At 37.0% G+C, this 120,515-nt stretch overlaps 2 protein-coding genes across 3 annotated transcripts; both read left to right on the forward strand.

Moving 5' to 3' along the window:
* The first annotated feature begins 24,574 nt into the window (after positions 1 to 24,574).
* Positions 24,575 to 83,661, forward strand: LOC127842400 (transient receptor potential cation channel subfamily M member-like 2). 2 transcript variants are annotated; one of them, XM_052371887.1, is made up of 26 exons: positions 24,575 to 24,655; positions 34,771 to 35,059; positions 38,525 to 38,643; positions 39,670 to 39,767; positions 40,734 to 40,909; positions 42,462 to 42,635; positions 43,623 to 43,820; positions 47,129 to 47,309; positions 47,610 to 47,778; positions 49,721 to 49,871; positions 51,888 to 51,954; positions 54,128 to 54,244; positions 55,508 to 55,638; positions 56,027 to 56,292; positions 58,152 to 58,295; positions 61,285 to 61,504; positions 62,219 to 62,398; positions 62,972 to 63,103; positions 63,770 to 63,908; positions 64,592 to 64,701; positions 67,764 to 67,938; positions 68,712 to 68,838; positions 73,113 to 73,294; positions 73,474 to 73,606; positions 74,214 to 74,358; positions 78,395 to 83,661. In XM_052371887.1, the coding sequence occupies exons 2-26, from the start codon at positions 34,781 to 34,783 to the stop codon at positions 78,866 to 78,868; spliced, it is 4,287 nt and encodes a 1,428-aa protein (XP_052227847.1). In that variant the 5' UTR covers positions 24,575 to 24,655; positions 34,771 to 34,780; the 3' UTR covers positions 78,869 to 83,661. The 2 variants fall into 2 exon arrangements, with proteins under 2 accessions (XP_052227847.1, XP_052227848.1); XM_052371888.1 differs by having other exon boundaries at positions 49,724 to 49,871.
* Positions 83,662 to 88,533: 4,872 nt separating this feature from the next.
* LOC127842984 (slit homolog 2 protein-like) lies at positions 88,534 to 101,331 on the forward strand. The gene is made up of 3 exons (XM_052372799.1): positions 88,534 to 89,257; positions 96,374 to 96,445; positions 101,197 to 101,331. Exons 1-3 carry the CDS (start codon positions 89,070 to 89,072, stop codon positions 101,270 to 101,272), a joined length of 336 nt encoding a protein of 111 aa, XP_052228759.1. The 5' UTR covers positions 88,534 to 89,069; the 3' UTR covers positions 101,273 to 101,331.
* Positions 101,332 to 120,515: the final 19,184 nt, after the last annotated feature.

Raw genomic sequence — 120,515 nt, forward strand, 5'->3', positions numbered from 1 at the left:
TTCTAATGAAATAACTCGGCAAAGTACATTTATTTTTCTAATTAGTTTATATTTAAATAATTAAAAACAGAAATACACTCTCAATGATAACAGAATTTTAAGATGATTTCAAATGAAACAAAATGCGTTATCGTTTTAATTGTATTGCTGAATGAATTATTATCTTAACGAGGTAGAAATCTTTCCTTACTCAACTACTTTATTAGACTAGACGCAAGAGGTTTATGACAAAATTAAACAGCGCACATCGTTCTTTGTGTCTTTAACATAGCTCTTGACATATCATACGTTTCGACATATACTGTAAGCTCAGTTTTCGTTGCCATTAATTTTCATTGACATGGTGTGTTGGCCGATCCATGACTTTAACACAAACACACCGGATTGGCCGAATTGCATTCGTCAATATTTGAAAAATGCGAATGTCACAATTTATCGTCTCTGCAAAAAACATTTTTTTTAATGTCATGGCGACCAATTTAAATGTTATAAATGAAAAACACGAAGAACAATCTGTCTAACAATTGTATTACCCTGTTAGTAATCATCATCATACATGGAGACGTTCTTTAGCCAGGTGTGGTAGGACAAATCAACTGCTCATAAATATCCAGATTATATGTATTTGTCAGATTAATCGCTAATTAATCGAACTGGGAGTTTTAATCTTCGAAATGGGAGAGAGGGACGTACAAACAGGATGGCATAAGCGTTGGCTATCAACAAATATATGTATAAGTGGTGTCTGAGACTGTGCGAATGCGCAGTCCGGTCTGCAAACATATTAGCCCATGAGAATGTACGAATGCGCAGTCTGGTCTGCAGACGTGTTAGCTCATGGGACTGTGCGAATGCTCAGTCTGGTCTGCAGACATGATAGCTCATGAGAATGTACGAATGCTCAGTCTGGTCGGCAGACGTGTTAGCTCATGAGACTGTGCGAATGCTCAGTCTGGTCTGCAGACATGATAGCTCATGAGAATGTACGAATGCTCAGTCTGGTCTGCAGACATGGTAGCTACTGAGACTGTGCGAATGCTCAGTCTGGTCTGCAGACATGTTAGCCCCTGAGACTGTGCGAATGCTCAGTCTGGTCTGCAGACATGTTAGCTCATGAGACTGTGCGAATGTTCAGTCTGGTCTGCAGACATGTTAGCCCCTGAGACTGTACGAATGCTCAGTCTGGTCTGCAGACATGTTAGCCCCTGAGACTGTGCGAATGCTCAGTCTGGTCTGCAGACATGTTAGCCCCTGAGACTGTGCGAATGTTCAGTCTGGTCTGCAGACATGTTAGCCCCTGAGACTGTACGAATGTTCAGTCTGGTCTGCATACATGTTAGCTCATGAGACTGTACGAATGCTCAGTCTGGTCTGCAGACATGTTAGCCCCTGAGACTGTACGAATGCTCAGTCTGGTCTGCAGACATGTTAGCCCCTGAGACTGTACGAATGCTCAGTCTGGTCTGCAGACATGTTAGCCCCTGAGACTGTACGAATGCTCAGTTTGGTCTGCAGACATGTTAGCCCCTGAGACTGTACGAATGCTCAGTCTGGTCTGCAGACATGTTAGCCCCTGAGACTGTACGAATGCTCAGTCTGGTCTGCAGACATGTTAGCTCATGAGACTGTACGAATGCTCAGTCTGGTCTGCAGACTTGTTAGCTCATGAGACTGTACGAATGCTCAGTCTGGTCTGCAGACATGTTAGCCCCTGAGACTGTGCGAATGCTCAGTCTGGTCTGCAGACATGTTAGCTCATGAGAAAGTACGAATGCTCAGTCTGGTCTGCAGACATGTAAGCTACTGAGACTGTACGAATGCTCAGTCTGGTCTGCAGACATGTTAGCTCATGAGACTGTACGAATGTTCAGTCTGGTCTGCAGACATGTTAGCTCATGAGACTGTACGAATGCTCAGTCTGGTCTGCAGACATGTTAGCTCATGAGACTGTACGAATGCTCAGTCTGGTCTGCAGACATGTTAGCCCCTGAGACTGTGCGAATGCTCAGTCTGGTCTGCAGACATGTTAGCTCATGAGACTGTGCGAATGTTCAGTCTGGTCTGCAGACATGTTAGCCCCTGAGACTGTACGAATGCTCAGTCTGGTCTGCAGACATGTTAGCCCCTGAGACTGTGCGAATGCTCAGTCTGGTCTGCAGACATGTTAGCCCCTGAGACTGTACGAATGTTCAGTCTGGTCTGCAGACATGTTAGCTCATGAGACTGTACGAATGCTCAGTCTGGTCTGCAGACATGTTAGCTCATGAGACTGTGCGAATGTTCAGTCTGGTCTGCAGACATGTTAGCTACTGAGACTGTACGAATACTCAGTCTGGTCTGCAGACATGTTAGCTACTGAGACTGTACGAATGCTCAGTCTGGTCTGCAGACATGTTAGCCCCTAAGACTGTACGAATGCTCAGTCTGGTCTGCAGACATGTTAGCCCCTGAGACTGTACGAATACTCAGTCTGGTCTGCAGACATGTTAGCTCATGAGACTGTGCAAATGCTCAGTTTGGTCGGCAGACATGTTAGCTCATGAGACTGCGAATGCTCAGTCTGGTCTGCAGACATGTTAGCTCATGAGACTGTGCGAATGCTCAGTCTGGTCTGCAGACATGTTAGCCCCTGAGACTGTACGAATGCTCAGTCTGGTCTGCAGACATGTTAGCTCATGAGACTGTGCAAATGCTCAGTTTGGTCGGCAGACATGTTAGCTCATGAGACTGTGCGAATGCTCAGTTTGGTCGGCAGACATGTTAGCTCATGAGACTGTGCGAATGCTCAGTCTGGTCTGCAGACATGTTAGCCCCTGAGCCTGTGCGAATGCTCAGTCTGGTCTGCAGACATGTTAGCCCCTGAAACTGTACGAATGCTCAGTCTGGTCTGCAGACATGTTAGCTCATGAGACTGTGCGAATGCTCAGTCTGATCTGCATACATGTTAGCCCCTGAGAATGTACGAATGCTCAGTCTGGTCTGCATACATGTTAGCTCATGAGACTGTACGAATGCTCAGTCTGGTCTGCAGACATGTTTGCTCATGAGACTGTACGAATGCTCAGTCTGGTCTGCAGACATGTTAGCCCCTGAGCCTGTGCGAATGCTCAGTCTGGTCTGCAGACATGTTAGCTACTGAGACTGTACGAATACTCAGTCTGGTCTGTAGATATGTTAGCTCATGAGAAAGTACGAATGCTCAGTCTGGTCTGCAGACATGTTAGCCCCTGAGACTATACGAATGCTCAGTCTGGTCTGCAGACATGTTAGCTCATGAGACTGTACGAATGCTCAGTCTGGTCTGCAGACATGTTAGCCCCTGAGACTGTGCGAATGCTCAGTCTGGTCTGCAGACATGTTAGCTCATGAGACTGTACGAATGCTCAGTCTGGTCTGCAGACATGTTAGCCCCTGAGACTGTGCGAATGCTCAGTCTGGTCTGCAGACATGTTAGCCCCTGAGACTGTACGAATGCTCAGTCTGGTCTGCAGACATGTTAGCTCATGAGACTGTACGAATGCTCAGTCTGGTCTGCAGACATGTTAGCTACTGAGACTGTGCGAATGCTCAGTCTGGTCTGCAGACATGTTAGCCCCTGAGACTGTGCGAATGTTCAGTCTGGTCGGCAGACATGTTAGCTCATGAGACTGTACGAATGCTCAGTCTGGTCTGCAGACATGATAGCTCATGAGAAAGTACGAATGCTCAGTCTGGTCTGCAGACATGTTAGCTCATGAGATTGTGCGAATGCTCAGTCTGGTCTGCAGACATGTTAGCTCATGAGAAAGTACGAATGCTCAGTATGGTCTGCAGACATGTTAGCTCATGAGAATGTACGAATGCTCAGTCTGGTCGGCTGACATGTTAGCTCATGAGACTGTACGAATGCTCAGTCTGGTCTGCAGACATGATAGCTCATGAGAAAGTACGAATGCTCAGTCTGGTCTGCAGACATGTGAGCTCATGAGACTGTGCGAATGCTCAGTCTGGTCTGCAGACATGTTAGCTCATGAGAAAGTACGAATGCTCAGTATGGTCTGCAGACATGTTAGCTCATGAGAATGTACGAATGCTCAGTCTGGTCTGCAGACATGTAAGCTACTGAGACTGTGCGAATGCTCAGTCTGGTCGGCAGACATGTTAGCTCATGAGACTGTGCGAATGCTCAGTTTGGTCTGCAGACATGTTAGCTCATGAGACTGTGCGAATGCTCAGTCTGGTCTGCAGACATGTTAGCCACTGAGACTGTACGAATGCTCAGTCTGGTCTGCAGACATGTAAGCTACTGAGACTGTGCGAATGCTCAGTCTGGTCTGCAGACATGTTAGCTCATGAGACTGTGCGAATGCTCAGTCTGGTCTGCAGACACATTAGCTCATGAGAAAGTACGAATGCTCAGTCTGGTCGGCAGACATGTTAGCTCATGAGACTGTGCGAATGCTCAGTCTGGTCTGCAGACACATTAGCTCATGAGAAAGTACGAATGCTCAGTCTGGTCGGCAGACATGTTAGCTCATGAGACTGTGCGAATGCTCAGTCTGGTCTGCAGACATGTTAGCTCATGAGAATGTACGAATGCTCAGTCTGGTCTGCAGACATGTTAGCTCATGAGAAAGTACGAATGCTCAGTCTGGTCTGCAGACATGTTAGCTCATGAGAAAGTACGAATGCTCAGTCTGGTCTGCAGACATGTTAGCTCAAGGGAATGTGCGAATGCTCAGTCTGGTCTGCAGACATGTTAGCTCATGAGACTGTGCGAATGCTCAGTCTGGTCTGCAGACATGTTAGCACCTGAGACTGTACGAATGCTCAGTCTGGTCTGCAGACATGTTAGCTCATGAGAATGTACGAATGCTCAGTCTGGTCTGCAGACATGTTAGCCCCTGAGACTGTACGAATGCTCAGTCTGGTCTGCAGACATGTTAGCTCATGAGACTGTGCGAATGCTCAGTCTGGTCTGCAGACATGTTAGCCCCTGAGACTGTACGAATGCTCAGTCTGGTCTGCAGACATGTTAGCTCATGAGACTGTGCGAATGCTCAGTCTGGTCTGCAGACATGTTAGCCCCTGAAACTGTACGAATGCTCAGTCTGGTCTGCAGACATGTTAGCCCCTGAGACTGTACGAATGCTCAGTCTGGTCTGCAGACATGTTAGCTCATGAGAATGTACGAATGCTCAGTCTGGTCTGCAGACATGTTAGCCTCTGAGACTGTACGAATGCTCAGTATGGTCTGCAGACATGTTAGCCCCTGAGCCTGTGCGAATGCTCAGTCTGGTCTGCAGACGTGTTAGCTCATGAGACTGTACGAATGCTCAGTCTGGTCTGCAGACATGTTAGCCCCTGAGACTGTGCGAATGTTCAGTCTGGTCTGCAGACATGTTAGCCCCTGAGACTGTGCGAATGTTCAGTCTGGTAGGCAGACATGTTAGCTCATGAGACTGTACGAATGCTCAGTCTGGTCTGCAGACATGTTAGCTCACGAGAATGTACGAATGCTCAGTCTGGTCTGCAGACATGTAAGCTCATGAGAAAGTACGAATGCTCAGTATGGTCTGCAGACATGTTAGCTCATGAGAAAGTACGAATGCTCAGTCTGGTCTGCAGACATGTTAGCTCATGAGAATGTACGAATGCTCAGTCTGGTCTGCAGACATGTTAGCTCATGAGAAAGTACGAATGCTCAGTCTGGTCTGCAGACATGTTAGCTCATGAGAATGTGCGAATGCTCAGTCTGGTCTGCAGACATGTTAGCCCCTGAGACTGTGCGAATGCTCAGTCTGGTCTGCAGACATGTTAGCCCCTGAGACTGTGCGAATGTTCAGTCTGGTCGGCAGACATGTTAGCTCATGAGACTGTACGAATGCTCAGTCTGGTCTGCAGACATGTTAGCCCCTGAGACTGTACGAATGCTCAGTCTGGTCTGCAGACATGTTAGCTCATGAGACTGTACGAATGCTCAGTCTGGTCTGCAGACATGTTAGCTCATGAGACTGTACGAATGCTCAGTCTGGTCTGCAGACATGTTAGCCCCTGAGACTGTACGAATGCTCAGTCTGGTCTGCAGACATGTTAGCTCATGAGACTGTACGAATGCTCAGTCTGGTCTGCAGACATGTTAGCTACTGAGACTGTGCGAATGCTCAGTCTGGTCTGCATACATGTTAGCTCATGAGAATGTACGAATGCTCAGTCTGGTCTGCAGACATGTTAGCTCATAAGACTGTGCGAATGCTCAGTCTGATCTGCAAACATGTTAGCCCCTGAGACTGTACGAATGCTCAGTCTGGTCTGCAGACATGTTAGCTCATGAGAAAGTACGAATGCTCAGTCTGGTCTGCAGACATGTTAGCTACTGAGACTGTGCGAATGCTCAGTCTGGTCTGCAGACATGTTAGCTCATGAGACTGTACGAATGCTCAGTCTGGTCTGCAGACATGATAGCTCATGAGAATGTACGAATGCTCAGTCTGGTCTGCAGACATGTTAGCTACTGAGACTGTGCGAATGTTCAGTCTGGTCTGCAGACATGTTAGCTACTGAGACTGTGCAAATGCTCAGTTTGGTCGGCAGACATGTTAGCTCATGAGACTGTGCGAATGCTCAGTCTGGTCTGCAGACATGTTAGCTCATGAGAAAGTACGAATGCTCAGTCTGGTCTGCAGACATGTTAGCTCATGAGACTGTACGAATGCTCAGTCTGGTCTGCAGACATGTTAGCTCATGAGACTGTTCGAATGCTCAGTCTGGTCTGCAGACATGTTAGCTCATGAGACTGTACGAATGCTCAGTCTGGTCTGCAGACATGTTAGCTCATGAGACTGTGTGAATGCTCAGTCTGGTCTGCAGACATGTTAGCTCATGAGAAAGTACGAATGCTCAGTCTGGTCTGCAGCTGCGCTTGCTGCATGCAGCAAAACCCCATTTTCGCAGGACGAGCCTCGCCAATAAAGCTCGAAACTCGCCTTATACGAGAAAAGGCGGCCAATACGGAAAAAAACACGGCCAATACGGAAAAACTTTCAAAAGGTCGGCAAATACGAGATTCAGCCAATCACAAACCAGGAAAAACTCGGCTTTATATGAAAATCTAAAATTTCGACAATTGTGAACGCCATTTTGAAGTTGTATGCTTAGTTTTGGTTCAAAAGTTAAAACCGTTAAAAAGATACTCAAAGTACTCAGCCCCTAATATTTTCAGCTCCCTTTTTCGACAATAAGAATAGTGCAGTGTAACCACAACAGTAAGGTTCAATATTTGAGCGTCCATAAATAAAAACTTTTTAAGCTACAATGAAGCGCCGAAAGCAAAACAAATTCGAAATCAGGGACACATTACAAATGCAATTCCTAATGGCAATAAGTAAGTTTTCACAATCCTTATTGTCTTTCTGAGTTGTATTTAAAACAACGGTAGTGGATCCAGTGTACCTGGAATGTCATTCAGGTAAATTTTGCAGGCGTTATATTGCGTTCCTGTCAACATCCTGCATCATGTAATGTCTTGAAAGCATCTTTCGTCATATACTAAGTTTAAATACAATTTTGTTATGATTCATCAGTTGTTTTGGCTTCATATTACAATATTAATGAAATAATAATTATTCTGAAATTTTGATGCATGGAACACCTGTTTCCTCTTGCAACAACATTCAATTTTCATTTTAAATTAACAACATATCTTTTAAAAGGTAGGCTAGATTTAACTTTACCAGTACAAAGTTGTTAACCACTAGTTGTTGCGCACTTAGCAACGATAAAATTATACGCTTTTCAATTCTTTTATACGTACCGGTAAAGTTCAATCGTCCCAAAAGGTATTTTGGTGTACATAACATTTTCAAAGCATTTTGCATGAGATATAAACAGGGAAAAAGTTGTATAGAACAGAAATTTTGCTATTTTTCAAAAATTCATACTAAATTTAATAGCAAAAACCTGCAATTCGAAAGTTCTGGTATTCCAAGAAACAGTCGTTGTGTAAAAAGTGTGTCTATATATCAGTGAAATGCAGTGTAAGAGGTAAAAGCACAATGAAAGGCCAAAACAGATTCTTTGTCACAGTTGAAAACGAGAGCTTTATTTCATACAGATAATGATGATGATGATGTCGAAGGAGCTGGCTTTGAACCTTCCTGTTCTTACAGTGCTAAAAACGACTCATCTACATGCACATCTGGTTTTCAGACCAGACAAAAAGAGTAAGCTTAATGGGTAAGAATGGTATTGCAATAAACGATCAGCTCCATTTTGGTTGTTGTGTAGATTTATGTGTCACCTCTTATCAATTTGCTTAAAGGTTTATATTGTGTTGAATGCATCTATCTGTATGTAGTGTGTTTCTAGTGTGTGTCTGCCTCGTACCTCACAATGCCTGTACAGTAAATGTTATATTACACCTTTGTATTGCATGAGTGCACTGTTTGACCACAATAACTGAATGCTTTGGGTTTGAGCATTACGTAGGCCGTACAACAAGTTGGTGGCCTCTTAGGAAGTTATGACTTATATATGATACTTTTGTGAACTACCTGATTTAAAAACATACATAAACTGTTTGCAGGAGTAAAACCCAATTAATGAAAGATAAAAACATTAATATGGAATATTTCTTATTCGGCAGATAATGATTGGAGTGAGTCTAAAAATGAGCCATCCAATATTGCAGAAAACAACTCTTCAAGCTCTCCTGGTTCCAAAAGAGCACCAAAGGCCAAAGTGTCAGAGGTGGGTCTGTTTATTATAATAGATGAGATCAAAGATCATGGTAATTTGGCCTGATGAGGTGGCTCTGCAACCTTCAAGGCTTTTCTGGTCATTATTTTTCTCCATGTTTTTGATTCATGTTTGTGTAACCTTTACAATAGACTATGGATACCTATGTCTGTATGTGTTCAGCTTAGTACATAACATTCTACTGCATGCGTGTGTGTGCTTGGTACCTCACAGCCTTTTACATGTCTATATGCCAATCCGTATTAATCGAATATACATTACAACAGTGTGTTTGTAAACAAGGGGTTCTTTCTTCTGTGGGTTCGAGTCCCACTAAATTCAGAAAATCATGTAAACATGTAGGAGTATATGCTTACTTAAGATGGTAGTGATACAACATTACCAGTAATCGCAAATACGGAGGGAATGTAAATAGTGTGTCTGTATATCTGTAAAATTCAGTGCAAAAGGTAAAACACATTGAAAGGCCAATACAAATACTTGGTCACAGTTGACATAGAGTGCTTCATTTCATACAGATAATGATGCTGCTGCTGATGAGCTGGCTTTGCAGACCTTCAAGACTGTTCTAGTCTTTCTTTCCTCCATGTCTTTGATTCATATATGTGTTACCTTTACGATAGACTATGGAAACATCTGTCTGTATCGTCAGTTATAAACTAACACACGCGTAGAACCGAAGGGCATACATAGAATCCGGTCCGTCCGCAACGTGATCCAAATCAGCAATGTGGATTATGGCCCTTCTCTCGCTTTGACCTTTATATTTGACCTTTGCCTTTAAGAGCTATGGATATTTTGTGTGACAAAATGTCTCTGTATGAGAATCATTTGCGTCACGTTAATTTAAAATTGCCTATACATGAGTAACCGTCCGGACAAGATATCGGCTCATGCGGTCACGTGCGTGTACAGATAAAAGCATGGCTTCATTTTGTTAACTTTGATGTTAAAGCAAGCTAAAACTAGAAATGGCGTGGCAGAAACCGACGCGTATCCCCACGCCGCATGTTTGACCCAGGGGCGCCCCAGTGTTGGTAATGGGGCCATGCATAGTTAAGATTGACCGTATTGTCAAAAGAGATGTTCAGTATAAATTTGAAGTAAATCTGTGTAGAAATGAAGAAGTTACTGTAATATATCCTAAAAAATGAGTGAAAATCTCTGACACGACCCCACCCCAACCCCCATAACTTTTGACCCAGGGGTCAGATCGAAATTCCAAATAGTGCACTGTCGCATATATGCTCATAGCTACCATGTGTGTTAGTTTCAAGGTTCTAGTGCTTATAGTGTAGGAGAAGATAGTGGCCAGGACGGACAGACAGGCGGCGGAAATAACCACATAATAGATTTCAAAATCTAATCGCCGACCCTAAGTTCAAGATCAAGGTGTCAGGGGTAAAAAAAAATATGCGCATGAAATGGTCTTGTACAGATACACATGCGTACCAAATATGAAAGCAATATCTGAAGGAAACCAGACGTTATGAGCTTTTTTTTGAATCGCGGTCGCAGAATTGGTAACCTGAACGCGGACCCCAAGTTCAAAAATTACATGCGCATGGAAAGGTGTTGTCCAGATACACATGCGTACCAAATTTTAAAGCAATATTTGAAGGGACACAGTAGGTATGAGCCTTTTTCAAATCGCGGTCGCAGATTTCGAAACCTGAACGCTTACCTCAAGCTCAGGGTCACAGGGGTTAAAAATTGTATGCGCATGTAAAGGTGTTGTTCAGATACACATACATACCAAATATGATAGCAATATGTAAAGGGACACAGTAGTTATGAGCCTTTTTCGAATCGCGGTCGCAGATTTCCAAACCTGAACGCTGACCTTAAGCTCAAGGTCAAGGTCACAGGGGTTAAAAATTGTATGCGCATGTAAAGGTGTTGTCCAGATACACATGAATACCAAATATGAAAGCAATATCTGAAGGGACACACTGGTCATAAGCCTTTTTCGATTCGCGGTCGCAGATTTCGAAACCTGAACGCTGACCTCAAGGTCAAGGTCACAGGGGTAAAAAAATTGTATGCACATGGAAAGGTGTTGTCTAGATACACATGCATACCAAATAGGAAAGCAATATCTGAAGGGACACAGTAGTTATGAGCCTTGTTGAATCGCTGTCGCAGGAAAATCTCTGACCCGTCCCCACCCCAACCTCAATAACTTTTAACACAGGGGTCGAATCAAAATATCAAATAGTGCACTGTCGCACATATTCTCATAGCTACTATGTGTGTAAGTTTTAAGGTTCTAGTGTAGGAGGAGATCGTTGCCAGGACGGACGGACGAAAAGCGTGGATATAATGATAATTCAAATTTGTCAAAATGCATAACAGATTTGTTTTCAAACCCACTCGTCAACAGTATTGTTATAAAGATACTAAACAAGTCTTCAAATATAATGCATGCCGTGATGTACAATTTACTTTTAAAATGACATATAAATTCGACATTCCTATAAGATTAAAATTTAACGTTGTAAATAAGTTTTTATGTTATTCTATGTGTGACATTTTACGATTTTATCATAATTTTATTGATATTCAAGGCGCCTACAAGGCTACAAAACAGTTGAGCTCAGCATACTTTAGATTATATCTTTCCCGCGTTACAAACCAACATATCCCAAAACCAATTAATATGCCGTAAAATGATTTGTTTTGCGCAATGCAAATGTTTTAACCGGATATGATTCATGAAAATTAAAGTTACGAAACTTTTGCTTTTTTATCACCACTCGTGTGAATCTAGTAACCTGTGAACATTTTGTTTCTTTGTATGATAAATAACATGTTTAGGATATGTGATTTACGTTTATTCACCATTAAAAGCCGCCTGTAAACCTGATGAAGAAGTATTACACAACTGGAACACGTTCCAGCAACCCGGTATAAATGTTACTATATTGATTAAAAATGACCCGGGTAGGTTTACAGTACTTGTAACATGATGAGATATTTTTATATTATAAGTTTTATTCTATTATCCATTTTGCCTGGGGCCTGTATGACCGCGTAAAACTATAAATAATGAGTTTCTATGTATTACCATCATCAATATCAATATACCAAACCTAAGCTGCTTTTGTCGAAAGTAAGGACTACATGTATTAGCCCCAGCGGATCAGTCAATTTTCAACTAGACTTTCAACGATTGCTGACTAGTATGCAACCTTAGCAAGAAGTGTTCAACGTGAGAAACCCTAGTTCCGGCCTCCGTCGCCCTGCGTCGTTTGCCACCGGCTATAAGCTCGTTACAACTACAGACGCCAGGTTGTTCATCAAATCACTAAAATATTGATCTTGACAATATCTAGATTAAGTTCGTAAATCGGTCACGTGCGTTCAAAAGCTAGGTCACAAGGTCAAATCTTAGAAACACAGTATTACGCCTCTGAAAGACTCACTATTGAACCGATCAGTAAACCTGAAACTGTTTTTAGAAATGCATTTTGCATGGACTACATCGTTAAAATATCACCTCTAGCGAGCGAAATACATTCAAATAACGCTGTCGCCTAACAAAAACAACATGCCGCAACGATGACGCGAATTAAATAAAGTGTCAATTAACACAGTAATAAAGTAACCAACCAATACCTTTGTTGTTTAACAGTTGACAAAATAGTTTGATTTATTGATTTTTAAATCTTCGGAATCGCATTTTGTAACAAAATACACTAAGGAAATTTCGCTCCTTTACTTGGCCTCCCGTACAATATTAAAGGTGGGGGGGATGAAGATTCAAAATAAAAAAATGTTTATGCTCACAGGCAGTAAGTTTGACCTTAAACGTTGACCAGTTGACCCAATACTCAATATATAAACAAACTTTGGTTGTATTATCCTAACTTTTATTTGGAAACAGAGACGTTTTTGTCATATAAAATGTGATAAGTCCACAATGATGACACATATTTACGTGTATATTGAGAGACCACACGATGCCACAGGTTGGACGGGTCCGAAATTGTTCACTACGTTTGAGTTAAGGGTAGCATATATCGTTCTCGATGTAAAGCGGTCGGTTGTGACAAACGGATATCACGTGTTGAAAACGTAATTAATAAAGGAGATCTTGGTATTGAAATAAACTTAATTATATTTAATTGCTAATACTAACCCAAATGTAAGATATCCTGCTCACATACTTACATTCCACTTGCAAAGCAATTAACTTTATTCGACCCGTCTGTATTTTTAGAAATAATAACGCAAAAGTGCTTCATAACTAAAACCGGTTTTTGTAGACTGAAGAAGTGTGATAGTCAAGATAACATATTTTGAACAATGTGATGTACCTAGTTGTACATGTGAAAATCGTTCTACCGTATATTCGAAGTAATAACGAGGGGTAGGCGTAAGATACAGAGCTTAAAGTCATATGTATAAGGTACTTACTAAATAATAGCAAGTACCTAATATTTATTTGGGGTTCCATTTTCATGCATGTGTGCGTACCAACAAAATATCGACTTTCAAACCTAATGGTATGAATGCAAATTCTCATTTTGAGTAGGTACCACGTATTTAACGTCGAAAGGAGATATTAACCTAAACCGTCAGTCAGTGTTCTCGTTACATTTTGTGACGGATATTGTCATGAATATTTTAATTGTTTAATTTATTGCGGGAATGTCGAATAACATGTTTATATCTTACTGTATGTTAACCGCCTTTAAAACGTACATATAGAGAAACATCTATACAACGTATAATTCACAACATCCACAAGATGTATTGGTGAATAATAAAACACTGTTGTACATTTTTGCATTCCCTACAATAAAACGTTTTTATACAATCACTAGAACACAAGCTGTGTGAGTTTAATATAGTCTGTATCGAATCATTTCGTTCAGATGTTGAAGTTTGGTTCAACTGTTGAAGAACGGGCGAAGGCGAAGAACGATGCAAGATAAACCCACAGTTTGATGGTAGACCGAGCTCAGAATAGCTGAAAAGTTTAGACGAAATTATATTTTATAACATTCAATTAAATGACTTTTAATATATATTTTAAGCTTATACATGCTTTCGACGGCGACAGAAAATACAAAGTTCGGGATTTTTTCTAAAATGTGTAATTACCTGCGGCATTTATATCACCGTGGTAAAATTCATTTAAAACGCAACTTGTAAAGATGTTATAAAAACTTTAATGATGTGAAAAGCGCTACCCGGCTAGTGCACACTGAACAACTGAACTGAAACCACTCGGCTTCGTGAAATGACACATTAACAGTTTTTTCTTGAAATTCTGTTTCTTTTTAAAGCAGCTGATGAGGTAACAACTGTGACGATTTTTGGTACTTTCTCCTTTAGGTTCATTATTCTTTGAGTTCTTTCCTATTATTTACACCAAAACGAAAGTACATTTCCCGCGAACAAGCATTCGACTATTCGGTACGTTCCACGCAAATAGCGTGTGTATTTTGGATTGATCATTGTATTTTTATGTACATAATTTGATGATTTAATAATACAAGTCGGTTATTAAGATGCACAATATGTATTTCATAATATAGCCACAGTATTATAGAATTACTGTTTGAAACGGTAGGGTTGTGTTTACATGAAATAGTAGGGTGATGTCTTTAGCAAGCGGGTCACGTGGTATATGTATCAGTATATAAAGCGCTGCTCTTATGGGGAGCGAGCAGTCTGCGTTCGATCGTCGAACAGTTCACAACGTTAAATACGTTGCATTAATTAGAGACCTTATACCATTGAAATTATCTGGGACTTTGGATGCCTTTTGAGTAGAAGTGACCCAAGCAACTTTGCGCACTACACCATAGCTTGCTGGGTAGCTTCAATAGAGACTCATACCTTTGTCCGGGTCACAGGTTTTCTTTGGTAATATAAGACAGTGCACGTTTCTGGTCTCTTAGGTCAGCCTGAGCAAGGGACATCTCTGTGACTTTGGATACTTTCGAGTGGAGGTGACCCTGGCAACTTTGCGCACAACATACCATAGCTTGCTGGGTAGCCTAGAGACTCGTATATAAGTCCGGGTCAAAGGTTTCCATTCCAGTTAGTGCACGTGTCAGGTCTCGTAGGTCAGCCTGAGTCTGTCAAGCTACTGAGTGTCGCTTGTACAACACTGACCGATTGTCTTCCTTGCATAACGCAGAGGGGGGACATTGATTGTCTTCCTTGCGTAACGCAGAGGGGAGACACTGCAGACTCGTTGCTATAGGTGTAAGACACCCGAGGTGACCCAAGTCACCCAAGACGACCCGAGTCGACCCAAGTCAACCCAAGTCGACCCAAGTCACCCAAGACAACCCGAGTCGACCCAAGTCGACCCAAGTCAACCCAAGTCGACCCAAGTCAACCCGAGTCAACCCAAGTCGACCCAAGTCAACCCAAGTGATCAAAGCAATCCAAGTCGCACAGGGCATACGGAACCGGCTTGTATAGAGGCAAATTATATTATTTGTTTATCAAATCACACGGCTAAGAAAAGCCCGAGGAAAAGCCATTATATATATATATCCCGAAGGAACGGTTGACACGTTACAAAAATTGGTGGCAGCGGTGGGATATATTGGGACGACCTTTAAAGCATCCCGACTCAGCCTCACGATTGCTTCACGTCAAGAACAAAGTGACTTGGATAGGATAAGAGCCGAACTTGAGCATGTCAAGCTAGAAAATGCTAGACTAAAACTTGAATCCGAGATCACTGGTATTGAACGGGAATTGGAACTTGCTGCAAATACATCGACATCGACGTCCACACCCAAACCGTTGTTTGCCAAAGCTCCTAGGTCAGTAACTTTTAAGTGTACTGAAACCCCGACTCATGGTGACAATTACCAGCCTGACGAAGCGATGTCGCCAGAGAGGTTTATAACCACCCGAAGAAAGGGTATACCAAGGGCTCTTGATGAGACTCAGGGAAAGTCCAAGCCATCAGTCATGATGAAGCCTGCCACATACGATGGTACGGGGTCTTGGCAAGATTATAAAGCCCACTTTGATGCATGTGCTAAGATAAACAAATGGACCGAGTCAGAAATGGGGTTGTATCTGGCAGTATCTTTGAGGGGACAGGCACAGGGTGTGTTTGGTAATCTTCCTGCAAAGGCACACGACTATAGTGCCTTGGAAAAAGCCCTACAGGAAAGATTTCTTCCGCCGAACCAAACGGAATTGTACAGGGTGCAATTAAGGGAACGCCGACAGCGGGCCTCTGAACAGCTATCTGAGTTAGCTCAGGATATACGCAGGCTTACTAACCTGGCATATCCCACTGCCCCTGCTGATGTACGCGAGACACTAGCAAAGGAACAGTTCATAGATTCCTTACATAGCACTGAGTTACGTATTCGTACCAAGCAAGCACGCCCGATCAGTCTCAATGATGCTGTTAGGCATGCCGTAGAATTGGACGCATTCTACAAGGCTGAGAATAACACAGTTAGTAGTAGTTCGGTGCGAGCACCAACTTTAGAGGATACTTCAAAGAATCCAGTAGAGTGATGATTTTAGAACTGTTTACGTTAGCTGTGCAGTTTGTTTTGTTACTGTTGAGTTAATGATTTTTTTTTCTTTCCCCTTTCTTTTCATTGTTGAACTATCAAGTTAATCATTATTCATCAGGTCATACTCATGTTTATTTTTCTCATCTCATCAGGATACTTGTCATTCATTTAGCATTAGATATCATGTTTTGTCATAACATTTGCTTTTAACATGACTACCGGGAGTAGTATTTTGTTCGTCAATAAAAGATGTTGTTGACGTTTTTGTTTCACACTTAGACAGAGCATTGTAAGCGGGACGCTTGAAATCGGAGGCGTGGGTAGTGTGACGATTTTTGGTACTTTCTCCTTTAGGTTCATTATTCTTTGAGTTCTTTCCTATTATTTACACCAAAACGAAAGTACATTTCCCGCGAACAAGCATTCGACTATTCGGTACGTTCCACGCAAATAGCGTGTGTATTTTGGATTGATCATTGTATTTTTATGTACATAATTTGATGATTTAAAAATACATGTCGGTTATTAAGATGCACAATATGTATTTCATAATATAGCCAAAGTATTATACAATTACTGTTTGAAACGGTAGGGTTGTGTTTACATGAAATAGTAGGGTGATGTCTTTAGCAAGCGGGTCACGTGGTATATATATCAGTATATAAAGCGCTGCTCTTATGGGGAGCGAGCAGTCTGCGTTCGATCGTCGAACAGTTCACAACGTTAAATACGTTGCATTAATTAGAGACCTTATACCATTGAAATTATCTGGGACTTTGGATGCCTTTTGAGTAGAAGTGACCCAAGCAACTTTGCGCACTACACCATAGCTTGCTGGGTAGCTTCAATAGAGACTCATACCTTTGTCCGGGTCACAGGTTTTCTTTTGTAATATAAGACAGTGCACGTTTCTGGTCTCTTAGGTCAGCCTGAGCAAGGGACATCTCTGTGACTTTGGATACTTTCGAGTGGAGGTGACCCTGGCAACTTTGCGCACAACATACCATAGCTTGCTGGGTAGCCTAGAGACTCGTATATAAGTCCGGGTCAAAGGTTTCCATTCCAGTTAGTGCACGTGTCAGGTCTCGTAGGTCAGCCTGAGTCTGTCAAGCTACTGAGTGTCGCTTGTACAACACTGACCGATTGTCTTCCTTGCATAACGCAGAGGGGGGACATTGATTGTCTTCCTTGCGTAACGCAGAGGGGAGACACTGCAGACTCGTTGCTATAGGTGTAAGACACCCGAGGTGACCCAAGTCACCCAAGACGACCCGAGTCGACCCAAGTCGACTCAAGTCAACCCAAGTCGACCCAAGTCACCCAAGACAACCCGAGTCGACCCAAGTCGACCCAAGTCGACCCAAGTCAACCCAAGTCGACCCAAGTCAACCCGAGTCGACCCAAGTCGACCCAAGTCAACCCAAGTGATCAAAGCAATCCAAGTCGCACAGGGCATACGGAACCGGCTTTTATAGAGGCAAATTATATTATTTGTTTATCAAATCACACGGCTAAGGAAAGCCCAAGGAAAAGCCATTATATATATATCCCGAAGGAACGGTAGACACGTTACACAACCACCGTCATTAAGTCTCTGTACGTTGTTCTTGTACACGAGCATTAAAAATGTATTGCTTAGCTCAACTATTGACATCAATAACATTCAAAAACAGGTAAAAGGGCAAAAATTTGAACATTGTAATACAAGGATTTATGTCATTTTATCTTGTCACAGTATTATTGAGTATCACCTTAAAAAAGAAAACATCAAATGTATCAATTATGATCATCAAATCACAGATTAAATTTGCAAGGATTAAAAATTTAAAGGTTACTACAACAAACAAAGATTAAAAAGTCGCATTAAGTATGCATGTATTATTAATCCGAAATGATAAGACATTGGGTAAAGAAAAATGTAAAAATTGAACTACCAACTTAAGGTAGATTAAACTACTCTATTTAAAAGATGTTGTTTTATATCAGATTTAAAACTGGACAATACTGTCATCTGGGTTATAAAAGATGGTAGTTTATTCCACAATGTGCAACCCAAGTAACTGAATGACTTCTTCCCATTTCCTTAAACCTTTGGTACAGAGAATGCTTTATTACTTAATCTGGTATTATGGGAATGGACAGAATTCTGGGGAATAAACTGGTCTGACAAGTAATTAGAAGATATACCATTTTTTATCTTCAAAACATGGGAGAGCATTATTTGCTCGACACGTTTGTCAACTGGCAACCATTGCAAAGAAGTATAATGTTCCGGGCTAATATGAGTTCTAGAATCATGATTGAGCACAAAACGGATCAATTTATTTTGGGTTACCTGAGTTTATTCTTCCAAAACTGTTTCAGACCATTGTACCATATAGAACAAGCATAGTCAAAATGGATTAAGGACAACACAAGTAGTTTCTTGGTATGCTGGGTTAAATACTTGCTTTTACGATATAAAAACTTTAACCTAGAGTTAGATTCCTTTACAACAGACTGATCCATATTGACAAATGATAAATTCTGGTCAATACTGGCCCCAAGATACTTGACTGCAGTTGTAGGTTCTATAACTGTGTCATTACATATTATATTTAACCTGGGATTTGACCTTAGCTTATGTTTGGTACCAAAGAGAATTGATGCAGTTTTACCAATGTGAAGAGAAAACTTGTTGTTAATTAACCATTGGCTCACTTCATTAAGATCCTGATAACTTTTCTTTTCTCGTCAATCGCGGTTCACGGTCCTTTTAAGCATTATTTGAGGCAACGATATTGAAAAAATAAAAAGAACATATTATTCTTCAGTTAGTTCAACAGTATGCCAGTACAAACTCCAGCATATGCCTGTGCGGCTGCAAAATAGTAATACATTAACTAAGATAATGATACATGTACTACAGTCATGTAACTAACATACAATATTCAATACAGTTTTATCGTAATTTGTGTTTCTGTAATTATGTTACAGTATTATCACATCTTACAACCTTTGGCAAATCTTGATAACAGCAGTCCATTTAGCACAGGGAAATCAACAACTGGATACTCGAGCAAAGAATTATCAGAATTGATTGGGTCAATATTTACCACAACTGACCATTTCTGATAATACTGACCGCTTTGACAATTATGGAAAATACTGACCACAGCTTACGATTTCGGACAATACTGACTACAAACAGACCACTCTGATGGAAGTCGGCCCAGAGAACCTCGTCGGTTAATTTAGATCTAACCTAAAAGTTTCAGTCATTTTGCTTCAACTTTCCATTTTTTACATGACTTACAAATGTGTGCGACATTTATCGTTAATATTCCGACATATGTCGGCAGTTAATTTTTTCCGTTTAAGTTTTTTATCGTTTAAGTGGCGACATATATCGTCAGTCAATCAATATTGTTTCGGCGTCCACTGGGTGACTTCAACGCCAAGATCGGCAGTTACAACCGAGGATATGACGAGATCATGGGGAAGCAATTGTTAGGCGGGATGAAAGACAACGGGGAGAGATTCGCCGACCTGTGCGCCATAAGTAACCTGGTCATCGGAGGAAGTGTTTCCATCACAGAAGGATGCACAAGACACCTTGGGTGTCACCAGACCTTTCAATGGAGAACCAGATTGACCACCTGTGCATGTTTCGTCGCTCTCTTCAGGAGGTGCATGCCAAGCGTGGAGCAGACGTGGCTTCTGTTCATCATCTCCTTGTCGCCCGATTGAAACTGAAGCTGAATAAGAGTTGGACAGGGGGCCAGCCAATGCTAACGTTACAACAGTGAAAGGCACATGGAAGCAAAAAAAGAGTTCAAGGTCACTCTCTCCAACCAGCTCCATGTCCTAGAGGAGCTGCTTTAAGAAGAGACATTAGAACATAAGTAGCAGAATGTGGAAGAAGCAGTGACTTCAACATGCCAAAAAGTACTTGGCTCCAAGTCTTACACCCACAAGGAGTGAATATCAGCAGAGACGCTTCAGAAAGTTGCGGAAAGACGAGAAAAGAAGGCAAGTGTCAACAACAGCAGAACACAAGCAAACGTGAAAGCAAACGAACATTACACCGAAACAAATAGGAGCGTAAAGCGAAATATTAGAGCAGACAAACGGAACTACCTAGAGATACTTGCAACAGAAGCGGAAGAGGCAGCCTTTTAGAACAGAAATAACGATCTGTACTCCATCACCAAGAGATTAGTAGGAAAGTTTGCCAAGCCAGAGAGGCCAGTTAGGGACAAAAATGGAGGAGTAATAACAAATGACGAAGGACAGAAGAAGAGGTGGATTGAGCACTGCCAGGAGCTACTCAACAGGCCAGCTCCTGCAAACCCATCGGAGATTCCGACAGCTATAAGAGATCTGCCAATCAAGTGCTGCAATCCCATAAAGTAAGAGATCATCAGCACCATCAAGAAATGGAAGAACGGCAAATCTGCAGGACCTGACAGCATACCTGCAAAAGCGCTTTAGGCTGATGTGGAGACCAGTGTGTAGCTACTACACCCGCTCTTCAGCAAGCTATGGGGAGAAAATAAATTCCAACAAAGTGGAAAGAGGGTTACCTCATCAAGCTTTTCAAGAAAAGCGACTTCAGTTCCTGCTCCAACTACCGAGGAATCACACTGTTGTCCATCTCAGAAAAGGTGTTTAATCGCATCCTGCTGAACCGAATGAAAGACGCAGTAGACCCGCATCTCCGTGACCAACAAGCAGGCTTTTGAATGGAGAGATCGTTTACGGATCAGATTGCAACCCTGCGCATCATTCTGGAAAAATCCCTATAGTGGAATTTGCCATTGACTTTGAAAAGGCGTTCGACAGCGTTGACCGGGAGTCCCTCTGGAGACTTCTGAGACACTATGGAGTGCAAGGTAAGATCATCAACATCATCAGGAAGTCCTCTGAAGTAATGGCCTGCAGAATCGTTCATGGAAAACAGCTCACGGACGCCTTTGAAGTGAGAACCGGAGTGAGGCAAGGCTGCTTACTCTCGCCTTTCCTGTTCCTGCTGGCCTTAGACTGGGTAATGAAGACATTGACGGAGCAGAAGCGGGATGGAATTCAGTGGACACTCTGGAAACAGATGGAAGACCTCAACTTTGCCGATTATCTGGCTTTTTCTCCCACATCCAACAACAGATGCAGGAAATGGAAAATATGGTAGCGGACAACTCAGCTAGACTGGGCCTCACCATCAACAGAGGGAATAGCAAGGTGTTCATGATCATCGCATCCAACAACACACCCATCACAGTCCATGGTTAGGCGATGAATGAGGTTGACAGCTTCACCTATCTCGGCAGCATTCTTGACAACCAGAAAGGAACGGATGCAGATGTCAGAACCGGCATCGGTAAAGCACGAGCAGCCTTCCATCAGCTAAAGAACATCTGGGGATCCAGCACAATTGGCATCACCACAAAGATTAGGCTCTTCAATACCATTGAGAAGCCACTAATCCTCTATGAAGCAGAGAGACCTGAAGAACCACTGTCACCACCATAAAGAAAATACATGTCTTAATCATCACCTGCCTCGGGAAGATCCTCAAGATCTGCTGGCCAGACCAGATCTCCAACGAAGAATTATGGAGAAAACAAAGCAGTGACCAGTTGAAGAAAACATCTTTCAGATACGTGGGCGGGGATAGCCTACACCCTTCGCAAGCCTGCATCCAGTACGACAAGGCAATCTCTCACATGAAACCAATGGAAAAGGAAATAAGGGCGTTCTAGAAACATCTGGCGCCTGGACCTGGATGCAGATGCTAAGCAAATGGGCCAAACAATGGGGCAGGCTGGAGAGACTCGCCCAGAACCGAGACGCCTGGAGGAAGCTGGTTGGCGGCCTATGTCCCAGATGAGACCACAGTCGAAGATGAGATGAGATGGTCAAACAGTCCTTGTTGTGAAAATGACTTTATTGCTCTCAAAGATTCATGTTACGGTCACGGTCTACAAACAAGTATCGTTAACGCATTCGTCAAATGAACAACCACCATTACTCATAAGCCCAATGTTTATACATAACAATAGTGACAACGAAACATACTATCAGTGTTTAACGACTTGAAATTGAAATAAGGCAGGGCCTTAAGAATATGTCAATTTGCAGTGAAGATAAAAAAAGCACATGTCAACGCTATTAACGACACATTCATCACCAGCACTAGTATATTGTGCACAATGCATCAACTGCAAAGAGCACGACAAAAATTAACAGATGACGCAGTAACTGCAAGTGAAATAAAAACACTAATGCTAAAATGATAATTGGAAACCATGGAATGAGTACAGCTGATGATTCCATATACTATGAATGAACGTGAAATGACTTTTAAACGAAATGCTCACAAATTTTATATAGTGTGTTAACATACTTCAGAAAAAGGTTCAACGCTCAACTGAAAGAAAAGGTCAACGAGCAAGCCAGGAATGGAAAGGCCAACTTTAATTGGACAAATACTAATTGTGAGTCAATAAATTAAATACTGCTGATCTGCCTGAAACAAACTGTCAATTGGAGAACACAATGGTTGACAATATTTGTCCAGTGGCCGCATGCATTGATTCATGGCCAATTTATAAAAATTGTAAGTGCTCTGTTGGGTAGCGGAACATCAAAAATAAATTGACTAATGCAGACACTTACAGTTTACCAAGTCACACTGGTTTAGTATGTCAATCGAGGAACGAAACTGTCGGTATAAGAAATTGCGCCAATCAAAGTCTCAGTCACTAAGATGGTTACGTCCTCTAGATAATGGTCAAGCCCGTACTGTCGCCCCAAATACGAACGGCAAAAATACGGACACTCGTAAATAAAAATAAATGGCAGAACCACTGTCCTAAAGTGCCCAAAAATCGCAAACTAGGGTGAAACAATCAAATAGCATAATGGTGTTACGGAAACACAATAATTAAACACGTGAATGTAGTATTTCAAAAGCTGTGTAAATAAATGTCGCAAGTTTGATTGAACATTTCGTAGTTTGTGTTATATTTTTATATTTGTTTGAATGTTTTATGTTGTGTACTTTTAAGTCCATAATAAAATAAAAGATAATTTAATATTGCTGCATGTTTTTATATCTGAATATATGCCGGAGTGATTTTTTTATGTAAAGTAACTTTAAGTCTTTAAAAAATATATTAAAGGGGCCTTTTCACAGATTTTGGCATTTTTTTTAACTTATTCATTAAATGCTTTATATTGATAAATGTAAATATTGGATCGTAAAAGCTCCAGTAAAAAATCAAGAAAAAAATTAAAAAAAGGAAAAGAACATTGCCCGGAGCAAGTTTCAAACCAGTGACCCCTGGAGTCCTGCCAGAGTCCTGAAGTAAAAACGCATCAGCCTACTGAGCTATTCCGCCGTGTACACATTCTTGACGTATTTTATACCTTATATAAGCAATCTTCGTAGTTTCACAAAATTTAACGACAAAAACAGAACTCTCCAAATTATTCAATCGTTTCGCGTTGCAACGCTTTATAATTTTTAGGTTTTAAAATCGTCAAAAGATGCATATAATGGCTATATTAGAGCATAGTTAATGTTCAGTATTACTGTTTCCTCACAAATATCAAAACTAAAACGAAAACTTACGAATCTGAAACAACTTTTTTCAATTTTGTTAATTCACCAAAGCGTGAAAAGATCCCTTTAAACACTATGATATATTTGTAAAAATTAGTTAAAGTTGTAATATCTCTACATTCTAAGATTTTGACAAAATAAAGGGACTTGAATATTTGTGCTTATTCGTCATAATATCGCACGTTCAACATTTATTTAAACTTAATTTTCAATAGTGATACAGTCTACAATAATTGATGAATGTCGATGCACCATTTTTGGCATGTTTATTACTTGATTATTGATATAAATGTGTGATGAATAAAATTGATAAAAATACACGTTTGTGGTATTTTGTTGTATATATTGTCTTAATGTATACTTAATGTAAACGTTTAATACTGGATTTTGGGGCTATCTGGATAGAATTTGTTAGAACCCGTATATTTCGGTAGATTTTGGTAGATCCGGTATTTCTAATGACCTCCAATAAGAGTATTCAGGAACTATAAATCTGTCTTTAATAAATTGAAAGGAGCACTAAATATACTTGTTTTAAGTGGCTGAATTTCATTGTTATTATCAATATCAGATGCATACTAGAGACAATATTTTATAAATAATTTTTATAGATAGACATATATGCATATATATATATATATATGCTCATAATTTATTAATTTCTGTGTAATTCAATCGTTCATTAAATTTGTCGGATTGGAGTTTCCTTTCGATTAAATGTGTACAGACCTGCCATGGTTTCATGTAAACAGGTGTTTTGATAGAATGGAGTTTAAAAGAAATTGAAACACAGAGGCTTTAACAGGTTACACTTTCCTGATTTTATTCGTAAAAATCTTCCCGTTAACATTTATTAGCGTGGCAATCTTGTGTTTATATTTGTTTTCTTTTTATTCAATTGCATCATTCGTTTTAATTGATCAATTTTAAGAGAATCGATGATCTGCTCCACGTCTTAAATTTAAACTTTAAATGGGCCTTTTCACGTTTCGGTAAATTGACCAAATAAAAAAATGTTTCAGATTCGCAAATGTTTGTTTTAGTCATGATATGTGTGAGGAAACAGTAATTCTGAACATTTACCATGATCTAAAATATCCTTTATATGCATCTTTTGATGATTTAAAAACGTGAAAATAATAGGTAATATCCTGCAATTATACCGCACCACGGTTGACTCGCTGTACTTGAGGAGTATTCACTAGCGTCTAGAAACGATCTTCATATATAAGATAAATGATTTAAAGGACAATCATATTTAACTTAACTTTATTGGACATCTGCCTTTGTATGACGAAAATCCTTCAATATTAAGTGCTGTAGAAAGGAATCCAACCCCACCATCCGCCATTGTTGTTTATTTTTTCTCTCGGTAGATTCGCGGTAAATAGGTTAAACAGCACCAATTTTAAATTAAACATGAATAATCAAAGCTCTGACATACTATTCAAAGTAACAATCAATAAAGTATATAAGAATTTAAATATATAGAATTTAAGTCATCAAATAAAATACATAGCACAGTTATTTTCAAGCAATGTGGTAATTTTTCGTTACGAAAATTAACTGAACTATACAAATTCAAATGTTGTTAAATTCTGAGTTTTACTACATTAAATTATCAAAAATCGATTCCAATCTGTAGCGAGAGATGTTTTCTGTCAGATTTGACCAGTAGGTCACGCAGATTTGTTTATAAACAAAATCCAGAGGGCGTTAATGAAATACCGCGACTCAACCTGACCCGAGAGTAACTCAGTCTGCAAAATAAGCGCACGCCCGGTGGCCTGGGTGTGTAAATTATAGGTCGGGCCTATTAAAATTGCCATATCGTACGCCCGTTGGGCCAGTAGAAATTCTGTGTATTAATATTGTTGACATTTTTAAGTGTGATAAACGCCATTATTTTGTGAGTACTTCCCGAAGATTTCCGACAGAACCAGGGCTCGACATTAACTTTTGAAGCCACTGGTCCGATCGGACAAGTAGACCAAAATTCCACTTGTCCTGACCAAAAAGCAACTTGTCCTGGTCATTATATCTTATTCTGCTCAGTACTTTGCAAAATAATGAAATAATGCAAAATGCTCAAATCATAAAGACTTTAATCGTTCAAAATACATGTTTACATAATTGTAGGCCATTTCAATACCTTAAGGTATTTTTTTTAAGTGTCCTGTGATTTTGAAGACGAAAAACCAAACGAAAGCAGATTAGACATTTTTAAGCTGACAACATTGTACTAACGAAAACAAACCACAAATGGGAATGATGTCGTAAAATCATTCTATACATAGAGATGACGTTGTTACGTTAATTGTCTGTAAGATGGGTGTGTACCGGTGTCGTAAAATGCATATTCTTTACAAGGGAGAATATTTTTGTTATCTTGGCAAAGAAAAATGTTAAGGGTTGCTTCCCTTGTGAACAGTGCGGTGTAGTATTACATGGAACTATCGGAATATCTTGCGCTTTGTCGTTTAAACGTAAACAAAATATAATTAAAAAAGTTGTGTGGTAACTCCACAGAAATAATGGATTTAAAAGCATTTTTTTCTAAGTAATTAAATTATAATGACCACTTGTCCCGTCGGACTAGCAAATTCTTTATTTACTTGTCCGGACCAACAATTTGGTTGTTCCGGACAGTCGGACTACCGTTAATGTCGAGCCCTGAACAGAACTTCGTTCAACTTCGCCTAAAATACGAGATTTAAATGCGTTCCGATTGGTCCATAAATTCAACGGTCATTTTCGAGTCGTAACCAAGGCCACGTGGTGAACAATTTAAACTGGTTATTTACTATTGGCATACGTCATGCTGATGTGTTTACTGCTGAAGGAAACCAATTGACGTACGCGGCTTGCATTTTTGGAATAAACATCGTTTTACTTTGTAACCTTGTGTGTGTGTTTATTTCCAAAGTTGTAAGTCCCTACGCGCATAAGGCTGCATAATGCTTAAATACATAGCTCAAGCGAAGCCTGGCAAGAATCTGCCCACTACGGATCGTAAGTCAACAAATGACAATGAAAAATCACGGAAACATGAATTTCAAGAAAAGTGGTTAAAAATCAGTGATGAAGGAGAAGCTACTTCTGTAAGACAGAGTTCAATAAGCTATGCTTAAAAACACAGCATAAAAAAAGTCAACATGTATGATAAAAGTATGCAATCTTATGATCTATGCCTTCACTTGTGTAGTAAACTTCTGGAAAATAACTATCAGGTTGCTTGTTTTACAGGATATGGTTTCTGACAAAGAGGATCTCAAGGATGGCAGTGATGATGAGATGAACGAAGAAGTTGTTTATCACATGTTAAGGAGTTATGATTAATAAAGGACATTGAATTACCTTGACTTGTTATATTGTGTTGCAATTGTTTTTGCAATAGGCTTTACAGTTAACATACCCTGGATACAATTTTACTTTTTAATAGATTATCTGCTATTGAAAGATGAAACCCTTTAGCAGGGTGTATATTTTAACAAATTTACTTTGGGCTAGTAATTTTGCTGCCAGGCTACTTGTCTTCACCATTCAAGTAGCCCGAATGGCTAGTGGATAAAATGAACTATCGTGAAGACTGCGAGTTAACCGGGTTTGAGTATACCTTAAGTCGAGCGGTTAAGGGAACAAGTAAAAGAATTTCTGCATTAATTCAAACAATGCCGCAATAAATGATGTACCTTTAAAGATTTATTTAATTCCTGTTAAATCCATGTCAAAATCGTTTATTATGCCCCCCTTCGAAGAAGATAGGGTATATTGCTTTGCTCATGTCGGTCGGTCGGTCCGTCCACCAGGTGGTTTCCGGATGATAACTCAAGAACGCTTAGGCCTAGGATCATGAAACTTCATAGGTACATTGATCATGACTCGCAGATGACCCCTATTGATTTTGAGGTCAAAGGTCAAGGTCACAGGTGAAGGTCACAGTTACTGGAAATAGGCATTCTAAGGATTTAGCATGGTTCAAACAAGGGAAACAACTACCGTTTTTGCATGTTCTTTTGTTACAGCATTTGCCTCCCTACTCACAACTACTACTACTACTACTACTACTACTACTACTACTACTACTACTACTAGTACTACTACTACTTCTACTACTACTACTACTACTACTACTACTACTACTACTACTACTACTACTCCTACTACTACTACTACTACTACTACTACTACTACTATTACTACTACTACTACTACTACCACTACTACTACTACTACTTCTACATCTCCTCCACCTCCTCCTCCTCCTCCACCACCACCACCACCACCGTTCACAGTGACAAAAAACGTATTCACACAATGGCTGCTACTACAACTTATAGCCCATATAGGGGGGCATGCATGTTTTACAAACAGCCCTTGTTTACAGTGTTTTTAACCACGCAAAGCCAATAGTTCCATCAGCGATTTTTTTCCTTTCTTTTTAAAGTACTTAAAAAGGTACTTTCCCAATTTGAGAAAAACTATCAAATTCCGAATTGCAGTCTAAAAATTTCCCAAAAGGAAGGCACATTTCATCAATTTGTTCCAAAATTCCATAATATCTGCAAGTTAGCAATTAAAATGAGCACTGACACGGAACATTTCACACCAAAATGAATGTAAATCAATATTTGAGTTGATTTGTGCTATTGATACCAAGCAATTAAAAATACCATAATTCCCAAGTGGGAGATTTCATGACGCGAATTTTCCCAATTTCAGGGTTTTTCATGCTAATTTTTCCCAATTGGTATGGTACAGGTACTTTTCCCTATTGGGGAAGAAAAAATCACAGTCCATACACACCCGCTAAGGACATACACTACGCACGTTGTTTACCTTGTGTCGAGAGGTCACATCCAAATAGCAAGAGTACTCCATTGCAATAGGCATGAGGTCAACAAAACTTCCAAAATCGATTCACTGAACAAATTTATAGAAACTGAAAGATGAATTTAATTTTTTTTTATAATTCTATTTACCATTTAACTAGTTTCTGTTTTATCGGTCGATCTTCATTTGAGCAACATTGACAAGAAAAAGTGCCCAAGAATTAAAAAAAAAAACAATGTTCGCAATGTGTTCAAACAAAATTTCTGCATATATGTAACTATAAAAAGAATTGATAAAATTATCATCCAATCGGGACAGGGTATACCCACTGAGCATTTGGATATCGTCAAGTCACCTATTTTTGCGATGTGCACAAGCAGATTGGTCCATGCAACATTTTCGGGGAATCGTGAAAAAGTAAAAGAATTTTCTTTAAAATACATGCAAGTATGTGTTAACACTAGCCCAGTGGTCTGCAATTTATGTGCAAGTTAAATGAAGAGTATACCGAAACAAAATGAACAAAATAGGCATAAATTTGGATTATTTCAGTTGAAGTAAGATTTGTAAATGCAATTAAACTTGTTTTTTCCTTTATATAGTCGTGTCTGTAATTATTTTCAAGTGTAGTAATGTTAGTAAAACAAAATACTCAGAGCACATGCGTGTGACGTCATCACGAGAGCCGCATTCTAAATGTAAACAAAGTGATCAGAATTAGGTTATGCTCTAACTAAGGGAATCGTACGATAAAGATTTGCAACGCGAAATGATTTAATAATTTGGAGAGTTTTGTTTTTCTCTTTTTATTTTGTGATACTACAAAAATTGGTAATATATAGTCTAAAATTCATCACTAATTGTATGAGCGTGGATGGCCGCGTGGTCTAAGCGGTAGACTTTTACTCTAGGGGTCAGTGGTTCAAGCCCAGTTGAGGGTTACTTTTTTTTCTTTCTTTATATCAATATAAAGCATTTAATGACAAACTTCGATACATGCCAAAATCTGTGAAAAGGCCCCTTTAAAGTCTTAATAATTTATGTATGAATTACACTAAACCATTTCCCATAGGGTCCCATTATGAAACTTCCAGCTTTCAAAGCATTTGTCTTGTAGTTCCTATATTTATTAAATTTTGCAAGACTGGTACATATCATAGTGTATCATAGTAAAATAAATCACTCCTCTTTCAATAAATGCAGTAAACAAAAAGGTCTCGCAACTTCTAAGAAATAAAAATTTGCCATAAAAGCAAGCACCTTGGAAAACAGTTTCGGAAGTGAATTTTCAGCAAAATCTCCAAACATTCATCTTTTACCTTAATCACCAATGAAATGCATCAAAATGTTGCAGGCACACATGATGCACGGAAATAATTAAAAAAAAAACATAGGTGGGATCGCTATAAACCAGAAGAGAAAAGGAACTCTTTAGAATTAGGCACTTCTTTTGAGTGGACCTCACAGGGATAAAAAATGGTTTAGTGTAATGTAACCTTTTGTTGCCAATGAGATTCAGCATACTACTGGAAATTATTATTGATTCATGATTTTGCAATTGATTTATTGCTACTGTATAGGCCTAGGTCGCAATAAATCCATAAGTAAACTTATTGTTTCTTCTTTAACTTACAGATCATTACATGTATCATTGCTGCTTGTTACATTTAAAAGTTGTAAACCACAAACATCATTTAAAGGGGCCTTTTCACAGATTTCGTCATTTTTTAACTTATTCATTAAATGCTTTATATCGATAAATGTAAACATTGGATCGTAAAAGCTCCAGTAAAAAATCAAGAATAAAATTTAAAAAAGGAATAGAACATTGCCCGGACCAGGTTTCGAACCAGTGACCCCTGGAGTCCTGCCAGAGTCCTGAAGTAAAAACGCTTTAGCCAACTGAGCTATTCCGCCGAGTACACATACATATCGTATTTTATACCTTATATAAGCAATCTTCGTAGTTTCACAAAATTTAACGACAAAAACAGAACTCTCCAAATTATTCAATCGTTTCGCGTTGCAACGCTTTATAATTTTTAGGTTTTAAAATCGTCAAAAGATGCATATAATGGCTATATTAGACCATGGTAAATGTTCAGTATAACTGTTTCCTCACAAATATCATAACTAAAACGAAAATGTGCGATTCTGAAACAATTTTTTTCAATTTTGTCAATTTACCAAAGCGTGAAAAGATCCCTTTAAGGTAATGCATTATTTATTTCAGATACAGGATATTGCCATTAACTGTCTATTGATAGTGTAATTATGGCCTTCTACAAATAGTTGCTCAGAATCCATCATTTACAACTATAATTTAAAATATTTTAAGTACTTATTATTTATAGGCATAGCATATTTTATGGTTGTATTATTTCCAGTATCTTAATCCCAGGGCTCAGCCGTGAGGGCAAAGTGGGCGATAACTTCGCCCAGGAGATAAGTACATCGCCCTTAAATTACAGGAAGGAGAAGTTGACTTTGCCTTCTGTTTTCAAATGCGAATAAACATGTCAGTATCAGCGTAAAGCACACATATAAATACGCCCTCGTTTTCCATGGGGATAACGTGCCCTTTGCACATGTTCTGCATAATTTTAGAGCGCTTCTAATTAGGACCGTGGGTCAAGACAATATGCATGAACGCAGTTTATTTAAAGCATGATTTTTTTTATGTCTGTGAGGATTACACCTGCTTTTCATCATCAGTCTTAAGTAACTGGCCATGATTTTTTCGTGGATGAATATACTCGTAGGGAACAATTAGTAGATTTATTAAAGCCTGATGTGACAGAAGGCATGAGTATGGTGGGCATTTTGTCTGCTAATTAAAATAATAGTAGTAAAATGAGATTTCTAATTTGGGTTTAAACTCTACAATATGTAATTATCATGTACATCATAATGTAAATAGGGTGTTGGATTTTCATGACAATATTTAAGTACTGTTGAATTTTATGATGCACATGGATATCACAGGTTTTATTTGTGTGAATTGATTTATGTGAATTAATATGTAAGGATTTATTGAATTTGAAAATATTGTTTGTTTGTCATTGATAATGATAGGCTTGGTGTAATGAAAGCAGGGTTTTCCCCAGGCCATTTAAGCGCCCCTTGCCGGGGCGCTTGAATTTTGAAATCAGAATCCCCGGGGCGCTTGAAATCTCGATCAGTGTATTTTTTAGTAAAAGAAAGTGGAGATTGTCCAAAAAAATCAAGGTTTCTCTATCAGTGTATCAATATTCCCTGTTTTAAAAGAGCACTCGGTACCTACTTTCACAAATAAACGCCATAAACACCACATGGGGTAATAGATAATCCACTGATAAGAGAATAGCATGACGCGCGTATCGATTATTCTAGCCACATTACACAGTCATTACAATGCTGACAAGGATGTATCTGGTAACTTTCCAGTCGTCAAACTGTGGAGTTCATCGTCCAATCGGTTTCGCTTATGCTTATGAGGGCGGGGTTTAACTATCGACCATTATTTTTGATTGACGTCGGGCATGAAGTAAGAGTTTATCGCAGCTTGATTAGCAAGAAGTTGTACCATTTACGTAATATAAAAACGGTAATAAGTACAGCACGTTAAAGACATTTTCAGGCATCATCATCACACCTTTTTACTGTAAACAAGTGTTACCTATGACTCATAATTAATACGAGAAATTAATTGCAAGTGCTAAACAATTAATTACTTATAACGAGTAAGTTGTGCAAATGACTCCCGGTTACAATTATGTGATAACAATTTAATTCCAGTACATGTATATTTCATCATGTCCATTTATAGAAATGATTCACCTCGTTTTTTTGACATTTATTCGACAAGTAATGCGCTTTAACAGATTTTCGTTGAATTAATTACGCACACTTAAATAAGTAATATGTTTCGTCCGATAATCGATAGTTAGAAGACTGATGATGGCAACCGGCCGTGATCCTCGAGGACAACGTGAATTTCATGCATAATAATTCCGTCAAAACATTTATTCGACTCGTTAAGTGTTTACACAAATTATCGTTGAATTTATAACGCAACGGTTTATATTTGTTGAAATCTCAAATGGGAATAATTAAATTTGTAATCCGAAACCCATTCCCGTAAGTCGATGTTAACGCGTTTTTAATCCGAAACACACTTCCGAATGTAAATGTTACCGAAACGTTAAATATTTTTGCTTCAAATTAGCAGTGCAAATTTATTTTGTGTCGATCCGTTTCTCAATTAAAAAGAGAGCGAAAATTATGCAGCATGTACAACGTCGCGTCATTTGCATACAAAAGCGTGCTTGTATTGAGCGTTTTAACAAGCACACAACAGGTCAGAGGATTGACGAATATTCAGAGGCAATATTTCATCAAATCTATAAATAGTCACTTAAAAAATGGCAAGGTTTGTGTTAAAGAAATAATTGAGAGCTTTTATCGTAAATATTTACCAGACAGTGATTTATAAAAACGGAATATACGGGATTATCGGGTAATAAATAGAAACTTGAAAAGTAGTAAGAATACAGTAATAGAGTCGGCATGAAACGGATGTATTGGGGAATCGTTCGAGTCGGGATTTTACTATCTGTGCGGGAAAGTTTTAAAACAATTAAACAATATAAAAAAAATATTTTTTTTTAAATGACTGGGGGATTTTTTGAAGAGTCATAGCGCACCGAATGACGTCTTTTGACGCTGTTTTTCTTTGAGTTATAACGCACCACAGAACGTGAATTGACACGTTAAATTAAAAAAAAATCAACGTCGGGAGGGGACACCCCTCCCGAACCACCCCTAGCATCCCCGGGGCGCCTGACAAAAATCCTGTGGAAGGCACTGGAAAGGTATACAACAAGAGAAGATTTTATTAAACACAAAACAGAAAACACTTCTCCTATTAGTGACCTCACTTCTCCCTAATTTGACCTACTTCTCCCTTATTTCAGCTGAGGGAGAAGTCACTTCTCCCTCAAATTTGAACCTAGGCTGAGCCCTGAATCCTAATGAACTTTGATATTTTTTCCAAAATTTGGTGGGAAAACTCCTGAATCAGAACCTTAAGCTAAGCATGAGTTAGAATATCAATACAAAATAAACATTTCTTATCATTTATGCAATGAAAAAATTGACTATGTTTAAGAAATAACTCTTTGCAAAAAATGTGATATTTTCTTTTTCTTATTTTCAATAAGCTATGTCTCACAGGTGGGAAGCGTGTGGCTACATGTATGATATTAATTAGTAAAAACATCATTTTGAATGAAAAATAATCAAATTATATAAAAAAATAAACTTCTATGGAAAAAACAATTACTATCAAATAAATATATAACAAGGTATTCAACTCAAAATGACCTCAGAAAACAGAGTGCATCGCTTTGAACACCATTACTTCTGTCTTCGTCAATTGTGCAGCGATTTCCATGAACTCGGTCCTATTCATTTCCAGAAAGAAAATTCATTTCTGCATTGAATAAGACCAAGTTCACGGAAATCGCTGCACAATTGATGAAGTTATGGCTGTTCAAAGCGATGTACCCTGTTTTCAGGTCATTTTGGGTTGAATGCCTTGTTATATATATATTTGATAGTGAATTTGTTTTTCCAGAGAAGTTGATTTTTCTTTATAATATGATTATTTTTCATTCAAATGATGTTTTTACTAATTTATATCATAGCCATACACTAACCACCTGTGCTTTGTCTATGATTCATTTTGGTGATTGATGATTTGTGGTTATGGACCAGCAATTGTTTGTCTTCTTGATAAAGTACCCTTAAAAGAGGCACTTTCTCCCAGTGAACAAATAAAATGAACTCTGAAACTAAACATTAAATCAAAAAGCCATGTAAAACAACATTATGATGTTTTTTTCATAATGTACTAAGCTGTTGAAAAGACCCATTATTTCCAAAATGAAGATTTCGCAATGCACATTTTTACATTGTTATGATTTTTGCTAATTTTTTTCCCAGCACTGGGGCTGTACTAGTACTTATTTCAATTGGGCAAACAAATTTGCTTGGAACCAAATTTTTGTTAATAAATAGTTCTTACCAAAAGTTTTTTTCACACAGCAAGCAAACCATGGCATCAATTGTCCCACAAAGTCGCCATGACATGGACATGGCATATTCTGTGGAGAGCTACCGTGGTGGGGCCGTCTCCTCCATGGCCCGAGAAGACCTTGAAAAGCAGAGAAACATGATGTCCATGCAAGAAGCCCGCTGGGTGGGCGTGAGGAAGAAAGTGCCCGGCATGTCGGGGATTCCTGGGACAAAACAGAAGACGAGATCTCAACAGAGCCCGAGATTTCAGAGCCGATTTGAGTCAGGCTATCTGGACATGGAAGATCCATATATGAAGGTATCTTCAATATGAACCTTGTTCTGGGAAAACTGGGCTTACTTGCAAGGCTAATCTGCATCAACAATTAACTCAAATGCATTATTCTTAGTTTTCCTACAAAAGTAGCTCATGCTTAAACCCGTCCCCACTTAGATACGCATTTTTACGCATTTGTAGTCCCTTACAAAGTTACATTAAATTAAAGACCTTTCTTACTATATCCAAGTTTTAAAGGCTTCATTTCCAACCCTGAGCTTAATACTGATGAGCAGCAAACAGCATAAAACCTGAACAGTCTGCGAGTTACTCGCAGGCTGTTCTGGTTTTATGCTGTTTGCACATAGCCATTTTCACTTTGCTCCTGAGTGGGAAATGGTTAAGTATTCCAGATAAAGATGAAATTGTATACCCAATATTTAAATTTAAGATCAAGTTAACATACTCTTAGGTAAATTCATGTCAATTTAACATGAGAATTTGAGCAGAAGACCAGATAATGTGTTAAAAAAACCCATAAACTTCAAAGTTAGTAAGAATTATGTGTGGTTTAGGACTTGCATTGCAGACCAGATAATGTGTAAAAAAATCATTCAATTTCAAAGTTAGTCAGAATAACGTGCTGTTTAGGTTGCTTCTTATTGAATGTAATTGTTTATTCCTGCAGTAAGCTTTGTCCCGCGAAACTATGCATGCTTTATTCTGTTAGTCTCTTATGTACCATCTTTATCCTAATAAACCCGCCCGGGCGTGATGCCAATCACAAAGGAGGTCCGTTTATTTCACCCCCCTTTAGGTATAATAGGAACCATATCAGTCACCACGCTAAATATTTTAGCCAAATTGCCCTTTGAGCTAATAAGATGGAATTTTGAATAACCCGAAGACATGTTCAATAGCCCCGAAGAGGTCAATATAAATTGTTTGACTTTATTTGCCAGGAACACCAAAATAGTTATTAACAATCAGAAAATCTACTTCCATTAGTAAAAACAGATGCATGTGGTTACAGTAATAAAGGGTATTATGTTTTCTTTTGAAATGCATTTTATACAAAATGCACCAGATAATTATGCTGTTTATTGTAACTTTATTATTACACATGTTCTCATTCAATGATTCCATTAATCAGTTTGACTGGTGTTTGGTTTTATTTTAAAGCAAATTGAATTATTATCATGTTTAAAAAATATCAGAAGAATTTGAAAAATACATCAACCTATTAAAATAACAGATTATTATCGTATTATTACTAGGACAATCGCCGGTGAATTTCTGAATTGTCGGCATGTGGCTTCAGAACAAAAGGCCACTGGGTGTGTTAATTGCCCAATCTATCAAGTGACAATGTCTGCTTCTTTATTTTACTCCCGATGTTTTGATATGCATGTGTCAACCGTGAAAAGTATTGTATATTCGTAAACAGATTATAAGTAGCAAAGTAGGTCAGGTAGCAGAACGAGCTTACAGAATAAGCGAAAGTACTACAATTATTAATAATAAGTTGAAAAAACGTCTTCTAATACGCAAGAATAATTGATTAAAGCACATGTACATCTAACTGTAATAAGGATCAATTTGTTTTTAACCCAATGCGTAAAATATCCCTTACAGACTCTTTTATTTTTATTGTAAAATTACTTCGTCCATTTTTCATGAATTATAAATACATTTTCGGAAAACACTTGTAAAATTAAATACGCTTCTAGATTGGTCATTATTTTAAAACATTACGAAGTGCTCGATGCGCCAACATCCCAGAACATGATCTACGCATGTTTAGTTTGAATAACCCCATCTCGATTGGGCGTCAATTGCATCATTACTTTAAATAGCAACATACTTGGATGTTTACACGACAGTTTAGAAAAATGGTGGCCGCATGTGTTCATGCAATTCTTTAACACGTATAACGTCATTTTAGGCATTGAAATAGCGAATTAAATCGTGCCTCTTAAAAACACGTATAAATCAGGTTATTGATATGATAGTAGTTTCAGTTTTTCAGTTTGTTGACAATTTTACGCTCAAATATTTAATCGACCGGTCGGGCTATTTTATAAGCATTTAGGATTGACCGACCGGCCATAGAATCGACTCAGGCTTCGGCTTATACCGGTAGGCTAATTCGAAGACTGAGCCATATAAAATGTAACCCCTGTGCTTTGGCCTAGCAGCGGCATATTGAACAACCTGGGTCAGTGTGTTTTTTATGGCAATTTTTGGGCCGATATTCGGCCCCATTCCCCTCCATAAATAGTATATATTTTCCCCCTTTTTTTTGAAAAAATCCCCTCCAAAAGTAAAAAAAAAATAATTTTTTTTTAGAAACAACTGCCTCATGATAGATATATCTCAAATTCATTTTATAAACATCTAACAAGGTATATAACTATAATTAATATGATTTTTTATTATTATAAAGAGTTATATTAAATTAGGTTTTCCCAAATCCATGGACTTCATGAATTAATTTTTTTTCAAAAATGGCCAAGAAAAGGCCTGATGTTTCTATATTGTGTCAATATTTGTTGATAAAAACATTCCAATTTGGCGCATTTTATTGATAAAAATGCTCAAATTTGCCATTTTATTGATTTAAAAAATCTCAATTAAACTCTAATTGGCTTGGAAAACTGATGACGGCTGAACTGACTGAAACTAATGTTGAACAAATCATTGATATATATTTAAGAAAAAGAGCAGAGACATTCAGCTGTGAATATTACATTCATACATACATGTGTATTCATATAATAAATATCATTACATATAAAAGAATGACTTATTAATTTTCCCCTTTTCCAAAAAAAAACAAGCGTTTTTCCCCTTTGGACGGGCCCCGCCACCATTCCCCTATAGCTGAAAAAAAACACTGTGGGTAGATCTGTATTTTAAACGTGTGTCAAAACAAAATCGTAACATCAATTTGACATTTAAAACTGAAAACACCGATACAATAATAAAATCGCCTGCATGTTGGAGTTTAATCATAACATCAATATGTTCCAAATATATATGTTATTATTATTATTATTGAAGTTTTATTTCTATAAGGTTCTTGCCAATTACCTTGTTGATAAAAAAAAAAAATTGTCAATTAAATGCAATTACTTTACTCCTTAGGAGCCAAGAACTGGGGGCCCTATTATTTTTATCACTCCTTCATTTTATTATACGATAGGGGCACGTTTATTAGGGTAGGAGCGTTTATTAGGATAAAGACAGTATGTGAAGATTGGAAAATGTGTACAATATTCGACGCCCTTATTTTTATTGTTGAAGAAAACTGAAAACCTCGCCAGATAATTGTGTAAACAACGAACTTATGAATTCACATATATACATTTTGTTTCTTATTAAAGTAATTTACTGGTAGCACTGGTCAATTCTGACATCAACAAACGATGTCTTGCAATACCTTGGTATTGATATATTTTAGGGTTTTAAAAATGGTTGTCTGTAGTTTTCATTCATTGCTTGTAGAAAATAAATGAGATGAACACCGACATGAAGGAGAAGTTTCAGCAAAAGGAATGCTATCGTTTTGTACCAGCCCAGTTACATCTACAGAGGCCAAAGGCAGTTCACATGCAAGATATTAAGTACGTTGTTGTAAATGCATTTTATTTTTGCAATAGCTGGAGGTTTGGAACTAAGACATCTTGAAAAATGTGAAAATGGGTCTTATGTCATATGTTGCTAGTATAGCACCAAACAAATCTGAACATTAGAATGTCTGCAAAGGTGACAACAAAACAGTGCATGACTTTTTAATGAACTTTTTCCTGACCAGAATGCACCAACGCGCAGGCTGGTGTTGAGCTACACTGGGGCATATGACTCAAGACCCATGTTTGCATGACAAGGCTCAAGTTGTCTTAGTGCCAGTTATTACGGTAATAACACACATTTGGAGTTCCAATCCATAGAAAATAAATCTGTTTCAAATATGCAAGAGTGCTTCTGTTTGTTCCTAAGGGAAGGGCACGATGCCTTGAGGCCCCAAGATTATATCCTGTCACTTTAAACCCCCACCATACCCTTTTTTGGATCAGATCACATTATTATTCAGCTAATTTTATATGAAGTCTAATTAACCCTTTGCATGCTGGGAAATTTGTTATCTGCTAAAATGTCGTCTGTTGAATTCCTAAAATTAGCATTTTCTTCGAATTTTTTTCAAAGAATACTATCAGAATAGCAAACAGTTTGGATCCAGATGAGACGCCACGTTCTGTGGCGTCTCATCTGGATCCAAACTGTTTGCAAAGGCCTTTAAAATTCAGCTCCAGCGCTTTAAGGGTTAAATAAACTAAATTTGTACTGGGATACTTGTTTTATTAATTAGAGGAACAATGTATTGGATGAAAATACATGTTATGTAAATTATAATATATACACATGTAACACATGCAAATTGAAATATTGTATAGGTTCAATATGAATGCGCACACTAATGTGCCCTTGTGACAAAAAGCACCATGCCTTGCCCTTTTCAAATCCTAGCTCATGCTTTGCTGCAAATTATTTTGAGATAGAAACAAGATTGTATCTAGGGATCAAGTTCCAATTTATGTCAACAGCGGTTTCCATTGGAAAAAGACTTCTAACCTTTGATGTGTTTCCAGGTGCTGCTGCGGCGAAATACTCAGTGAACACAAAATAATGAAGGAAAGCCACGGTACCTTTGAAAAGACCCATGCATTTGAACAACTTGTGTCTCCAGGTATGTTACAGGAACATTTGTTTCGGATGTTACAGTTACACTCGTATCACAACATATTTAATAGTGACATTTAAATCACAACTTATGTTATAATGACACTTGTATCACAAGGTATGTTACAGTGTCACTTGTATCACAAAGTATGTTACAGGAACACATGTATCACAAGGTATGTTACAGTGACACTTGTATCACAAGGTATGTTACAGGAAAACATGTATCACTCACAAGGTATGTTACTCTGTCACTTGTATCACAAGGCATGTTACAGGGAAACATGTATCACAAGGTATGTTACAGTGTCACTTGTATCCCAAGGTATGATACAATGTCACTTGTATCACAAGGTATGTTACAGTGTCACTTGTATCACAAGGTATGTTACAGGGACACATGTATCACAAGGTATGTTACAGGGACACTTGTACCACAATCTATGTAACAATGGCACTTGTATCACAAGGTATGTTACAGTGGAACTTGTATCACAAGGCAAGGTATGTTATAATGACGTTTGTATCACAAGGTATGTGACTGTGAAAATTGTGAAAATTGTATCATAAGAAATACAGCTGTGACTCATTTTCTCCCAAATTTTGCTTTGCCAATAGTATGCAAATCTTGAAATTGGAACAGCCAGTTGGAATCCACGACTCCAGAAGGACCTTAAACATTTGAAAAAAAGTACATAGACCAATGGCTAATTATTATGTTTGTAATTAATTATGGTCAAATATGTATGCAATCTTTCAGATTAAACATCTTAATGAAAATTACCCACGACTCAAAAGGGATGAAGCATGCAAAAATAAGTTTTGATTTATTTTTATATCATCTTATAAACTATGATTTATAGGTTCTGATGTTCAAGAATGAAAACATGAGTGTGTGAAACTGAATGGGTTTTTTTGGCAAAAAATGACCCCAATATACACTTGAATAGCTTATATTATCATACAATTTCAGAGTTTCATGAATTGATGGCCCGTGACGGCATGGATGAACCCCCAAAGAAAATACCTGAGCCACAAAAACCTTGGGATGGTAAAAATGATAAGGTGGTACGAAAACTTACGACGACCTCTTTCGGAAAGATTAACTTTGAGAATGTGGAGCATGCTGGTGGCAAGAAGCCAGCCAAGGTGCGTGTTGATTATTGCATTTTTCAAGATAGAGTTTTTTTTATGCCCCCGGATCGAAAGATCGGGGGCATATTGTTTTTGGCCTGTCTGTCTGTCATTCATTCATTGTGTGTGTCCCAAAAATTTATCCTTGGTTAAAGTTTGATCATAACTTTTTGAATAATGAAGATAGCAACTTATTTTGCATGCATGTGTATCTCATGAAGCTGCACATTTTGAGTGGTGAAAAGTCAAGGTCATACTTCAAGGTCAAAAGACTAAAAATACAATCTATGGGAAGTAATAAGCTTTAAAAGGGAGATAATTTCTAAACCTGCCAAATGATATATTGAAATTTTATTTCAAAGCGGCGCAAAAGGGGGCATTGTGTTTCTAACAAACGCATCTCTTGTTTATAGATAATTATTTCAAGACATTGGTTTTTTAAGATGTTTTATCATACATTATAAGTTTAATTAATTTTTACTGTTTAAGTAAAATGAATTTCTTTAGGGCTTATTTGGCGCTAAAATTGTGCGCCATTTGCCTGCTTTTAAAGGATCATTATTACCTATGACCATTATTACCATTATTTTCTAGAACTTAAATTTTTTTCTCTCAAATTCAGCTTTATTATATAAAAAACAATTGACTAAATTCAGACTTAAATTGACAAAGCTAGGGGCATTTTTGTTTATGTTTGCAGCTATTTTCGTCTAATCCACTTAGAGTGTAACATACCTGTAATTCAGTATATGTATCTCAGTAGTTTATAAAAGCAGAATGTTGACATGTAAGCATGCTTATCATCAAACAAAAAAGTAAAATTTACCTTTTGTCTTTACATTCGCGATTTAAGGGCCCTGCCACCTTTTCCACAAAATGTGAAAACACAACTGAAGTTGAAATCTGTCATAATTGCTTGAATTTTAAAATTTGATTAATTTGTACATTAATGTTTTCCATATAACAGTCTTCTGTTAACTGAATGTTTGTTTATTATAAGTACAGATATATTTTTATGTCCCCCACCACTATAGTGGGGGACATGTTGGTTTTGCCCTGTCTGTTGGTTTGTTTCTTTGTTTGCTCCAATTTTAACATTTTGCCATAACTTGTTTTAATATTGAAGATAGCAATTTCATATTTGGCATGCATGTGTATCTCATGGAGCTGCACATTTTGAGTGGTGAAAGGTCAAGGTCATCCTTCAAGGTCAAAGGTCAAATATATGGGTCAAAATCGCTCATTTAATGTACACTTTTGCAATATTGAACATATCAACTTGATATTTGACATGCAGGTGTATCTCATGGCACTGCACATTTTGAGTGGTGAACTGTCAAGTTCATCCTTCAATGTCAAAGGTCAAATATATGGGGACATAGTGTTCCACAAACACATCGCTTGTTTGTTATAGCAGTATTCCATTACCCTAATTTGTGTAATTTATTTAAGTACAAGGATATTGACATGAATCATTCTTTGAAAACTAGAATATGTTTTCCTGTTTTTGTTATATGTATTTCTGGATATATGTATTTTTGGATATGATTCTGCTATTTTTTCACAGTATGTGAGAGTGTCTGACGATACAGATGTGGTGCATTTACTGGAATTGATGAAGAAACACTGGCGTATGATGGAACCCAAACAACCAGACCTGGTCATTTCGGTGGTGGGTGGGGCAAAGAATTTCAAGCTTGATGGACGAATGAGGGACACTTTCTCATCTGGGTTGATCAAGGTTGAAGCTCTTATTGTTTTGAGACCAGTTATGTATAGAACGTGCTTGTGCTTCATATGCAGGTACTAGGAAAGTAATGAAGAAACTTTTGCAGTTAGCTACGAGGAATGAGGTTGACTTTTGTATCACTGACATAAATAAAACAAGTCTATCCATAAATTGCTCTTTTAGGGACTGACAGAAGATTGCAAGTTACGTTTTATATGCATTTAAAATTATGTATTCGAATTAACATAAAATACTTAATGAATATGGAGCAAGTTATTATTTTCTTAAATTTATATAAAATATAAACATCATCTTTTGCAATGCAATATGAAATTAATTAAAAATTATGTAGATTTATCCCCTAAAAACTAATACCTGCAGTATGTAAATGAAACGTTGAAATATAGTACAAACACATGCGTCACATGTTTAACATATATTGCATGTTAGAAAATGATGATGTGAAATTGTTAAGAATTTGTCAAAATTTTACCCTTTATTGTGTAAAATACCATCTTCAACGTCTTTAAGTCCTTTGAAGGAAACTAGAAAACAAAATATTGTGTGATTTTTAGAAGAATAGAAGAAAAATTTAAACATTCATTAAGAGAGAGTGCATGCAACATTTATATTTACTTATAAATGAGCCAGGCTTTGGGAACAACAATCTTAATGAATGTGCAAAAAGTATCATCCCAGATTAGCTGGTGCAGTCTTCACAGTCTTTAATCAGGGACAACGCTTTGCACTTTTATGGTACTTAGTGAAAATCCAGTATAGGTGGAAAGTTTCATCCCTGATTATCCTGTCCATTCTGCACACGCTCATCACCGATGACACCTTATGCACATGCCTTAACCCCATTTTTCCACAGCGAGTCTTTAATCATGTACTAGATGTGATAATTTCAATCGCAACTCATACATTTATATCTGGATATAAAATTTTATACAAGATGTGATCATTCCAACTGTAAGCCTGGCGGTGCTGTTTTTCCAGGCGGCGAAGACCACGTCTGCCTGGCTGATATCGTCAGGTTTTAATATGGGCATCATGAAGTCAGTGGGTCAGGCCGTGAGGCAGGGCCAGTCTTTCAACTGGGACAACGACCGCATGGTGCACGTGTTGCGGTGCATCGGGATCGCCCCCTGGGGCTACGTCAAGGACAGGAAATTCCTGGAGAACACAGAAGAGAGGGTATGTAGAATAGACGAGGTATATGTGCAATGAAAAATGAAATCCATCAGATATCCCTAAAAAAATCAAATTAAATTTAAGACCTTCCTTACCAGATTCTAGTAGAATGGAATGGATATATAAGCTATGAAAAATTAACCACTCATATGTGCTTTTTCAGCATTTATAGTCCGTTAGAAAATCAAACGGATTTAAGATCTGTCTTGCTATATTCACTTGTAAAAGTCTTCATTTCTAACCCTTAGATACTGATAAGCAGCAAACAGCATAAACCTTAACAGATCGCGAGATATTTGCATGCTGTTCTGGTTTAATGCTGGTTGCATTATTGACCTGTTTTACTTTGCTTCTGAACGGAAAAGGAATTATTTACTGGATGCAGACTTGCAGGGACCACACTATGTTTTGGCGTTGCAATAAACAGCCCTGGGAAAGGGAAATTTTTACTTTGGGTGTATTTCTAAATGGGGAATTCTTGGGAATGTCATGATTCTTCCAATTTTTTACCAGGTTTTCCGAAGGAAAAAACTGGTTGTTAGATTGGCGAATGTCCGCAGGCGGGCGGGCGGAACACGCTTGTTCCGAGCCATAACTTTGTCGTTCATTGTGAGATTTTAAAATCAAGAGGCACATTTGTTTACCATCATTAGACGGTGTGTTGCGCGAAAGAATAACGTTTATATCTCCAAGGTCAAGGTCACACTTTGAGTTCAAATGTCAAAAATGGCCATAAATGAGCTTGTCTGGGCCATAACTATGTCATTCACTGTGAGATTTTAAAATCATATGGCACATTTGTTCACCATCATTGGACGGTGTGTCGCACAAAAGAATAACGTCAATATCTCCAAGGTCAAGGTCGCCACGACTAAAAATATATTTATTTTGAAACAAGGGGGTAACTTTGAACAATCAGTTCAGTTTGAAATGTCTCCCTTTATCAGACTTTTTTATTCAAATTGAAAACCTGGTTTTGTGACAATTTTGTCCCTTGTCTGTTTCATGGAGTAAAATAGTTCATACATATTTAAAGCATTAATTATGGAATCACAGTCCTGCTGTTGAAAAATCTTAGTATACAAATAAGATTGATTGATATTGTTAGCGTTTATTAAAGGGGCCTTTTCACAGATTTTGGCATGTTTTAAAGTTTGTCATTAAATGCTTTATATTGATAAATATAAACATTAAATTTTAAAAGCTCCAGTAAAAAATCAAAAATAAAATTTAAAAAAGGAAAAAAAAGTAGCCCGCAGCAGGGCTCGTACCAGTGACCCCCGGAATCCTGAAGTAAAAACGCATTAGCCAACTGAGCTATCCTGCCAAGCATACATTAGATGCGTATTTTATACCTTATATAAGCAATCTTCGTAGTTTCACAAATTTAAACAACAACAATAGAACTCTCCAAATTATTCAATCGTTTCGCTTTGCAACGCTGTATTATTTTTAGGTTTTTAAATTGTCAAAAGATGCATATAATGGCTATATTAGACCATGGCAAATGTTCAGTAATACTGTTTCCTCACAAATATCATAACTAAACTGAAAATTTGTGAATCTGAAACAACTTTTTTCAATTTTGTCAATTTACCAAACCGTGAAGAGATCCTTTTTAAAACAATATTGAAATAGTTGGGGATTTTTTTTTAATTTAAAGGCAAAAAATTATACTATTTTTGCAAAGTATTTCTTAGAACTAAGTTTTTCCAAAATATTAATGCTTGGATTAATGAACCTGCCTCTGGTTTTATTTTTCATTCCACAGTGTGTTTTTTTTCGTTAAAAATCAGATCCCGTATTCTGCCCAATTATCATTTGAAAAAAGTATATTTTTTGCTAAATGGGATCTAAAAGTTCCAAATTAAAGGTTTCAATTTTTTTTTATTTTTTTTTTATAGATTTCAACATTTTGTTCATTTCCCATTCTGCCGCAAATTTTCCCAAGTCAAAGAGATTTGGCCCCATTCCAAAAATGGTGACAAAAAACACTGTTATAAAATAAACATATTTTGTAATTATATTTATCAATGACAATCTTTTTGTCCCCTACCGGTTTCACCGGAGGTGACCCAGGGGGTTTTCAGCACTGTCTGCGCCTCCGGAAAACGGAGGCACTCCCAAAGCAAACGGACCCGATCCTAAACCAAAATATAAAAAAAAAATCCCAACTTCCAAAACAAATTTTTTTTTTTTTCTTTAAAGAATGAAGTGTCTTATAACTTGTGTGACTAACCAGTGTTTGTTTTGGTAAAAAATATCTGCTATAAGGTTTTGACTGTTCAGTTCTTATCTCAGAGTGTAACTGTAACTAATAAACAAAAATGCAGTACTTGAATAAACGTTGAACACGCCCAATATTGCATCTGTTTATATAAAGAAGACAAAATAACAAATAAAAACAAATTTATTTGTTAAACTACTGAATTTTTTAAGCATGATATATTCACTATTTTTTCCCAAATGAGCTGTTTAATCGAAGCAAAATTTCCCAAAATGGCCAATTGTGTCGATAAAAAATTCCCAATTTGGTCAGACTCCTTTTCCCAAAATAGGCAGAAAAACCCCTGGGACCTATGGTTTGCGCTCTGTGCGTCTGTGAGTCTGTCTGTCTGTCTGTCTGTCACACTTTTCTAGTTCCTGTGATAACTTAAAAAGTTATTCATATTTTTTCATGAAACTTGAAACATAGATAGATGGCAATATAGACATTATGCACGTCATTTCATTTTGTTCCTACGTCAAAAATTCTGGTTGCTATGGCAACAAATAGACTAGAAATACTGCTGAAAATGGTGGTTTTCTGGATCATGCGATAACTTTAAAAGTTTTTAATCTTTTTTCATGAAACTTGCAACATGGATAGATGGCAATATGGACATTATGCATGTCATTTCAGTTTGTTCCTACGTCAAAAATTCTGGTTGCTATGGCAACCAAAAAAAAAAAAAAATCTGAAAATGGTGAAATTTCTGACAATAGTGGAGCCGGTATGGGAACCATATTGCTTGACAATAGCCTTGTTGAATTTTGTTTTTCAATAACCAAAACTGCACATTTGCTTTTTTTAGTTTGTGTAAGTCAAGTGTGTTATGCTGTTTTAACCCATTTATGCCTAGCATCTAGAAAAAAATGATGCAGCGTCTCATCTGGGTCTGCGCTGTTTGCTTAAAGGAATTTCTGTAAGAAATATTCTAAATATAGAAATAAATATACTAGACATCCCTAATTTTGGAAATAAATTGATCCAATTTAAAAGAATGGGAGAGTCCACTAGGCATAAATGGGTTAAATTCTGCCTCTTTCAGAGTAGACGCAACGAGGCTATCAACTACCGCACAAGCAATGTGATATTGCATGACTCCCCCGTACCCCTGAACCCGGACCACACACACTTTATCTTCGTGGACGACGGCCTGAGGAATCGCTATGGGGGCGTATCAGGGGTCAGAGCTCGTCTGGAGCAGAAGATATCCCAGCCTGAGAGTGGTTTGTGACCTTTTTCCGTTTCTGTTTGGCCTTCCTGTGGGAAAATGTAGCGTAATGCATGTGTATAAAGTGTCGTATTTGATTGGATTGTTTAGTCTGCACAGGCTAATCAAGTGCCACTCTTTCTGTCTAAACTGGATTTTTGGCAAGAAGAGACTTTGTAAGGAACAAAAAATTCCTTAAAAACGAAATGTCAACCAAGATAAGCCCTATGAGTTTCCCTGAGTAAGTCTCATTGGGATATTGCAATATTGCAGATAGAGGTATATTGATGTATATGTGGATATTTCAATATTGCAGAAGGCGGCCTGGGTATCCCTCTGGTACTGGTTGTTGTGGAGGGCGGAACCGACAGCATACACGATGCATCAGAGTCGCTCAAGCAAAAAATCCCAGTTGTGGTGTGTGCAGGCACGGGCAGGGCAGCTGATATTCTCAAGTTTGCCTACAAATATACAAAGACCTCAGGGTAGGTTGAATACAGGTGGATCTCATTAACCCTTTCAGTACTGGAACTGAATTTTGAAGGTTTTTGCAAACAGTTTGGATCCAGATGAGATGCCACAGAACGAGGCGTCTCATCAGGATCCAAACTGTTTGCTAGTCTGATAGTATTCTTTGAAAAAAAATCGAAGAAAATGCTAATTTTAGAAATTCAGCAGATGACATTTTAGCAGACGACAAATTTCCCAGCATGCAAAGGGTTATCCTCAACTAGTCTTATAAGAATTTCTGGATACAAGGGACTTCATTTGACATTGGGTTTTAGGCTATATGCAACAATTGTAGCTCCAGACCAGCCTAAGCTATCGTTAATTGTGATCAGGAATTGCTTTGTCCACTATAAGAGCCATGCTCTGTGAAAAGAGGATTAAATGCATGTGTGTAAAGTGTCATACCAGAGTAGCCTGTGCAGTCCGCACAGGCTAATCAGCGACGACACTTTCTGCTTTTATGATATTTTCTGTTTAAAGACAGTCTCTTCTTAGCAAAAATCTAGTTTAGGCGGAAAGTGTCGTGCCTGATTTGCCTGTGCTGACTGCACAGGCTTATCTGGGATGACACTTTACGCAAATGCATTAAACCCCTTTTTCACAGAGCACGGCTCATAAAGTCGAGCAATAATGTGAGGTCTGATTATCATACTGGGTAGCTCTTAACCAAACTGTGCAAGCTTGGTCTGGAACTACTGTAGCTACTTATGATATGAAACCCATTTTCGTATGATGATGGTCAAACTAAACACTTATTCAAATCTGTAACCCTTCTAATTTTATATTTAGTTACTTTAAAATGTTATTTAAAAGTTATAACTCAAACAATAAAATACATTGAAAAGGACTTTTGTCCTTATTAGTGTTTCACTTTTTTTTATTTGTATAATTCAAACTTTAGACACCTGGTAGATGTACCAATACAAGGCCATGACTCTATCATTTCTGATCTAATTTGTATTAATTTATACAAAGACATTTTAGCTCGGCTGTTTTTGGAGAAAACCCTAGGTATTGTCATAGCCAGCTTGTCGTCTTGTCGGCCGTCCACCGTCCGCGTCGTATTAAAACCTTTTCATTTTGCTGTAAAATTAAAGTGCTTCCACCTACAACTTTGAAACTAAATATGTAGATGCACCTAAATGAGTTCTAACACACCCATTTTGTGGTCACTAGGTCAAAGGTCAAGGTCACTGTGACCTCTAAAAAAAAAAATTGGACAAGCTTTCATTTATTCAAAACTGCACTCACAGTCGAGCGTTGGCACTGGTTTTGTGGTGATGTTGTTTTTGTTCATGATGACATGCATTTAAAATATTAAAACTTAATACACATATTTTCCAATGGTCAGTCACATTTGTCTCAAAATAATGAGTTAATTTCTAGTGTCTTAGATTGCACAAAGCCCAGCTATAGTTTTATTTATTTTATGCTTTCCAAAAATTATTAATAAAGCAAAATCATTGAAATGAATTATTGTAAGTTTTTTTTTGTAATATACCCCTGCTTGGGTGTAGGAAAGGTTAAACAATAAAAAGTTACTTTGCAAATTTGCCAAAAATAGAAATTAATTACAAGTGTCCTAGCTTAAAACTTGTACTATGTCCACATTTTTATGAGTCTTTTTCTGAGAAAACTGTGCTTAATGCAGTCTGCACAGGCTTATCTGGGACGACACTTTTCACCTTTTAACATGCAGTCCACCTTAACTGGATTTTTGCTAAGAAGAGTCTTTCTTTTATCAGCAAAATACCAATAAAGCTGAAAGTGTCGCCCATGATTAGCCTGTGCAGACTGCACAGGCTAGTATAGAATGACACTTTATGCACATGCATAAAGCCCATTTTCCTAGAGCAAGGCTCATATTAACTATATGTACCTAAGCTTCACCCATTAACTATGTCCACCTTTCTTAAGTAGCGACAAGAAGATGACCCAGGAGCAGGAAAAGAAACTTGACCAGAAGATTTTGGATGCTTATGGCAAAACTTGGAAGGATGATGAGCGGGCGAAAAATATTGGCAATATCAAGAAGAAAGTCCAGGAATGCTGCGAATGCACCGATCTTGTATGTATTGTTTACTCTTTCCAGCTTATTAGCAATGTCAAAATGGCTGTATGCAATCAGCATAAAACCTGATCAGCCTGTGAGTAGCTCACAGTCTTTTCAGGTTTTGCTGCTCATCAGTATCTAAGGGTTGGAAATGAAGCCTTCAAAAAGTGAAAGGTCCTACTTTGTATTTCATGCACTAATCTTGTATTTGTCAACCATACAGCAATTTTGTGCATGCACAAGTTATGACTGAATACATCTTCAACTACTGGAATTTTCGTGAATTTTTACAAACCACAACATTTTGAAAATTTTTATGATTTTTCATTTGTTCTTTATTGTAAAATGACACTTAAACGCATTTTGTTTTACCCCTGAAATCTTTGTGCTAAAGATAATAATTGTTTTCAATGGAAACATCAATTTTACCAGCATGGGGTCCAAGCTAGGTTATCTTGAAGTCAATATTCTAGTCTGTAAATTTTAGCTGTATTTTTATGCCTTTGGATCAAATGATTGGGGGTATATTGTTTTTGGCCTGTCTGTCTGCCTGTCATTATGTCTGTCATTCTGTCCCAAAACTTAAACCTTGGTCATAACTTTTGCAATATTTAAGATAGCAATTTGATATTTAGCATGCATGTGTATCTCATGGAGCTGCACATTTTGAGTGGTGAAAGGTCAAGGTTATCCTTCAAGGTCAAAGGTTAAATATATGGCTTCAAAGCGGCGCAGTAGGGGGCATTGTGTTTCACAAACACAGCTCTCGTTTTTTTAAAGGCTCACAAGTTTATAATGATTAACATTATTATCTGTGAATAAGTGTTTATCTGAGTCATCTCATCAAATCGCATTGTTTAGTTACAAGGTGCAACAAATTGGTTCTATTCATACTTCTATATAGTGGTGATTGGAATCTTTTGCAAGAAAAACATCACGTTCTGCTATGGTCTGTTGTGATCTTAAGAAGATATTAAGTTTATAGGCTGTATGTATATTAGTTGGTTCCAGTCTGGGCTCTTATTGTGAATACATAGAGGAAATTTGTTGGATTTGGTGGAATAAATATTTTAATATATGAGTGATCATAGAAAATGATATTTTCAAGAGTGGCGCAGCCAGGAGTGAAAATATATTTAAATATGATCGCGAGTGAATTAAAATCGATGTTCCGTGAAATCCAACAAAATTTCTTTTTATTTTATATTTTCTAATTTTATTTTGCCATTTCAGACAATATAATTCCACTCTTGTGCTCTCCGAAATGTTATTACATGTATGTTCAAAGGAAGCTTATCCTTCAGTTTTTACAAACATTCAATGCAGAGTAGTCGCCCTTGGTAACATTTGGGGGTCACAATTGGGAAACCAAAGATATCTATAAATAAAGATAAAGTCCGGTAAAAAAATGAAAATTATTGATAAATTTCAATGTTATTTTTCACTGTTGTAAAAAGTGAAACATCAGTCTTAATTCACTGATATTTCTCTTTAAACCATTGGAAAGCATTAAATAAAATCGTTTAAATGGTCAAATATGTCTGGACCATCATAATATTGTAACGGAACTTTTTGATTCGCAATACAGAAAGGTTAAAGTATCACTTAGTACAAAAAAACATACCAATTCATGAAATCCAAATGTAGTGATCATGTCAAATTGAGATCTTATTGTGTACTTATTTGAAACACTCCAATTGGAAAGTATATTATTGGATCTGAACTCGAGATCTGACCGTCGCCCCTGTAATTTTCCATCAGATTCCAATCAAGGGTAGAGCAGAGTATCATGACCTATGGTTGCACATCACATGGTAACTAAGAATAAGATCTGAGAGAAACACCTCAATCAGTCACGTCACTAATTGTGTCGGACTCCACGGCAGTGGGAACATATCAGTCACGTCACTAATTGTGTCGGACTCCACGGCAGTTGGAACATAGCATTAGACTGTGGGAGTAATGTAAAGGTGATGACCATGTGCCAGAACCGCCAATTATCGCTGCCTATGTTTCTATCCTGTTTTTCAGATGCATATCTTTCACATGAACAAACACGAAGATCTGGATCTGGCAATCTTGTCAGTGCTGCTTAAAGGTAGAGTTGCTTTTATAGCCTACATATTTGATTTATCATACACCAAAGTGATTGTTTTTGTAAACTCTGCAAATTTTCAAGTTCTACAACAGAACAGCTTTTTAGCTCGGCGTTTTCGGAGGAAACCCAAGGTATTGTCATAGCCAGCTCGTCGTGTCATCCGCCGTCTGACGTCCGCCGTCCGCGTCGTGCTAAAACCTTAACATTGGCTCTAAAATCAAAGTGCTTCCTCCTACAACCTTGAAACGTCATATGTAGATGCACCTTGATGAGTTCTACATGCCAAACCCATTTTGGGGTCACTAGGTCAAAGGTCAAGGTCACTGTGACCTCTTAAAAAAAAAAAAAATCTGACAAGCTTTCATTTATTCAAAACTGCACCCGTAGCCGAGCGTGGCACCCGTTATGCGGTGCTCTTGTTTTTACTAAGCATTGTCTTTCAAACTACATTAGGAGACCTAGCTTTATGAGCCTTACCCTGAGAAAACAGTGCTTAGTGCATCTGCGTTTAGTGTTATCCCAGATTTGCCTGTGCAGTCAGCGCAAGCTGATCAGGGATGACAAATTTGTCCTTCTCTGTATTTTCATTAAGTATTAACTTCCTTTGAACAAAATATCCATTAAAGCGGAAAATGTTGTCCCTGATTATTCTGGGCTGACACTTTAAGCTCATGCATTAAACCCAGTTTTCCCAGAATGAAGCTCAAAGGAATCAGTAATAGAATAAGGCACTGTAACAAATACAAATTTGTAAAGTCCTCAAACAGAAATAACTACATTATGATATCTAGCTTTATGCATGTCCCTGTTTGACTACATTATGAAATCTAGCTATAAGTACGTCCCTGTTTGACTACATTATGATATCTAGCTATAAATACGTCCCTGTTTGACCACATTATGATATCTAGCTATATGTACATCCCTGTTTGACCACATTATGATATCTAGCTATAAGTACGTCCCTGTTTGACAACATTATGATATCTAGCTATAAGTACGTCCCTGTTTGACCACATTATGATATCTAGCTATAAGTACGTCCCTGTTTAACCACATTATGATATCTAGCTATAAGTACGTCCCTGTTTGACCACATTATGATATCTAGCTATAAGTACGTCCCTGTTTGACCACATTATGATATCTGGCTATTTACATCCCTGTTTGACTACATTATGATATTTAGCTATATGTACGTCCCTGTTTGACTACATTATGATATCTAGCTAAATGTTCAACCCTGTTTGACTACATTATGATATCTAGCTATTTGTAAATACCTGTTTGACTACATTATGATATTTAGCTATATTTACGTCCCTGTTTGACCACATTATGATATCTAGCTATATGTCCGTCCCTGTTTGACTACATTATGATATTTAGCTATATGTACGTCCCTGTTTGACCACATTATGATATCTAGCTATATGTACGTCCCTGTTTGACTACATTATGATATCTAGCTATATGTATGTCCCTGTTTGACTACATTATGATATCTAGCTATAAGTACGTCCCTGTTTGGCCACATTATGATATCTAGCTATATGTATGTCCCTGTTTGACCACGATATATCTAGCTATATGTACGTCCTTGTTTGACCACATTATGATATCTAGCTATATGTACGTCCCTTTTTGACCACATTATGATATCTAGCTATATGTACGTCCCTGTTTGACCACATTGTGATATCTAGCTATATGTACATCCCTGTTTGACTACATTATGATTTTATTTAGCTATAAGTACGTCCCTGTTTGACCACATTATGATATCTAGCTATATGTACGTCCCTGTTTGACTACATTATGATATCTAGCTATATGTACGTACCTGTTTGACTACATTATGATATCTAGCTAAATGTATGACCCTGTTTGACTACATTATGATATCTAGCTATATGTAAATCCCCATTTGACTACATTATGATATCTAGCTATATTAACGTCCCTGTTTGACCACATTATGATATCTAGCTATATGTACGTCCCTGTTTGGCCACATTATGATATCTAGCTATATGTACGTCCCTGTTTGACCACATTATGATATCTAGCTATATGTACGTCCCTGTTTGACTACATTATGATATCGATCTATATGTACATCCCTGTTTGGCCACATTATGATATCTAGCTATATGTACGTCCCTGTTTGCAGCTCGCAAGGGCAGTGACGAGCAGCAGCGTCTCAGTCAGCTAAAACTGGCCCTGAACTGGGACAGGGTGGACATCGCCCAGGAGGAGATATTCAGGGAGGACGTCCTCTGGTCAACAGGTGAGCTAAGCCCCGTCATGCGAAAATAGGGCTAATGCTGTGGGTGGCAAGCTTTGCTCCTTGGTATCCTAGAAGAGCCTTATGAATGAGCTTGACCACGTGAGTCATGTTCTGAGAAAACTGGACATAATGCATGTGCATAAAGTGTTGTTCCAGAGTAGCCCGTGCAATCCGCACAGGCTAATCAGGGATGATACTTTCCGCTTTTATGACATGCGCAGTCTGGTCAGGATCTACCTTTTCTGATTGAAGGTCATGCAAGGTTTTGTGGACTCATTGGCCGGTAACTCTTGACCAGTCTGTGCAAATGTTTTATCCGCGTTTTTTTTGTATCCCATTTGGTCTTATTCCAGTTCTCAATAAGTATATATTTTTCTTAAATTCCCAGTTAAAGGTTTCCACACTAACAAATTAGTAAAATTTGAAACTTAAATATGATATTGAAAGCACTCACTCAATTTTTAGCGATGCTGTTTTCTGAGAAAACCCTAGGTATTGTCATACCCTGCTCGTTGTCCGCCGTCGGACGTCTGCCGTCAGCCGTCCGCCGGCGTCGTGCTAAAACCTTTACATTGGCTCAAAAATCTAAGTGCTTCCACCTACAACTTTGAAACTTCATATGTAGATGCACCTTGATGAGTTCTACACGACACCCATTTTGGGTCACTAGGTCAATGGTCAAGGTCACATTGAACTCTAAAAAAAAAAAAAAAATCTGACAAGCTGTCGCAGCTGAGCGTGGAACCCGTTATGCGGTGCTCTTGTATTTTATAGTAGGTATTTTCCCAATTTTTATCAAAAAAATGTTGTTGTTTTTTTATCTAAAGGGGCACCTTTCAAAAATGATGGAACAAATTCAGTTTAGACTAGTTTCATGACATGTTGACTTAGTTGCTATGTTTCAGGCACACTCCATGACATGTTGACTGGGTTGCTATGTTTCATGCACACTCCATGACATGTTGACTTGGTTGCTATGTTTCAGGCACACTCAATGACATGTTGACACGGTTGCTATGTTTCAGGTACACTGCATGATGTGCTAACATGGTTGCTATGTTTCAGGCACACTCCATGATATGTTGACTGGGTTGCTATGTTTCAGGCACACTTCATGACATGCTGATTGGGTTGCTATGTGTCAGGCACACTCCATGTCTTGTTGACTGGGTTGCTATGTGTCAGGCACACTCAATGACTTGTTGACTGGGTTGCTATTTTCAGGCACACTCCATGACTTGTTGACTGGGTTGCTTTTTTCAGGCACACTCCATGATGTGTTGACTGAGGCATTGAAGAAGAACAAGGTGCAGTTTGTGGAGCTGATCCTGCGTCAGGGCATTGTCATGAAGGAGTACCTCACAGTGCAGGTCATGGTGGAACTCTATGAGAATGTAGGTGACACTGCATGTCTGTTATATACATGTATAGTTTATCTTCCTTTACAAGGTGCATTCAATTTATAGATATTTACAAGTTTGAAACATTTGATTCTTTCAAAACCTTTACATAAACAAATTTCCACATTATAATTTTAAGGCTTGAATTCAACAGAATAAGTTGCATACGTGTTTGGTTTAGAAATATGTGGTCAATCTTTCTCACTGGTTGGAATTTCAAACCATGGTGGAAGGTAGTTTTTTATTTCTTGGGAATCTTTTGGACGTTTGGGTGCTTTAGTGTTAGTTTTTTAGAATGTTTCGCTGATAAAAGTATTGATTCAAATTCATTTCATTACTTGTTTACAATTAATCAGCTTCACTTTATTTCAAACATTCACAGATTCCAAGCTATGTAGGCAAGGTAATGCACAGGTTGACCGGCAAAACTTTAAATGAGACGGACAAAAACAAGACGGGCGGTAAGACGTTTGTGGATATTGAGAACATAAGAGATCTGCTTTTCAAGCTTCTTGATAAATATGACACCATGGAAGAACTTTTGGTGCCTCTAGACAGGGATACTGAAGAGGCAGCTGTGAATCCCAAGCTGCGTCACTTCCAGCGTCCGTACAAAATGTTGCTAACGTGGGCATTGCTGCTGAAATAGTGAGTGCCACTTTGACTTTGTTCAGATGTGTGTGAGGTGAGATTTGAGCTGCATTCTTGGAAAACGGGGCTTAATGCATGTGCATTAAATGTTTTTCCATATTAGCCTGTGCAGTACACTCAGGTTATTTTGGGATAACACTCTCTGCCTAGACTGAATTTTTGTTTAGAAGAGACTTCTTTGTAAAAAAAAGTGGGGAGTTTTGTGAACATTAATATTTTATGTGAAAATTAAAATTCACAATATGCCATATCGGCTATTCCCTAACCTTCAAATTTAACTAATAGACAACCATACATACAACATATTCATGCATTTGATCTCTTATCAGTTTTTAATAGAACTTTGGATAAAATTCTAGATGTGTTTGTCAGATGACTACATGTTCTATTTACCCATTCCCCCATGAGAAAATGGCTTTTGCAACCAGCATAAAACCAGAACAGCCTGTGAGTAACTCGCAGTCGGTTTAGGTTTTATGCTGTTTGCTGCTAATCAGTGTCTAAGGGTTTGAAATGAAGCCTTCAAAACTTGAATCTAGTAAGAAAGGTATTTAATTAAATGTAACTTTCTAAAGGACTACAAATGCATCAAAAAACGTATCTACCGTAATTACTCTATGTTTTCGGACACTTAAATGTTTTGTTTTTTTTCGCATCCGAAAACTTAGATACGAAAAATATTCACAAAATACAGGTGTCCGAAAACTTAGAGTCGAAAATTGAAGTGTCAGAAAATAGTGTCAATTGTATCAACGACTACCAGTAATAGCACGTGCTTGTAAAATACCATGCCGTATAGTACAAATTACAGTTATATATGTTTGCACTGCATTTTAAATAATTTTAAATGCTTAATTTATTTGACCGAAAACTACTACAAGGTTGTACTTTGACCAACGAGTTCAAAGATGAGCATGTGATGTACTGATACTCGCTAGTATGAACCTGTAATTAACGAAATAAAAAAGCAAACTATAAATTATTTGTTTGTTCATTTCCGATAGTTGTTGTCTAACACCTTCCATTGTTCGTAAAACTTGCAAAAGGGTGCATCACACTTTAAAGCGTTTAGTATTTGCCACAGTTATTTTACTGAGAAGGGGGAGTACCATTGCAGTAGATAATTGAACTGTTAATTGGCACAACCCCCAGTAATTGTCATAACGCTTATGCTATCAGGGAACCATTGTTTAATACCGGTTAACAAGGTTATTTACCCAATAACACAAATGTAATGGTCCGTTGCCCTCAGGCATGCACCTGCCATGTTTTATGATGTTAATCTGGTTGTAAAACCCAATGATCGAAGTGTCATAAGATATCAAAAACAGGACCGAAATTTGGTAAAATAGCGCTGTAAAATATACTGTCCGAAAACTTAGAGACATTAATTATGGACGAAAACTCGTGTTTCGAAAATTAAGAGTCACGAAAAATAATTATTTTTGCTAAAAAAGGGGTGTCCGAAAACTTAGAGTAATTACGGTTAGTGGTAAAGGGTTAAATACGTATATAAGTGGTAAAGGGTTAAATACATATCTAAGTGGTAAAGGGTTAAAATAGGAAAACAAATCAACACAATCTGACTAATTAGCCATTGCTTGTATTCACCAACCCATTCTTAGAATTAAGAATACAGAAGAGTCTGAGAACCAAGAACGAAACATCCAGCGTTGGAATTTATTCAGGCTACCACTGGACATTTTGTCATTAAGAAAATGTTCTTTATAAAGAATGATGTAAATAGAGGTGGATATTTCCAGGTTTGACTCAAAGTGAAAGCATTTCTTGAATCTTCCATTTAGACATTAGTCTAAGCATTGTTTGGTTAATGCCAGACGCTTTTCCTGTTGCAGCCAAGAGATGGCAAAGCTGTTCTGGGAGCTTGGAGACGAACCAATCACAAGCGCCCTTGTGGCGACCCGAATCTTTCAGAATATGGCCAAGTACCTGCCCAAACATGAGTCTCATCTGCAGGAGGGCTTTGAGGAACTCAAGAAGTAAACGGAATTAGGGATATTAATCTATTATGCTTTGTTTGAAGAACTCTAAATGTGACGAAAATAAAGAATGATTATTCATTTTACTCGGATAGAAGAACCATTAAAGTATATTAATTTATTAAACTTTGTTTGAAGAACTCAAAAAGTGACGGAAATAAAAGATAAATCATTTATTTTACTAGGATAGAAGAACCATAAAAGTAACGGGATTTATGAATAAAAATAATTTTACTTTCTTTGTAGAGCTTAAAAAAGGGGAATTAGGAATAGTCGTTTATTATATAATCTTACAAATAAGGAGGAGGAATATTGAAGTCACTCTGTTGGTTTTACAGTCCGTTTGTCAGTGTGTCTTTTCATTAAAATGTGATATATTAGTGGAGGGAACTACTTCCACAATACGTTAGTGGAGTGAACTGCTTATTTCAAGTTTCTTTATTGATTAAGTTGAAAACTTAAATAAGTAATCACCTTGCAGTGAAAGTGTGCCAAATACTTTTCATCCATGTTCCATACATTTCCATAGAGGGCCATATGGTTAATATGCCAGTTCATTGGGTTTTTTTTTGTTCAATTGTGAGAACCAAATTTAGCCAGTTATTTTGTTTTAATTCCGCTTAAAATTCACAATAAAATTGTTTCTTCTTTTTTTCGCTTTCATCTTCCTTTTCAGCCTGTAAGTCGAAAATGTAATATGAAGAACACTTTTAGTCTCAATAAAAAAATTAATAGAAAAGACAACAGCTTAATTTCCAAATTTTAGTCAAAACTGTGCATGTGTTCCCAATCTAAAGGGTCCATGGCCCCATTCAAATAATAAAAATAACAAAACATTTTCAGTCAGGTTTTTTGTCATGCATAAATTGTTGTTGCCATGATTACATATGATATGATTGCACAAATAATTGAACAACTTAAATCTGTTTTTTAGATTCAAGTGCGATTGATTGTTGAGCATAACATTTAATGTTGTTTTTATGAGACGCTTTAAATATATGATGATTCAATCGCAACATGCTTAATGCTAAGGAAAGCTTTCCGTCTAACTTAGCAAACACATAATTATGTTCATTTTAAGGAATGTATTCACTTTTTTTTAAATAATTTAGTAGGAAAGGTCTTTAATTTAATTTAACTTTTTAAGGGAATACAAATACATAAAAAAACGTATCTAAGTGTCAAAAGGTTAATATCTTTCTTGGGCTGTCTGGTTAGCGCAGTGGTTGATATCTATCTTGGGCTGTCCGGTTAGCGCAGTGTTGATATCTATCTTGGACTGTCTGGTCAGCGCAGTGGTTGATATCTACCTTGGGCTGTCCGGTTAGCGCAGTGGTTGATATCTACCTTGGGCTGTCCAGTTAGTGCAGTGGTTGATATCTCTCTTGGGCTGTCCTGTTAGCACAGTGGTTGATATCTACCTTGGGCTGTCCGGTTAGCGCAGTGGTTGATATCTACCTTGGGCTGTCCGGTTAGCGCAGTGGTTGATATCTACCTTGGGCTGTCCGGTTAGCACAGTGGTTGATATCTATCTTGGGCTGTCCGGTTAGCGCAGTGGTTGATATCTACCTAGGGCTGTCCGGTTAGTGCAGTGTTGATATCTATCTTGGACTGTCCTGTTAGCGCAGTGTTGATATCTATCTTGGGCTGTCCGGTTAGCGCAGTGGTTGGTATCTATCTTGGGCTGTCCTGTTAGCGCAGTGTTGATATCTACCTTGGGCTGTCCTGTTAGCACAGTGGTTGATATCTACCTTGGGCTGTCCTGTTAGCACAGTGGTTGATATCTATCTTGGGCTGTCCGGTTAGCACAGTGGTTGATATCTATCTTGGGCTGTCCAGTTAGTGCAGTGGTTGATATCTCTCTTGGGCTGTCCTGTTAGCGCAGTGTTGATATCTATCTTTGGCTGTCCAGTTAGTGCAGTGGTTGATATCTATCTTGGGCTGTCTGGTTAGCGCAGTGGTTGATATCTATCTTGGGCTGTCCAGTTAGCGCAGTATTGATATCTATCTTGGGCTGTCCGGTTAGCGCAGTGGTTGATATCTACCTTGGGCTGTCCAGTTAGCGCAGTGTTGATATCTATCTTGGACTGTCTGGTCAGCGCAGTGGTTGATATCTACCTTGGGCTGTCCAGTTAGCGCAGTGGTTGATATCTATCTTGGGCTGTCTGGTTAGCACAGTGGTTAATACATGTGCTCCTCACTTTGGCACCCCAGTTCAATTCTCATTCCAGGAGCATGTGAGCTTGGTAAGTGGTCCGTGTACCGGACAGAAGGGGTTTCCTCCTTGTACTTCAGCTTACCCCCTCAATCCCAGACCACAGCAATTTAAAAATCTTTTGATAAGAACTAAATTACTGGAAATTGTGGCTATAATTGAAATTCATCCCAACTTTTGTGAGTCTAGCAAGTCAGTTTGGTAGGTCTTGGCAACACTTCGGGTCCTCAGATAATGCAGACTCAGGTGCAGAAGTTTCAAATACGCCTTAGGCATTTGATGCAATTGAGCTAAAATAATCAGGTTTAAACTAAATAACTGTATAAAACCGCTATAATGTGAAGTTGGAATAAGATATCAATCTTAGAACAAACTTTTTTTTCAACAATAAATCATATGCACTTTTACCTGTTGTTTTTAAGAATTTTGACAAATTATACATAAAATAGACACTTATATATGAAATTGCATGATATAAATAGATTTAAGTTAAAAACTGGATGTTGAATTTGATCTACTAGAAAAAAAATGCATGGATACATAAACACAATTTAAAACACTTAAAATGATAAGAAATACAATCACTGTTCATGAAAAGTAATGGACAGATACTTTAACACTAAAAGTATAGACAGAATATTACAAACAATAGATTACAACTGGAAATTAACAGTTTTGTTTGAGAAAATCGTCAAAATGATGACCATTCCAAGTTTAATGTCTTATTCCAAATTCCCATAATACAGTGTTTATACTGGTTTGCTTCTTTTCCAGGGAGTTCGAGGGCCTTGCAACAAACGTGTTAAACGCCTGCCATATGGTCGACCCAGATAAAGCAATGATGATAGTTGAGCGCAAGTCTCCGTGTTTCAACGAGATGTCATGTCTGCAGATTGCTGCCTCTGCAAACGATACAAAGTTCCTCTCGAGTCCTACGTGCTTTAGCTCTCTCAACATGAAATGGAAACATGGAATACTATTTACATTGCCAAAGGTTGGTGATGTTTCATAACATGATTTTTAGCTCCGCTGTTTTCAGAGAAAACCCAAGGTATTGTCATAGCCAGCTGGTCATCCGCCGTCCGCGTCGTGCTAAAACGTTGGCTCTAAAATCAAAGTGCTTCCACCTACAACTTTGAAACTTCATATGTAGCTGCACCTTGATGAGTTCTACACGCCACACCCATTTTTGGGTCACTAGGTCAAAGGTCTAGGTCACTGACAAGCTTTCATTTATTCAAAACTGCACCCACAGCCGAGCGTTATAACCCACTATGTTGTGCTCTTGTTTTTACATACGCATTGGAGGATATCAACTGTGTAAAATAAATTAAATTGCCATTTATTTGAGCCTCGTTCTGGGAAAACTGGGCTTAATGCATGTGCTTAAAGTTTCTTCCCAGATTAGTCTTTGCAAGTTTCACTTTTAACCTTATCTGGATTTTAACTGAAAAGAGACTTCTGTTAAACAAAAATTATTTAATGACATTGTACTCATGCAGACATGACAATTATAAAACAACAATCATTTTAAATGAAAACATTCTTGATATACTAAAAGTATACACAGAATGTAGAAAAAATAAGTCGACAGCTGGAAATTCTATGTTTTGTGTGTGAGAATCACCAAAATGATCTGGATTTTGATGTCTCTTTCCTAAATTCATTTTGTACAATGTTGTAAGACGTTTGTGCCTCTGTTTTGCAGATGTTTCTGTGTATCATATTCCCTCCCTACATCATTTTTGGTCTGGAAATCCTCAATCTAGACGTTGGAAAGAACGATGGCAACAATGGCACTGGCAACTGGTGCCAGAAAATTCGCGCTTGGGTCCAAAAAATTGCCATCTTCTACTCTTCACCCTTATCAAAGTTTGCGCATGGAATGGTTGGTATTCTTAATGGCTGTTTAGCTGCCCTATTTTTTCTATAGTCCATATATATGGTCTATCTTTTCCCTATTTTCTAGAATATGTCTGGTTTACAGAAATGCAAGATTGTCTCATGGCAAAACTAAGTCTATAATATATGTGTTATAAAATGTTAATGGACATCTAAAGGTCTTTGTACCATTGAACATTGAATGATAATGACTAGCTTCTATACATAACAACATGCCGCTTCACATTTATAGGCTTTATTGTTTTGCTAATCCTGCGCAGATGCATGTCTGTATCACTAACCCTTTCCCACTCAGAAGCAAAGTGAAAATGGCTATGTGCAAACAGCATAAAACCAGAACAGCCTCCGAGTCTGTTTAGGTTTTATCCTGCTTGCTGCTCATCAGTATCTTAGGGTTGGAAATGAAGCCTTTAAAAATTGAATCGAGTAAGAAAGGGTTTTTATTAAATTTAACTTTCCGAGGGACCACAAATGCATAAAAATACGTAGCTGAGTGGTAAAGGGTAAAATGCTTTTGATGTAATCTTGTTTTTTTTTTATATTTTTACTTTGTGTTCAGGTGGCGTATGCTGTGTTTCTGATAGCTCATTCCTACATGGTGTTGGTGGATTTCAAACGTTACGAGGTCACGCCTCTAGAATGGGTCATGGTCATTTGGGTCTTCTCCTTCTTCATTGACGAAATACACACTGTAAGTAGGATAGTGAAGTGCTCTTATGCTATGATTCTGTGGTTTTTGCTTTTCAATTATTTGCAAGGGACGTTTTTACAGTTTTGCAAATGACTGTTTAATTTTTCTAATTGATTTGGAAAATAATGTATTAACAGTATTCAAACCAAGGTCATTACAGTTTTTACTAAGGAATAAAATAAAAAATGAGCATTAAATTACAGTATAGATAGGAAAATGATTAGATTACCATTGAATGATGAGAATTGTATATTAATCTTCATGAACCATTTTGAAAAGTAGCAGTTTTAAATATTCTGTTTCTTAACTTGCATAATAAACTTATTCTTTATCAGACAGTCATTTAATATTCTCTTTATGCCTTTAGTTTATTACTTTGCTACCCAAAAATATTTATATGAGCTTCATTCTGGGACAACTGAGCTTAATGCATGTGTGTTAAGGAGGGCCACGGATTAGCCTGTGCAGTCCGCGACACTGTCGGCTATTATTGATTTTACATTAAAATAAATTCTTGTCTAAACAAAAATCCAATTAAGCCAGAAAGTGTCGTCCATGATTAGCCAGTGTGGACTGCACAGGTTAATTTGGAATGACACTTTAAACACATGCATTAAACCCCAATTTACAAGAAACAAAGCTCATATTGGCCTTGCCTGTCTTTAGTTTATAGCTTTCCCGTCGCCTACATTCTGGTCGAAGATCCGTGACTGGTATGGCTTCCTCAAGTGGCTTGATGTGATCAACTTCATCCTCGCCTTTGTAGCCTTCATCGTTCACATTGCATCGCCTCATCATTTCAATGGTAACGTTTAATTGATGCTTCAATTTAACCCTTTCCCCCATAAGAAGCAAAGTGAAAATGGCTTTTGCAACCAGCATAAAACCAGAACAGCCTGCGAGTAACTCACAGTCTGTTCAGGTTTAATGCTGTTTGCTGCTAATCAGTAACTAAGGATTGGAAATAAAGTCTTTAAAACTTGAAGTAAGTAAGAAAGATATTTAATTGAATATAACTTTTTAAAGGACTACAAATGTATCAAAATATGTATTTAAGTGGTTAAGGGTTAATACAATACAGTTAAATACACTTTCCTCCTGAACTAGATTATCGCTAAGAATAAACTTCCTATTAATAAAAAATACCATAAAAGTGGAATGTATTGTCCCTGATTAGCCTGTGCAGACCCCACACCATCGTCTGGCATAACACTTGGCACATATATGCATTCTAGTCAGATTTCCCAGAGGGCGGCCCTTTAACCCTTTGCATGCTGGGAAATTTGTTGTCTGCTAAAATGTCGTCTGCTGAATTTCTAAAATAAGCATTTCTTCTCTTTTTTTCAAAGAATACTATCAGAAAAGCAAACAGTTTGGATCCTGATGAGACGCCACGTTCTGTGGCGTCTCATCTGGATCCAAACTGTTTGCAAAGGCCTTCAAAATTCGGTTCCAGCACTGAAAAGGTTAAATGTTTTCTGTTTTCAGTGACTAAGGTGCTGTACTGTGTGAATTCCATCATCTTCTACCTGAGGATTATGAAGATCTACATCGCCCACGGCCAGCTAGGGCCCAAAATGTTCATGATTCGCAGAATGGTAACATCATTACTAACTCAAAATTATTGTTTAATGCACTGGTAAGTTTAGTTTAAACCTATTTATTTTAGCGCGATTGCAGCAAAAGCCTCAGGCTTATAGAAATGCTCTCGAGTCTGTTTCCTGGGCCTATAACTAGTACTTGGTGTCTTTGGGGAAGATCTAGAGAACACTCTTCGAGTTGGGATCGAACCCTTGACCGCCCGATTGCTAGGCGGACACCATATCCCTTATGCCACAGCGAACTTAACTTGATGCAGTGGTTAAAAATAAAGCTCTTTGAGTGCAGCAAGTAATATTTAGATTTTGTGAACAATTTGACACAAGTGTTAATCATCTTTTGATGAAGTATTGGACGTAAGACCCGTCTGCCGTCACAGAGGTCAAGGTCACTTAGAGGTAAGAGGTCAAATTAAGCCATAAAACTGGTTTTAAATTCCTGTCTTAGCCATATTCTTGCCATGTATTGACAGATTTTAAAATTAATTGGCACAAACCTATACATGTTACATGTATATCCTATGGTACATAATGTACCATGATATGACAAACTTTCATGAGTAACACAAGTCGCCCTTACTCAATGGACATGGTCACACCTAGATTTCAAAACTCAATTTTGACCATAGTACATATTTTTTAACATCAGCAGAGTCAAGAGACATAAGTGGGAACGCAGCTTTCCATATCTCATATACTGTATATATTTATGGATGTAAAAACAAATGTACACAAATGTAATTAAACATAAGAAGATGTGCCACGCTTAAAACTCATCCCCATACTTCAAGTTTCAAGGTCTTACTTGAGGGATCAAAGTTGACAATAAAACACCATCTCTGGACTGTAACTTTGTCAGTTTTCATGCAATTTTAATAAATTACTGTTGGGACCACCATGAGACGGCAGATTGTAGCATGCATCACCTGTCTTCTTATCTCTTCTTATCTCAAATTTCAAGGTCACACTTAGGGGTCAATCTCAAATGTCAAGGTCACACTTAGAAGCCACCATCAAATGTCAAGGTCACACTCAGGGGTCAATCTCAAATTTAAATGTCACACATAGGGGTCAATCTCAAATTTCAAGATCACACTTAGGGGTCAAACTAAAATTTTGCGATCAAATTATGTTTTTCTTGCGATGTTGCAGTTCCGAGACAAAAGTTGAATGTGCCAGATTCTCTACACTATGGACACATGCCTTATTGTATTTGATATTAGTCATTTTCTATGTGAGTTCACGCTTAAGATAATTATATAATCAGGCTAGTACATGTTTTTGTGAGTAGCCAGGGTTTTTTTTTACTAAGAAAGTGACGCCGATATTCGGCGTCTTCCCCTACCAGAATTTTTCCCCTAAAAATACCATTTCCCCTACAAAAATATAATTTTTCACCAAAATATAATATTTTACCCTCAAAGAAATGTTTTTTTTCTTTTGGGAAGTCAACACTTATCCAATTTGTATCATGTACAACGATCTCGCCCTCTCTCTCTCTCCCGACGAACACTCAAATCTGGGAATCCCAGTGATTCTATATATAGCTCTTAAATTACGTCATGGAAACCGGGCAACTAATCGTATTAATCATGTGACTATTTTACTGGATTCCGGTCTTGCCCGAGAAGGGTGTTTCGTCAATTAATTACCGGAAACCAGTCGAATTTTCATCCGGGTTATGTGAAAGCCAAGATATAAACGTTAAAACAGAAAAAAGTCTCTCAATTGGCGTTCATACACGAACATAATAAAACGTTCGAACTCGGAAAATATTAATTGCGTTGACGCATTTTTTAAGAATGAATTATCAAAAACCGTTGAAACCCAGCAGGATTCGGAGGTACATGTAATCAACATCGATTAATACTGTAGGATTATTGTGAAAGTGAAAGTAGACAATCGGCAGCTGTCGCACCTTTCCCTTCCAATACTGTAGCAGATCTAGATCGTCAACCCATTCATCATGAAATTGAAATCATAATATTGACATCGTTCCCCGGCCCAAGTTGAAAACATTTCCCATTATTAGATCTACACCTGCAACTTAATTTAGGACTTTGACTTTAATATCATACTTGTTCATGTGTTTAAAAACAAAAAGGTCAGAGACATGCCTCTTTATCTAAAAAAAACCTGAAGTTCGTAGATGAGTTATAGACATTGAAATGAACAGTTTTTATTTTTTCCCCAAATATGTCTCTTTCGCGCTCGATTTTCCCCTTTTACCCAGCGTCCAGCGTCTTCCCCTTTTTCTAAAAAAAACCCCTGGTAGCATAATCATCTAGCTGTTACAATATTCCAACTCAAAGCTATATGGCACTATGACTCTCTTTATATGTATGTAGTCATATGCTTAAAGTATCCACAAAGAGCTAGGTAATCTAGTATTAACTGTTGTAGTTTTAGCAAGGAATGAATGATTATTTCTGTGTTTGACAAGATAAAATATAAAGCTGTTCAATACTAATGTGATCTTGTTATATTACACATACTCAACATGAATTAAATAACATTTTATCAGGGTTGTTGTTTTACCTCCAATCAGATGATTTTCCCTTTTGAATGTAAAGATTACTTGACATATACAAGTAGGTCATCAATAAATCTGTTTAAGTTTGAAGACTATTTATGATCCTAGTTGGATAGTAGGTATCATTTTCCCCAAATGTGTTTCTAAAGTAACACCTCGGAATTTGTACAAATAGAAGCGCTATGATTAGAGCACACAAATTTGCCTCATTAATTTAGTTGTGTAGTGGGAAAACAGGACTTGATTCACGTGCATAAAGTGTAATACCAGGCTAGCCTGTGCAGTCTGCACAGGCTAATTATAAATGACAGTTTCCTCTTTAACAGATTTTTTTGTTTAAAGGAAGGTTCTTCTAAACAGGAAACCAATCTTGTCAGAAAGTGTCATACATGATTAGCCAGGCCTATCTGGGACGACACTTTAGTCACATATATAAAACACAGTTTTCCCAGGGCAGGGCTCAGTTTATTTCAAAGTTGTTTACCTCAACTCATACACCTATCTACAATTCCCATGTTTTCATCGACAGTTGGACGAGCTGCGCATGTTTGTCATGGTGATGGTGGTGTTTCTGCTGGCGTATGGCATAGCCAGCCAGGGCCTGCTGTACAAGACGCGCTCGCCAACGTGGAGAATCCTCAAGGACATCATCTACTTTCCATACTGGCAGCTTTTCGGAGAAATATTCCTCGAGGAAATCGACAGTACGATGAGCTAATTTTTTATTTATTTATTTTTTTGAAGTTGGGGGGGAGCTGCTGCTTATTAGCTTCATCTTGACTTTCAACTTTTCGAGGCTTCTCATATTAATTATTCTTAGAAGATGAAATAAAAAAATGCAGTCATTGTTCACTGCAAATACATGTTAAAAAAGAGGGGGAGGGGCATTTATTGTAGTCACCATGTTGGTTGGTTTGTTGGCCATTTTTAAAAGAATTTTGTATAAGCATTTTTTGTCTTTTGAGGTTTTTAATTGTATTGTTCTATTTACAGGAATTTTAAATTGTTCAAGCTTAATATTCAATGGAAGTACTAACGGACAATATATTCTAATGACAAAATTCAAATCGTCCAATTGGATGCCATCTTATATAAATGTTTATCCTTCAAAATATTTCAAAGCACCATATTTATCCAACTTGAAACTTTGAAACTTCTTCATCAAGGTATTGTCTGGCTAATTGTCAGATAGTATTTTGTAGTAAACGAACAATCTTAGCAAAGTGGCAGCAAACATTTATTTTGACACTTGTCAGTTCTAAAGTTTTGCGTAAAACTATTGTTTCAGATAAAATAACATTGGCAAATGCTCAATCCTATATACAAGCTATATATTGCATCTGTTTCAGCAGAGAACTTTTTCACTCTGCTCATTGTAAAAAAAACACGGGCAAATACGTCAGTTTGGCATTTATTCCTATACACTAGTATCTGAGAACACACTCCTATATAAACTTGTATATTGTGTCAATTTTAGCTGAGGACTCGTGCACGGCAGGGGCAGACAACTGTCGTACCAGCCACTGGCTCGTGTACTTCCTGTTGGCAGGCTACCTCATGGTCGGCAACATCCTCCTCCTCAACCTACTCATTGCCATCTTCAGGTACGCAACATCCTCCTCCTCAACCTTCTCATTGCCATCTTCAGGTATGCAACATCCTCCTCCTCAACCTTCTCATTGCCATCTTCAGGTATGCAACATCCTCCTCCTCAACCTTCTCATGGCCATCTTCAGGTACGCAACATCCCCCTCCTCAACCTTCTCATTGCCATCTTCAGGTATGCAACATCCTCCTCCTCAACCTACTCATTGCCATCTTCAGGTACGCAACATCCTCCTCCTCAACCTTCTCAATGCCATCTTCACGTTTGCTCGTCACAGTGATAGGAAAAGAATATAATTGAGCCTTGCTCTGGGAAAAGGGGATTTATTGCAAGTGCGTAGTGTCTTCCCAGATAAGCCTGTGCAGTCAATACAGGCTAATTAGTGACAACACTTTCTGCCTAAACTGGATTTTCTTTAAGAAGAGACTTGCTTTTAACAAAAAATACAATACAAGCGCAAAGTGTTGTCCCTGATAAGTCAGTGCGGATTGCACAGGCTAATCTTGGACGACACTTAACGCTTCTGCATTAAGCTGCCTCATGGTCATCAACGGCCTCCTCCTCAACCCCCTCATGGCAATCTTCAGGTACTCTGGTCACAAGGTTAGTGAAAATATATTATGGAACCTTGCACTTGGAAAATGGAGTTTCATGCTTTGGTGTAAAGTATCATTCCAGATTAGCCTGTGCAATCCACACAGGCTAATCAAGGATGACACTTGACGCTCTTTTTGTTTTAAGGAAGAATCTTCTTAGTGAAAATGCAGTGTAGGCGGAAGGTTTTGTCCCTGATTAGCCTGTGCAAATAACACAGGCTAATCTGGGACAACCCTATGCAAATGCATTATATCCGGTGTTTAGGTCATGGTTGGCAACTACTTCCTCAGGGCCATCTTCAGGTAGGCTGTTTACAGTGTAAGGAAAATTATGGGCAGTGTTGTAGGATAATGGGGCTTAATTCATGTTGCTTAAAGTGTCGTCTCAGATCAGGGACAAAACGTTCAGCTTGTAAGTTATTCCCATTAAAAGGAATTATCTTCTTAGCAAAAATCAAGTTTAGGCTGAAAGTGTCGTCATGATTAGCCTATGCGGACTGCACTGGCTTATCAGGGATGACACTTTGCATACATAGATTAATCCATTTTTATTACCCCTTTCAAAGAAAAGGGGGTATATAGTTTTCGCACTGTCCGTCAAGTCTGTCTGTCAGTCTGTCACACTTTTCGTGTCCGCTCTCTAATTCAAATAGTTTTCATCCGATCTTTACCAAACTTGGTCAGAAGTTGTATCTAGACAATATCTAGGTCAAGTTCGAATATGGGTCATGCCGGGTCAAAAACTAGGTCACGGGGTCACTTAGTGCATTTCAAGGATTTAGCATGATGTCCGCTCTCTTATTGAAGTAGTTTTCATCTGATCTTTACCAAACTTGGTAAGAAGTTGTATCAAGACAATATCTTGGTCAAATTTGAATATGGGTCATGTCGGGTCAAAAACTAGGTCACAGGGTCACTTAGTGCATTTCAAGGAAAGCATGGTGTCCGCTCCCTAATTGAAGTTGTTGTCATCTGATCTTTACCAAACTTGGCTAGAAGTTGTATCAAGACAATATCTAGGTCAAGTTTGAATATGGGTCATGTCGGGTCAAAAACTAGGTCACAGGGTCACTTAGTGCATTTCAAGGAAAGCATGGTGTCCGCTCCCTAATTGAAGTTGTTGTCATCTGATCTTTACCAAACTTGGCTAGAAGTTGTATCAAGACAATATCTAGGTCAAGTTTGAATATGGGTAATGTCGGGTCAAAAACTAGGTCACAGGGTCACTTAGTGCATTTCAAGGAAAGCATGGTGTCCGCTCTCTAGTTTATGTGGCTTTCTGATTTATTTTGATATTCTAAGACATTTTTATGCCCCCGAAGGAGGGCATAAAGTGATCGGACTGTCCGTCCGTCTGTCCATCACACTTTGCGTTTAGATTTCTAAAAATGCTCATAACTTCTATGTTGCTTCAGATAGCAATTTCATATTTGGCATGCATGTGTATATGGACAAGGCCTTTCCAAACGCATACAAATTTTTACCCCTGTGACCTTGACCTTGAACTTAGGGTCCGCGTTTAGGTTTCGAAATCTGCGTTTAGGTTTCTAAAAAAGCTCATAACTTCTACCAAGCGTTTATAGGGGGCATAAGTCATCCTATGACTTATGCTCTCTTTTCTATTAGAAAAGATTTTTTTCTGTCATTGCATTCACATGTTTACTATATTGCATGCAAAAAAAATCTAATTGCATTCAGATGTTAAATTTCACAACATTCACATGTGATCTATAATTGCATCTCATAAATTCTCATTGCATGCATGTTCACTCTTATATTTTTCACATGTGAACTATAATTGCATACACATAAACTCTCATTGCATGTACTTAAATTGCATTCAACATTGCATTTTATTGTGAACTCTTATTGCATACACCTTGTACATTGTGACCTACTATTGTGTACACCTGTGAAGTCTAATAGGAGTCTTATGTGAACGCCTTTGATATACACATGTCATGTAAACTCTCATTTTATCCCATCATCAGACGTGCTTTGTCGAAATAAACCACTGTGGAATATATTTTCCTTTATTTCGGCAATGCTGAAATACAGCTGTCAAGCGCAGCGGACTCTTATATCAGTCATGGTCATATTACTCAGAATCAACTATAAAGTAATCATTTTTAGTAAAATCGAATCAGATTCAACAAAACAAACAATTTGATACCAAGATGGAATATATTTTAAACACAAAATGCAACACAAAAAGCAAAAAAACATTTTTACAAATATTAAGTGCGCATATTCATTATGTCATTATTAACACATCAAATGACAAAAGTCATATTCTTTCTGGCTAAAACTGCAGTTTTGTAGTGATTTTTTAAAATTATTTCTTTAAAATAAGGGACGTAGAGGAATAATAAACAGAAAAACAGGTTAGTGCCTGATCTTCTTGAAATATATTAGACTCGGCTCGAATAAAATAATAAAACAATGTTTGCTTAAAATAACTTTGGGATTTTCCATGTAGTTCTATTTTCCTATTCTATTTTTAAAGAAATAATTGACAACTTAAAAAATTGATGGGATATATAGAATACTAGGTCGGTGCTGAATGAAGCGAATTTTATTTTGCTCTGCCCGAAAATCTGAACCACTCGCCAAGGCTCATGGTTCAGATTTACTAAGCCTCGCAAAATAAACTTCGCTTTATTTGGTTCCGCCTAGTATTCTCTATGAATTCAAATGTGGACTGGCTTTGCAATCACATGGGAATGCACACATTGAAATGACATGTAAACCCTCACAGTACTCTAATAAGCATCACAAAAATATGTTAACTCGCATAAAGATAACAAATGTATTATAAAATGTGAAATTTAATCACAAACTTATATGAAATCTCATTACCCTCATCTTAAAAATCATATTTCATTTACATGTGAACATCCACATTGCAATGAAATGCGAAGTCTCCTTGCAATAAAACGTGAATTATCAATGCAGTAAAGAGTTGATTGTAATTGAAGTCAAAAGAATGAAAAGCCTAATTGAAATAAAAAATGTGAATATCATGGCATACATGTAAGTATGCGAATTGATCCTCATTAAGGGCAATGATATTTAAAGACTCCATGCTATAAAATGTTAATTATCAAGGCATTAGAATGTGATGTGATCCTTTTTGCTGTCAATCAAATGCCAATCCTCATAGCAATAAAATGCAAAGCCTCATTGCAATAAAATGCAAAGCCTCATTGCAATACAATGCAAAGCCTCATTGCAATAAAATGCAAAACCTCATTGCAATAAAATGCAAAGCCTCATTGCAATAAAATGCAATGTCTCATTGCAATAAAATGCAAAGCCTCATTGCAATAAAATGCAAATCCTTATTGCAATAACATGCAAAGCCTCATTGCAATAAAATGCAAAGCCTTATTGCAATAAAATGCAAAGCCTTATTGCAATAAAATGCAAAGCCTCATTGCAAGAAAATGCAAAGCCTCATTGCAATAAAATGCAAAGCCTCATTGCAATAAAATGCAAAGCCTCATTGCAATGAAATGCAAAGCCTCATTGAAATAAAATGCAAAGCCTCAGTGCAATAAAATGCAAAGCCTCATTGCAATAAAATGCAAAGCATCATTGCAATAAAATGCAAAGCCTCATTGCAATAAAATGCAAAGCCTCAATGCAATACAATGTGATTGTATGCTCATTTCAGTCACGTGTTTGAGGCGGTGGATAAAAACTCCCAAGAGATCTGGAAGTATCAGATGTACTTCATGGTGAATGAATATGAGAAGAAGACAGCCCTGGTGCCGCCTGCCTCCCTCCTGGAGCACTTCTACCTTGCAGTCATGTGGGTCGTGAAACATACCTGCAGTGGAAAGAGGCGAAAGGATGGTAGGTGAAGTGCATATGCGTAAATTGTCATCCCAGGTTAGCCTAGGCAGTCCACACAGGCTAATCAGGGAGGACACTTTCAACTTTTGTGTAATGTTTCGTTCATAGGAGGTTTTTTCCAAATTAAAAGCGTTTTATACGAACTCGACTACTCACTTTGATATTTTCGCCATGTACAGAGCAGACATGGGGGCCACGTCACCTGGAGTACCTGCAGCTGTTTGAGAAGGAGATGATGATGAACTGCCTGCGCGACATGAAGTCCATGGAGATGTCTGGCATTGACATGACCGTGCACAAGCTGCAGAAGAGGTAAGAATGCAAACAGTTGAGCTACTCTCTGGAAAAACGGGGTTTAATGCATGTGCTTAAAGTGTCGTCCCAGATTAGCCTGTGCGGATTAGGGACCACTCTTTCTGCTTCAACTGGATTCTCACTACGAAGATAATTTCTGTTAAGGTAAAATAGAATAAAAATGGAAAGTGTCGTCCCAAATGTGCCTGTGTGGATTATACAAGGTAATTTGGGACAACACTTGACGCACATGCATTTAACATTCTTTTTTCAGAGCCCGCCTCTCTTCTAACAAAACTTTTTAGTGAACCTGAATGCATTGAAACTTTAACAATAATAACTTTAATGGTGGCTTTAATTGATCAGTTATTGACAGAATACTTAAACAATACTAAACAAACTGTATGCACAACAATTAAATATGAATATAATGACAATATATGTATGAACAACTTAAAACTTAAACATTGATAACTTTATCAGCTTTATTATCAGAAAATGACAGAATACTTAAAAAACAATTTTAGCGACTAACATTCACATTTCTTAACTATGAATTTAATACAATGAACTTATACTCACACAAATGGGAATATATTTGATAATTTGAGCGCGCCCATTTCAGAGTGGACGAGCTGACTAAGCTGATAGAGGATGAGGTTGTGGTAGACACAATGCCCAACCATCCGTGGAAGCAGTGGATTGATGAGTTGGTCAAGGCCGCACCCGAGGAGGGGCTGGAACCTGATGGCAGGCCCCAGAGTGCCAAGGTAGTTTAGTGTTAACCTATTTATGTTAGCTTCATGGGATCCATGTTCAAATATCTATGGAAGCAATGGATTCTTGAGTTGGTCAAGGCCGCGCCCAAGGAGGGGCTGGTGCCCTATGGCCGGCCCCAGAATGCCAAGGTAAACTCTTATTGATACCTATTTATATGAGATGAGCCCCTTTTTGTCTATCCATCCTTGGAAGCAATGGATTGATGAGATGGTGAAGGTCACGCCCGAGAAGGGGATGGAGCCAGATGGCCTGTCCCAGAGTGCCAAGGTCAGCCCCTTTTAATTAAATTGTTTATATTGTTTTGCACATGTCGGTCGGTTGTTCGGTCAGTCCGTCGGTCCGTCCACCAGTTGGTTTCCGGATGATAACTCAAGAACCTTAAGGCATAGGATCATGAAACTTCATAGGTACATTTATCATGACTGGCAGATGACCCCTATTGATTTTCAGGTCACTAGGTCAAAGGTCAAGGTCGCAGTGACTCAAAATAGTAAAACGGTTTCCGGATGATAACTCAAGAATGCTTACGCCTAGGATCATGAAACTTCATAGGTACATTGATCATGACTGGCAGATGACCCCTATTGATTTTCAGGTCAATAGTTCACAGGTCAAGGTCACAGTGACTTGAATCATGACTGACAGATTACCCCTATTGATTTTCAGGTCACTAGGTCAAAGGTCAAGGTCACAGTGACTCGAAACAGTAAAATGGATTCCGTATGATAACTCAAAAATGCTTATGCCTAGGATCATGAAACTTCATAGGAACAATGATCATGACTGGCAGATGACCCCTATTGATTTTCAGGTCACTAGGTCAAAGGTCAAGGTCACAGTGACAAAAAACGTATTCACACAATCGCTACCACTACAACTGACAGCCCATAGGGGGGCATGCATGTTTTACAAACAGCCCTTGTTTCTGTAAGTAGTTTCACTGTGAACAAGTGGGTATAATAATGTTATGAGACAAAAAAGGGCTTGGAGGTAGTCGGAAGGGGCAAACAGGGATCTTAATGGGGTAGGGCACGTTGCCTTTCTGTTTAGGCCTCACTGAAAGTCTGATGTGATGTAAATTAAGTGCATTGATTTGATCCCTCATCAACATGTTAATGATATCACTATTAGGTCGTTAATCTGGTGCCATGACATGATGCAATATTTAGTTCTTTTTATGTCCCCCACCACTATAGTGGGGGACATATTGTTTTTGCCCTGTCTGTTGGTTTGTTTGTTGGTTTGTTTGTTTGCCCCAACTTTAACATTTTCCATAACTTTAGCAATATTGAAGATAGCAACTTCATATTTGGCATGCATGTGTATCTCATGGAGCTGCACATTTTGACTGGTGAAAGGTCAAAGTCATCCTTCAAGGTCAAAGGTCAAATATATGGGTCAAAATCGCTGATTTAATGTACACTTTTGCAATATTGAAGCTAGCAACTTGATATTTGGCATGCATGTGTATCTCATGGTGCTGCACATTTTGAGTGGTGAAAAGTCAAGGTCATCCTTCATGGTCAAAGGTCATATATATGGGGACATAGTGTTTCACAAGCACATCGCTTGTTCTTGTTACTTCTGATTTCAAGATATTAATTTTGTGTTACTTTTTTCTTATATTGATAATTTATCATTACTTGTGAAATGATTCATTGTAATTAACCCTTCCCCCCCCCCCATAAGAAGCCAAGTGAAAATGGCTTTTGCAACCAGCATAAAACCAGAACAGCCTGCGAGTAACTCTCAGTCTGGTCAGGTTTTATGCTGTTTGCTGCTCATCAGTTAATAATTGTTGGAAATAGCCTTTTAAACTTGAATTTAGTGAGAAAGGTATTTAATTAAAGTTACCTTTCTATGGGACTACGTATCTAAGTGGTAAGATGGCCATGGTGTAGTGGATATAGTATCTGCGTAGTGATCGAGAGGTCACGGGTTTGATCCCCACTTTGGGAGCGTTCTGGAGAGGTCACGAATTTGATCCCCACTGTGGGAGCGTTCTGGAGAGGTCACGGGTTTGATCCCCACTGTGAGAGCGTTCTTTAGATCTCCCCCATAGACACCAAGGAAACGGACTCAAGAGCGTTTCATATAAGCTTAGGCTTGTTATTCAATCGAAAAAAAAAAGTTGTAATGGGTTAATGTATACTGTCAAGCAGTTTTAGTCTCATCTTAGTACCATAAACTTTGCCTTCAACCAAGAAGGTTGCTGTTAAAGAAGGTTAACTTACAATTAAACAAATGACAAACACACAAAATATCCTTGGTATTGCTGTGCAAAAGTTTCTGATAAAATTATCAGTAGAGAATTATTGATTTCTGTTTTCAAAAAAGTTTTTAATATGAAATGTCAGAATATATTTACCATATGTATAAACATTAAAAAGTTTTTACCATATATTTTATTTTACACATAATTACTTTAAATGTGAAGACATTTCTTAAATTTCTACATAGAAGCTTCATGATATGGACTTCACACTATATGTCAGTCTGTATGTTATAAGTCCCCTACCGGTGATTTACGCTTTGTGTGTCTGTGAGTCTGTGTGTCTGTCAGTCAGTCTGTCACACTTTTCTGGATCCTGTGATAACTTTAAAAGATCTTTATATTTTTTCATGGAACTTGAAACATGGACAGATGGCAATATGGAGATTATGCACGTCCTTTCATTTTGTTCCTATGTCAAGAATTCTGGTTGCTATGGCAACAAATAGACTAGAAATTTTGCTCAAAATGGGAATTTTTATTACCATCTACAAGGCAAACTTGAAAGAATTATGTCCCTTGAAAACAAAGGGAGACAATTATATTACTTCTTCATGTGAGGTAGGGGACTTTTATTGCTTGGAAATAGTCTTGTTTTTACTGTCTCCTAGCATTTTTCCTTCTTACTTTCTGACATTGCAATATGTGCATTGCAGACCCCAATCCACAAGTATAAACCTCATATTGAACAAAATGTCAAAGTAAGAGGAAAAATGTAGTTTTTTACCATCTCATATTGTGACACTGTAGCCTTTACCCCAAGCATTTGTTCTAAATAAACATGATCACCCATTTGTAAAAATGTGTGTGTACTTTTATTTTTAATTTGTACAGAATTAGCTTAAGCTCAATTTAGTCATACTAATGCTCGATTGGTCATTGTCGGCTCGGGTACTACTTACATGTACCCCGGGTACTCTTAAGTATACTTACATGTACCCCGGGTACGGTAAATATACTAAATCGTACCAGGGAAATTTAACGCTAAATCGGTCGTTGTCGGCTATTTTTTGGGAATTAATTATATTTACATATATGTCAATTTTCTGTAAAATGGCATCTATATTATCGAAACTCATACTCAAAAAGCATGTTAATGCAGATTTTTTAAAAAGAGAAGTTTTATTTAAGATAATCGGTAGCGCGTTTTACGACATCGGATTTGGGGCGGAAATACTTGGGTACAGTCTAATATCGACCGGGTACGATTAAGTATATTTACCGTACCCGGGGTACATGTAAGTATACTTAAGAGTACCCGGGGTACATGTAAGTAGTACCCGAGCCGACAATGACCAATCGGGCCATACTAATAGTTCAAGAATTGGTCGTTAATTTATAATTTAGTTGGACAACTTATCTCTACTGTTTTAGGTAAATATGTGTACATACAATCAAAATTCTCTTTTTTTCCTGTTATACACATCTATCACTAAATACAGTCTAAAGATAATATGATTAATAATGAAATTTTGGCCAGTAACAGATTTCTACTGATACATAGATATGCATGTATACATGTACTCTCATGGGAGCTATGTTTGTTTAGATATTGAATAACTTTCTATACGCACTTCTCAATTGAGAAATTTTACCATAATACACTTATCAAGTACATGTGTACCTGTAGATAGACTTAATATTTGTTACCTAATGACTAAATATTTTAATTGACACTTCGGATATAGTGTTCAGCATCACTATAAAATAACCATGCATCTGACCAAACGAAATTGTAATCGCTTTTATTTCAGTTGGTTCAAATTGCTGAAGTTGAAGAGGAAGACAAAGAAAAAAAGCACAAGAAAAAGAAGAAAAAGAAAGAAAAGAAAAGAAAGAGAGAGCGAGAACAATCAGAGGAAAGACAGGGCAAGGGGGACAATTTGAACAATTTGAACATAATTGAAGCTCCAAAACCAGAATTTGAGAAACAGTTGTTTAAAAAAACTGAGAGGGGCTTAGTTCCGACTCTTCCCAGCGATGATTCTGAGACCGATAATGTCTCGCCACTCTACCAGAAGCAGCAGATGGATAGATATGCTTCCTCCCAGCAAAAGTTGTCTCCCTTACCTTCCCGTCGTCAGGCAGAGGGCGGAGTTGCTAGGGCTGAACCTGTCAGAATGCCGGTGTTGTCCGATAGTGATGAGTTATCACCTAGGGAACTGAGGAAAAGGAAGAAGAAAAAGAAGAAGCAGCAAATGAGATTCAGTAAAACTGAGAGTGACTAGTGAGACTATTCCCCTCAGGTAAAGAGTTCTGGAAAAACGCACTAAATGCTGTGTTGTCTAAGATAAGCCTTTTGAATTCTGCACAGGCTTATCAGGGATGACACTTTCTGCTTTTACTGAATTTAAGCATTTAAAGAAAGTCTCTTCTAAATTAAATCAAGTTGGACTGCACAGGCTAATCTGGGACAACACTCTATATATATGCATTAAGCCTTATTTACCCAGTTTTTATTTTGAACACCTGATCTTTAAAGCTTTGTCAATAGACAGAGTTCAAATAACCATTGTTTAACATGCAATATAAATTTATATAAAAATAGTAGTTTTGATATGTATGAATATAGGAAATAATTGGTTTAAATGCTGATTGTCACCATACATTGAACAAGATGCAAGCTTACAACCTCATAGTTTAATCCCCACGTTCAGACCTCAAAGTCATTGTCTTGATAATAAATGGTCTGGAAAAGGTCCTAAAATGTTTCAGTGCCCCTTCACAGATGAGCATTTTGCAGTTTGTAGAACTGGGCAGTTACAGTTCCACCACTGTGTGTGCATTTACTATAAATATTGATAAATGTAGATATTGTTTTAAGGGTAATGTGGCACACTAATGCTCAACAGATGAATAAATTGTGTTTTCCAAAGGAAAAAAATGGTTATTAGATTGGCGAATGTCAGTGGGCTGGCGGGCGGGCGGAACAGGCTTGTCCGGGCCATAACTATGTCGTTCATTGTGAGATTTTAAAATCATTTGGCACTTTTGTTCACCATCATTGGACGGTGTGATGGGGAAAGAATTACGTCAATATCTCCAAGGTCACACTTTGAGTTCAAAGGTCAAAAATGGCCATAAATGAGCTTTTCCGGGCCATTACTATGTCAATCATTGTGAGATTTTATAATCATTTGGCATGTTTGTTCACCATCTTTGGACGGTGTGTCGCGCGAAAGAATTACGTCAATATCTCCAAGGTCACAATTTGAGTTGAAAACCTGGTTTTGTGACAATTTTGTCCCTTGTTTTTCTGATGATTTGTGTGTAGTATTCTCTGCATTTGAAGATGTAGAACTATATGGGATAAGGTTGTTTAATGCATGTGTGTAAAGTGTTGTCTCAAATTAGCCTGTGCAGTTTGCCATACCGTCTGCAGACTGTCCTACAGACAACTTGATCTTCACGTTAGCCAGGCTCTGGAAAAAAACAAGCTTAATGCATTAACGTCTAGAATCATTCTTGAATAAGCTTCAACAGTCCACACAGGCTAATCTGGGACAATACCTTCCGCTTTTATGGAATTATAATATCGAAGGAAGTTTTTTTAAAGTGAATATCCAGGTACTGATATTAGAGATGAACTATTTACTGTGCACCAATGTCAATTATTAAAAAGCCACATGAAAATACATTCTTAATGAAATGAGCAGGGCTCTTTGAAAAAGTGGTTTAATGCACGTGTGTCTGCACAGGCTAATCAGGGAAGACACTTTCGCTTTTATGGTATTTTTTGTTTACAGAAAATCTCAGTTTTGGTGGAAAGTGTTGTCCCTGATAAGCCTTGCCGACTTCACAGCCAAATCTTGGACGACACTTATCGCACATGAATTGAACCCTTTTTTTCACAGAGCACAGAGTACAGAGTACCTGGTGCATTGTTTTACAGCAATAATTTTACAACTACTTTTATAAATCTAGTATTTATATCCATACTTGTACAGTTATTTTGTAGTGCTTATCTTTTGTACCATTATGTTGAAGTTGGTATGTTTTTGTATAGATTTTTTAGAATTCAGATGAATGAAAATTATAAATGCTATATATTGTCTGTGATATTTGTTCAAGAATGTTAAATTGTTGCAAATTATACTTTCATGTACATTTTACATTTAAAAAAATACAAACAATATGCAGGATATTCCGGCCATGTTTGTTCGAAAAATGATAAATTTAAACACAAACCCATTTGTTATTTCATTGCTGTTTATTTCATTTGAATTTATTGTTTATGTAAGTAAATCAGTCTTTGAGATTGTACTTTCATCTTATTCCCTCCATCACACATATAATGTTATTTAAAATCCTTTATTTAAGGCAATATTTGTATATTTTTACATACTGGTACTTTTGAACATAATGTTGATGTATTTTTATTTATTGTTGGTGTATGTTTTATAAAATACCAACCACTTGTAATATAATCTAACTACACTATTCTTTTAATATACTTCATTTTGATATTGTATAAAGTATAAATATTTCACTTTATATTATGATTTTCCTGTTGGGCGCCCAAAAATGTCATTACATGTTTGATCAAGGGAGGCTGATTCGTATGTTGTATAAACATTTAATGCAGAGTAGCCACGATTGGTTAAATTGGGGGTCACACTTGGGAAACCAAACATATCCAAAAGAAATTACAGTAAAACAATGAAAATTATCGATCATTATCACTGTTAATTTACTCTGTTTGAAACAGTGAATTAACAGTTTTAATTCACTTATATTTCTCTATAAACCACGGGAAAGCATAAAATGAATATGCTTGTTTAGATACTCACATGATATAAAATATAATTTTAATATAGGTAATAGATTCTTGACAAGTTGACAGTAGAATTAGTGTTAATGAATTAGTTTGCCTGTTGATTTGTTGTGTAGCAAAATATGTTGTTAATTTTATTAGCTCACCTGATTGCTCAGGTGAGCTTTTGTGGCCGGTCTTGGTCCGTCATCTGTCCGTCCGTCCGTTCATATTTATTCGTAAACACTCTATAGGCCACATTTATTGACGATCTTCATGAAACTTGGTCAGAAGCTTTGTCCCAATGAAATCTCGGTCGAGTTCTAAACTGGGTCGTGCCGGGTCAAAAACTAGATCACTAGGTAAAAAAAAAAAAAAGGTAAACACTGTAGAAGTCACATTTTATGCCCAATCTTCATGTAACTTTGTCAAAATGTTTGTCTTAATGATATGTTGGTTGAGTTCAAAAGTGGTTCCAGTCAGTTGAAAAACATGGCCGCCAATGGGCGGGCAGTTTTTCTTATTTGGCTATAGAGAAACCTTGTAAACACTCTAGAAGTCACAATTTTTGCCCAATCATCATGAAAGTTGGTCAAAACATTGGTTTTATTGATGTCTCGGACGAGTTAGAAAATGGTCCAGATCGGTGAAAAAACATGGCCGCCAGTGGGCGGGGCATTTTTCTCTATATGTATATAGTGAAAACATGTGAACACTCTAGAAGTCACATTTTTGTCCCAATTTCCATGAAATTTGGTCAGAACATTTGTTTCCTTGATATGAGAGCAGAGTTCGAAAATGGTACCGGTCAGTTGAATAACATGGCTGCCGGGGGGGGGCAGTTTTCTAATATTTATATAGTAAAAAAGCTTGTGAACACTCTAGAAGTCACATTTTTTGCCCAATCATCATGAAACTTGGTGAAAAGATTGGTTTTATATATATCTCAGATGAGTTCGCAAATGGTCCCGATCGGTCAAAAAACATGGCTGCCAGGGGGGTGGGGCAGTTTTCCTTATGTGACTATATATAGAGAGAAACCTTGTGATTGAACACTATAGAAGTCACATATTTTGCCTAATCATCATGAAACTTAGTCAATACATTGGTTTTATTGATTTCTTGGACAAGTTGGAAAATGGCTCAGATCGGTGAAACACACTTTTTAGCTCACCTGATTGCTCAGGTGAGGTTTTAGTATTGGTCTTTGTCCGCTGTCTGCCCGTCCACTCTTGGTTTGTAAACACTCTAGCATTCACATTTCTCAAGCATTCTTTATCAAAGTTGCTGAAAGATCTCAGTCAAATTTGATAATGAACAAAATCACATAATTAATGCCATAATTATTGCCCTTAGATTGCCCAAATTTTCATTATATTATACAAAATCCTTGTAAACACTCTAGAGGTCACAATTTTGTTTCAGATTTTATGAATCTTGGTACCTAATAATATTTATTTTTGTAAGCAAAGTTTGATGTTTGGTAACTGGGGTCAACTCAAAATATAGGTCACCAGGTCAAATCTTACGAAAACACAAACACTCCATACGCCAGAGTTTTGGAACAATAATGATGAAACATGACCATGATGTTTGTCTGGACAATATCTAGGTCAAGTTTGACGTTTGGTTAAGATTGAATGAACCGACTCCTCTCAGGTGAGCGAACTAGGGCCATCTCGGCCCTCTTGTTTTCATTCTTGTTATCAGTATAATATTATGTTGAGTACTGCAGACGGGTCAGGGAAATCGCACAGTCTGGTCATGAGCTGAGGATAGCTCCTGACTGGACTGCGCAAATGTGCTTGCTGGGGTTGAGCTACGCTTGAAGCATTTAGCTAAAGAGCAATCTTGTATCAGTATATTGTATTGCCCTGTTTTAAGCTGTGATCCATAAACATTTTAAGGTTAAAAAATGTGTCATTTGTATATTATTAAAAATTATGTAAGGAAAGTCTTATATAAAAGCTATATTTTTGTTTAGTCATCCCACTGTTAATTGCAGACAATGTGATACACGTGTATTTGCAATGAACAGGTCAAATCACAATTTCAGTATTGTAAACACACTTGTAAAAATATGTTTGTTAATTAAGAATTCAAATGTTCTTGGAATACTACTTTTACTAGGTAAAATTTGTACCTCATTACAGTATAAGTTTCAGTTACTTTCATTATACCTGTACAAACTAAAAGGCATTAGAGCTATTACGATGAAAGAAATCCATGTGTGGTACTTAACCCTTAAAGCGCTGGAGCTGAATTTTAAAGGCCTTTGCAAACAGTTTGGATCCAGATGAGACGCCACAGAACGTGGCGTCTCATCTGGATCCAAACTGTTTGCTATTCTGATAGTATTCTTTGAAAAAAATTCAAAGAAAATGCTAATTTAAGAAATTCAGCAGACGACATTTGAGCAGACGACAAATTTCCCAGCATGCAAAGGGTTAATAGTAAATTTTATGAGCACATCATTTTCCACATGTGCCAATACTAGTATTGATATCAATTGAAAAACTGTAAAACACACATATTGGTTCTTCCAACTAACTGCAAAACACTCTTTTCATTGTAGATTTGGATTATTGTATGATTATTTCTTATTTGTCACGATATAAGGTTGTTCTTATGTCTGCACATGGTAATAAACATGTACTATACATGTTTAAGTTTTAGGCCTTACTAAATGTTTTGATTGTATCATTTTCAATTGATGATGATCTAGAAAAGAAACAATTTGTAATATTTTTCTTAGTCATTAGTTTTTATTCACTTAAATGTTGCATTTACAATATTTTTTATGCCCCCGAAGGAGGGCATATAGTGATCGCACTGTCCGTCCATCTGTCCGTCACACTTTGCGTTTAGGTTTCGAAAAATGCTCATAACTTCTATGTCTCTTCAGATGTAACATTCATATTTGGTATGCATGTGTATATGGACAAGGCCTATCCATACGCACACAAATTTTGACCCCTTTGACCTTGACCTTGAACTAAGGGTCTGCGTTTAGGTTTCGAAAAATGCGTTTAGGTTTCGAAAAATGCTTATAAATTTCAATCAAAGCATTTATTGGGGGCATATGTCATCCTATTGAGACTGCTCTTGTTTGAAATCTTTTAAGATTTTGTTTGTCCATTTAACTAGAATTTTTTTATCAATTAGAATGTTTTTGCCTTTTTATATATGTTTATATGATAATTTATGATTATTTATGTATTATTCATTGTATTGATTTATTTGTAATATTACCTGATTGGTTTTATAAAAGACTAATATTGAACATAAAAATGTTAATTTTTGTTTTGATCTGCTTAACCCATTTATGCCTAGTGGACTCTCCTATCCTTCTTATTTGGATCAATTTATTTCCAAAATAAGGGATGGCTAGTATATTTATTTCTTTGTTTAGAATTTTTCTTACAGGCCTTTTTTCTAGTCGCTAGGCATAAATGGGTTAATTGTTAAGTATTGATAAATGAAGATCGTACTCGGTTTTATTTAGTATTTGAGACAATGAGTTGTTAGAAATTCAAAAATATTCAGGTGTTTTTGTACGCGTTTGCATATCAAATTATCAATATTTTATATATGTATATAATTCAGTGCTCAAGCATTTTACCTTTCACCAGTGGTCACTTCATTATGATGTTATTTCATGTTTCAATGTTTAAATGTGTCTCGTTCTAAGAAAACTGGGCTTAATGCATGTGCGTACAGTGTCTTCCCAGATGCAGTCTGCACAGGCTAATGAGGGACTACACTTTCCGTTTGTATGGTATTTTTAGTTTCAAGGAAGTCCCTCCTTACCGAAAATCAAGTTTAGGCGGAAAGTGTCATCCCTGATTAGCCTGTGCGGACTGCACAGGCTAATCTGGGATGACACTTTACGCACATGCATTAATCCTTGTTGTTATTTTCAGAACAAGGCTCAAATGTAAAACCGGTGTATCTGTACAATATCTCCATATCAGATACTGTTGTTCCCAGCAACCTTTGTTGTTCCAAGCAACCTTTGAAAGGTTTTTTACTGACCAATATACTCAGTCATACATATCAATATTTTTGCTGCTGTGATATATAACATTACCCTGTGTGATTTTACTGACAGTTTAACTTTTGACTGCTGTTTTATGCTAACGTTTTCACATCACTATGTTCTTATTAGTTGTGTATCTTTTAAATACTTTTATGTCTTAAGTTCTGTCTTTCATTTTACATATCTGTTTATATGCTGTGTAACTTTTAGTCATACTTTTTGGACTTACACAGTCATGTTGATATGGCATATGTAAATGTGTTATTTTCTTTTTAACTTATCCCTATTTTCCTTACTACAGAGTTTGTATTTTTAATCTTTTGATATAACTTTACATCGTTCATGTATACATTTTTTCTTTAGCAATGTTTGCTTCTTTTATTAGATTTACGTTTTATTTATTGGATGTGAATGGGAAAAATTGAAGTTAACTATTTTTAAAGTATTACCCATGCAAAATTCGTAATATTAGTCGAACTTGTTTGACATTAAAGTACAAAAACATTTAGATTGTGATGCCTTTAAAGTTATAAAACTGTCATACTGTATAACGAACAAAAGGGTAATCCTCAAAATGATATGCCAGTGTACTGTGTAAACCGAAAATTGGCCAATATACAGTGAAAATAACATGTGAAACGCAAAATGCCAAATTACCTATACATGTACATACGTGCATATTTGACCATCTGATCTACCCGAGTTTGTATTGTATGTAGTTGATTTACTGATTTTTTCACATGATTTCACTTCACTATTATGTGTCGACAATATATTGTGCGTACAATATGCTGGTAATATTTCAGTTAATCGTGCATTGGTGTGCTATTGTTACAACATAAACTTTCCTTTACTAGCAATTGTTTTAACATAAAGTCATGTGGTAGATTGTATTAATGCAATAAAAAGATTATTAATTTCTTGTTATCGTTTAATATACCGGGGTATTCCACAATTTTCAACATGACGATATAAGTAACTAATCTTTTCACATCGCAACTACTATTGGCCCTGCTGTTAAAAAGCCGTTATTTGTGGTAGATTTAAAGGGACCGTCAACCGCGATTGACGAAAAAATTAAAGTTTTAAAATACCGTCTTTTTTTACAATTATTAGTTTTTATTAAATATCTGCTTTATGTTTCCTAAAAATATAAGTTGTATCAATCGGTAAAATACAACTGCACAGAAATAATTCCCGTATAATGCTTCTCGCTAGTTTTCCATACTAGCTGGACTACTTCTAATGACGTCACTTTGAATGCAGAAAATTATAAGAGCATTCTTGGTTATTTATGAACGCTTAAAATCATTTTTGTAACTTAAATGATCCACAGTTGTATATAATAAAAGGAATATTACGCAAGTCAATTGTTACAAGTGTTTGTATCAGTCTCATGGCTTGCGCTCTTTCGTATCACACTCGAGGCTCTGCCTCTCGTGAGATACGCCATCACACAAGTCACTCGACTGATACAAACACATGGAACAATTGACTAGCGTAATATTCCTTATATATTGACTAAAATAACACGACCGGTGTATTACATTACCTGAAAAAAAAAATATTTACAGTATATTCGGTAACAAAATTTCGCGATTTGAAATTGAAAGTACATAGCGAAAATAGGTGATATAACGATATACACGCTATAAATAACGCAAGTAGATTGATCATTTTATATACAAAGTATATACAATTCACTACGCATGCACAGTTTGCATTCCTGGGTTAACCACGTGACGATGATGATCAATCTACTTGCGTTATTTATAGTTAATTACCTGGTAGACATACCCAGTAAAATTTATTACCGAATTTACTGAACATATGAAAACTAGCAAACATTTTTTGAAGTAATGCAATATACCAGTCGTGATATTTTAATCAATGTGAACTAATAATTGTATAAAAAAAATACGGTCATTCGGAACTTTTATTTTTTCGTCAATCGCGGTTTAAACATAGTTCACGGTTCACTTATTTCAATATATCTGTTAAGTGAAAACGTATCCGCCTCCTTTTGTTCTGACGATAATCGATATTTTTGCTGTTTGTCATATTTATAAGCACTCCAATCATAAACGTGTTTTAATTGGTAAAACGTCGTTAAAACTTGTTGCGATTTCACTTATGTCCATTAATGAAACGTTACTAAATTTCTTCAGCCGCTAGGCATAAATCGCCAGATTTTGCTTGAACACAGTAGGTCATAAATTATATATGACGAAATATGGACAAAGTCTAAGTCAAGACAAAACAAATGTATGCTGTAGCTCATCAACCTGGCTCATACACATAAATAGCCTTGTTGCAAGCATAACGTTAAGAGCCTTGTCATTTCATATTACATTCGACAAAACTTTTGTATTTTTAAATTAAACGATAACAAGCAGCGCAATGAAATATAATTTAAATGAACCATTCTTGGATAAACAATATTGAGAACTTAGCTATTTAGTTCACGATAGTTTAGTTGCATGGTTTATTTTTATTAGTCACTGAATGTATGAACCCATTTTGCCATTAAACTCTAAATGTACTATTTATATTTTAAATTTCATTTATAATGTATGATAACGTTCGTAGATAATTAAGTGCTATTATGTTACATCTAACATCTATCAAAGTATATTAATAAATCGTTTGTTAAATAGTTATACTCAATATTAATCACATTAAGGAATTAAATTAGCATTGTTTTATTTCGGAAATTATGGATGAATTACTTCGTACTGCACTTGCTTAGTAATATATTGTTTTGAAGAAATACGTCGCCGTTGCCGCTTTTTGTAAGGGCGGCAATTGCTCCGAGTATTACTTCATCATGGCAAATAGTTTCCCTTGTTGATAACTTAATTGCCTATATTATCACGTTTAAACCAATTAGTTAATTCATTAATTATGCATAGGTAACGAAAATTGGTCCCAATTAAAATACGTTTATCGTGCTTTCAAAGAAAGCGAGCGCGAATTGCGACTTCATTTCAAAGAAATAATATTTGGGGCAATTTTCACGTTTCACGCATAGCGTTAACCGCCGTCTCTTTTGTACTCGCTTCGTTTTCTCAGGCAACTTATCGAGACGCGATAGACATACGGGCGAGCAAGTAGTAGAGAGACGAAAACAGCCGAAGTCGCTCAATTGTACACACTACTTCTGGATGTTGAGACAAGCTACTGATTTAAATTAAATACACCTGCGCTACAGTTAGGATTATAGTACATCGGTGATCGCGAGTGATCTGTTTTGTTATAATTTTCGAAAAAAAATATTACAAAGGATCTAAGGAATTTTTGAGGATATATTTATCAAACGAGATACGTGTATCATTGCGTTTGAAAAAGGCTGTATTGTGAAGTAAATCGTAGTGTACCGACAAATTGTGTTATATGGATTTGCTTATTCAAGTGTCTTTTTTCTTTGAAAATCCCGAGGAATTGCGGTCATACTGTGAACAATATTACGTGTTTTTACAACGTGAATAGTAAAATGCTTAATTTGACATAATTATGTGAATTTGAAAAATGTGATTTTAATTATTTTATATTAAAGTTTAAAAGAGTGATTTTAGGTTTTTAAAGTTTAACCCTTTAATTATTTCGTTGAAAAAAGACGGGAAAATACTTCGCTAAAATGGGCGGTCTTGCCCGACGGACGGTTTGGATATACATGTGTGTTGGTGTGCTCACTTTAGGGCTCGTGGATTTAGTACGAGCAGGGTCGTGCCCTCGTGAATGCTCGTGCACGAAAAGCAGAATGGACTGCTCATTTAAGAAGCTTCGACATGTACCATATCCCATACCAACTAGCATTAGAAAATTGTAAGTGAATTATTATCGAGGATCTGTGTTAATTGTCATTTATTGTTTTCACCCAAAGGCCGATTTTTTAGATGCAATCGGTGAAACTGTTGATTGATGTGGGTGAAACATAATGCGCGTTTTATTGTGACTCGCAATTAAATCAATTCACTTTTAACATCACAATTTGTGTTTTAGTCAAACTGACGGTGAAATAAGATCATAGAAAGATTTACATTAATTGTGAATGATTTACTTGCCGTTTTACTTTTTATCTACAACAAGATTTTTTATATGTACACTATATCAATACTTCCCACGAATATATTTCAATATTACTTTTACATTTACACCACACGGTTTTATTGCTGGCATAATTGAAACAGAGCTAATTAGCTTTTTATTTGCGTAGTGTCGCCATATTCGCTGCACAAAAATATGTTCGCAGAAATGTTATTGCTACTTGAATGTTTGTATTTTATCACTTCACTAACGCTAACAATATTTTTAGTGCAAATTCTCCACTCCCCCACTTGAAATATTAGAGTTTTGTTTTTAGGCTTATAAAAACTTCAAACCCTGTATTTATATCTTCAGGGATCGCGAGTGTTTGTAAAATACTCTCTTCTCAATCACAACTAATGTTTGGTAGGGGTTTCGATAAGGAGGTTTACTTTTTAGAGCGTTGTTTATGCTAACAAAAAGCGGTTTGACAGATTTGAACATTTGTTTTTAAATGCCTTACGCCAAAAACCCAAACCAGCGAAACAAACGAGAACTTGAATCTGTCAGTGCTGCCTCACGCTCTAAATATGAGTCGCGTTCTGAGAAAACTGGGTTTAATGCATGTGCGTAAAGTGTTGTCCCAGATTAGCCTGTGCAGTCCACACAGGCTAATCAGGGACGACACTTTACGCTTTTATGGTATTTTGAGTTTGCAGAAAGTCCCTCCTTACCGAAAATCAAGTTTAGGCGGAAAGTGTCGTCCCTGATTAGCCTGTGCGGACTGCACAGGGTCCGCACAGGCTAATATGGGATGACACTTTACGCACATGCATTATGCCCAGTTTTCTCAGAACACGACACATATATAGTTCGTTTTTTGTTCAAATCTTCAGACTTATATCAGCGTCGTCATTTCGCCAATTTTACATGGACAATATCAATACAAAGAAACATCAGACCAAATAATGATTATTTAAATAAATAATAAGGACAACGTTTTAAAGACGCATTATTTTTATAGTTGTTAATTATCATCATCATCGTCATGATATTTATAAACTATTATTATAATTATTAATATTATCATTATTATTTTCTTCTCTTTCTTCTTCTCTTTCCTTAATAATATTATTATATATTTAATTATTTTTATGCCCCCGGTAGGGTGGCATATAGCAGTTGAACTGTCCGTCAGTCAGTATGTCAGTCTGTCCGTCCGTCCGAAAAAACTTTAACATTGGCCGTAACTTTTTAAATATTGAAGATAGCACCTTGATATTTGGCATGCATGTGTATCTCATGGAGCTGCACATTTTGAGTGGTAAAATTTCAAGGTGAACATCATCCTTCAAGGTCTAGGATCGAAAAAACAAAGTCAAGGGAAGTACTAAGCTTTAAATGGACATAGTTATCTGACCTCCCCATGTATATATTTTTGTTAAATAAATCAAAGCGGCGCAGTAGGCGGCATTGTGTGCATGTCGGGCTACAGTAACCTCGTGAAGAGGCCAGTAGGACCTGTAAATAAACTCTGAAACACACACACGACGGCATTGTGTTTCTGACAAACACATTGTGGTAAAAGATCAAGGTCATCCTTTACGGTCTACGGTAAAAAATACAGATTTAAGGGAAGAAATAAGCTTTATAAAGGGAGAAAATTATTCAATATTGAATATAGCCACTTTATATATTTGGCATGCATGTGTATCTCATGGAGCTGCACAAATGAGTGGTGAATCTTCAGTCCCGGTAGTGGCTTTTAATTATTTGCTACTAAAAATAGAGATTTGTTACAGACAATTATTTTCAAGGGAAGTAATTTATATAATTATAAATCTCATATTATATATTTCCTTACCAAGAATTGAAGTTCTTTTCACAGTTACTGTACAAATTTATTATTTTGATTATTTATAACCCAAATGATTAATCCAAAGTTTTTTAAATGATATAATTATAATTTCTTTGATGTTCATTACATACCATGATCAACTCTTTCTATGATCTCTTTTAAACCACAGGCCTTGTTTGTCAGTGATGTCTGGCATGGTCATAATTGACTGTGAGACCCCCACCCCCCGGTTGGATTGGACAAAATTCAAGGGAAGAAATAACCTTTAAAGGGAGATGATTTATATACCTGCCAAATGATAAATACAAATTTTATTTCAATGTGGCGCAGTAGGGGGCATTGTGTTTCTGACAAACACATCTCTTGTTTATTCTCTTTTATGTCGTTGTTGTGGACTAATGCTACAAGCATCGCCCAATCTTTCACTAAATCTAGAAAAAAAAGCAAATATTTTAATCCTGTGTGTTACATGCTGCTGAATCAGTATATGTCTATATATATTTGTGTTAGCATCGCCTTTCCCAGCCTTATTTATCATTGATATCGCATTAACTTCTATTACGTACATAATCCCGTGTCTATAGAAAGCCACGGCCCCCTGATTAGTTCTTCAAATACAGCGAATATAAACCCTTTGATCCCCTATTATGTATTTCGGCTACTTGTCATTGTCACTCTATCATGATGGGTTTCTTTTGCTTTGAAAAGGCGCTACCGTGCGATAGGAAATAATGTACTCCACAAATGGAACATGTTTACATAGACATTGTCGAAGCTTACAAAATGTGATCAAAGTTGAATGCATTGCAACATACACAATGTCAAGTGCTCTTGTCAGGTTTTATCCTTACACAAACTGTCCACTAAATGTCCTCTTTGCAACACTTATTTCAATTTAGTTAATTAGCTACATACGCAATAATGTCTCTTCAACTAAATCAACATCAATCAGAATGCATTCGTAAATAATATTGATAGAAAGATTCAGAATTAGCTATTTTAAAACACTGTCTGTTATACAACTACAATTCTTTTAATAAATTTTCTTAATTCCACCTTCTTGTATTCGTTTCGGAAGAATTTCAATGTTTCAACGTTCCATTTATCGTTTTGATCTAACTTCTATATTGGTTATCATAGAATATTATAATAGGATTAATATTTCAGATAAAATACGAAGTATAAACGGCCTGCTAATAATAATGTTAAAACAAGATGTGTTTGTGAAACACTATGTCCCCCCATATATTAAACCTTTTACCTTGAAGGATGACCTTGACCTTTCACCACTGAAAATGTGCAGCTCCATGAGATACACCTACATGCCAAATATCAGGTTGCTATCTTCAATATTGCAAAAGTTATGGCCAATGGTAAAATTAAAGTTTGACGCAAACAAACCAACAAACAGACAGGTCAAAAACAATAGTCCCCCAGTACAACGTATCCTTGACATAATATTTTTACTTGAAATTTGCCGTAACGTCTTTGCTGTAGTAGCAGGAAATACAAGAATAACACCATCAAACATTCACACTTTTTTTGCGCAGTTACATAGACATTTATTGAAAATTCTACCGTCTTTATATTCCACTAACTTCACGCATTACAAAACATGTAACAAATGTGAGATTTATCTACATTATAAATAATAATTTACGGACTGATGATTAGGATAAATTACGCGAATAAGCACCGGTAAACCTGTGAGTATGTTGCACCAAGAGCGACTACGACACCGCAGAACTTCGACTAAAAAGATATATACTATAAGCTCATCTCGTAATGAAAGTGGCATTTGTGCTCCGATGTACCGGTATTCATTTTATTACGTATACAATTCGTGTTACTGGCAATCTTGCATTCTTTATACAATTAAGTTACTTTCTCATTTGTTGCGCGGATCTTGCACGATTATGTAGCGGATTAAAACATGGGGTCTCACGTGGGATTACAATTCTTTTAATGCTACATACTCACCAGAAATCTTCCTTTGGCATATTTATTTCTTCTATCCGCTGAGACGACACAATACAACTCTCAGGTTATCAGATAAACAAATTCATCCACGATCCTGCATTGTAAATTCAATCAAGCCGGTGGTTTTCGGTGTTACGATTGTACATTTTATCTTCGTTCAATTAATGCTAGCTGTAACCTCTTGCATGGCCATGTTTAGCTTTTATTTTTCCATTTATATTGAATACCATCTAACAAATTATATTATTGGATGCATGCATATCTTGTTATCCAAATGGGTTTTCGTAATATTCTACTTCTGTACGTATTGTCTTATTATGTTTTCATTAAAAACGGGCAACCTAAGAAATGATTAATTGACCCAGCCCAACAAAACAGGACATAATGTTTAATTTATAGCGCAATAGTAGGCTGTTTGTTTTGTTTTAGCTATATTCGCGGTTCTCTGACTTGGCTTAATACCCCTTTTTTCAGTTACGTAATCATTTTGTTTTAAATGTGCATTTTTGGGGTGATTATTCCGACCTGTTGTATAAGGGACATGATTCGACCTGTTCAATTCACTTGAACAATTTAACGTACAAATCTAGCTACTGACGTACGGCTTTGCATGAAATTGCCATAATATACTCGCAGAGGTGCAAGTATTTTTTTTTTATTTCCAAATAACTGTACATTGAAGTTGTAAAAATTCTGAATGTTGACACCATCTTGACATAAATTGCTGTTTACCCTCGGATCACTGATAAAGGCGCACATAAATTCACGATATTTACATTATCAGTGTGTACAAACTAACTGACCACTTCTTAGGTCAGTGTATTACATCGAGAGGGCTCGAGTAGTCTAATTATGGGACTTAATAGGCTGCTCAAGCCTGATAAAATCTGTAATTAAGTTGCCCTCAACTGAAATTCGATAATCCCACAAATACCGCAAAAACGGTGATGTGCCCAAACATTGTGTTCTTGAAGTATCCTTAAGAATACTGTGACATATGAAAGGTCTCCTTGTAAATGGTGACTGTGAGAGTATTTTACAAAATATTGTCCTTTACCTCTATGTGTGGTATATCGGTGACAATCGGTTTATTTCTGTTTTTAAATACCGCAGAATATTTAGCGTTTACATTAACCCATGTTTCTTAAACGATGTATTGGAACTATTAACTTCGTTGTTGGAACTTCGTTGTACATGTAACATAACCCACTGGATCTCGTATAATCATTTTATACATCACTACCTCTGCTGCTTTACACACTGTTACCTTCGCCATTCCATTAACCTTTATATTATAATGATTCAAATATAATCTACTTAATTTCCTTTTCATTACGTCAATTTTCTATTTTATCAAGAAGAAACAAAAAAAACAAAACAACGCGTTCATTCATCGTCTGCAAGTTATCTTTATTGTTTCCCACATAACATCCTACCGTTTTGATGACGACTACTACAGGTGTTACCGTGTTTGTAAATTAAATTAATATTAAGCGGGTTTCCTTTTTCACGCAAGGCCTCATCACCAGCTACATCTACAATCAAACCTGAGATTTCGTTAAACGCGTATTTTACGTAAAAGAAGACATTAATATAAATTAAATGGTTATCACTGTGCAATCGATATTCATTTTCGCAATCGATCATTTTTCACGATGTATATTAACGCATTCATCTTAATTCTTTGATTGCAGTTGATCGCTCATTTATACTTTCGTAAGTTATTAATGGTGTTGTCATTTTCATTTGAATTAAACTGTGTATATTTCACAGAAGATATTTCAAATATATGCCTATTTGTAATTTATAACATTTATCAACAAAACGCATTTAACAAAACGTATTGAAAGACATGTATCTTTTACAACATATGCGTGTTTGTAGATATTTTGACGTTGGGAAAACAATTCGAGGCACTTGTTGATAGAAAAAATGTCACTAACATTTTTAAGAATTGTGGAATTCAAGAAACATTAAGAAGAGGAATTATCGTTCGATAGTCGTTTATTTCAGGCCAATAACTAAGTGCCTATTCAATACAAAACAATAAATACCATACGACATGAAATAACCCATTTATGCCTAGTGGACTCTCACACCCTGCATAATTGGAATAATTTATTTCCAAAATTAGGGATGTCTATTCTATTTATTTCTATATTTAGAATATTTCTTACAGAAATTCCTTTAGGCAAACAGCGCAGACCCTGATGAGACGCCGCATCATGCGGCGTCTCATCTGGGTCTACGAAGTTTGCCAAGGCCTTTATTCTAACCGCTAGGCATATATGGGTTAAAAACAAAATTAAGAATAAAGCTTGGGCAATCTGTAGAAAAGCACAAATGTAGCATTTGGAAATAGTTTTATGACAAACGAGTATGTCAGGGTGAAGCGAAAGGGAATTGTGTATATTTATCTGTATGTTGTCTGCATGATAAATACGTTTTAATTTGTTTAACAATATTTATACAATTACTCACACTAGAATCGAGTGAGCTATATTTGTTTGATAGGAAAGTAACATAGTTTATTACATGTAATTATTACATCTGTTACAGACGAGAATCGCAATAAGAACATTTTATGTTCATGTTTATTGTTGCGTTGTGTAATTGGCAAACAGGGAGGGAGAATTTATTATTGCCGGAAGGGATAAATAATTATGTCAGATTTACCTCGTGTGTCGAAATGTTTATACTCTTCATACAGTGACATTGGTCCAACATGGGCCACAGGGTTTCGAACTACTATAAACTGCTCTGATGGCAGTTCGATTTCATGTCTACATTATTCTGATATATTTGCTAAATTAATATCAATTACAGTAACACAAGTTTGTTGATGCTGATTTAATTTACATCGATGAACATTTGTAGACCAGATGTATTAAATTATGTGTTTTTTATTATTAAAATTCTCTTTTATGTACATGTGAGGTATAACTGCTATTTTTAAAAGCATTAAACGTATACAATTTCTCACGTTGATTTGCTATCATTTTAAATATATTGATTCGAGAACCAACAGTCTTTTACATGTTGTAAATAAATGATAATTGATTTGTATTTTTTTCTAGGGATTTGCAAGGGAACGAAATCTCAACAATAAAATCAACAGACTTTAAGGGCCTTACTCGGTTACGGAGCCTGTAAGTATACGAGATCAGCATCTCTCACACCAACTGCACAGTCGTTAAATGAGCCGCGTTCTGGGAAAACGGGGCTTAATGCATGTGTATTTAGTATCGTCTTTGCTTAGCATGTGTAGGCGGCACAAGCTAATCAGGGCGACACTTTCCGCTGTTATGTAATGTTTCGTGTGCAGAAAGTCTCTTCTTAACGAAAATCTAGTCTAGGAGTAAAACTATGTCTATGATTAGCCTGTGCGGACTGCACAGGCTGAAATTGGACGACACTTTACCCACAAGTTTTTCCAGAGCGAGGCTTATAAAGGCTTTCAGATCGCTTAGTTCAATGCTGTGGTTTGTTTCCTGTTCGCTGTCGGTAATCATGATAACACGAGAAACCCTCTCGTATTTTTCGAAAACAAATAAAAAAGAATAAAGCGTCTGTTCAAAATGTTCAAAACAACAAGGTTCTTGTCCAAAAGGTAACACTATCACGACGACTATGCTCATTGTGCATTATTCTATTTGTTAAGGATGCACTTAGCAAGATTCTACCGTTGCAAGTGTTAAGTGCGGAGCTATTAGCACGGCCTGTAGTAAATCTATTGACGCAACAATTATTTTGATCGTGCATTTCTAATTATGACCAATTACCAACGTTTAACCGCGCGATTATTGTTTCAAAATTACGGGCCCTGTCAAGCGCTTCGGTGATCAATCTCGTTTTAACAGCTCCCGTCTATCGGTAATAATGACGTTTTTCATGTTGAAAATCTTGTCAACTCATAACCTCCGATCTTTGACCCGCCGATAGCGTGCGTTCACACTAGGCCGGACCACCCCGCTCTGTGAGAGCGAAAGTGACAAAAACGCCTAAGAATTGCTTGTCTGTGGACTTTGTTTAACACATTTATGCCTAGAGGACTCTCCAATCCTTCTAAATTAGATCAATTTATTTCCAAAATTAGGGATGTCTAGTATAATTATTTCTTTATTAAGAATATTCCTTACAGGAATTCCTTTAAGCAAACAGCGCAGACCTGGGTCTAGGCTGCTTGACAATGCCTTTTTTCAAGACGCTAGGCATAAATGTGTTAACTGTGTAGTTTTAAATGAAAATTTGCGATAAATCAAGAGATATGCTTTTATTTGCTTGTCATTTAATTTTTGTAACTGGATCAATATTCTGCTACCCTGCCCGCTACTGAGACCTGGACACTTGACTTTATAAAGCGTGACTTTATATGGCGATACTTTATATAGGGAGACTTTATATAGCGCGACATTATGGCGGACAGAGTTGCTCCTGACCAGTCTGATCATATGGCATAAACCCCATTTTCGCACGACTCGGGTCATTTATTGCATCAAAAGGTTTATGCGCTTCTTCATGAGCAGAAATATGCGGATATTGTTATATTTTCGGTGCCTCGTATTTAAAATTCCCTGGTATAAATTTCATGAGTAAAATCTTAAAAGCGAAAATAAGATAACATATACATGTTTAATGTTACATGTACAAGCATGAAATCCAAGCAACTGCATTCCCTCCTAAACTTCATGTCAGCCCCGTTCATAATCATTGGTTCACAAACGCAGTAAATGAAATTTTCAAGATTTCTGTCATCGATGAATTAGACATGAATGGCTGAAGGCGGTTTCACGAGCACTATACGTAGATTGGTAATTTCTTAACACCAGGTCTATGAATAATTGAACAAAACACCACTGAAGACTGAGCCTCTTATAGTACAGAACCTGCGATAGGAGAGTCAGAGTGGTAGCAGTCTAAGACAACTCTAGGTTTCTTATGAATATTAGCCATGTTATGGGAAAACAGCGCTTAATGCATGTACGTTAGGTGTCATCCCGAAACTTTCCGATTTATGGATTTTTTCCTTTTAAGAAGGTCTTCTCTGAACAAATGTCCCGTTAATGCGGAGATTGTCGTCCCCAATTAGCCTGTGCGGATTGCACATCGTAATCTTGGACGACACTTTATGCACATGCATTGCTCCCATTTTAACAGAACGCAGCACATACTATTACGAGTGAGGCTACTGTTTACCTATTATTTCGTACAGGGTTACATGGATATTTAAACAGTATAACACCATCAGAAGGCCTTTTTAATGTCATTCCTACTCTTTTTGATCGCCTCATAAAAGTATGAGTAGGCTTCTTAATATTTGAATTTTATATGAGCCGTATTCTAGGAACACTTGGCTTAATGCATGTGCATAAGTGTCGTCCCAGAATAGCCTGTGCAGTCATTTGCATTAAGCCCAGTTTTCCCAGAGCGCGGCTGAAATAATTGCCACTAAATATATGTAAAGCGTTAAAATTCAATAGGTATACACCTGGATATTATCGCTCCCTTATTTTCAGCGTGTTTGAAACAAAAGTTGACTGAAACCGCCGAAATAGCAGTTTCAAATGCACCCAGTATTTTAGTTAGTCCATATATATACGGATCATTATTAAATATTTATGTTTGCTATGTTTGTTGTGGCGTCTTGGTCAGTTCCTAGCGAGGTCGATCGTGTCTCATTTCGACCAATAACGAACATAATCCGGAGATCTCATATTGGTTTTGATGAGTGCCCCCGAATGAAGAACCAGTGTTTTCTGATTCGCGAACTGATAAATTTCGCGCTAGACAAAGTATATGAATTTTACAGATAACATTATTAATTTACGTCGAACGGTTCTCGCGGTTTTGATTAATCGATGTTTTGTGAGATTTGTTGGTTAGGCAGAAGCTATTGGTATATACCTATAATCCAGTAGTTTGAAAATCTGTTCTCGATCCAGTAAAAACGTTTTAATAGTGTCAAGTGTTTCTCTTTTTTTCGTATACAAAACTTTGAACCTACGTGCACGACCCTTCCTTGCGAATATTGTCCCTTTAAAGATATGACAATTATATACCAAGGCGTATGTAAACGCATTTCATATTCGCAATTACACCTCTGTCACAATTCGATAACGATATATATTAATTGTTTATTATACCTCTTACAGTGTGCGATAATAAATAATGTTTTATTTTATTTATAATTATTATATTTTACGCTTACAAATATCTAATACAAACTTCGTATATGAAACTTGATTTCAGGAATGACGCTCGTTACCTGTTGAATTTATAACCGGTGTCAGAGTCTTAGCATAGCAACTTTAATCATTTGATTTAATTTTCGGTGAGTCAAAACATCGGTAATTGAATTAAAGAATATCTCCTGGTTCGTAATTACCTTCGACTCGATGTATGGTTCCCCACCTGTGTAATAATACCCGTGTTCTGGGTCGCTAGTTATCAGGTACCAATCAAGTGCCCATCAGATGCGCAACACACTGGCAGGTTTGAAACTGCCGGTAGGAAACAATTTAAACAAACTAAATAATAATGGACGTCTTTGTAACTTTGTTTCAAGAAATGTTGTAATCATTTTAAAGCTTTAAAGGCAAGCGAAGCGCGACGCGGAGTTTTTCTGCTAGTCGAAGATTCACTCACGAGATAAAGCCCGCAACTTTGGGGTCTTCCTCTCTTAACACTCGGTCTATTCTGCACCCAGGTTGGTTGTGGTTTCGTTCGCGCTAATGGGCAATAATAGGACACAAAAATGACGATTGAATATAATCTACCCGACAATTTCATTCATAAAAAGGTGGAGTTTGCACGCAAACGAGCCTTGATTCAAATTCTCGCCGATTCATAAACCGTTTGTAACCGAATTATGTTTCTCTCTGTTTTTCTCTAAGTTCAAAATAAACTGGATAACACGAACTGATGAGGTTTCATGGGCATGCTATCAAACATTAAATCGGACATAAAAAGACAAAATTACAAGTATCTATAGAGTTTGCAAGTTACATTTAGAGATGTGGACTTGTGATATTTGCCAAAATGCACAGACTTTGTTATAGCATCAATATAGATACATGTGTATTATTGTGAGATAGCGATTGATTTTGGTGTGCTCGTTCGATTAACCCATTTATGCCTAGTGGACTCTCCCATCTTTCTTATTTGGATCAATTTATTTCCAAAATTAGGGATGTCTAGTATATCTATTTCCATATTTAGTATATTTCTTACAGAAATTCCTTTAAGCAAACAGCGCAGACCCTGATGAGACGCCGTCTCATCTATGTCTACGCTGTTTGCCAAGTCTTTATTTTCTAGACGCTAGGCATAAATGGGTTAAGGGATAATTTAGGAACATAATGTTGTCCACCAAATATTGTAAAAAGTAAGCTAGTAAGAAGTTACAACAGAGCTTTGCAAGTATAATAGCCGCTTACAGATTTATAATCTCACGGTTGGCGCAAATGTAACCCAGCTAGAAAAATCCCCGACTACTATGGGGTTTAAACCCTGGCACTAACATTTCGAAGACAGACACTCTACCGCGTCGTCATGAAAGCTGGCTGATGTAGCCAGGCGGTTTAAGTGCTCCCTGCACATCACCTACATATTTAACCGTACGTTCTAAGATTTTATATATGGATCGTGCTCTGTGAAAAGGGGGTTTAATGCATGTCCGTAAAGTGTCGTCCCGGATTAGCCTGTGCAGTACGCACATACTAATCAGGGACGACATTTTCCGCTTTTATGATATTTTTCTTTAAAAGAAAGTCTCTTCATCGCAAAAATCCAGTGTACGCGGAAAGTGTCGTTCCTGAATAGCCTGTGCTGACTGCACTTTACGCACATTAAACCCCCTGTTCACAGAGCTCGGCTCATATGGTTGTAATCTTCGTTTCAGGAACATCATGAAAAATCAAATTCAAACCATAGAAAAGGGCGCCTTTGACGACCTTAGTGCAATGAAAAGATTGTGAGTACCGATATCTAAATATTTGACTTCTTTTAAGTTTCGGAAAACATACCAAGACCTCCACTCCCCCTTAGTAATGATAAACAAATTATGTCAAGTAACATCGCTGATAAGTCCCAACATTACATATCCCATAGTTAAGTCTTAAAAAGGTGTAATTTTAACAACGAACATCCACGCTTGGCATGAAGCTTTTCTACGTTGGACACATGATGTGAACACAAAAGGGCAAATCACTTAGAGACGCACTCTTAATTATACTTTCAGATGTCGTTTACCTGAAGGGCATATGATTTAATACCAGCGTAATATTTGTATCATTCCAACCAAAGTCCATAATCACTGCTTGGTCCTGACATCGTAGATATTTGTCGACAATCGCCCCTTGATCATAACGATATCCATTTATAACTGTTGACAGATTTGTCCCTCCCATCTGCGTAGCACGAGGATTCACTGTAATCATGGCGGGACGATGTCACAGTGGATAGGGCTTACCTTATAATTTAAGGTTCAACGGAGGGATAAAATTTATTAAAACTTTGATTTGTTTTTCCTTCATTCAATGTGGTACAATATGGTCAAACTATATATCATTTTAAAGGTAAAGACGGAAAGAATAACATTAACACATTTTTGACATTCAATATTTTTTTGCTTTATTCATATTTTTGTTTAAAACCAATACATTTGTACACTAATTTACAAAATCTCAATTTAAAGTTATGAAGGATATGCACTACCGTAAGTTGAATAAATACAAAGCTATATTCATATACAAGGTCAAGTTAGCAACATTTCACAGAAAATTATTGTCAGAAAACAACAAATGAGTTACTATTCAACTGCATTTTTTGGATAATTTTCCTAAACAAAATTCTTAAAATAACTAAACTGAACTACTTTTTAAAAATCCAGATATGGTGGATAATAAAAGTAACCATTCTATTTCAAGGGCTTAACAATTTTGCTATAACCAAATGGAAAATTTTAAACCATCTCAAATTGAAAGAAATTGCAAACGCAAAGTGCATGATGCGGCGTCTCATCTGGGTCTGCGCTGTTTGCTTAAAGGAATTTCTTTAAGAAGTATTCTAAATATAGAAATAAATATACTAGACATCCCTAATTTTGGAAATAAATTGATCGAATTTAGAAGGATGGGAGAGTCTACTAGGCATAAATGGGTTCAAGGGACACTGTCACATTTAATGTCTTGCCAGTCTCAACACTGGTAGGCTAATTCAAACGAGTGAACTCGACTGGGTATAGGCGTTCTAGTAGGCACAAGGCTGACTAGGGGCCTGGGGCATGGGCCCCCAAAAGTTTCACTGCCTAGTGGCCTCACGGTGCTAATCCGGCACCGCATGGCATCTGCTGGCCCTAAATGCTTTTAACGTATAACGATACAGAGACTTTAGATAACATTTTGTGTGCAGATTTTCAAATAGTGTTAATTTACTTAACAAAATACTAAGTGTGTTTCATGAAAGAAAAGGTGCAATATTTTCATTTTTCCATTGTATTGTATGCTTTGCTCGTTTACGCCACCATGTCACTGGACAATCTTTCAAATGGGCCGTGCTCTGTGAAAACGGGGTTTAATACATGTGCGTAAAGTGCCGTCCCAGATTAGCCTGTGCAGTCCACACAGGCTAATCAGGGACGACACTTTCCGCTTCTATGGTATTCGTCGTTCAAAGAAAGTCATTTCTTAGCAAAAATCCAGTTTAGACAGAAAGTGTCGTCCCAGATTAGCCTGTGCGGACTGCAAAGGCTAATCTGGGACGGCACTTTACGCACATGCATTAAACCCCTTTCTGCATCGGCTTGTGTGTCTTGTTTTTTGCGAGATTTTTAGACACCAGGAATGTATTTATTTTAATAGATTATGGCTCAGTTTTCGTTGGAATTCGTGACATTTAATTTTCAATTCTTAACGATGTCTTCTTATGTAAACGACACACACACTACTTGTGTTAAGCGAATACGCAAATAGGTATGTCATTCTGTATTAATATTTACGAAAATCAGGCACATAATAACTTTGCCAAAATGTTTCGTTTGTTTCATTAGTTGATGTTTGTTTAACAAATGCCGAAAAACGAAGGCGGGCTAGAAGTTAGACGTCTTGTTTGCTTTGTAAACACTGACACACGGCTTAAGAGAGCATTTTGCTTACATTGCGGAAAGTAAAGATAACAGAAGAATAGAAACAAGATGATGTACTTACACTAATCTACAGAAGAGTTCTCTTCGCATAAGTCTTTACCTGCTACCAGATTTGCAGTCCGATATTTGGCGTGTCTTGGTTATTGTTGAGTGGTACTCGTGAAAGAATGTTCAAAGCAAATACACGCGTTTTATGAAACGGAATGCAATGGTTGCATTACAGTGTGATTTTGTGTCTACAATGAACCTGTATACTTGAAACTCTCCGTTTCCTACATAAGAAAGCGAAGGATGACTGTTTACATTTTTCATGTTTGAACATTTTCCGTACTGACATATGTCTACGTATTAACGTATTTATATTCCCTGAGTTACCTTAGTCCATCAGTCTATTTATGTGGCAAATTTGATTATCATGGATATATAACTTTGTTTAGTTTTCATTTGCAGTTAAGAAACACAAAGTTTGTGCTTCGTGCTTTATCCTTTGCCAATATGAAGTGTTGTTTAATAGACAATGCAAGATTAGACCCTATGTCATCCCCAATTTCAGGAGCGCTCCTGCAGCATTTGTGTGATGCTATCATTTTGGGTCATCGCATCTCATGCACTACAGTGGCTCAATCAACAATTTACCGTCCCTGAGTAAAACAGCCTCTAGTCTGTCAATAAAGACAGCAATCAGATTGATACATATCTGTTTATTCTATTAGTCGATCAGTGATTTATTAAAATTGACGTGATGACATATACAAGTCAATACGTAGGACCAAATCAAATTGTATAAATCCCTCTGGGGCTTAACGTGTTTCTGGGAGTCATGCAGTATTTTCATTGTTTTGACGTTTTGTTAAGACGGTCAAAACATTTGATGATTGAAATTATTTGAGATTCCTTTGATTTAAAACGTGTTTGCTTTTGTTGCTGAAGGTCGTTTTAGACGTTTTTAAAACACAAACTATACGTTGTTGAATAATATCATATATAAACACTATGCGCCATGAAAGGCATACACTGTTATAATATACATATTGTATAGGTATGTGTTGTATTTTATATATTTATTTATTTTACAAAACTAATATTTAATTATAATAAATAATCATCACATACACTTGATTGAAATTATATCAGAAGAGTCACAATATTAGAAAAAATGATAAAAGAACCGCGCTCTTGGAAAGAGGGGCTTAATGGAGTCGCGTACTGAGAAAACTGGGCATAATGCATGTGCGTAAAATGTCGTCCCAGATTAGCCTGTGCGGACTGCACAGACATTTTCCGCCTAAACTGGATTTTCGTGTAGAAGGGACTTCCTATAAACGAAAAATACCATAACACCGGAAAGTGTCGTCCCCGATTAGCCTGTGCGGACTGCACAGGCTAATATGGGACGACAATTTACGCACATGCATTATGCCCAGTTTTCTCAGAACACGACTCAATGCATTTGCGCTGAGATTCGTCCCTGAAGCATGTGCGGAATGCACAATCTTCACAGGCTTATCTGAGACTGTACTTAACGTTCATGCATTATGCACGGTTTCCGAGACCGCGGTTCAAATTTTAGATTGGTTGGGAACGTACAAACGAAACTTCACAATAGTCTTAATATACTGTTCAATTTTGGTTGGTCTATGCCTAGTTACTTTACGATGTTTCCTCATACCGAATTAACATTTCGGCTCCTATTGCAATTTCCTCTTTGAAGGTTTCTTACAATTAAATCGATCATCATTAAAGCCCCAGTTGTCGATGTATGTGCGAAATCAACGATCAAGAAGATGATTTACTTTACGGAGATTTAACCGGTGATAAAGCATACATTTACTTTGTAACTTCACTTTAAGTCAACTGAATACTCGTTCACCAGCCACCTGATTGCGGTACAAATTTACACCGAAAAGAGATGTAAATATTCTTACATAAAGTTGAATTAATCGAGCATTGGTTGATTAATTAACACGCATTTATTGTTAGCGGTTCAAAGTGGTCTCTTAAATAAGAAGTATGCGCAAGAATTCGTCAAATTGTTTAAGTTTTATTTGCGGATTGCGGTGAAACTACTCAGCCGATGGCTGTAGGAGTAATTGCACATACCGGTAATTACCCATACCTATACATTTTACAAATTGACACAGGCATACTTAACTCTACCACCTGACTCCAGATTTTATTATCTTCATTTAATATTTTTGGTCGCATATATCAGTATTTAACTGCTTTAAGCATATTAAAAAAGGCGCTAAGCTTTCCATTTAGCTAAATAAACGCGATACGTTAATTATCATATTGGTTGTTGTGATATTAATAAAATAGTTGAAGAATCAGCATACGCAGCAGTAGAAGTAGTAGTTGTTGTAGTTGTTGTTGTTAACTTGGTGGGGGATAAAAAGACATCTAGGCATATTTGAATCGTTCTGTGAAAACTGGGTTTAATGAATGTGCGTAAAGTATCATCCCAGATTGGCCTGCAGTCGACACAAGCTGCTAATCAGGGTCAAAATTTTTTCGTGTACGTTAGATTTTCGTTGAAAAAAGAAAGACTTCCTTTAAACGAAACATTGCATAAAGGCGGACAATGTCTTTCCAGAGACACATGTACGTACTGCACAGGCTAATCTGGGAAGACACTACGCACCTGCATTAAACCCGGTTTTCCAATAACGTTGCTCATATTACGATTAGTGTGACGACTATGACGATTGCGATGACGCAGATGCTACACCACCGATAACACAGTTTGTATATTATAAGACGGATGTCGTTGTTGCTTTTGTTGATAATGATGATGATAATGGGACCAGATAATTATTATGATGATGATCTGGATGATTTTAAGATTGAAAAGTTGGGGGAGGAAGAAATTTACGATAGTTGTATTGATTGTGCTCAATTGTTATATATCTTCATCGATACAAGCAACATAATTATATTTAAAATTGGTCGTTTGGTCTTTTTAATGCTACTCGAACACGCATGATTGTGTTGCCAGGTGATGTATTGGTATTCATTTGTCTTTTATCCAGTCGAATTGTCTTGCCCTGTTCGCTGCGTGCACTCTTCGTCCCATTGTTGTTTCGTACACTTATCGGAATCTCCGATCTAGCACCACTTGTCAGTGGTTTGTTGTCATTGTCCAGTCCTTGCTAGTTTGACGTTAATGATGGCATTAAATTGAGCATAAACCAGTGATGACCTCTGTCAAATTTTACCCGCACTTCTTAGCAGATTGTAATCTGGAAACCAATGTTATAAAATTGTAGCTACAGTTATTTGAAATGTCAGAAACGATCATCAAACCGATTATCTTACGCTAGACGCGGTAATAAACCGTATCAATTAGCACATGTAATGTCTGACATATTCTGTTGTTACGTTATAAAAAGAGTCACCAAATAGTTTCAATTAGGTATGTTATGTCAAGACAGATTTTGGATGTTATTTTATTTTATCACATTAAGGGGCCTTCGTTGGAAAATTCCTCGAGGTAACATTATGAATGGATTCAGAAGTTGTTTTATATATTGCCGGGTAACCACCTTTCAATCAACGGGTAATTTTGTAATTTTACAACATGGCAGCATATTTTTGGTCTGAAAGGGTGACATTTATGTTAGAGGATATTAGGTATTTGGTGGCCTGATAGTGATACAATTCAACTAATATAAGAGTCATATTACGCAATAGAATTGACATATTTCCAAAAGTATTGCTCTAGTAACAGACAATAATTGTGTGGGTATTTATTATACTTTATTTTTATAGATAAATCAATTGTCAATACAGATAAAACTTAAATTAATACATTTGATGGGAAAATCGAGTAAAAGTTACAACAATTAGTCTTTAAAACATAACGTTATAGTATAATTAAGATAATATAAAAACAAAGTTGCTACAGTATTCGCAAGAAGTTGTGCTTATAAGTTCATTAATTCATCTGGATTACTCCGACAAGTCTATTTTAAAAAAGGAAAATATAGGTATCCCTTTAATAAAAAAGCTGCCAATAAATATATGTATATCATTAAATATCCCTTTTTCAGGCCAGTGCTATCTAGCATTCCAGCCATTGAATTCGGATGCCCTTTGACAGGGTATTAGGTGTAAACCTCTGCATAATATTGTTCTATTGGGCTTGAATCAAACACGAATCTGCAAAGACGCAAATTAAGATTTATTTTGTAAAATAAATGTTGAAATACCACTTATTCATTTTTCATATCAGTTATGAGTTCGTTTTTCTTGTCACCCATTATCTGTTCATTTAAATGCCGATTTTTATTGGTAACACGTCTCTGATATGATGAAATATGAATACTCTTAAGGAATAACGTATTTTATCAGTTTGAAATTTTATTTATATCTCTTTTGTGATAAAGAAAGTGTATATTTCCTTGTATTTGATAAGATTGGTGCATTTAGTGCATATGTAAATATAGTTAACCCATTCATGCCAAGCGTCTAGAAAATGATGCGGCGTCTCATCAGGGTCTATGCTGTTTGCTTATATGAATTTCTGTAAGAAATATTCTAAATATAAAAATAAATGTACTAGACATCCCTAATTTTGGAAATAAATTAATATAATTTAGAAGGATGGGAGAGTCCACTAGGCATAAATGGGTTAATATAGTTCGTACCCAAAATCAGAAAGTAAAGTACGGAGTTTGGGACTGAACGGGCACACGCATTGGTTCTTGTTTGGTGCAATATAATAACATAATCGTATACGTTGATAATATAATTATTATGGCAGACCATATACTTTTAAATATATACATATTTGACAAAGTATCTAGTATATAAATACATGCAAGTAAAATCGTTATCGTCCGATATTTCAATATTGTTTATTTGTAAAGTCGATTTTGGCTGTAAATTTATAATTGAAATGTTCCTCATTTTTTCGATATAACAAGAAAATGTGTTTGAATATGGAGAAATTATCGGATGCGATGATCTGAAGAAACAAATCTCGAGATATTCCCACATACTTGTCGCAAGGATTTGCAAACAGCAAACAGATATCCGTTTTGCCTTTAACTCTTTCAGTGCTGGAACCGAATTTTGAAGGCCTGTGCAAACATTTTGGATCCGGATGAGACGCCACAAAACGTGGCGTCTCATCAGGATACAAACTGTTTGCTATTCTGAGAGCATTCTTTGAAAAAAATCGAAGAAAATGCTAATTTTAGAAATTCAGCAGACAACATTTAAGCAGACGACACATTTCCCAGCATGCAAAGGGTTAATTTCCGATATTTGACCAATCTCGCAACAGTTTCAATGTAGCAAAAGATGTTTTTAAAGATGGAAGATATAAATTGTATCAATGGCAGTCAGCCTTCAATCTGTTTGTGATAGAAAGGCAAACAATGTCCCTTCCGTCGTCTGAATAGCTCCACTTCGTTCCCATGATGCATCGCTCGCGTTTAAGACCTGTTTATTATGCATACGCATGCGCTGCCGTTCTCGTGCATTGTTCAGCGGTACTCATTCAACAAAACCCGGCGCGTAATTAGTTCTACTTTACCGTGCTGTAGCGTTTTTATTAGGTCGATTTTCATAAAAAGGTCAAACGTGGAGTTGAATTTTGAAGTGCCCTGAATGGCGGTATGTTTTTAGATGCCTTTATAAGTGTTTTGGGCAATTGCAATATGGTTTCCAGTCGGTTAACGTCGGTTCACGCCGCGTTAGACGGACGAGAAAGATTTTAAAATGAATTGATGCTTGACCAATAACATTGCGGACAATTCTAAGCTGTCGATTAAAAAGCCGTTAAAAGAACTCTGGCGTTAGCTTGATGACTCGCAAACCAGGCCCCTTGACTTCAAAAAATATCTTTACTATGTTAATCAATACTGTACAAGTAATTTGTCCCTTGTATTCAAAGACTAGCCGATGTTAACAAGATTTTCTGTTGGAAAAAATGTTATCGTAGTTTTATATACCCAACATGTATAATATATTATTTCAATCTTCAAATTGTCTTCACTTATCAAGGTCTAATAATGTTGAGAAGAAAACCTATTGATCGATGAATATGCTGTATACACGGGTTGAAAGGAAATAGTATATCGATTTTCAGGTCAATCAGCCAGATGTCAAGGTCACTAAATGTAGTAAAATAAGAACGATGTCTACACATAATATTAGTCGCGTTAGGCAAAAATGACGTATGCGGCGTCTCATCAGGGTCTGCGCTGTTTGCTTAAAGGAATTTCTGTAAAAAAATATTCTAAATATAGAAAAAAATTACTAGACATCTCTAATTTTTGAAATAAATTGATCCAATTTAGAAGGATGGGAGAGTCCATTTCGCATAAATGGGTCAAAGTCAAGCAAGGTTTCGTATTCTCGTAATCGGACAGGGTGCTCCTTGTCTGGAGTTGACCGCATATGGCATAAAAGCCATTTTCGCACGACGCGGGTCACATAGAGATTTCTTTAAATGAGCATGCTGATTACATTGAGGATCTCCATCTATTGCTTGTCTCACAGATCAACGGTCCACGTCACGGATCTTCCAACTACTGCACTATGTGTACCACATAGTTGCTAATTAGAAAGGTGGGGGGGGGGGGGGAGAGGGGGGTTAAACTTGTTAAATAAGACGCGCTGTTTAATATGTAAAACATGATTTTATGCAGAATATACCAAGGCGTGGGGCATGGCTGTTATGATTTGAGAGGTTAATGAACAATGAAACGCTTCACGCGCGCTAGTTATTATAAAACAACAGAGACTGTCTGTTTATACTTTAATTTATATCCGCCATATATCAAGCACCGTAAAACACATTTATTTTAAGAATATACATGAATATCAAGTTATAAATTATGAATCTCTGTGTACTAAATATGGACTTAAGTTTTTGTTGCGAAAGAAAAAAAAAACGTGGTGCATTCAAATATATTAAGACTTAGGAGTTAAGTTTATACCATAACAGACGGAATGTGACTATAAATCTGTACATTTATGTTAATTTATAAAAAAAAAACTCGGAGGTATTTCTTAGCAGTAACGGTTTTGTAACGTTAACGTATTATTTGGTGATGCTTATGTCTATTTGAATTAGAATGCGCGTTTAACACGACATCGTGATAATAAGCAATCACCAAACATTAATTTCTATTTAATCATGGATATGTATATTGTTACCATGGATATTTATGTCACTGCAAATTTTAATTTTACCTTACATTGTTTCTAGCATTTAAATTAGACGCGTTCTGAGAAAAATGGACATAATGCATACGCGTAAAGTGTCGTCCCAGAGTAATCAGGGACGACACTTTAATTTGATTTTTGCTAGGAATAGACTTTATTTAAACGAAAAATGTCATAAAGTCGGAAAGCGTCGTCCCTGATTAGCCTGTGCGGACTGCACAGGCTAATATGGGACGATACTTTACGCACGTGCATAATGCCCAGTTTTCTCAGAACGCGACTCAAATGGTGTTCATTAAATCAATGTACTCAAATGTCATGTGTACATAATTAAAGACTTTGATATTCGTTGGATCTATTTTATCAATAAATATTCAACAATACATCAATTTCGAATTAATGATTATAAATGCTACCTGTATATTTAATAAGCAAAAGCAATGCCAATCAAATACGTTTGCACATTAGACTTAACTTACTATACAAGTAGAACTTAACCCTTTGCATGCTGGGAAATTTGTCTTCTGCTAAAATGTCATCTGCTGAATTTCTAAAATTAGCATTTTCTTCGAATTTTTTTCAAAGAATACTATCAGAATAGCAAACAGTTTGGATCCAGATGAGACGCCACGTTCTGTGGCGTCTCATCTGGATCCAAACTGTTTGCAAAGGCCTTCAAAATCCGGTTCCAGCATTGTAAGGGTTTAAAATGCAATAACAGACTTCAGATGTTCGAATGCAACCACAAAAAGCAATTACTGTCTACAATTTCCTTCTTGTACCCACACATACAAATCACCTGAGCCCGTATGAAACGTATTTAATTCCGCAGATTTACTATAAAAGCTAAATTGAACTTGAGAAACCCAGCATTTCATCAGGTCGAAATAGTTGTTATGAATTATTACTAATTTCTCACCATTTAGATATTAGATTTAGTTTGTCAGTGCTCTGAACGATTTATAACGCCACATTAATCATTTATACGCGATCGTTATATGTCTTCGTTAAATAATTTATCAAGAACAGAGATTATTAGTGGCCTTATTACTGAATTAGAAAATGGGACCAGAATTTGAAGTGGGTTAGCGATTGTTGGTAAATTGCAATATTTATTTCTTTTAATCTAGACAAACACTACAAGAAAACATTCGATAATATTGTAATGTTTTACATTTTCTGTAAAAAAATGCTTATCGCTCATTCAGGCTGTATATGGATAATTATTATTTAATATATATGCATATATTAATATTTAATTTTAAGGTGCAGTTATTGTGGACTCAATCAGAAATATCCCCGCTTGTGATAAAATGGTTTGTTTTATTTTCTGGAGCATCATTATAATTATAGACCGAATTTATTAAGAAAACAGTAATTGCCAATACATTTCTCAGTTGGCGAATTCTTCAGAATATTTTACTATTATAAGTAGGGAATACTTAGAGTGAAATAGACGGGATCTGCAGCTTGCTTCTGTTTTTTCCCTCATCCTGCCCTTATACCTTTTAACCTATGCAATTTAAAGTTCAAATTAAATACTTTTGGAAAAAAAAAATCAATTGTACATGAATTGCTTACAATATTTATTTGCATGCATTTAACCCTTACAGTGCGGGAACCGAGTTGTGAAGGCCTTTGCAAACAGTTTGGATCCAGAAGAGACGCCACAGAACGTGGCGTCTCATCTGGATCCAAACTGTTTGCTATTCTGATAGTATTCTTTGAAAAAAAATCAAAGAAAATGCTAATTTTAGAAATTTAGCAGACGACATTTTAGCAGACGACACATTTCCCAGCATGCAAAGGGTTAAACGAAGATAATACGTATCCTCTTGGTATTTTTTTGTTGTTCTCTTGCAATTCTGCAGTTATTTCACACGACTTGCATGTCTGTGTACGATCCCAACAGTTTCCCAAACCTCCTCAACAGTATCTACATCAATTGATCAAGTTTCTTAATGGCGACATACCCCCTATCCATCATGTGAAGTGTTTAGATCAACTCGCGTATATTTAGACACCTCGCAAAGCCGAGAAGGGATCGTAAAACGGACATTAAAATGTCAAAAAGGGATTCCTAATTCCCAGGTCGACGTGTTAGGAGTATATGTTTCTTATTACTAGGGAAGGGTTTGGCGTGAACCTCTGTTGACCCTCGCAAAAACAAGCGTTTTCTCATGTTACCAAAACAGCGCCCACAACCAAAAAGCTTGTTTAAGTCACCCTTGTCAAAATAATCACTCAAAGATTGATCGTACTTTGATCTGTATGAAAACCTGTGCGCCTAGAAGTATACGACAGAAGGACTAGGACGAATGTGTTATTCACGCTAGTGGTCACAATTTATTAATGTTAGACAAAATACTTGATCAAGACACTTCGGACATTGCTTTTTGGCATCTGTCTGTTCTGATTAGCTGAACCGACGGTGATGCATTCGTGTGGTATCATAGTCTAAGATAATATTAATTTGCATATATTTAACTTACATTCAAATCGTTGCACGCGAGAAGGTAGAATCGTTTTACGATTTATAGTAATACTGCCCATTCGCTTCTTGAGAAACGTGGTAAAATCAAAATGATGACTTACTGGTACCATGAATGATATCTTAATTGCGCTAATAGCAGGTGCTAAATTGTAAATATGCTGCTTTTAAATAACTTTTTTCATATCAAATGGCCGATGAATCACAAAATTGTCCGCCTAAAGTTTTTTGTCACTTTGTCATAATAGTTCGTTGTTTTCAATTACAAGGCACACAAGACAATCTGCTCACCGAAGCTTATGACATACAGCTGATTATGACTAATGTTAAGTTATACCGAAAACATTAGTGCAACAGATAGCCTTGAAAACATGAAATACCATACAGACTGATAGATTGTGTTGATGGAGTAGGGGATATTACATTACTTCTTTCTTTAATTTTGATGTTGCAAAATAAAATATTCAAACATTCACAAATAAAAACATTCAAACATAAGCATGCATTTTAAAATTTCACGTATTTGATGTAAATATTCTTACAATATTGTTTTCGTCCAACCTGTTTCTTGCTGGGTATTTATGAAACAACAATAGAGAACAATTCATCGAACTAGCCCATCCCAGTATCACCACTATCTCTGCAAGCCACTTAGTTCAGTGCACGTAAAACACGGGCTACCATGTTACGCCGATAGACTGATACGGGTACGCGATCGTAAGCTTTTCTTCCTCTTATTTGTTGCGCCTACTATACACGCAATATTGTAGATAGAATTACCCAATGCCGACACGCCCTATTGCGGTAAAACAAAGCAGTCGTGTCAGTTAAAGGGATATCACGCGCCAATGGTCTCTTTTACCAAATGCCATACCCGTTTTGTAGCCTATTATGATTAATTTTCGTATTTCATTTTATACATACTCAGAACAAAAGATCTTGCACCGAGTTGTCTTATCTGACACCCTCTGGGTCACGCTCAGAAAAGTAACTGTTTTTTTCTTCATATTCCGCTTTTGCAAGAGCGTGAATAAATTGTTGAACGCCAGTATTTTGACGCTCCTGTCTCGCCCATAGTTAACGCACGTGACATCAGTTACGTTGCCCATTGCATTACGCTATTATTTATTAGATGACCTCTTCAATTGACACGAGGAAATTTGTTTTTTGTTTCCTATTTTAGATGCTATACTAATTTTCCCATCGTCAAATCATCTATTAATATCGATGTTGCAGCATGTCATTCAGCTGATCACATTTACGCATGGTATAATATAGTGTATAAGAGCAGTTTAATAGTTTACATTTTAATTGAATCGTTCGAAAACATATCGAAACAATTAAGTGTACTCACAAGTCTTTGTTTCAAGTAATCGAAGAATACAACAAGGTTACCAAATAGAGAAATACATAGCGCGCGTGTTACCTCGGCAATACATGTAGCCCAAACACCTCTTCCAGGGCCATTTTGATCTGTTCTGTGTTTCGAAAAGTGATGTCGTCTAAATTTAACAGCTTTACTGCAAAGAGCTCTGAGTCATTTAATTCTTCGTCTTCTGTGATCAGCCCAAGTTTAGAAGTTCGCATAAAATCTGCTTTATAATGCTTGTCACTGAATACAAGATTATTAAATGGGCCAATCTTTAATAGGTTAATTAATTACATTTATCACTCATTCATCGTAGAAGTATATAGATATACTAATTATCTAGTCGTATTATTTACCGACAGTTGCGTTTGATCTTGCGCCCTTATACCTTACAACACATTAGGGTCTATTGTCTTAGATGAATCAACATTTAAACATTAAGATTCGTTGTAAGCTTTATTAGTTCGACCAGATGGTTTGGGGACAATGAACAGTGGTAAATGCCCATCGCAAACGATTCGTAGTGATCCATGCTAAGGTTGGTTTGGATTAGCAGTTATGTGAATGAAACGCGGCTAAGGTATTCCGAAATATGTATCATAATCACGTGACATTCGTCGTTTCTGCACCGCTGGCATCTGGGAATGTAATCAATACTTCAATGTTTTTTAAAATATCATGATACATTGTTGCTTCTTATTGTTTAATTGACATATAGCATTATACAGGACCGCACTCTTTTGTATTGCCCTTCTCTTTAGCAGGATAAAGTTGCTCCAAGCTAATGGCCATCGTGGTTTGGCTAACACACTGTCGGAAAGCAGGAAAAAACGAAGAAAGAAACAAAACGTTTTATTCTTTATTTTTTGTAATGCTCGACGTATTAACTAACGTTTGAATAGAAAGAGCAACACCCACCAAATATTCTGTCAGTTGAACAAACACAAATGCAGTATAAGCACGCAGAATCAATCATTAGAATGGCAACAGAACTAATCCTCGATGAGGCTTACTATATACTAGACTTAGAAGAGCCAAGTTCAAAGAGTATACGTTTTATATATAAATGTGCATGTATTAAGTCTTGGCATTGACGAACACAACCACTATTAACCAGTATAAATATTATTGCTTCGTTGAGTTTGTTTTTCGTTTCATTTAGGTAGTTTGTCGTTAGAAACAACCTTACTTTAATTACATAATACTGCAAAACCGTTCTTCAAAAGACAATCGGGATTGTTACGTGGAAACGATTCAAGAATTTGCAACGGAAGCCTTTTGTTCTATAAAGACGCAAATGATCCGTACACGTAGTAATTGTAAGAGCTCGCTTCAACTCATTGCGAATCAGATGACTGAAGGGTTATTTAATGCGCAGTTAATTTGTTTTGTTTGTCGATGCATACAGGGTGTGGATTGCAAATAAAAGTGCTTCTTCCACAGTCACCAAGGTGATTGTCAAATGAGCCGCGTTTTGTGAAAACTTGACTGCATGTGCGTAAAGTTTGTCTTTTAGATTAGCACGTGCAGTCTGCACAGGCTTATCAGGTACGAAACTTTCCGCTGTTATTGTAGATTTCGTTTTAAGGAAATCTCTTCTTTACGAATCTAGTTAAAGCGAAAGTGTCGTCCCTAAATAGCCTTTGCGCCAATGGCGCAGTGACCCCGTTTTCAAGAGCCAGACTCATATATTTTGCCTTTACACAATCGCTTCATTATCATTAACCAGCGATTGTGAACGCAATAAAGTTATTATACATCAGTTATGATATCTGCCATCCACACCGCACACTCGATTTAATTGCACACTCGACATCATTGCACCCTCTATGTTGGTCATTATCGCCGAACTAGTGGTTCCCTGTCGATAAGGGTAGATACCTCAATACACCCAAAGTCTGTATTCCAATCATCACCAGATTTCTTAGTTCTCGGAGCCTTACCAGGTCACTAGCTGGTGCGATATGACTCCCGGAACAGTGTGTTATTGCGCTTAACATCCAATATAAATATATAATTTTAATATGAGAATTGTTAAACAATACATGTAGAACTTAAAAAATCTGTTTGCACTTTGCTGTTCATCTACGTTGTAATTTTTCCCACTGTCGTAAAAAAATAATATTATCGTTTTACCTGGATTATTGCTATTTCAGTATGCCCCTACAGAGAAGAATAATGCTAACATTATAGTAAATATAATGTTAAGGTTGATAGTATGCTATGTAACATTATTCATGCATCCAATATTGATGCCAAACATCGTGTCCCTGTACTATGTTGTTTTAATTGCTTTATTTATAATTGTATGTATTAAAGACGATGTACCTATGTATACGTCTAAATAAACTGTCTGTTCTGTTTTTTTTTATAGAATGCATTAAGTCACACATTCTTATTTTATTGCACATTCTCTGAGTTTTATAGTTTGCTTTTCATGCAATAAACTATTATACCGGTATACCTTACTAACATGCGCATCCAATCTTAATAATACCATATTAAGTGTTGGAAATTTTAACGCTTCATAGTTTAATGCCTATAACACTTTATTATTTGAAGACTTTACCAGAGTTTATTCTTTGTGTGTCCTTTATTAGAGGTTCACCTCTGTTATACCGCTGTTATCTTAGAGAAACCTCATATCAACGCTCGCACATACTTAAAACCTAAACATTTTGGAAGTAATTTGTTGATACGGTCGATATCGAAGAGATTAAAATTTATGCCCAATGAAATCAAATAAGTTTCACATCAAAGTGCGGCAAAATCACCATTTTAGGCTCTAGATTTTCTCATATATTAATAACGATAAATTATTTCTCAAGCGTCGGAAAAATCTTGCTTAACATTTTGCAATATTAAAGGGGCCTTTTCACAGATTTTGGCGTGTTTTGAAGTTTATGATTAAATGCTTTATATTGATAAAGGTAAACATTAAATTTTAAAAGCTCCAGTTAAAACGAAAATAAATAAAATAAATGAAAAAAAAAATAGCCCCAGCAGGGCTCGAACCAGAGACCCCGGAATCCTGAAGTAAAAACGCATTAGCCAACTGAGCTATCCTGCCAAGCAAAGATGTGTATTTTATACCTTATATAAGCAATCTTCGTAGTTTCACAAATTTAAAACAACAACAGAACTCTCCAAATTATTCAATCGTTTCGCGTTGCAACGCTTTATAATTTTTAGGTTTTTAAATCGTCAAAAGATGCATATAATGGCTATATTAGACCATGGCAAATGTTCAGTAATACTTTTTCCTCACAAAACCATAACTAAACCGAAAATGTGCGAATCTGAAACAACTTTTTTCAATTTGTCAATTTACCAAACCGTGAAAAGATCCCTTTAATAGGTTTAACATTACCGTACTTGCCTTAACATCATTACTATCATCCCCTGACATCCATTATCATCCATTATCATTATTATCATCAACAATCATCAACATCACATCATCGTCATCATCGACATCATTATTATAAGCATCATCATTATCATTATCATCATCATCATATATCATCATCATCATCATCATCATCATCATCATCATCATCATCAATCATCATCATCATCATCATCATCATCATCATCATCATCATCATCATCATCATCATCATCATCATCCTCATGCTCCTCCTCCTCCTCCTCCTCATTATCATCATCATCATCATCATCATCATCATCATCATCATCATCATCATCATCATCATCATCATCATCATCATCATCATCATCATTATCATCATTATCATCATCAATATCACTGCCGCCGTCGTCGTCGTCGTCACCATCATCAGCACCAGCGCTAAAATCTCATTATCATCATCAGTTGACTCCTAAACTATACCGACATGATTATCATACAAGTTTTCCTGGAAGTCTTCATTCTCGCTTTGAAGTTTCAGTATTCAGCTATATTGCTGTTATGATTTTCACAGATTTTCGCTGCAGTTGTGTTCTATTTGCGGCCATGTTTTCACTTATAGTACAAATTAGTGGCAAATTATCGAATGTTCCCTCTAAGGTGATAGACTAATATACGTTTCTATTTTCAGTTAATAACGTTCTATGGTTATGCAGGCACAGACAGTTCGCACAAGATGTCACTTATATATACGAATGGCGGAAAAAATATTGTTATGATTCTTCAATTGTTGATCTTTCGTATTCATGATTTTTGTATTAGGATGTCAAGTTAATGTATAGCAGCTGCTAATAAAGTCAACCCTAGACTAATAGAATTTAAACCTGAAAATTTGCTTGACACTGACCAATGAAAGTTTATATTTATCTCCTAGTGCAGATTTTAACATGAGCGCGTGTTGTAATTATAATAAATTATAACAATAATTTATACTTATATATTCAGTAGAGAAAACTTGGAGATAAAACATATGATTATGTACACGAATAACGGGGACCTGCCTGTGCGTGACAAAATTGCATCACACCCGCATATCTGATCAGAACAGATGTTACCACATACAATTGCGGGTCAAAGGCTTCAAATCAGAAACATACGTTCGCATAAATCAGATCGCATAAAGAAATGCTAGTGTCTCGGGAGACTCGATGATAATTTGGCCGTGCTCTTTGAAAAAGGGATTAAATGCATGTGCGTAAAGTTTCATCCCAGATTAGCCTGTGCAGTCCGCACAGGCTAATCAGGGACGACCCTTTCTGCTTTTATGATATTTTCATTTTAAAGAAAGTCTCTTCTTAGCAAAATTTAGTTTAGGCGAAAAGTGTCGTCCCTGATTAGCCTGTGAACTGCACAGGCTAATCTGGGATGACACTTTACGCACACGCATTAAATCTTCACAGAGCATGGCTCATGAGATCGTGGGTAGAGGCCGAACACACGTATACATATCAAGATACATATTATTATTATTTTTTTTTTTTTTTTTACATGGCACAATATGCATGACCATGTGTTCGTAACTGTATGCATTATAATCATGACTTTTTTCTTTTGAACTTTATGGATGTCGATTGCTCATACTAATTTGAATTTGATCCGCGCTGTCCGGCCAGGAGCTCTCCTCGCGCAGCCCGGTCAGGAGCTACCCTGTACGCTAATAAAACCATGAAAGCTTGCTTGACTTTATAGCGGACAGCGTAGGTAGTGACCTTTCTGTGCGACTACACAGGCTTGTCTGCAACTTTGCTGGCCTCATATGGTATAAGACCGATTTCCGCATTACTCGCTTATTTTTATATATAAATTGGAATATTCAAATGTGGGTTGTGACTATCACAACACCTTCATTATGTATACGGGCTCCGTTCCCATACTTCATTGTTTGTGAGATGAATTTAACACGCGTTAAAGTTGATCCCTGTATGCGCCGATATTCTGTTGCCGGGTACTTACATCTGGTGCTGTTTATTTATATTGCAGTTTTTTCCTGTGAAAATCTACACTATATGTTTACAACTCCGTCGCTACGAAACTCCTGCACATTTAATGAAGTTTCATTAGTAAGAATCTTTCAACTCTAGAATCATAGAAGGTCTTTGTTATCGAGGATACGATTTATTGTTGCAGGACTAGAGCAATGGAAAGTCGTCGTGTAGAAATAAATGAAGTTGAGCCGAGCTCTGTGAAAGAGGCTTATTGCATGTGCGTAAAGTGTCTTCTCAGATTAGCCTTATCAGTCCGCACAGGCTAATCAGGGACGACACTTTCCGCCTAAAATTGGATTTTTTGCTAAGAAGAGACTTTCTTGCAACGAAAAATATCATAACAGCGGAAAGTGTCGTCCCAGATAGCCTGTGCAGTCCGTAAAGGCTATTCAGGGACGACACTTTCCGTCTAACTTGATTTGTTCTAAGAATAGACTTTCTTGAAACGAAAAATATCATAAAAGTGGAAAGTGTCGTCCCTGATTAGCTTGTGCGGACTTCACGGGCTAATCTCGGACGACACTTACGCCATGCATTAAACCCCCTTTTTCACAATAGCACGACCCAATTAATTTCTTCAAAAGGAAGTCTCTTCTAAACAAAAATCCAGTCTTTGCGGAAAGT

The sequence above is a fragment of the Dreissena polymorpha genome, chromosome 8 (genome assembly GCF_020536995.1).
Source record: "Dreissena polymorpha isolate Duluth1 chromosome 8, UMN_Dpol_1.0, whole genome shotgun sequence".
NCBI classification, from domain to species: Eukaryota; Metazoa; Mollusca; class Bivalvia; order Myida; family Dreissenidae; genus Dreissena; species Dreissena polymorpha.

What these genes read in the sequence shown, in the direction of transcription:
- LOC127842400 (XM_052371887.1), top strand. Translation starts at nt 34,781, where the DNA reads ATGGCATCAATTGTCCCACAAAGTCGCCATGACATGGACATGGCATAT. An exon ending in ATCGCCTCATCATTTCAATG is followed by an intron (nt 63,909 to 64,591) that starts GTAACGTTTAAT and finishes TTCTGTTTTCAG; the next exon opens with TGACTAAGGTGCTGTACTGT. An exon ending in GTGCACAAGCTGCAGAAGAG is followed by an intron (nt 73,607 to 74,213) that starts GTAAGAATGCAA and finishes CGCCCATTTCAG; the next exon opens with AGTGGACGAGCTGACTAAGC.
- LOC127842984 (XM_052372799.1), top strand. Translation starts at nt 89,070, where the DNA reads ATGGGCGGTCTTGCCCGACGGACGGTTTGGATATACATGTGTGTTGGT. An exon ending in CCAACTAGCATTAGAAAATT is followed by an intron (nt 89,258 to 96,373) that starts GTAAGTGAATTA and finishes ATTTTTTTCTAG; the next exon opens with GGATTTGCAAGGGAACGAAA. An exon ending in CTTACTCGGTTACGGAGCCT is followed by an intron (nt 96,446 to 101,196) that starts GTAAGTATACGA and finishes TCTTCGTTTCAG; the next exon opens with GAACATCATGAAAAATCAAA.